Source organism: Anguilla anguilla, chromosome 17 (genome assembly GCF_013347855.1).
Source record: "Anguilla anguilla isolate fAngAng1 chromosome 17, fAngAng1.pri, whole genome shotgun sequence".
Lineage (NCBI taxonomy): Eukaryota > Metazoa > Chordata > Actinopteri > Anguilliformes > Anguillidae > Anguilla > Anguilla anguilla.
In genome coordinates, this window is record NC_049217.1 from 7,082,183 (window position 1) to 7,200,955 (window position 118,773).

Consider the following 118,773-nt stretch of genomic DNA (forward strand, 5'->3'; position numbering starts at 1 on the left):
TTAAAATGTGCTTTTATTTATTTCATGTTCTTCGTTTCTCAGAAGGGTTGTAAATGTGAAGGTCCGGGTTTTTGTTGTTGAAGTACCAGCGTTCGGGCGGTGTACGTGTTCAGATGGGGGGGGGGGGGGGGGGGGGTTGGGGGGTGTAGTTGGAGTCGCCCCACGGTGCTGGTCTCCTGACTGACACACGGGTGTAGCACAGCCACCCTCGCGCCCGCTCACGCCCAACTGCCAAATTAACGGCGCGAGGCACCGGCCGCGCCGCGTAGCACAACGGTTCTCCCGTTAGCGGCCGCTAAATACGAACCGCCGCCACGCGGTCCTCCCCGTTTCTCAGCCGGACAGGATCCGTACCTGGAAACTCCTGACGGCTCCTCTGATTGGCTCATGTCGACAAACGGCCTCCGTATTTGTAAAACGGCGGTCGCCCTGTTTTAGGAGGTGCGCCGTACTTGGGCGCGTGCGGCAGTGCGCTGCGTCACGTTAGCGTTGCGTTAGCATCGCGTTAGAGTCGCGTTAGCGTCGCGTTAGCGTCGCGTTAGCGTCGCGTCGGCGCTGCTCCGGCCTGCGTCTTCCCGCAGACCGATCGAAAAGCCGCATTAACCCCCCGTCGTCTCAATTGGAGAACTCTTCCACCCTCACACAGGGCCTGCCCCCGGCTCATTGGACAAAGAGAGCGAGGCAGACATATCAGAACCTCACCACCGTACACCGAACAGGCTGCACACACACAGAGAGACAGCAGGAGAACAGGACAGTGGGCAGAGGCAATACAACTGTATCTAATAAATTGTACTGTTTATTTTTTTAAAAGGGCTTTGGATCAAAGTGACTAACAATAATTACAACTATTTTAAGTCCATATAAATAATGTATAGATGTGTATATATGTAACTGTATATATACATGCAAATTATGTATACTGATTTTTTTTTACTGAACCACTTGCATTGGATTGTTCTCCTATGACTTCATATTTATGAATGTGTTATTTTCCTTAGAGAAACTGTGGTAGCGGAATTTTAAAATACTGAATTATTTAGACAGCGCCCTCTTCCAGGGTGACGCGGTAGTGCACTACAGGACCGGTGAAGGGAAGTCGTTCCCTCGTCTGTATCAGGGCTTCCCAGACTTCAGAGCGCGTAGTACTAGAGCTGCATGGCGTTTCTCTGAGTCCTCCTGGAGGACCTGACCTCTTTTAAAAGGGTTATTTTCGATTTCCTTTCAACTATTTCTGAACAGTTACTCAGCGCCTCTCAAGTAGCCGAACGTAATAACCGAACACGAATTGTATCCTTTCCTGTAGGTCCTCAGACTTTAGACTTCAGATAAAAAAAAACGAAAACGTTTACGAACGTCCGACGCGAGGGAGGCGTTCCCGAACAGACGGCCGACGGGGTTTGGGAGGCCCTGACGCGTGGTGCCGAAGCGGACGCTAACGCAGGCTACGGAACCGCGCGTCGCCGATCATTGCGTTCATTAGGAGCGTCCGACACGCCTGCTTGCTAACGTTCGCCCGTACGCGGCGTGCGCGAACGGGTCCTGGCGAGAAACGTCCGCCCACTTCGCCCGGCGAGACGCGGAACGATTCTCGCACGCGGAGCCCGAATAAACGTTTTTCGTTTCCTTCGTTTTTTTTTTTTGTTTTTTGTTTGGATTGGGCCGAGTAGGCGGGGCTAAGTAGCGTGCGTTTGGCCTGAGCAGCGAAGGGGCTTGTGAATATCTATCTCTCGTTACAACTTAATATCTATGCATAATCAGATGTAGACCGGGATTTATCTACCGGCGTGGTTTATTTTACGAGGATAAAAAAAAGGGAGTTCGGCCTGGACTGTGGAGGATTGGGGGGGGGGGGGGGGAGGGTGGGTGGGTGTCGCTTCTCAGGTTGCCAAAATAGTCGCTCTGTGGTAAAGGCTGTGGGTTTTATTTCTGAAAAAACTGCTTTCGAGGAGGTGGGGGGGTGGGGTCAACCCTGTGGAAATCCGTTTGACCGTCCACGTGCACGTCCCTGTAGAGACCCAGGCCAGCGAATCGGAAACGTGCGCACGGACAGACGAGGCGCACCAGCAACAAAACCTTCTCCGTTTTCAGAACTGCTGCCGGTCTGACGGCCATTTTCCATTTCTATAAATTCTGCTATCAATGATACCAATAATTGAAATGATGTATAAAAACATTACTAACAAAATGAGAAGAAAAGAAAAAAAGTTTTTTTTAGAACGCAGGTGCCGGATAGCCTGTTTATGATTATTTTAAAAGCGTACGACTTATTGTTACTGCTGTTACTTTAAGGATAATGAGTACTAATTATGTTACTCTGAGGATAATGAGTACTAATTATGTTACTCTGAGGATAATGAGTACTAATGATGTTACTCTGAGGATAATGACTACAAATGATTTTACTCTGAGGATAATGAGCGCTAATTATGTTACTCTGAGCATAATGAGTACTAATGATGTTACTCTGAGGATAATGAGCGCTAATGATGTTACTCTGAGCATAATGAGTACTAATGATGTTACTCTGAGGATAATGACTACTAATGTTACTCTGAGCATAATGAGCGCTAATGGTGTTTAACATGCAGACAGCGAGGTTACTGTTCCCATTTGTGCCAAATGGGCTTTTCCTGAGGGTCTGTCCGTCTCTTTCTGTATTCCTCTGTCTCTCTTTTATCTCAGTTCCTTCGCTCTCTCTCTCTCTGTTTTTCCATTCTCTGCACGTCTGTGTCTTAAGGGCCGTTTCTGGAAACTGGTCTTTCCTTGCGCCCCGTGAGGTGTCTTTAGCCCCACCTGGTGGCTGTCTGTGTGTACTGACGCCTGCGACCACGTGCTCCTGTGCTCCCGCCCACAGCTGTGACTGCGTTTGATTGGCGGCACAGTCCAGTGGGGTATGGTGCCCCACACACAGATACCAGCTGGGACAAAGGAGACCACCTCACTGCTCAACCAAACTATGGACAGTCTCTACAGGGTTATATAGGCCAGTTAATACTTTTCCATAACTCTGTGTCGTACACACGGGCACCTGACAGTTTGTCATGTATGTGTATGTATGTACCTTCTCTCTGTGTCCATTTATGTTGTGCATGTTGGCAGGCTGTTCCTCTGTTGTGGATGCACAGTGTGCCTGTCAGCGTGTTTGTTTGCATTTCTATATCCGGCTTCCATTCCACCGTTTCAGACAGACCCTCAAATGTTCAGTCTCCTTGAACGATTGTGCAATAAACTGAGGTCTATATTTTTAACCCAGCAGTCTCTGCCTGTTGTTTAGCACAGTGGCCATTCAAGGGTGTGCGTGTACGTCTGTGCATGTTTGCAGAGGCATCACTAGTGGGATGCGGGGGGTGCGGTCCGCAACGGGTTACACCATCAGACACAATTACACACAATTCCTTGCGCCCACACCCGTCAGCACCTCCAAACCCCCCCCCCCCCCCCCCCCCCCCCCCCCCCCCCCGCCCCGCCCATTGACCGCACCGGGTGTCACCAACCCTAGTGACGCCACTGCATGTGTGCATACATATCTCTGTGCTTGTGTGTGTGCGTGTTTGTGTATTTAATCTGAGTGTGTGTGTGTGTGTGTGTGTGTTTATGCTTGTGTGTGCATGTGTATTTTATGTCTACAGTATATGTATGTGTGTGTGCTTGTGTGTGAGTGAGTGCTTATGTATTTACGTGCTTGTGCGCATGTGTTTGCTGCATGTGTGCGCGGTGTGGTCTTTGTATGTCCATATATATGTGTGTGTGTCTGAGTGAGTGAATGTATGTGTGTGTATGAGAGTATGTGTTTGTGTGTGTGTGTATGAGAGTATGTGTGTGCGTGTGTGTATAAGCATGTGTGTGTATGAAAGTATGTGTTTGTGTGTGTAAGTATGAGAGTATGTGTGTGCGTATGTGTGTATGAGAGTGTGTTCGTGTGTGTAAGTATGAGGGTATGTGTGTGCGTGTGTGTGTATGAGAGTATGTGTTCGTGTGTGTGTATAAGAGTATGTGTGTGCGTGTGTGTGTATGAGAGTGTGAAAGTGTAACTTCTGTATGTGTGTCTGAGAGTATGTGTGTGTGTGTGTGTACAAGAGTATGTGTTTGTGTGTGTGTGTATGAGAGTATGTGTTTGTGTGTGTATGTATGAGAGTATGTGTGTGCGTGTGTGTGTGTATGAGAGTGTGTGTGTGCGTGTGTGTATGAGAGTATGTGTGTGCGTGTGTGTGTATGACAGTGTGAAAGTGTAACTTCTGTATGTGTGTCTGAGAGTATGTGTGTGCATGTGTGTGTATGAGAGTATGTGTGTGCGTGTGTGTGTATGTGTGTGCTTGTGTGTGTGTATGAGAGTGTGTGTGTGCGTGTGTGTATGAGAGTGTGAAAGTGTAACTTCTGTATGTGTGTCTGAGAGTATGTGTGTGCGTGTGTGTGTCTGAGGGTATGTGTGTGCGTGTGTGTGTGTATGTGTGTGCATGTGTGTATCAGAGTGTGAAAGTGTAACTTCTGTATGTGTGTCTGAAAGGGCTCTGCTTGTGTGGTCTTCAGCCGAACGGATAACCTTTATAGACCCACCTGAAGTTGAGCAGTTGACAGGGCCTGCCCTGGACTGAAAAGCACAGCCAGTAGTCCCAGCGCACGCTGCTTCCAGCTGTGGCTTTTGGATGTAGGCTACCTGCTTTATATCGAGGTAAATGTACGCATTACTTACGCCGACTCCCCTTGGTCAGAGAAGCGCGGTTCCAAAATCACACGAGCTGCGCGTTGCATCTCTAACTCCATCTGAAATTTCTGATACAGGGGTCGAGTTCATCTGATAATCTCACAGTACTAGCGCACAACGGCACAGATAAACTAATCGCGCTGTTCAGCAGCGGCACACATGCGTCCTCGCGCCGCAACGCACATGCATCGCGCGGACAGCGGCATAGTAGGCTAAATTTCACTTGACGGAGCTCGAGATCTCCGGCGTGCAACAGGTTGCAAGAGTATCGCTTCCCGCTTCCTTCGGGTGACAAACCATATGTTGGCTGCAATGGTCGCATAAATTAGACTGCTGAACTCTTATGTAAATTTAAATGTGCCTTTTGCCTTAACCGCAAGTCAAGCAATGAATATGTAATCACCCGCGGTTTATACTTAAAAGCCCATGTGCGTCTTCCTGTCATTTGCACTTGATTTTTTTTTTTTTTTTGTCTGATGTAAAGCAAAGACACCTCCCATTTCCAATTTCGTCTTGTCTCACTTCCTCCATCACTTCTAAAGGTCTCCACGGTTCTGCCGGCGTTTTATCTTTTTTCTTCCACTTCAACTTCATCGACACAATCCGTCGCAGGCAACTCCGACCACTGGGCCCGCGCAGCACCTGCTTACTCCAGCTGATAGAAGGTACGTTAGTCCGTTACCGACTGTTACCATGTGCACATTTTGTCTCTCTATATTGTAAAGTGTCCTGTTTATATTTATTTTATTGTAAATAAATATTTTTACTTTTAAAGATATTAATTAAATAAGCACATATAACTGAAAACCCCAGTTGAAAAAAGAGCAACCGACATTTTAAAGTTAGGCGCGGCTTCAGATTTGAGGAAGTAACTTTAAGTAAGCTACGGTCGCTTTGCTCTTGAAGAATGATTGATTTTAGTGCAATGGTCCCGTTGTTATTATTATTATTATTATTATTATTAGTTCGTACAAGAAATACCACAGCCTATGTGCAATGTGTGGTATTATACTTTTGATGCAACTGTGATTAATAATATTTAATTCATAATCCGTCTCCAATTTCAATTGCCCCATTTGGCACCTGTGATTTTGCAGGTCAATAGTGTTACTAAAAGTATGTTCAAACAGAAGTAACTTTATTCTGAGTTGTGATTATTGTAAGCGTTGCAGAATGCTTCCGGAACAACTCTTTACTCAATAAATCACTTTTATTTGGAAAAATCGAGATAACGTATCCAAGATTTTATTCGTAAAATACAACATGTCCTGTCCTGGTTAATACTATACCACGTTATTCATAGCGTAAGTAATTTTAAAATAGCAAAAGCATCGTGAAGCATCATCTTTAACCCAGTAATTGCAATGGTCGATACATTCTAGTAGCCTATTCCTGACGGTAGCTACGTGTACACTCTTTTTTTACAAGAGGGAAAGTTTTATGTATTGTACAACATTACACTTTATAGATTACTAGCTTACAGTCGAAGTCAAAATCAGAGGAGTTTTCACGCAGAGGAATATCATGAACGGTGTCGTAAGGGATGAATATCTATCATTTAACGTTACTTTCTTAACTATGACATGCACTTGGACATCATCAGCGCAGCCTAGCCTAATCAACGTGCTGATCATTGAAACATGTCTATTTATTATAGGTTCTAAAAGACTATTAAACTGATTTAAACGTATTTGTAGAGAGGTGGGAAAAAAATATAATATCTTGGTTTAGGGCAAGGTAGAGATTCTCGACACTCTCGTGGGATTGTTTTTGCACTTAAATCTAAAAAGAAATAGGTCAATATTAATTAAACGAAGTTTATTTTTGTCGTAAATTGTAGAATAATTTCAGAATAAATTCTGAATTTCTGAACATTATGTATGACTTAATGAACCAATGACTGGATGTAGTCTGGTGCGCAACCTAAGGAGAGAACTTTTCTTTTTCTTTTTTTTTTGCTGTTCTGCATAGGATGTGGTTTAACTGTTCTGAAGCAGCTCCCGTGTCTGCATACCTCCGTCTTTTGCCTTGTGCCTTCTGTCTCTTCCTTCCTTTATTCCCCCACTAAAGCTAAGAGTCAGTGAATCTGGAACGACTGCAGCTAGCAGCTCGCTATCACAGTACAGAGGTAACATCTGATTATTGTAAAGATGTAATTAAACCGGATGTTATAATTTAAAAGTGTCAGAAATTAAAATACAGAGGCTAATCACTTCAATATTCAAGGTTTGTACCTTTTTGCTCCAGAACTGATGGACTTTAATAGTCTGATGGATGTGAGACTTTCATGATTTTATGATATTTTTTATAAATAAATAAATAAATAAATAAAGACATCTACAAATAAAGTTCTTACAATGGAATGTATGCTCCCGTTTTGAAGAGGGAGAAACGGGTCAATTACGCTTTCTAAACTTTCGTTAAGGCGAGCGCACCGCTGCAGTAAGGAGGCGGAGCTCCAGCGGTCTTGCCCATAAAAGTCGCGGATGTGAACACGAAGTGTTGAAGTGTGTCAAAAGACTGAAACCAAAGGCCTCAGACAAGAGGAAGTAGTTTCAAAATGTCTTTTTTTCCTTCTTCCGTAGTTCAGCTTTGCCTTTCCTTCCCCATAGTGTCAGTGAGTGCATATGTGCTCTGCGTTGCTGATGAACATGCGCGTGCTACACCTGCTGCGTACGCGGTGTCTGCGATCTCAGATCATAAAATGATGCAGCATCCCCCAACAATATACATATATATTTTCAACTGTTATCTGGTATCTGGTAACTCTCTCTCTCTCTCGCTCTCTCTCACACTCTCTCTCTCTCTCTCTCTCTGGTCTTGAAGTACAGGGTGGAGTCACTGTGTATGTACTGTGTGATAAGTTCTGTCCACCGCCCAGGCCCGCGCTAGCACTAGCGCTCTTAGCCTGTCACACTGGTTGCTGTGTTTTGGTTTTCTGTGCGGGTGAACATGCTTTTATTTTATTGTGCATTTTCAGTGTCTTAATGTAAAATCCATGTTTTTGTGCTGTAATAAAGCCACCTTTATCTGCCTCTCTCTCTCTCCCTCTCTCTTTGCCACCCTATCTCTCTCTACCCCTCTGCCCCCCTTTTTCTCTCCCCCTCTCTCTTTGCCCTCTCTCTCTCTTCCCCTCTGTCTCTATGCACCTCTGTATCTCTATCTCTGTGTCCCTTCATTCCTCTCCCCCTCTGTCTGTCTTCCTGTCTCCGCGGATCAGAATGTCCCGGAAAGTTGTGAGGTCCAGCAAGTTCCGTCACGTCTTCGGCCAGGCCTTGAAGGCGGACCAGTGCTACGATGACATCCGCATCTCCCAGATGACCTGGGACAGTAACTTCTGCTCGGTCAACCCCAAGTTCGTGGCCATGATTGTGGACGCCAGCGGTGGGGGAGCCTTCATGGTGCTGCCGCTGAGTAAGGTGGGTGTACTGACCGAGTAGCGGGCAGCCAGGAAAGCAAAAGATGTAAATGCTGAGGACACGATGGAAGGTTCTGGAAAAGTGTGGGTCCAGGTTTCTTATTTCCTGGAAGTTGAAGCAGTATCGACTACATTTTCTTGGGGTACATTTTTTTGGTGTAAGACATTTAGAAAGACACCCTTCTGCAATGCAGAACTCAATTTATAGGGAATTCATAAGCATTTTTACCAATACAACACCTCTATTGGTGTTACTTAGAGGATTGGTTGTCAATGTTCTATTTATTTATCTATCCCTCTATCTTTATCTCTGTGCACATTAAAGTGTCCAGTGTTAATTCAGCTCCATCAGTGTTTATTTGTAAAACAACAGGGATTGGATGTTTTCTATGAGAGTTGATTTAACACTGAAATATCACTGAGCATGTTTATTTGTGTTTGTACTTTTCACCCGTGTGAATTTTACATTTTAACGTAAATTAAATTACCCATGTTTTATCGCGATAATTTTGCGTTCAGTTCCAGTTGTTAAAATGTATAGGCTTGTAGTGTCAGCAGGGAGATGTTTCACCAAATAAGGAAGTTTGGGGGCGGGGTTTTGCCAATGCGCCGTGTCGCTCTCTCGCGCGTTTGTCACCATATTTGGACAGCTTTTCTGTCGCTTTCGGCTCGCTCAGGATGTGGAGAGAGCTGTCAAACTGAAAAAACAAAGAAGTGCGTTCACTCTCATTCTCTTAAGAATCACAAGATGTCGCTGATTGTATCACCGGCATGGAGACTCAAATGCGTTTTCATTTGGTTCAATTCAATTGCGTAACAGTGCTGTTACGAATACACTGAGGCGATAATTGTTGTTTAGCGCACGTATTTCAAATATTATATGATTAATTTATTTATACAGTGTTAAATATATAACCTAATTAAATAAGTTAGATAAAACTAATCAAGAGAAAAATACATATAATTGAACTGGATGCAGGAATGCCAAAACAAAGGAGTAGCCCACCTTTGGGCTGAGATCTTTTTCAGGTGATTGACTGAGGTCTTTTGGGGACATCTCTCAGGTGATTGGCCGTTCTACCTGATGAAATTCATCAAGATGAATTGCTGTGAATTAATTTAATAAATGTACTGTTGGCAACAAGCACAAGAGTGTGAGTCAAGCAGCTTGATCTACATGTTGACGATGTTTAGTGATGATGCTACATGAATTATTTGGCTCTTGCACATTTCTGAATAAAAATAACTTAATCAGAATTTTTTTTTTTAAGTCAAGATTAGTCATGTTACAAAGAATTACACGGTAAAAAAACTGAGTTATATGATGTTATTTATTAATTTAACAGTAAAGTAGTAAATAAATACATAATGGTACACATACACATTGTATTACAATGGTATGTAATTGTAGGCTCAAAATTAGATGATGTTATTAACATTGGTAGTACATCAAATATATTTATCTGGGCAATTTTTTACACCACATTTGAAACTCTGCTAAGGTGTTTAGCGTGCTAAGGGCGTTCTCAGTGGGTTCGCTTACTCATAACTGTGGTAAGGCTAGGGTGAGTCTGCCAGCTGGTGGATTGGAACTGGGGTCGTATGGGAGAGAGCACTGGGCTGGGGGAGTGCAGGCACGCACATGTATGTGTGTGTGTGTATGTGTGTGTACGTGTGTGTGTATAGCAGGAGTCACACTCGTCTCCCTCTCTCCCCACAGACAGGGCGTATCGACATGGCGTACCCCACCGTGTGCGGGCACACAGGCCCTGTTCTGGACATCGAGTGGTGCCCTCATAACGACAACATCATAGCCAGCGGGTCCGAGGACTGCAGCGTCATGGTGAGTGTTATTTACACACGCAGGGTCGTGCTGCGTGTGAGTTACACGTGCCGCCCCACCCACACAAGACTGTGATTTGCCAGAATAAGTAACTGAAGTAACTGGCCATTGGTTTATAGGCAGAATGCAGGCCCAGAATTTGTGACATTGTCTCACATGAGAGTGCGAGTCTGGTAAGGGTCACAGTTTTGTAAGGGTCTGACCCTGAGATACTGATAGGCTAGGCTGTCCCGACGGCCAATCAAGTATCAGACAAATATACTGTATGGCGAAATCCCTTTCACTCAAGAAGATGGGCTTCTGCAGTGTGAGATTACAGCTCGGACACACTGAATACTGAATGAGTGCCCGGTTCGCTGCGTTAACTCCCTCCACCCCTCTCCCCCCCTGCAGATTTGGGAAATCCCAGACGGGGGTCTAACGAAGCCTCTGGTGGAGCCGGTGGTGACGCTGGAGGGCCACTCCAAACGCGTGGGGATCCTGAGCTGGCACCCCACCGCCCACAACGTGCTCCTGACCGCAGGTACCGCCCCGCCCCGCACCGCTCCGCCTGATTATACCACCCGCGCAGTCAGGGAGGTGTGCTTTTAGCTCTGAGGTTGCAGGTTTCATTCCCCAATGGGGCACTGCCATTGTCTCCTTGAGCAAGGTACTAATTGGATAATTGTTTCAGTAAATATCCGTCTGTAAGGATGACAATATAAGAGCTTTGCACATTGTTTTATATAGCATACGTTTACAACATTTACATTTAAGTTAAATGCTAACCACTGATACTGATATTGAAGCACCATTACAGGGGTCCACTTTTAGTCCTATTAACAGAACGGGTCATAGCACCAAACTGGTAGTAGAGATTGAGGCTTCATGAATGTGTAGAGCTTTCAGGTGTGATCTGTTACATGGTTCCATTCTTTATGAGGTCATAAAACCTCTCAACTCCAGGGCTGACCGGTGCCCCAGGGTTGGCTCCCTGCTCTAATCTGACTCTGCAGACACCAGTGCCAGCTGTATCCCTCCCTCTGTACAGGCAGTGCTGTAACCCCCCTCCTCTCCCCTCACCAACCCCCCCCCCTCCCCCCCAGGCTGCGATAACGTCATCATCCTGTGGAACGTGGCGTGCGGGGAGGCGATGGTGCGGATCGACGCGGTGCACACCGACATGATCTACAGCGCCTGCTGGGACACGAACGGGTCGCGCATCCTCACCTCCTGCAAGGACAAGAAGATCCGCGTCCTGGACCCCCGCAAGGGCTCCGTCGTCTCCGTGAGTCTCCCATGGCGACGCCCGCCCCGCCCCCCCCCCCAAATAGATGCGTGTGAACGCGGCAGACTGTCATATCTCGAGAATCCCGTTTTCAAGTTTAATGCATTCATCAGGTCTGTAATGTCAATGCTTCAAGCCTCTGCGTCCGACTTAAAAACGTCAATACGCTAAACATGTTTCGCTTATATTTACACCTGGTATTGAAAACATATGATTTTCTATATAAATCATGAATGCATTTCTCCCTATGCAATATTAATATGCGTGATAGTACTTCCTGCCTGTACCTGCTGTTTAAGTGTGTGATCAGTTCAGTTCAGTTTCAGAATGTGTGTGAGACGCTGCTCATAATCCCCCTTTCCTGCCCCCCCCCCCCCCCCAGGAGAAGGATAAGCCCCATGAGGGCTCCAGGCCTGTCCGGGCCATATTTGTGTCCGATGGGAAGATCCTGACCACGGGTTTCAGCCGCATGAGCGAGAGGCAGGTGGCGCTGTGGGACCCGGTGAGCACCTCCGTCGCTCACCTGCACAGCTGCAGCAGGACAACGCAGCAAAACACCCAGTGTTTAATCAACTCTGGCAGAGTACATTTTATACCGACAGAGGTCATTTTACGCTGATTGAGTACATTGTACTCAGACAGAGTACAATTTACCCTAATAGTATGCATTTCACACCGATAGAGGGTATTTTACTCTGATCGAGTACCTTTTACACTGAAAGAGTACAATTTCTGGGGTGCCCTCGCCGGTCAATATGCTGCATCAACATTGAGATTAGATTAACTGTGAATAATCAGTGTGTGAACAATCTTTTTGTGAATGATCTCTGTGAGTAATCTGTGTGAATGATCTCTGTGAGTAATCTGTGTGAATGATTCTGTGAATAATCTGTGTGGATGATTCTGTGAATAATCTGTGTGGATGATTCTGTGAATAATCTGTGTGGATTACCCGGATTACCTGTTTGCAGAGTAACTTTAAGGAAGCCCTCACCCTGCAAGAGCTGGACACCAGCAGTGGAGTCCTCCTGCCCTTCTTTGACCCCGACACTGGAATTGTGTACCTCTGTGGCAAGGTGGGGATTGGACTCCACACACACATACACACACACACACATACACGCGCACACTCACATTCACACAAATATAGGCTTTGGTAAAGGTTCTAAGAAGATCAACCAAATTGATTCCTGGAATGAAAGATAAAAGCTATAAGGAAAGACTTAAAATGCTTAATCTCTTCAAGCTCAGTAAAAGGAGACTCAGGGGTGATTTTATTGAGGCTTTTAAATTCATAAAGGGGATCAACAAGGTGAACTACAAGAGATTCTTCAGGTTGAGTTCTGTTAGTAGAACGAGGGGACATAAATGGAAATTAGCAAAAGGTAAATTCCGTACAGACATTAGGAAGAATTTTTTCACCCAGAGGGTCGTCATTGTGTGGAATAGCCTGCCAGGTAATGTAGCAGAGGCAGAAACTCTGGGGATTTCCAAGACCAGGCTTGATACGGTGTTAGATACTATCTAGTCTGAAGGTAATTAGGACACTAATTTAGTCAGGAAAATGGCGAGCATTGTTGGGCTGAATGGCCTGTTCTCGTCATTATGTCATGTTATGCTATGTTATGTTAAACACACACACACCCACACCCACACATACATGCATCACACACACACACACACACAGGTACACATAACCAAACTCACGCTAAGGCCCGGTCCACACCGCACAGCCGCAGCCGCACAGCCAGCGTGAGACGCGCGTCTCGAGCCACGCTGCAGCGGCGCGTCATCTAGGGTTTCGGCGTAGAGCCTATTTTTCACGCGCGAGGCGCGTGGTTTTCAGCAAAAATAGACAGCGAAAAGATCTGCTGATAGTCATATTGAGATCATGCCAGCAACTTTACATAAATGACACCTTTCACTATGGTTTCAATGTCTAGGCTATATCTGAATATGTCACAGACATGAAAAAAATATAAATATATTTTTTTTTTTTACCATTTTAGCAATTGCATGTTAATTAAAGGAGAAAGTGTAAATTAATGTAAATTAAGGTCCCGCTCATAATGTAAATTAAATACTTCTCGATAAGCCCACCGCTGGAAACCTGTAGAACAGAAACCCGAAACCCCCCATGGAAATAGCTTTTAAACCGAGCCAGGCCAAGTGAAGAGGGATTGCTGTATATTTTTTATTTATTTATTTTTATTATTATTATTATTAATATTATTATTATTATTTATTTATTTATTTATTTTTTTTACAATTGAGCACACACTTCTTAACCTTTTTCTGTCTAAACTAAATATAAATTAAATTCATAATGAAATGAAATCAAACATTCTATTATCGGTGGCCATTATCGAAGGCAAACTCAGTGTAGAAAGACAGGGCTGGCGGTAGCAGCGCCGCAGCAGCAGCGCTGGCGGTGTGGACACACACACGCGTGCGAGCCGCAGCAGTTCGGCGGGGTAGCCGTCACGCACACGTGAGGTAAGCGGTGCGGCCCAAGCCTTACTCAGGCCTGAGCGGTGCACATTTAATTGCACCATTAGCCTGTGGCAATAGAACGTGTGTTTCACAATGGAACGACTTTGTCTCCATGGCCACGCGTTTTGCTTTTTCCGCTTTCTATTAAAGTATACCTCTTGACATTTTGAACAGTTGTGTTTGCTCATTTAAATATATTCAGACTGATCAGGGAAAATGTTAAATGGTAAAAAAAAAAAAAAAATAGTGAAAAAGTTAAGAACAGGAGGAAACGAGTTGGAACGTTTTTGGGCATTATGGAAGTGGAATTTGACAGTATTTGGGAACGGGGGGGAGTGGAGATTCTGCGACGGGACGCTTTTTTTGCTGTTTTCGTGATTTCCGCCGTTCCTCTCGCTTCAGGGAGACAGCAGCATCCGGTATTTCGAGGTGACGGACGAGGCCCCCTACGTTCACTACCTGTCCATGTACAGCAGCAAGGAGAGCCAGAAGGGCATGGGCTACATGCCCAAGAGGGGCCTGGAGGTCAACAAGTGCGAGATCGCCAGGTACGCCCCCCCCCCCCACCCCCCCGCCGTGCCCACCCAGGCTAGTCTGCTCTCTGTGCGCACACCTGCGCAGTCTGCTCTCTGTGCGCACACCTGCGCAGTCTGCTCTCTGTGCGCACACCTGCGCAGTTTGCTCTCTGTGCGCACACCTGCGCAGTTTGCTCTCTGTGTGCACACCTGCGCAGTCTGCTCTCTGTGTGCACACCTGCGCAGTCTGCTCTCTGTGTGCACACCTGCGCAGTCTGCTCTCTGTGTGCACACCTGCGCAGTTTGCTCTCTGAGTGCACACCTGCGCAGTTTGCTCTCTGTGTGCACACCTGCGCAGTCTGCTCTCTGTGTGCACACCTGCGCAGTCTGCTCTCTGTGTGCACACCTGCGCAGTTTGCTCTGGACCGCACACAGTCAGCCTCTCTCTCTATGTGCACAACTATGCCCCAACTACACTCTACCGCCACTGGGCGTCAGGCTGAAGCCCAAATATTTGGGAGAAGTCGTGGAAGGAGGAGGGTATTGTGGTGTTGTGGAGTGACAGTAATTTTAAAGTCCGAACGCTCGATGGCGTGGTTTCTGGCCTTTCCAGTGTTCACTTGCGCTCCTGTGGGCCGGCTGTAATGAGAGACCTGTCAGCTCCTCCTCCTTTCTCTCCCCTGCAGGTTCTACAAGCTGCACGAGCGTAAGTGCGAGCCAATCGTCATGACCGTCCCGCGCAAGGTAACCGCCCCCCCATAAGCCACGCCCACAACATGCCAGAGTTCTGATACAGCCACAGATATCGTGCCATGGTCATGGTCTTTTTTCTGTTCAATTTCTTCATTTTATCTATTCTTCATTGTGTATAATATTCTGCATTGTGTATACTCTGTCAATAAGTTTATGCCCCATGTAAGAAAGAGCTCAATTATTATTATTATTATTATTATTATTGCAGAACATCCATGCAATTTCTTTTGAAATGAATGCAGACATTTGTGGGTCACTGTACACTGTACAAGTACATATGCTCATTAAAGAGCTTCCAGTTCACTTGCAGCTTGTGCTGGCATCATTAAAGCGGCCATTTTGATTAGGATCTTCTCCTTTTGATTAATACTAGTTTCCTGCAACTGTTAACTCTATTTGCATCAAGGCCTGAAGCCTGAATCTCACCTATGTAACCTATTTGGTTATTTATTAGACTTCATGTTAATTTCTCACTCTGTCTTGCTTTGCCCTCAGTCTGATCTCTTCCAAGAGGATCTGTATCCTGACACAATTGGCCCAGAGCCTTCCGTGGAGGCCAGTGATTGGTTCTTAGGAAAGGAAGGGAAACCAATCCGAATTTCCTTGAAGGACGGGTTTGTGGCCACCAAAACCAAAGAGTTCAAAGTGCACAAGAGCCTGCTGACAACCACGACGGCAGCCAGTGGGAACCAATCGGCAGACAGCACGGTGAGAGTAGGCCCCGCCCCAGGCTGTTGTATGGTGCTCGCAGGCCTCTTCTGTAGCTGTGTTTACTGTGTGCATCAGAGGCTATCATAGATTATCTGATATTCCACCTGCCCGCAAGAGCACTATTTTATTCATTTCAGGAAAATCTTGGAAATTACTACATTTCTAACAGCTCTGTGGTAACTGGTATATCTGCTACACCACACAAGTCTAACACTTCTCTCTCTCTCTCTTCCTCTCTCCCCCTCTCTCTCTCTCCTTCTCACTCCTTCTCTCTCTTACTCTCAGGATGTGCACTCCCTGCAGGAGGAGATTAAGAAGCTGAAGGCCATAGTGGAAGAGCTAACTGAGAGAGTGAGCACACTGGAGACCAAGAACTGAAACAGAGAGAGAGAGAGAGAGAGAGAGAGAGAGAGAGAGGGAGGGAGAGAAAGTGAGAGAGTGAGAGAAGAGGGAAAGAGGGATGCTTAGAGGGAGAGAGAAGCTGACAGTCAAGGAGAGAAAGTAATGGAGAAAGGAAAGAGAGAAGGAAGAATGAAAGGCGAATGTTTTAGATCAGCTTGTTCTTTTTGTTCAGTTCTGCAGGGAAAAACTGCACAGGATTTTTAGGGAGCAAAATTATTTTATTTTCAGCCTGACTTTTAGGATAAAGATAAGTAACTGTGCTGGGTGCAGGATGTACAGTTTTATAGTGTGAACTTATTGTTAATTAACAATTTTTGATTGTTAATTAACAATTAATTAACAATAATTAGCAATTATTCACCTTGTCTTCATTAAGTATTTTTTCATATGAAGATGTTTAGAAGAGTTCAAATAAAAATTTGAGGTTTTTCCAGAATGTTTTGTTTTGTTTGTTTGTTTCGGAGACAGAGGAACTTTGTAACTGCCGTTTTGTCATTTGAAAGTTTTGGTATAATAGAACCGGGGGAAGTTTGCAGACGAAAGCATTATTTAGGTACTCAGATAAACGGCACACAGAGACTCACACACCACAGATTGCAAATGACAATTTAGTAACATTTTTATTCTTAAAACATTTTAAAGTCACAGAATGCTGCAGGTGTTCCAGTGGATGACAGCGTAAAATATACCTACCCCTGAGAATTACACAACTAGCCAAGCTGCTGTGAAAAATCAATCTTATTATTACTATTATATGTAGCAGTATTTATTTGATATATATGACAAAATATATACTGGAAAAATGTGGTATATGGTACATGAAAGACACATAACCCCTGAGCCCAGGAGTTCAAAAGTGATCTGATCAGATTTTGACTATCGGATTGGATTAAATCCTGCAAATGGGTAGTTCAAAACCAAAAAACAGGATTGGGATCACTTTGGAATCCGATCAGATCAGGTAATCAAACCCTAGCTTTAATCTGGATCAAATCTTCAAAATGCGTAGTTCAAAACTTTAACATAGGATTGGGATCATTTTGATCCAAAAAATCAAGATTACCTTGATCCCAGTAGAAGGGTGGATTTAGAGTGGATTACCAAAAAACAATATAGTATACAATTAATTCAAAACACATTTCAATTTTTATTTACTTTTTTTTGACACATTTACAGTGGCCTCTAGCCTACCTATCAGAACAGTGCACTCATCCAAATAATAAGTTTATCAAAATACAAGCCTGTTTTGCTTTAATGTTTACAAACAAACCTTTTATGGCTTTTAAATCAAATGTTAGCACTTGCAAACTACTATTTCTTGTATCAAGAGCTGTCCGAGCAAAAAGAGTTTTAGATATAAAAATAAAAAGAAAAGAAAAGGTTGTTTACATTTGTAGGGCCATAAACATTGACACTCAAAAAGTTACATATTGCACCTTGAAAGCCCCCCGAATATTATATATAATTTGAAGGTTAGACAATCATAATCTATCTCAGTAATGTTCCAGTGCTTTAAAGCACTGATAATCAAGATCTGGTAATCTTGAACAGTCTGAATCTGGATCAGGGTGATCCTATCCTGAATTGCTTTGAAATACCGGGACAAAATATGGCTGAGCTGCCTGATCCTGGATTACAAAATATGGGATTTCAAAATCTGATCCGATCTGATTGAGATAAAAAGTTTTGAACTCCTGGGCCCTGGTGTGTGTCCAAATAGTTCCCCATCTATCCCCTCATAAAATGAATTTAATGGTCAATTCTATCAATATTAATTACCCCTCTCCCCGATTCAATATTTACAGTTTTAACCCCACTCCTTTCTTCCTTCTCTTCCTCCACCCTTTTTCTCACTCATCTGTCAGCAATTTGGAGTCCCTCCATTTCTGTTCTCTGAATCCCCCCCCCCCCACTTACTGGGTATGTTCCATTTCAGTCAAGGGGATCGACTGAAATTCAGTAAACAATCTGAAAAGACCCTCACATTTATAAATTCACGAGCCGAAATTCAGCTCATTTCCCAGACTGGCCGAATAGAAAAGGAACCCCCCCCCACCCCCCTCCCCCCGACTCCTCTCCCCGCCCCACCACGCTAGTTACACGTAGTTCTTGGCGGCAGGGGCGGGGGCGGAGGCGCCGTTGCTGTAGTACTTGGCGTTCCCGGCCGAGCCCCCCCCGGACCGGATCCGGCTGAAGCAGCACAGGAGCCCCCCCGCGAGGAGGAGCACCACGCTCCCGGCCCAGCCCACGAAGATGCAGGCCCCCAGCTCCATCTTCTGCGGGTTCAGCGGGTTCTGGAACTCGCGGATGACGTTGTGCGCCGACCAGGAGACGGGGATGATGAGGAGGAACCCGGCCAGGATCAGGCCCACGCCCGCCACCAGCGCGATCTTGGGCTTGGCCTCCTCGTTCTGCACGCAGGTGGTGAAGTCGGCGCCGGCGAAGAGGATGAGGACGGACAGGGCGGCCAGCAGGCAGCTGATGATGGTCATGGCGCGGGCGGCCTGCAGGTCGGCCGACAGGATGAGGAGCGAGTCGTAGGTCTTGCACTGCTGCTGCCCCGTGCTCTGCACCACGCACGACATCCACAGGCCGTCCTGCGTCACCTGCACGGGGAAGGGGGAGGGGGGAAGGGGGGGAGAGGGAGAGAGGGAGAGTGAAAGAGTGGAGGGGGAGAGAGGAAACGTTCAACACAAGACACTTTCATAAGGGAGACAAGTTGAGGGCAGAGTTCATAAACTTTTTGATTTTGTGAAATTTCTCCCTCATTTTATGGTAACGTGAGGAGAATTTGTAATTAAATTCGTACTCAGCCCAAGTGGTTAAAAAACACAGGGCCAGAGGAAGTCGGGCTGTGTGGCCCATGTGACCCTGGGTTCGAGCCCTGATCCTCACGGACCGTTTACCTGTGCAGTGACGATGTTCTGTCCGGTGAAGGACGACTCCTTCCATTTGGGCACGGCACAGCATATGATCCCAGCCACCAGGCCCAGCATGCCCAGGACCACGCACACCATCTGCACCCCCGCAGCACCCATCCTGAAACACACAGGGAGCCGTTAGCAGTTAGCACCCATCCTGAAACACACAGGGAGCCGTTAGCCGTTAGCACCCATCCTGAAACACACAGGGAGCCGTTAGCCGTTAGCACCCATCCTGAAACACACAGGGAGCCGTTAGCCGTTAGCACCCATCCTGAAACACACAGGCAGCCGTTAGCCGTTAGCACCCATCCTGAAACACACAGGGAGCCGTTAGCCGTTAGCACCCATCCTGAAACACACAGGGAGCCGTTAGCGGTTAGCACCCATCCTGAAACACACAGGGAGCCGTTAGCGGTTAGCGTTGCTCCTGGTCACGCTAACTGCACAACAAGGCAGGGGTTTCATGCATGAGTCACACCTTAGGACACCACAGATATGCCCCAGCTTGTTCTATGGCTAAGTCCACTTGTAGGCAGGGATTTCACAAGGGTGTGTGTGCATGTTTGTGTATGTCCATATGATTGTCTGTTTCTCACTCAAATACATATTCAGTTTTCAGGCATAAAAAGTGTATTCTTGCATTGCTATTATACAAGACATTCGACATTAGGTTGTAAAATGTGCTATACTAATACATTTGATTTTTAGACAAATCAATGTATTATTATAATATACTGTATATACTTTTTTCTTTTTTTTTACTTTTCATGACCTTATTTCCTTGTTTACTATTTTCATTTTGATATTTTAAATTATTATTACATTTTAGTAATTTTGCTGGATATTTACTATTCAAGCCAAACACCTTACAATGCCCCCACCAGGGAACTGAATGTACGACCTTGGAGTTATTAGCCAGCTCCCGAGCCATTATGCTGCAACATTTCTTTATGTATGCTTTTATAGTGTAGAGCACACTGAGCACCAAGAAAGAAAAGCACTTTACGAGTAACATTCTCATAACATTTTAGCGGTGGCCATTACTAAAAAGTACATCAGAACAGACGGGAGTGAGAGATGTTCACTCATTCTTCATAACGGATTAGTCCACGGATTAATTGGACCACCAAACAGAAACGGACACCTCCTTGTCTCACCTCCACAAACCGCTAAGTCTGACTCATTCGGTAAAAGGGGCTTGAGCAAGAGCAAGCAGCCCAACGCTACACCTGAAAAACAAAGTCTTGCTGAAAACCGCGGCCCTGACACACTGGCAAGTCCAAACTCGCGCCGCCCGTCTCCTCCAACTCAACGACTCTCCGTCTCCACGCCCAGAACCACACAATCCCATTAATTATATCCCCAGGCTATACTACGAAACTTCCCTCGCACTCGCATCTAATAGTCGCTCGTTTACGGGTTACGGCAGCTGTGGGAATTTAGCCTTGTGTAACGGTAGAGTCCTGGTCTGCGCGCTTACTCATTGATAATATCCACAGACAGTCGGGAGAAAATGCCGCGTTTTTACACAAAGCGCCTGAATCCCTCAGTGCAGCACACGGTCTGGACTCTGACTTGGACATTCAAACTGCTCAATGCATAGCAGTACAGGTCATTGTAGAAGTCGCATTCAAATACGCCATCTTGGGTCACAGCTCTTCACCATTGGTTGTGGGATGATTAAGACATGTATTCAATCAACATTTGTCCTTAAATTTTACTTATAAGCAAAGGCAAACATTACATTTAATCAACTAACTTCGGTGAATTAGTTTCAGTGATTGCTGAACTCCCCAAACCATTTGTGAAGAATAAAATGCTGGTTTACATTTAACTGTAAGTCAGAATTTAGCAAGCCCGTTGATTGAAACCAGGCCAAAGTATGTTCAGAATTTGAAAACCATGATATTGTGAACAGTCTCAAGACTGACTGACCTATCAAAAAGAGTTGGAACATCAAATACAGCCTGAATCAAATCCTGAAGAGAGAGAGAATACATTACATTACATTACAGGCATTTGGCAGATGCTCTTATCCAGAGCGACGTACAACAAAGTGTATAACCATAACCAGGAACAAGTATGACGAAAACCCTAGAGAGAAGTACCGGTCCAAGTGCAGGGGACAACCGCATAGTTCAACTTGGACCCTGAAGGTTAAACTGATTAACACTAACACAACGAGAACGGCAGAATAAGATTGATAGAGTAAGACATGAAAACTGGAAAAAAAATAACCCGCAATTGCAGCTGAGTTCAGAATGGCTGTTTATGTTCAGCATATCCTAGTGTCCTGAAACATATTCCATAACTTCTCAAAAAAAGAAGAGGAGAAAACAAAATACCTTTAAATATGTTCTGTAAAATTGACCCAAGAAGGGAAGCGAAGACACGACAGGTGCTTTCTTCTTTCTGTTTCCTCTCTCTCTCTTTCTGGCTGCGATAGTCCGTCGGCGGCGTGTGTTTGACAGATGTCTGGCGTGCTCGGCAGTGGCGAGGTGGTTTTGTAGGGGGTGATGAGAGCTGGGTGGAGCAGAGCGTAGGCATGAGTTAGAGTCACAAGCTGTGGTTTGGGTCTGATCCCACCCCTACCTGGAGTTAGCCGAAGCTTTACAGCGGGCTCGAGTTCCACTGATGTTCAAGCCCAATACCTCTGTATACAAAGCATACAGACAGGTGAGAAATTAAAGGAAAAACCAACATAAAGTGTCTCAGTACGGTGTTGGACCACCGCAAGCCACCGGAACAGCTTCATAGCGCGTTGGCACAGATTCCATGGCTCTACTGGAGGGATGGAACACTATTCTTCCAAAAGATATTCCCACATTTGGTGTTTTTGTAATGGTGATGGAAAGCGCTGTCTAACACATTGGTCCAGAATCTCCCATGCGTGTTCAATTGGGTTGAGATCTGGTGAATGCGAAGGCCATAGCATATGAGTCACATCATTTTCATACTCCTCAAACCATTCAGTGACCCCTCCTGCCCTGTGGATGGGGGCATTTTTATCCTGGAAGAGACCACTCTCATCAGGATAGAAATGTTTAATCATAGGATGAAGGTGACCCCTCAGAATAACTTAGTATTGATTTGCAGTGACTCTTCCCTCTGCAGGGAAAAGTGGACCAAAACCATGCCAGGAAAATGCCCCCCACAGCATAATAGAGCCACTGGACCCCCTCACTGCAGGGATCAAGCATTCAGGCCTGTACCATTCTCTTGGTGTACACCACACATGCACTTGCCCACTTGTCAAGAATATGGTGAAGGATGAGTCATCTGACCATATCACCTTTTTGCACATCTCTGTAGACCAGTGCCTATGGTTTTTGCACCACTGAACTCTCAAATGCACATTTGTCTTTGTAATGAGGAGTTTATGCTCTGCAGCCATACTATAATATCCCTCTTTATTCATATTGCACTAATAAGCAAGCATCACATTCCTTGAATGTATGCTTTCGATCATAATTTCTGACCCTATTTACTGATGTCTTTCCCATAGATCTAAATGATGTCTCCTCAGTCACTGTTCCTACTAAAACACTAGTCAGTTGAGCAGTCTTTGTGACTGAAGCTCCTGCCATCCGTGCCCCAATAATGAACCTTATTTCAAAGTCAGATCTTTTCCTCTTGCTGTCTTGATCCAAAATCTAAATCAACTGGGCCTCAGCATTTTTATGCATGCCACAGAGCCTGATAGGATGTTAATTGCTTAGTTGTATCATGCAGTACACCTGAATGGAAGCATCTGCATTCATTATGTTTCTCCACTCATTTATTCAGGTTTTTCCTTTAATTTGTCACCCGTCTGTATATTTATAGATAATAAAAATGCAGTCCCTCAGTATTATAATATCGATGTATTAGTATCAGTCCAAAACCGCCACACACTGTTCAGGACTGGGGTAGTATGCTCAAGTGTTTTGCACAATAGGAAGTTCATCACCGACCTAAAATGGAAGAGAAACGACGTAACAGGGACATTACCATGACATGAATATTCCCAGTTTCAGGTTACAGTGGATTATGATCTGATCGTTTAATCACATCTTTTTTTCCACCTCTATGTCATGAAACCCTTATGTTCCTCCGCCCCTAGAAAGTCTAGATATGACAAATGGGGAGACCATGAATGAGACATTTCAAAACCGCGGTGACAGATGGAATCCCTTTGGAAATTTGAAGGAGAGAGAGAGCAGAGTGAGAGAGAGAGAGAGACAGACAGAGAGAGAGAGTTACGTAACAGCCTGGGAAGGAGGGAGCAGTTGGGAAATACAGGGATGGGAGTTGGGAAAGAGAAGATCGAGATGAGGTGAACACTGGGCATGGAAACCAAAATATTTACACACACAGACGCGCGCGCGCACGTACGTGATGAAACCCGATATGTGCCAACTGCTCCACATGCAGGGGATTGAACTTTGTGAGATCATGTTTTAATCTATGCAGAACATAGATAACACAAAAACGCACACACGCTCTCTTTTTTTTTTTTTCTATTTGCTGTTGTTTTTGTACTTTGTAAAGGTGAACTTACACTTTGATGTTTCTGTTTTGATAATTAGCAGCCAATTATGGAGAAACCAACTTTCAATTGTTTATCAACATTCTAGTCATTTCTGGTAACTTGAATTTTGTGAAAAAAGAGAAAAGTTTGGGCTTATAATTATGCGGCCCCACAAGGCATTTGTTTGAGTCAAAAAGAGCGCTCGAGTTTAAGTGGAGCAACTTGCTAAGCGCTTAAACCAGTCACAAGCTACAGCAGGCCCACATGTATGTATGACATGTATTAGCAATGACATCTGCTTAATGGTGAACTCCTCATTTCAACATCAGAATGCAACGCTGGCTCTTAAACCTATTAATATCGGGACAGAGAAAATGTATCTTATAGGAACCCGTCAAATCGGCTACACATACTGTACTAGCATGGCCTGTAGGGCAGTGGTTCTCAACCTCGGTCCTGGAGACCACCGTGTATTTATGCCGGGTTTTTGTTTTAACCACAACTGCAATCCTGGAAATTAACAAGCTGGTCATTTTTCTTCATTCTTTTTGTGTTTAGAAGGATCATTTACCTTCTTAAGCCACATTATGTCAGAACGTTCTGCATACCATGAAGAATAGAAGCCTCATTGTGTTTATTGATGGAAATCTACATATGATGCAATTTAATTTCTTAATACCACCTTTTCGCATGTACACATATGGGCTTTACCCCGACACTTTAGTTAAAGCAATGCAATATATTGCAAATCACATCATAGGTTTCAACACTAGATGGCAGGGTTTGCTCTACGGCATCAGAGTTTTTGACAAAAACAGCAGATGTTATAGAAAATGTGTTTTTATCGAAGTACCACCTCAAATACTAAGGCTTTAAACTAAATAGAAATGTATTTTAGTCATGAAAACTGCAGTCTTCTTGAAATTTTACTCACATTTATTTCTCCAGTCCAAATTTGTTTTGTGTGCATTCTATTTTTCAAGCTGATCGATGCCTCAAATTCTAATATTAGGTCTAATTGGAAAACATGATAAAACATTATTATTATTATTATTATTGTTGTTGTTCAATTCTTGTCTCCATGCAGAAGTATTTAAATACTCCTGTGTAAGGCATATTCACAGGAATATGAATTATATGCCTGATGCACACCTGCTAGGCATTGCAGGCATTTAGCAATCGCTCTTACCCAGAGTGACTTACACAACTTTTACATAACATAGCCCTACATAGGTAGGCCCTACGGTTGTGAAGCTAACTGGCTAGGCGATAACAAATTGCATCAGTGGATCTACATCTGGCATGCAGAGGACCACTCCCCAGAGAAGAAAGGGGTTTGGTGACCTCAGAGAGAGGGAGGATGACACCTCTACAGCTGGAGGAGCGATGAGATCAGCAGGAGGGGGCCCATCTGGCCGCGAGCACCTGGAACCAGCAGGGAGGGGGCCTGCACCCCTATCACGAGACAGGTTGGGAGGGGCTGGGACCGGCTTTACATCTCCAGGCAATGGTTGTTTTCATTGTGTAACTCACTAGCTAAATTCCATCCAAAATTCTTGAGAAAACGAATGAGTCAGCATGATCAACCTGGTCATTTTATCTGGTCAAATGCAGTAACAGACTTTAATCCAGTGAGTAACAGGGATTAATGATGCAGTGAGTAACAGGGATTAATGATGCAGTGATTAACAGGGATTAATGATGCAGTGATTAACAGGGATTAATGATGCAGTGAGTAACAGGGATTAATGATGCAGTGAGTAACAGGGATTAATGATGCAGTGAGTAACAGGGATTAATGATGCAGTGATTAACAGGGATTAATGATGCAGTGAGTAACAGGGATTAATGAATGCAGTGAGTAACAGGGATTAATGATGCATTGATTAACAGGGATTAATGATGCAGTGAGTGACAGGGATTAATGAATGTCGTTGCCATGACACCGGTCAGAAGGGTCTCTCTGATCAGGCAGCTGGTGGCCAGCTGTTGGCCAGAGCAGACCACAAAGCCAGGGTGTTTCCACACAATGCAGGAGATGGCTGCAGATCATATCTGTCCTCTTAGCCCCTCTGGAAATGTGAAGCTCCAGAGCTTTCTTCTTCTCCAGAAATTAGTTGTTTTTTATTGCACAGAGGAGCTGACATCCATGAGGATCTGAATTAAAAATTAAACACCAACATGAATAAGGGAGGGAAAAGTCCACCACAATTATTTATTAGGAGCACCCTCTAAAACCCTAAAAACTGAAACTCATCACACACCATATGTTTCCAAAGATTCCAGAGTGCTGTGTACTTCATGTCCAAATAATGTATTGGGGGTGCTCTATACTTCTGCAAATTACATCTGACAACCATGTACTCCAATTGCAGCTATGTTGAGAGTCATATACCCAATTATCTATTATTGAGTAGTAATACAGAGCATAGATCCACTACAACGCCAAAAGTATGTGGACAACAGACATACAACACCCAAAATCTCATCCAAAATTATGGGCATTAATATGGTCCACCCTTTTCTGAGATAACAAACTCCACTCTTCTGTGAAGGTTTTTTACTAGGTGTTGGAGCATTGCTGCTGGGATTCACTTCCATTCAGCCAGAAGAGCATTTGTGAGGTAGGGCATTGATTGGCCTCTTAGACCTGGCTCGCAGTTGGTTTTCCAGTTGATTCCAAACGTGTTGGATGGGATTGAGGTCAGGGCTCTGTACAGGCCAGTAAAGTTCTCCCACACTGTTCTCGACAAAACCATTTCTACACTGACCTCAATGTGGGTCTGAGGGCACTGTCAAGCTGATACAGAAACCAAACTGTTGGGGAAGCACAGAATTGTCTAGAATGTGATTATATGCAGTAGCATTAAGATTTGGCTTCACTAAAACTAAGCGGCCTAGCCAAAACCATGAACAACAGCCCCAGACCAAGGGGTGTCCATTTACTTTTGGTCATATGGTGTATGTTGGAATCATTACATTAATTAAAAATTAATAATTATGCCCAAATGTTCAAAAGGTACATTTAAATGCTGTTATGCTGGTTGTGTTTCATATTTTTTAAAATTGATTGATGAAGAATTAACTAGAAAAATATATCAAACAAACAAAACATTGTAGGTGAATATTTAAAATGAATTTTTAGATGTTCAGATTTTTTAAAGTCCATGGAAATGACTGCTACAACTACTTCTGCTAATAATATATATAATACAATTGTATGAGAATGTTTGGCCATCTGACACAGACTGAAGACCCATCTCTTACAACTACATCTTGGTTCCCCTTCAATCCCCACCCTCTTTTAAGTAATTGAAATGTTGATATATTTATGGTTTTATTTATTTATTCTATCAGGGCTTGTTGTGGATGTAATCTTTATGTATTCAGAATGTGTACATATGCGTCCTTACTCGCTGATCTGGGAGTGGTATTAGGCAGTTCTGGCATTGCTGCTCATATATATATATATATATATATAATTTAAGCACTGCAATAATGAAATAAGAAAAATATGGTATCGTGCCCCTCTGTTATTCTTCTTCTTTTATTGAGTAGTAGTAGTAACAATACAATATACAGTTTTTAGCAGATGTTTTTAGCCAAAGTAACTTAGAAAAAGTGTATTTCACATGGTTGCCAGTAGCAGTATAGCCTAGTATTAAAGGCTAGTATACAAGACTATAAATAAAATATCACAGCTGCAAATCCCAGTTACAAATATTCTATTCTGTGCAAAGTGCGATGTATAAATATAATGTGATTGATTTGATTTATTGAATGATTAAAGAAGAGTAAATACAAATGAACCGTCTAGAGCCGAAATAATATCAGATGTAGCCTACGATGGAAGTTAATGAAAAAGACTTAACGACAGAGGTTTCATTTCAAACGTCCTGGACACTAAAATAATTTTGCAAGCTGTGACGAGCAAATATTGTATTATGAATCATGCAAATGTATTCATATTACAGTCGGCAAGTATATAGCTGTGTAATGACGTCTTAGGTACGGTTAGTTGTGCAGCATCTCCACAATCCACATCCTCGCTTCGCCCCTTCGCCCTTTTTCAACTTCATTGACGTCACCTCTACATTCTGAGGAGGGATCCAAATTTGAAATAGACGTAGCCTTTACCCAATTGACATCGAGAGTGTAGGTTCAAACTTCTGCTGCGACCCAATAAACGGGAGAAGAAATCTAAAGAGCCAGTTTGTTCCCGCCCTTTTTTCACTCTCTTTGCTCTGCTAGTCCTTTTAAAGTTCCGTAGAGGAACAGAAAATACACACGATAATATCACCTGAAAAAGGAAGAGAAAAAAGCGCACTTTGGTTAAAATTTTGACACTAAAACGGAAGACATAATTCACATGAAAGATAGATTTCGCGCTTTTATTTTATTTAAATTATTATTAGCTAGCTATCGATAGTAGGAATAAGTTAGCCAGATAGCTATACTAGCTAACATTAGCTATCGATAGCTAGCTAATAATAATCTTTAGAGTCAGTCCCTCTGTTAAATAACGATAAAGTACAAGCTAAGTTTAATAAATTAGCTACACATTTGGGCATTATTTTGGGTGGGGGTTGTATTTTTACTTCGACGACGAAGGAGAGCTACGGAGAGAGAAAGACCGTCTGAAAACGACAAAAAATAAAGTAAAATGGCGGAGCCGGACAAATTAAACATTGACTCCATAATACAGCGTCTCCTAGAAGGTAAGTTATTAGCTAGCTAAGTCATTTTGCTATTCTCTGATAAAACGCACATTAATCCATTGTGTTGTGCTCAACATCTCTGTGCTTTTCTGAATAATTTGTTTTACTGAGATTGTTGTCTGCTATCACGTTTGAAACGGAGCGGCGGAGAGGAAATGGCAAGGGGAAAAATGGAGCTCAAGCGGGAGGCGACTGGGTAGTCCGGTTTGAACACGCTGGTTTGGGCCGGAAGACTAGACACAGAAGGGAGCACGGTCTCCGGTAAACGGTCACCTACGGTAGCATATTTTGGCCATTTGGCCAGTACAGTTACCTGTGTTCTGAAAGAGCCGATAGTGAATTGATAAATCGGGTTTAGACTGAATGGCTGTCTCGTTTGGCTGGAAAGTAAGCTGATCATCGAATGCAAACTAGCTGCAGCGTCAGTAATGTTAGCCACCTGGCTGGCTAAGCTAGCTGAGGTAACTTGGTTTTATTGTCTTTTTTATTATACCTAGCAATCAGACTAGCATGTCTAACAGTTAGTTGGTGAGTGTAAAACTGGATGGCTAGCTGCATTTGTTTGTCAGGCTAACAAACCAAGTGTCGTGTCTAGCTAGCTAGCGAACTGCCATTTGGGTGGAACCAACCATCCCTCGCTAGTCTAACTAGTGCAAGCTAGCAAACAAAAAGCCAAACGTTCGGCTAAATCTGATAAACGTCATAATTGTTATTTTAACGGTGCGTTGGCTTGCACGTTTCACTTAATAAAACATTGCTTGTTTTTTTGAAGTACAGAAACATGGTAACGTTTGCGTCAGTAGCTGTGGACTACGTTAGCATGCCTGTGGGGCCCATTCATCCCCTATGTTTAGTGATTCAACGGTTGGATAGCAAGCCGTGGCATTTGGCATTCATAGAACGTTGACGTTTTTGGGAAGTGGTAGAGGACACGGTGTGCGTTTTTATTCCGTTGTATAGTTTTCGGAGAGAGTTTGGGGGGGGTTTAAATTTTTTGTGTAGGCGGCAGCTAGCTAACGTGAATGCTACTCTGACTACGCGATTTACGAAATGGAGGAGGTTGACCAGCTGGTTTGTAGTAGGCTGTGCGTTGGGTGAGAGTGCAGCAATTTGAATTCATTATCTAAAATTAGTGACTTGCGTTGGTTACTTTATTTATAACGTCTATAGTGGTCAAGAGCAACGCCGTGCAGTTAATAGTACTGCACTTTTTTGTTGTTGTGTTTTCTGAGAGACAGAGTGCGTGTAGGGAGAGGCATAACGATAGTGGTTGTGATGAAATTAATGGATGCCCCCCCCCACTCAGTGGGGATTGTGGTACTATATAATATGTAATTACGCATCACATTATAAAGCCTTGTATATAGGTCAAGTTAATTCCTGCGTATAGGCTGTTAAAATGGCTACATTTAGTATCAAACAAATGTGCAGGCTACATTCAGAGTTTTACCATTCATAATATGCCTCACTATGTGACCCAGCAAATTGTATTCTGTATAACAACCTCTTGAGTTTAAAAGGTCTTGTCAGATTTTAAATTTAGGCAGTCACTGTTGATTAAGAGGGAGTTGAAGGCATCCTGTATTTGGTAAATGGATTTGCATTTATATAGCGCTTTTATCCAAAGCACTTTAAAATTGATGCCTCTCATTCACACACACTCTCACACACCAACGGTGAAAGGCTGCCATGCATGGTACCAATCAGCTCATTGGGAGCAATTAGGGGTTAGGTGTCTTGCTCAGGGACACTCAGACACGCCCAGGGCGGGGGATCGAACCGGCAACCCTCTGACTGCCAGACAACCGCTCTTACCTCCCCATCGTCATTTGTATTCTAGTACCATGTCACTTAGGTATGTTGTAGTGTACCAAAATTTAGACTTTGATACTGATACCAGCTTTGGTACCAAATCATTACCACAGTAAATTGCTGATAAGAATTTCACAAAATGAAATTTAAACTTAATGTCTCTTTTCAGAAATATTTATTAACAAAATTTGACACAAAATCAGAATACATTACATTACCATGTGAGCACTTTGTGAACAGTAGCACTACGCTTGCTAAACCCTCCAAACACCTTAATCTAAACTTGTCATGTCAACTTGTCACCGCCCCTGTCAGTATTTGAAGTCACTGAAGAGCAAGCGGTGGGTGGCAGACTGATGCTTTGCTAGATTGGTGTGATGCCTCCCTTTGGCAAAACAAACTTTTGAGCCTTTAAGACATTTTTGCAAACTTGGCACTGTGATAGTGTTGTTGTCAGGTTGGCCTTTATCACTGGCTTTGTAGCCACTGCTTATGCACAGCAGAAAGATTAAAATGTCGCAATTTTACATCTTAACAAAAAGCGTACGGTACGTACCTAAAAATAGATGCAGTAGAATTGTAGCGTTTTAAAACTTTTCGCCAGGAATGCGTATTTGCCTTCCACTTGGCGCCCTGCTTTTCAACAAGTCGGGGACGGTTATTGTGATCTGCTGCTGTCCCTTATGTCAAACTAACTTCTCTTCCTCTGCGGAGGAAAATCTGATGCAGAACTACACAGCCAGTTTTCTCTCAGTCAGGCGCATTTTCATAAGGGATCCAAATTTAGCAAAATGCTGGCATTGTACAGTTTGAAAATGTTTGTACCGTTGCAAGGTGTACCGCGCTACCCTAGTTTGTGGACCCTTTAGCATATAGGCTACTTGTTGAAAGGTCGGTGGCTTGATGCTGTGGGTATTCTAGTAAACTTTTTGAGCCTTGATTTCCAAAGATCTGTGATGTACCAACCCTTTACTTGTAAATCTGGTCTATCTTTAAGTATTAAACATCCTGGGTCTTTCAAATGGTGTCAAAAGCAAAGAATGGCGCTCTGTCATGAGGATTGGATATCCTTGCCCAGTGTGGCTGGCTAACTCCCATACGGCCACTGTAACATCACAGTGTTGATACCGTGGAACTTGGTGGTGTGCTTGTATAATGTGAGCCGTTTTTGCTGGAAATTGTACGAACAGTACCTGGGCGAAACGCATACCAGAGTACTGTTTAGGCGTGGCTGCCAAACCCTGCCATGTCTCCCATGTCTTGAAGGTCAGGCCCTCCTGTATGTACTGTATCTAAAGCGTGAAATAACCTCTAAGGTCTGCTATTACAGGAGACCCGTATTTACGCCTGAGGTGTGCCGAAATGGCATTTTTTTGTGCCATCGGTTGAGCCTTACAAAGATGGCCCCCGAAATGACATCAAGCCAGTTCAGGCAACCGTTCTGTGTGATCTCCGCCACGCTACCGAATGAAGCCCGTTTGCGGTAAGTTTTTTTTTTTTGCCGCCTCGTTACCTGGAAGAGCGGAAGATGGCGGCGGTGCCTGAAGCCGGTTCTGTGAGCTCCAGCGCTTTTCCGGTGTGAAGCAACGAAGGGCGTGTGAGGCGCTACGGGGGCAGGGCGTCGCCGTGTCTGGGGAAAGCCAAGCTCCGCGCCACGGGCCTCCGCTGCTCGAGGCCTGGGTGCTGCAGCCTCTCCAGGACCCCACGCTTTGTGCTGGACTACCCCCCCCCCCCCCCCCCCCCCCCCCCCCGATTTTGGCAGTTATTGCTTTGGTGTATATTTAGGCATTAGTCTTTAAATTGTGCATGGCTTAGTGTAGTCTTGGAACTGCCCCATCTGCCCAGATATTAAAAAGATCCTTGACTAAGTTCCGTGTCCCAGGGAATTAAGTCCCTGCTCACCGTGTTGACGTAAGACATTCTGTTAGCGGAGCTCTTGTGTCCACCGGCTTGGAAAACAAGCCACGCTTTGGGCTCCTGCGTTGAGTGTCGTCAGGCTGATGGCGGTTTAAAAAAAAAATGACGGTCTGGGATGAAGGCATCTGCTCGGCTGACCTGGGCCTGGGGCCATTGTCCTGTCGCACTGTGCGCTAGCCTGTCGTACGCTAGCCTGTGTGTTAGCTCGTGTGCTATTCCACGTGTTAGCTCGTGTGCTATCTCGTGCACATTCCTCTGTCTTCCGTTTGCTGTGGAAACGGCTCCAGCTTGCCTCGGGCGTCTTTCCCTTGCGGTTCAGGTGAGACGGGTGGATCGTGCCTCGGGCCTGAGGGGCCTGCCGGTTCTTCTGGCTCAGTGCAACAGCGTGATTTAGCTGCTGTAAAGAGCTGTGCACACAGAGACGGACACGCGTGGACCTAACGTGCTCTTCGCCTAGGCCGCTCGGGGACTGAAGTACTGGGTGCCTGTTGCTCTAAGCCAGTGGTGACCAACCCTGTTCCTGGAGATCTGCTGCCCTGAAGGTTTTCATTTCAACCCTAATTTGGCACACACGACTCTACTAATTAGCAGGCCAGTGAGACCTTTCGCTGTTGAAAGAGGTGTGCTTAGTCAGGGTTGGAGTGAATACCTACAGGATGGTAGATCTCCTGGAACAGGGTTGGTTACCACTGCTCTGAATGCTTAGTGTCTGCAGTTTCACGTCAGTTTTTAAGAAATAAATGTCACGGCGATATTGTGAAAACTCCCTGATCAGTCTGCTCTGCTGTTGGTCTCCCTTTCCAAGGACTGTGTGTGTGTGTGTGTGTGTGTGTGTGTGTGTAATCATAATATTTACACAGCTGTTAGTGCCGTTATGCAATTTAAAGAGAGAGTGCTTAATTTGAATGAAAAGTCAAAAGCAAGATGTCGCATTCTAGCTAGCTTGCTAAACATGAGTATATTGTTTGTGGTTTTTCAAAAAAATCTTCTTAGCCTGTGTGGCAAAAAATTTGTTATGAACGGCAAATTCAAGCTCAGTGCAGTGCCACTGGGTGGATAAGTCACCAACTGATTATGAAACTCGGCAGTATTTAGCCCTTCGCTCCTGGTTGCATCTGGGGAGGGTCATTTTGCGGTAGGTGAGATCACAAATCAACAGAGCTGCCCGGCCCTGTTCCTGGTGATCTACCGTCCTGTAGGTTTTCACTACACCCTTAACAAAGCACACATCATTCAACAGCTAGAGTTCTCATTGAACCTCTTGTTAGTAGGGTCAGGTGTGCCAAATTAGGTGGAAATGAAAATGTATAGGATAGTAGATCTGCAGGAACAGGGTTGGGCAGCCCTGGCCTACAGGATGGTAGATGTGTCAGAACAGGTTTGGGCAGCCCTGGCCTACAGGTTGGTAGATCTGTAGGAACAGGGTTGGACAGCCCTGGCCTGCAGGTTGGTAGATCTGTAGGAACAGGGTTGGGCAGCCCTGGCCTGCAGGTTGGTAGATCTGTAGGAACAGGGTTGGGCAGCCCTGGCCTGCAGGTTGGTAGATCTGTAGGAACAGGGTTGGGCAGCCCTGGCCTGCAGGTTGGTAGATCTGTAGGAGCAGGGTTGGGCAGCCCTGGCCTACAGGTTGGTAGATCTGTAGGAGCAGGGTTGGGCAGCCCTGGCCTACAGGTTGGTAGATCTGCAGGAACAGGGTTGGGCAGCCCTGGCCTGCAGGTTGGTAGATCTGTAGGAACAGGGTTGGGCAGCCCTGGCCTGCAGGTTGGTAGATCTGTAGGAACAGGGTTGGGCAGCCCTGGCCTGCAGGTTGGTAGATCTGTAGGAACAGGGTTGGGCAGCCCTGGCCCACAGGACGGTAGATGTGCCAGAACAGGGTTGGGCAGCCCTGGCCCACAGGACGGTAGATGTGCCAGAACAGGTTTGGGCAGCCCTGGCCTGCAGGTTAGTAGATCTGTAGGAACAGGGTTGGGCAGCCCTGGCCTACAGGTTGGTAGATCTGTAGGAACAGGGTTGGGCAGCCCTGGCCTACAGGTTGGTAGATCTGTAGGAACAGGGTTGGGCAGCCCTGGCCTACAGGTTGGTAGATCTGTAGGAACAGGGTTGGGCAGCCCTGCTCTAGAACAGCACGCGTCCCTGCTTACCCGCATGCGGTGTGAGATCGGCAGGCCCGCGCCCCTGAGCTCTGCGTTTCCGTGTTCCGCCCGCGCACGGAAACGTGCTCTTCAGGAGCGGCGTCCCGTAACTCCCACGCGTGACCCGCGGCGTCGGGCCGGGCGTTCGGTCCCGCGCCGCCGCCGCCGCCGCCCCCCGACCTCGCCTGCCGCCGTTCGGCCTTCGTTCGGCCGCCGGCGCTACCGTCTCCGAAAAACGGCCGCGCTCGGGCCGAGTCCAGCGATCCGAGGCTCCGCCGAACTCCCGGGGGAAAATCAGACCGGATGTCGGCGGAGGCGTTCGTAGCGCTCGCGTTCTGCAGTTCTCCTCCGGCCTCCTGTCCCTCGGAGTGGGCGATTCACCCAAAAAAAGCACCTGAGATACGCCGCGTGTCAGAGACTCCGCATGAAGGGCCCGGCGGCGGCAGGCCTGCGCTATTTATACACCGGACCTGCGGGCCCGTGCGCGGGAGGGATTATATTTGAAGAGGAGAGACGCCTATCTCCCCCCCCCCCCCCTTTATTAAAATGGCCCAGTGCGTTGCGCGGGTGTCGGAGTAACAGTGTGGAGCAGCCAGCGGGGAGCAGCCAGATGCGCTGGCGGTAACCCCGTTAAAAGCACATCGCCGTCGCCGTCCGCCGACGCTAACCGCCTCGGCTAGCGCCGCGGGGCCGCGCCTCCGCGTCCGCTTCGGCACACGCTGACGCCTCCACCGCGTTTCTAAGGTAACGGGAGTGCGTAAGGGCGTGGTTTTGTAGTTTGTTTGCTTTGGGGAGAGCGTACGATGCAATTTCCTGGTGACCTTGCGCCGTTTTTACCTGCCAGACGCGCGGCGTATAAACCTTTCCGTAGCCAGCTCGGTGTTTGACCCTTCGGGTGCATGGGTCTGAAACGTAGGCCAATTAAGACCTGTGTGTGCGACATTTCAGTTGTGAGTTTTTTAGAATGGCTTAACGTTTGTAAATTTTGTCTCCACTTCCTTCTATGTTGTATATACGGGTTTTTATTAGCGCTGGGGTCAGCCGGTCCACAATTAGAGCCGGTCCACTTCAGGACTCTGCGTTTCTTCTGCTGCTTAATTCTTTAATTAGCTCACTCGTATCCTGATCTGACGTTTACGTAAGCACCAGCTGCGGCCGCGGACTGCAAGCGCGTCCCCGAAGATTTTACTGCGCACGGGCGCAGGAGCGTGCCAGCGCAGTCTACAGAGCTGTCAGAGGACAAAAAAAACTGAGGTGACCGGTCTGAACAAAACCCCGCACGCGGACCGGCCCTCCGGGACCGGACTCGCGCTCCCCGAGCCTAGAAGCACCAGCGAGGTTGTGATCACCACTGGGCTCAGATCAGTGGAGTCGACCTTTGGAATCAAACCGTTGTGTATGCAAAGACAACCGAGCTGTTAAAAATGCAATCTAACGGTTTCCACGGACCTGTGCTTTCATTGCTTAGCAACCGGTGCGATACGAGGCGAGGGAGGCTGTTGGACGGTCTCGGGCCGGTAAAGCGCGGGAGCCGGTTCCTGAGTTTGGCCCCGTCATGCGGAGAGCGTGATTTAAAGCGCAGGAGCCGGTTCCTGAGTTTGGCCCCGTCATGCGGAGAGCGTGATTTAAAGCGCAGGAGCCGGTTCCTGAGTTTGGCCCCGTCATGCGGAGAGCGTGATTTAAAGCGCAGGAGCCGGTTCCTGAGTTTGGCCCCGTCATGCGGAGAGCGTGATTTAAAGCGCAGGAGCCGGTTCCTGAGTTTGGCCCCGTCATGCGGAGAGCGTGATTTAAAGCGCAGCGTCTGCGCTTGGCGGCTAGCCCGCTTAGCGCTGAAATAATTAGCGCGCTTCACGCCCGCCGTTCATTTCCCAGGGCGACGGCGCGAGAACGGCGGGAAGCAGCAGCTCGGTAACCTTGGGGGGTGGACAAAAAGCCAAAAAACAAAAACAAGGGTGTAATTCGGCAACTATTATTAAAAGGGCGCCTCTGGGTATTTTGTCATGCAATTAAAATCCAAGCTGATGTTACTGGATGAGGAGAGTAGGGGGGTGGTGGGGGAGGGGGAGTAAGAAATGACGTCGGCCATTTTGAAAAATGGAGTGCGGTCTTTCTGAGAACGCGACGGTGGCCCCGCGCCATCTTGTCTCCGTCCGTCCCTCGGGAGGCCGCGCGTGCGCCTCGCGGCTAACTTTAGCGTCAGCCCCGCGAGGGATTAGCCGGCTGCCCTGAGCCGCTTTAGAAAGGAGCAGCGCCGCGGTCCCTATTTATACCGCCTTCCGGCGTCGGCCGGCTCACCTGGAAGTCGTGGCCACGCCCGCACGAGCGCGTCAGCACTTCTCCCCCCCCTTCCTTTAATTATCGAGGGATTCGCCGGTGCCGTTTCCGCTCTGCGAAGTTCCCCCGGAACGCCGCCGTCGGAGCTCTGAATAACGCCGTTCCTCCTGCGGTGCCGAATTGCAGAAGTGACGCACGCGCGCAGTCCCCCTTTCCCCCTTCTCCTTTCAGCGGTGGCCTGGCGTAGAACCGCTGCTGTGTGTGTGTGTGAAACCTGCAGGTCGCTATCGGGCGACGTGGAGGAGGCTCCGTACACTCCTGCCAGTCACTGGCTTCTTTTAACCAATCAGAGGTTTGCTCTTCCAGGCGTAAAAGCAGCGATCGGTTGAAATCGATCCACTTCCGGTGGCATAAGGTTGCCCCGCCCATTTTTTGGGGTGGTCTACCACACGCAGTGGACTTTGTGTGTGAGCTTGGCGGGGGTGGGGGAGGTTGGCGGTTTGAGGATTGAGAGGAGTCAGGCCTGTGTTTTTGCGATGGCGGAGAGACCGCGCCGCGCTATTTGCAGGCGGATGAGCGTCGCGGCGCCACGGAGACGGCGCTAACAGTGCTAACCGCCGTCTGGGAGCGGCGGTGTCAGGCCCAGTGGTGATCGGAGCCCGACGGCAGCGAGGGCTCACGCGCTTTCCCAGCCCGTCTGCGGCGCGGGGGCCGTGACACACAGGCGCTTATTGTGGGATGCTGCGGTTGCCTGGCGATGGGGGCTTGTGGCGCCAGGAGGAGGGTTTGGCACTGTGGGTGGGGGGTGGGGGGTGGGGGGTGGGGGGGGGGTATTTTCGGCTCTGTCCCTTTCTCAGCCCTAGGCAGGCGCGCTGGCTGTCACGTGATGGAGCGCCGGCCCCCAGGGACTGTTTTTCCCAAAACACCAGGCGCTCCGGTGACATTTTCTCAGTGGAGATGAGCCAAAGTGCCGCCTGTGTCTGTACCTAACGGCAACCTTAAAGACCAGCCCTTTAACAGTCACGCTACGGCTATATTTCCCTGTACCAATACCAACACCAGCCCTTTCAGACTCACACTATGTTTGTATGTCCCTGTACCCATACTAACAGTGCCTTAAACACCAGCCCTTTCAGACTCACACTGTGTTTGTATGTCCCTGTACCCATACTAACAGTGCCTTAAACACCAGCCCTTTCAGACTCACACTATGTTTGTATGTCCCTGTACCCATACTAACAGTGCCTTAAACACCAGCCCTTTCAGACTCACACTATGTTTGTATGTCCCTGTACCCATACTAACAGTGCCTTAAACACCAGCCCTTTCAGACTCACACTGTGTTTGTATGTCCCTGTACCCATACTAACAGTGCCTTAAACACCAGCCCTTTCAGACTCACACTGTGTTTGTATGTCCCTGTACCCATACTAACAGTGCCTTAAACACCAGCCCTTTCAGACTCACACTGTGTTTGTATGTCCCTGTACCCATACTAACAGTGCCTTAAACACCAGCCCTTTCAGACTCACACTGTGAGGTTATATTTCCCTGCACCTGTTGGTTTATTCAGAAAAACGAGAATTACGATTAACGTATGTCTTCCTCCAGGGGTCTGGTATTGCTTGTCTGCTTTTCACCCATATCCTGCTTGTGGGTGGTAGGAGAAGGGGTGCGGTTCCACACGCACGCAGCCATGGTGGGGGCAGTTCCAAACACGCGCGCCCCCGCTGATGGGTGCAGTGGACTCCCTTAAGCACGTCCCACGCCCCCCCCCCCCCCCAAATCGCTTTATTTGGCACGAGCACCCTGCTGCGCTGCCAAACCTCTAAACGCCCCAGCTGAGAACGGCCCCGCCCTGTTTACAGTACACAGAGGGGTGCGCTGTTGCGCGGGAGCGCGGCAGCCTGTGTGCTGGGGCACTCGATTCGGGTCACCTGTGACTCCGGGAGGAGATTAGGGCCTGTAAACCTCCACTGGTTTCCCAAGATATCCGTCCAGCTATGCCTCCTTACTTCCAGGGAACAAAGAAAGTAAATGGATTATGTGCTCTGAGTGGCTAGCTACTTTGCTATCTACCGACACAGTACATGTTGTCACAGTCCACACATCCGTGCCACATGGCTGTACAAAAAGTTCTGAAGCTTCTGTATTACATTACATTACAGGCATTTAGCAGACGCTCTTATCCAGAGCGACTTACATAGCATTTTTTACATAGCATTTTACATTGTATCCATTTATACAGCTGGATATATATACTGAAGCAATGCAGGTTAAGTACCTTGCTCAAGGGTACAACGGCAGTGTCCTTACCCGGGAATCGAACCTGCGACCTTTCGGTTACAAGTCTAGTTCCTTACCCACTGTGCTACACTCCGTCCACTTCTGTAGGTTTCAGTGCACATTAAAATATGGCAGGAAGTTAGCTGATAAGAGTCACTTTCTTCATTAGCAAAGCGTGCTGATCAAGGCACTGGAGATCTGCTGTCCTGTAGGTTTTCACTGCAACCCTAACAAAGCACACCTAATTCAACACCTACAGTTGGGTTGCCCAGCACTGTTCCTGGAGATCTACTGTCCTGTAGGTTTTCACTGCAACCCTAACAAAGCACACCTCATTCAACACCTACAGTTGGGTTGCCCAACACTGTTCCTGGAGATCTACTGTCCTGCAGATCTTCACTCCACAGCTCATACAGCGGCTAGAGGTCTCGTCGAGCTGCTGATTAGTAGTGGTGGTCCATATTTGGGATGAAATGAACACCTACAGGACGGCAGATATCCAGGAAGAGGGTTGGGCAGCTCTGCTCAAATGTTTAAAAAAAGGGCAGGGATGGGTGGAAATCCCATGATGCTTTTCGTTTGGCGCTGCCTGCTGACTCAGAAGAATATTTTAGCCGGTCAGCATTTGGCAGGCTTCATTTTCGTTGCTTATTCAGGCCCCTCCCCCTTCATTTGTGATGTCCAGTAGCAAGTGTGGGTCAGCTGGGGGAGGTCCCCGCTTGTGTCCTCTGAACGCGTGACATTTGTGAAAACAGTTTCTACGCTGTGGTCCACCCGCAGTGCTGCATAAAGTAGCGTGAGTCATGGAGGTCGCTCTGAATACCCCCCCCCCCCCTCCCCCCTCCCCCCAGCCTCCTCCCTTCTCGTCCCGTGGGACTCCCAGCCTCATTTAAGCCTGGAAAGGTCCTCCCTCTATTCAGCCTTGAGTAGTGCCTTTATGGGCCAATCAGGAGCCCTGCTGTGTATGTTGCAAGGTGTGTTGCTAGGTTTGTTCCTAGGTGTGTGTTGCTAGGTGTGTTGCTAGGCGTGTTGGCTGGCGTTCACTTCTTCATTGATTCATTTCCTGTATTAGAAAGACTGCATTCATCACCTGCCCTTAATTCATTCTGTGCAGGGTCTCTGTTGCAGTGTGTGTGCGCTGGCCTTCACGCAGTGCAGGTGCCTGTCTTCAGCGGGGGATGAGCCCCCCCCCCCCCCCCCCACAGGCTGTCCCATTCTGCACTTACTTTGTGTCATTTCTGTTATTAAAGTTGGTGTCGATGTCCGTAGTTTTTCATGCATCCTATCTATTTAACTTGGTCAAATGTAGCCTTACAAGAATGAATTTGCATTTATGTAGCACTTTTCTGTATGCTCAAAGTGCTTTACAGTGATGATTATGTGAATGCCTGTCTGCTCTGTGTTTGTGCTGCTCATTATGTGAATGCCTGGCTGCTCTGTGTTTGTGCTGCTCATTGTGTGAATGCCTGGCTGCTCTGTGTTTGTGCTGCTCATTGTGTGAATGCCTGGCTGCTCTGTGTTTGTGCTGCTCATTGTGTGAATGCCTGTCTGCTCTGTGTTTGTGCTGCTCATTATGTGAATGCCTGTCTGCTCTGTGTTTGTGCTGCTCATTATGTGAATGCCTGGCTGCTCTGTGTTTGTGCTGCTCATTATGTGAACGCCTGTCTGCTCTGTGTTTGTGTTGCTCATTATGTGAATGCCTGTCTGCTCTGTGTTTGTGCTGCTCATTATGTGAATGCCTGTCTGCTCTGTGTTTGTGCTGCTCATTATGTGAATGCCTGTCTGCTCTGTGCTGCTCATTATGTGAATGCCTGTCTGCTCTGTGTTTGTGCTGCTCATTATGTGAATGCCTGTCTGCTCTGTGCTGCTCATTATGTGAATGCCTGGCTGCTCTGTGTTTGTGCTGCTCATTATGTGAATGCCTGTCTGCTCTGTGTTTGTGCTGCTCATTATGTGAACGCCTGTCTGCTCTGTGTTTGTGCTGCTCATTATGTGAATGCCTGTCTGCTCTGTGTTTGTGCTGCTCATTATGTGAATGCCTGTCTGCTCTGTGTTTGTGCTGCTCATTATGTGAATGCCTGTCTGCTCTGTGTTTGTGCTGCTCATTGTGTGAATGCCTGTCTGCTCTGTGTTTGTGCTGCCCATTGTGTGAATGCCTGGCTGCTCTGTGGGGAGACGGTCTCGGGTCTTCCCCTGCTGTTGACCGCTTGGCCTCTCTCATCCCGGTCTGCTCTCCCTCTGCCCTCGCTCGCTATCGATGAGATTGATGAAATATTGATGAAACGACTGTCAGCTTGACCGATTTCAAGTATTAAAGGTCAACAGAATAGGCTATCTGTACCACTGGCTCAATGCAGTAGTATCCTGCAATATTATAAGGCTTTTTACTGAACTTAGGATGTTTTGTCTTTGGATTGAGGAATCGCTTGAGTCGATCTAGCAGAACGAATGTATATCTGTGCAGTGCTGCTTATGAAGTCAGTGATTCAGGCAGTGGTTTATGCAAGCCAAACTGCGAGCAGTACCTTTAGTTATCCTTTGCGGTTTGGCTTGTGTCGAAGATGACTGGGTTTGGCGAGCTTAAAAACTGTTTCACTGCTGACCAGATCGTTTTCTGCGCCACGACCTCAAGCAAGCAAGAGAACTCCTCCAAAGTCCGGATTGATTGAAACGGTTCTGCTTGCATTTGTTGTCTGGGATCAGCGGGTTGTTTGTTTTTGTGAGATGAATTTCTCGGGGTGTTGCGAGCGCTGTGAGTTATCCCTCCCACGGGACGGGGGTTCGATTTGACTGACTCCTCCCCCCCCCCCCCCCTCCCCCCCCCCTTGTGTTCCTCTGTCTCCAGTGAAGGGCTCCCGGCCCGGCAAGAACGTGCAGCTGACGGAGAACGAGATCCGCGGCCTCTGCCTCAAGTCCCGCGAGATCTTCCTCAGCCAGCCGATCCTGCTGGAGCTGGAGGCGCCGCTCAAGATCTGCGGTGAGTCCCTCGTCCGATCCGGGGCTTCGTACGGCCGGGGTGCTCCGGGACGGCTTGGCGCACACCCTGGGGGGGGGGACTGCGGTCGTGTGGCCTTCATCCCTCCGTGCGTTTGAGGTGGATGAAACGCCACATCGAGGCTCACGGTCTTCCTGTTGATCTCCATCTCTAAATGGCACCCGTTCGTTCCCATGTTTAAGAAACCGGGAAACTGACCTTTTTTTTGCGTGTCCCCGCCCCCCCCCGCAGGCGACGTGCACGGCCAGTACTACGACCTGCTGCGGCTCTTCGAGTACGGCGGCTTCCCCCCGGAGAGCAACTACCTGTTCCTGGGGGACTACGTGGACCGAGGCAAGCAGAGCCTGGAGACCATCTGCCTGCTGCTGGCCTACAAGGTCAAATACCCCGAGAACTTCTTCCTGCTGCGCGGCAACCACGAGTGCGCCTCCATCAACCGCATCTACGGCTTCTACGACGAGTGTGAGAGCGCGCGCACGTACACACACACGCACACACACGCACGCGCGCGCACACACAACACCCACCACCCACCCAACCGCATCTACGGCTTCTACGACGAGTGTGAGACTGCGCGCACGTACACGCACGCACACACACACACACACACACACACACACACACACACCCAAACACGCACGCACGCAAGCACACACACGCACACACACACACACACACTCACACACACACACACACGCACACGCACGCACGTACACACACACACGCACGCACACACATACACACACACACACACACGCACACGCACGCACACACACACACACACACGCACGCGCACACATACACACACACTCACACACTCACGCACACACACGCACGCACACACACACACACACACGCACACGCACGCACACACACACACACACCCAACCGCATCTACGGCTTCTACGACGAGTGTGAGACTGCGCGCACGTACATGCACACACACGCACACACACTCACACACACACACACTCACACACACGCACACACACACTCACGCACACACGCACGCACACACATACACACACACACGCACACACACACTCACGCACACACGCACGCACACACATACACACACACACGCACACACACACGCACACACACACACTCACACACTCACGCACACACGCACACACACGCACGCACACACATACACGCACACGCACGCACACACACACACACACGCACGCACACACATACACACACACTCACACACACACACACACACACACACACACACAACCGCATCTACGGTTTCTACGACAAGTGTGAGACTGCGCGCACGTACACACAAGCACACGCACGCACACACACACACACACACACACACACACACACACACCCGCACATACACACAACCGCATCTACGGCTTCTACGACGAGTGAGAGCGCGCGCACGTACACACAAGCACACGCACGTACACACGCGCACACACACATGCACACAACCGCGTCTACGGCTTCTACGACGAGTGTAAGAGTGTGCGCAAGCACACGTACACACAAACACACACACACACACTCAAACATGTACACACACCCACCCGCCCACACACATACACCCACCCACACACACACGCACACACACACTTACTCCCATACGCACACACTGGCACACACACACTCAAACGTTTAAACACTGCATGTGCTGTTGCTACGCTGAGTATAAATAAATGCCTGAGCATGCTTATCACTGTTGAGCAGGGTGGTTGCGTAAGGCATGGAGCGATCTGGCTGGCTGTGGTCATAAAGCACTGCAGGGCCACACTGTGTGAGTCAGTGAGCCGGCTCCTCAGGCCTTGCAGTAGGTGTGCTGCTCCCTCCCTGCCTTGCTTGTTGGTTTGTGGCCTCCCGTGTGCGATGACTAATCTCGCACGTCTGCCCCCTGCAGGTAAGAGGAGGTATAACATCAAGCTATGGAAGACGTTCACGGACTGCTTCAACTGCCTGCCCGTGGCCGCCATCGTCGACGAGAAGATCTTCTGCTGCCACGGCGGTGGGTTCCGTTGGACCGCCGCGTCGTACTTGCTGCTTTTTCACCGCTTTTACAAAATGGCGGTTACTGTTTCTCCAGGAATACATGAACTGGGCTGGCCCAAAATAATGATACTCATCTACAAATACTCCAGAAATGTAATCCAGTTTGACATCATCTGCCGAGATGAATCAATGAATTCTGAGGGGTTGGGGAAAAACGGTCTTGGGAAAAACCTTGAAAATATTTGCATCATGGAAAGTCACGGAAGAGCCGTTGAATATTTTTATTTATTTATCTTCGATATCTTTGCTACGCAGTACGAACAACTTGAATTAAAAAGCACGAAAATTTAATCAATAAAAAGTTAAACGTTTCTTATGTAGCGGATTCAGTCACGGGAAGCTTAATTTACGTTGTACATTCTCATCTTCAGTGGTTTAATTACTTCCTGTGAAAATGGTATATTCTGCCCAGTCTGCTGCTCACACAGTTTGGACCATCGTCCGCTAGGGGGCGACGTTCCTGAGGTCCTCCGTTGACTTGAATGACTTCCAGCTTAACCCTGCGGCTGAATGTGCGTTTGAAGTGCACTGTCTGACGCGTGCCCCCCCGCGCCCCTCTCCCCAGGCCTGTCCCCGGACCTGCAGTCGATGGAGCAGGTTCGGCGGGTGATGCGGCCCACGGACGTGCCGGACCAGGGCCTGCTGTGCGACCTGCTCTGGGCCGACCCGGACAAGGACGTGCTGGGCTGGGGCGAGAACGACCGCGGGGTCTCCTTCACCTTCGGCGCCGACGTGGTGGCCAAGTTCCTGCACAAGCACGACATGGACCTCATCTGCAGGGCGCACCAGGTCAGACCCGCGCGCGCCTGGGGGTGTGGGGGTGTGTGGGGCTGTGTGGGGCTGTGTGGGGGAGGGGGGTCTGTGTGGGACGTGGGTCTTTAGCCATGTGCTGTTTTTCTGTAGCCTCAGCCATCTCTGGTCACCAAGGCCTTGATGACTGCAATTCTGGTCCTAAACCTCTTTATGTAAAATTGTTGTTGTTATTATTATTATTAACGATAATAACGACCAATAATAGTTATTTTGGCGTGGTGCAGTGGTGTCCAAATAAATGAAGCAAAGGCAAAAACAAAGAGCAAAGAAGAATTTTTCATAAATGGGGTTTTTTAATTGATGTTTTAGCACAGTTGTGTTTTCATACCCATCGGAGGGTCTGGTGCTGACGAGAAGGGGGGGGGGGGGGGGGGGGGGGGGGGGGGGACTTGTCTGTGTACGTGACCACGCGTCCTGTGTCTTTACTCATCACTTCATAGCAGAACGGAGAGTGTGGTCTGGCTGTTTATTTGTTTCGCATCACAACCTGACGGTCTGTGGTCGCTGTAGTCTGGGGGGGTCAGGCAGGGCGGAAGGAAACTGGGCTTCGGGCTGTTGCTTGGTGATTCACACGGCGGCTCAGGTAACTGGAAATTCAGTCAGAAATATGGCGGGAATTGTTGGGCTGAACGGCCCTGTTCTCGTCGTTGTGTTATATTATGTAACTGTCGCGTCAGTAGCATTTTGAGAGAGTGCACGAGGCTTGTTTTTACCTGCAGTTTTTGTTGTATTAGGATATTCGGACAGAGTGTAGCACAGTGGGTAAGGAACTGGGCTTGTAACCGAAAGGTCGCAGGTTCGATTCCCAGGTAGGACACTGCCGTTGTACCCTTGAGCAAGGTACTTAACCGAAATTGCTTCAGTATATATCCAGCTGTATAAATGGATACAATGTAAAAATGCTATGTAAAAGTTGTGTAAGTCTCTCTGGATAAGAGCGTCTGCTAAATGCCTGTAATGTAATGTAATATTCTGTAAGTCACTGAATGAGAGCATCTTGCCAGACGCCGGTAATGTGATGTCGTTTATTGTAGCGGCTAAGCTAGCGTCCTAAATAAGGGGTTGTGGCCTGCGCGTCGCTCAGGGAAACCGAAAGCGGTCGCCCGTGAGTAGCGGTAAAAGTTAGCCGCGGCGAGCTGCGAGTTCCCAGCAGGCTCGGTGGAGCCTTCTAACCCCTTTTGTTTGAAGACTCGGCGTCAGCGAGGGAAGGTTGAAAAGGTCCTGTGCTCTGCAGTACAAGAGAAGCGAACGTTTTCATTGTTTTAATGGTGTTTTAAATACGCCCCTCGTTCCAAACCTACTTGTTTTAGATGGGCTCGACGCATAGCTATCGTGGGTGAGATCTATTATCTAAAGCTAAAAATAAAGCGCGACTCGTTTTATGTTCTAACTATACTGCATCACTTTGGGCTTTTTTTGAGCTCATAACCTGTTTGGATGACTTCCGTCCACATGACTGCAGGCCTGCAGTGTGCTGATCTCCCGCTCTCCCTCTCTCTCTCTCTCTCTCTCTCTTTCTCTCTTTCTCTCTCTCTCTCTCTCTCTCTCTCTCTCTCTCTCTCTCTTTCTCTCTCTCTCTCTTCCCCCACCTCTCTCTTCGCCTCTCTCCCCCTTCTCTCTCCCTCTCCCCCTCTCCCCCCTCTCCCTCTCTCTCCTCCTCTCTGTCACTCTCCCCCCCTCTCTCCTGCTCTCTCCCTCTTTCTCTCCCGCCCCCCCCCTCAATTCAATTCAATTGTGTTCAATTGTTTTATTTCCTAATGTGAATCTGTATTTGTTTCCCTGAAATCTGGATCTTCTTTGAAAAATCATAATTTTTGTTACCTCTCTCTCTCTCTCTCCCTCCTCTGTCTCTCTCCCCCTCCTCTCTCTCCCCCCCTCTCTCTCTCTCTCTCTCTCTCTCTTTCACACACACAGGTAGTGGAGGATGGGTATGAGTTCTTTGCGAAGCGACAGCTGGTCACTCTGTTCTCCGCCCCCAACTACTGCGGCGAGTTCGACAACGCTGGCGCCATGATGAGCGTGGACGAGACCCTCATGTGCTCCTTCCAGGTGGGCGGGGCGCTCGCTCAGGACCGCTCTGCTATTACACTCCAGAGCACTAGGGGGCAGAGCTCTTTAAACAGCCGCTGTGCTCCTCTCTGCTGATATGAGCATGTAAAGAAGAGATCTGTGGTGCATTATAGTGTCTAAGGAATGCAGCTCTAATATTACTGCTCACTTCTCTCTTGTGATCTCTCTCTCTCTCTCTCTCTCTCTCTCTCTATCTCTCCCTCTCCCCCTCTCCCCCTCCTCTCTCTCTCTTTCTCCCCCCCCCTCTCTCTCTCTCTCTCCCCCTCTCCCCCTCCTCTCTGTCTCTTTCTCCCCCGTTTCTCTCTCTCTCTCTCTCTCTCTCTCAGATCCTGAAGCCTGCGGATAAGAAGCTCTATTACACTGGAGGGGGGGGCATGGGATCCGGACGTCCCGTCACCCCCCCTCGAAATTCAGCTAAGGGTGGAAAAAACAAGAAATAACACCCGCTTCACAGCCCCCCCCCCCTTCTCCACCTGCTCTCCTCTACCTCCTCCTCCTCCTCTTCATCACCAAACAGCAACGAAGCAAAACAGTTCCCAGGGTTTAGTCTTTCTCTCTTAATTCTTGATGCTGATAATGCGTAAATGTTTTAAAATGTGAGTGCGCGTGTGAGAAGTTTCATCTGTGTCATACCCCCCCCCCCCCCACCCCCCACCCCACCACACACACATGCTCGCACACACACAAACACATACACACACACATACACCATTACCTCCCTGCATCCCTCTGCCTCTGAGAGTGTGTGTCATCACCATGCTGTATAAGGGGGGGTGGGTCCAGGAGCACATCTACACTGTTTATATGGGGCCCTCCCCTGTTTTACTGTTAAACACAGCTCTGTGTTAGTCCTGTACAGCAGCCGGGGTGGGGTGGGGTGGGGGTGGGGGTGGGGTGGGTGTGGGGGGGGGGGGGGGGGGGGGGGGGGGGGGTAAATAATATGACCGACACACGCGAGTCAGGGCTCGGTAAGTGTACAGGCAAAGACCAAGGGGGCCCATTTTGTACAGACTCTCCCGCGCTTGAACTCTGCAAATTCACACGCATTTCAGGTCCGACATCCAATTAAATGTTCTGTAGATGGATCGCAGCCAATTTTTTTTTTTATATAAATAATCCTCTTGCCAGAACCTGATGTTGACTGGAGAGAGAGAGGGGAAGCTAATTTAAGACAGAGACGAGCCGTGCGCTGCTCCCGTCGGCGCAGATCCCTGGGTTTGTCTGTTTGTACCGCGCCGTCCGCTCTCTCTCTCCTGTGCCCCCGAAGTCTGTCCCCGTTCTAAACGACGTGCTGTCTGCGGATTTCCGATTGGTTCAGGGTGCCGATTTGGCTCTGAGGCGATTCGCCCTCTCCACTTCCTGTAGTTTCTGTCCTTCGGAGGAGTCCTGTGGCCGCGCACACTCCCTCTCTCTGTCTAGTTAATTTTCTCTCTCTCTCTCTCTCTCGCGAACCGTTTGTTCAGTCTGGGTCTTTCGATTCATTGTGTTCTCCTGTTCTCCCCCTGGCTTTTTTTTTTTTTTTTTTTTTTTTTTTTTTTTCTTTTCTTCTTCCCCCCCTCCTCTGCCCTCCTTCAGTTTGTAGCCGTGGTGACCACTTCATCTGTAGGCGCAGCAAAGGAAACAGGAAAATTCCTGCATTTTCATTGTTTTGTTGGAACTTTTGGACGAAAAAGGTTGTATTTCATATATTTTGTTTCAACTTTTGGACAAAGAGAGGTTGTATTTCACTTTGTTTCAACTTTCGAAAGAGTGGGTTTCATTTCAGTTTTTTTTTTTGTTACAACTTTTGGATCCGGTTTAACACGGTCTGCTTAACCCTCACCTTGTGACCATGAGAGCGGAGCCCCTCCCCCCTCCAGGTCATTGGCCGGGTTTAACCCAGACCAGCGCTGTCCCGCGTTTCTGGCCGAGCTGCACACCCGAGCAGCGGATACTTGCTTATAGCGCACTCTGCTGTCCGTTACGTGTACTTGCACATGGTGGTGTTGCTCCAGGATTACTGATTTGAGAAGGCAGACGGCAACTAATTACCACAACTTAGATACACTTTACCGGTCGGGAACATCTCTTAGTGTTTACCGCTGGAGGACCAGGGTACAATAGTTTTTTTTTTTTTACGTTTGTGCGGATAAATGAGGTCTGGCTATAATTAGAGACCGCCGTCTAACCCCTGACCCCCGCTTGTTGTGACACCAGGACGAAAGCTGGCGTTTGGATTGGTGGATGCATTGAGAGTCTCCTTTGAAACCTTAGACGGCGGGATATAGCGCGCGAAAGTTGCGCACGGAGGGGCTTTTACCATTGTAGCGTAGCAAGTTGGCCATGGAGAAAATGTCACCGTTCACAGCGTCATTTTGTCAGACGGTTGAAAGTACGTGCAGCTTTCTCGTGCTATCGCTTTTTTCTTTCTTCTTTCCTCTTTTTTTTTTAACCTAGAAGGTGAGGCTTTAAGTTTGTAATACTGCTTTACTGTAATACAGACAATCCGATGTGTTGGAAGCGTACGTATTTTAAAGGCAAGCCTGAACTCTTATGTATACAAAAACCAACAGGACAAGTACAGTCTATCACAATGTTCCTGACGTGTAAGGTTAGGGGATCATGTTACATGAGTATACTTCTTAAATTCCCTCACTTTCTCCAAGCCATTAGGAGTATGATGTCGCTAGACAAAGACAAGCAAAGATCCAGTGAGAATGCAAGGGTTTGTTACAAGTCGTAACAATGAATTTTATTACTATTATTAGACTTCAAGTAAGAATCTACAGTCTTTTTTTCTTTTTTACCGGACAGAGAGAAGTAGGGTAATGTAGATAATGTGAGTTTGTAAATGTTTTTTTTTTGTTTGTTTTTTTGTTTTTTTTCCTTTTTCAACCAATCAGGGACCTTTTCCCCCATGCACTGTTGCTGGGTAGAATTCAGACGTTTAAGCAGAATAATTGCGATAAATGAATCAATAGGTTTAAAAAAAATAAAATATGCTATTTTTTATTTTTTATGTAATTTGTTTTCCAACCAATCACAGATCTTGTCTCTCTGTTACCAGGTAGAAAATAAAAATAGTGTATTTGTATTCTGGTGCTTTTGTGTCTTCATTTCAATAGTTTACCTCATTGAACCAACTTGATGTTATTTTAATTAAATTTTTTGAACTTGTGTAGCATATTATGAGGGCAAAGGCCTGGTTTTCCAAACTACAGCTAACAGTTTTGAGGAGGAAAGGCCAGCAAAGAGCTACTGAAGCAGATAACACTACTCCAACCTGGGCCGAATCTGTGTCGTCGTCACCCTTAATCTGATGCATCCAAAATGGCTGCCACCAGAATATTGTCCCAGGTCATTCCAGGTAGGCTTTACGATAAATCAGTTGAGCTAATTTTTTTAAATTGGTTAAGATGCTATTGGACAGTTTGGCTTGTTGGAACTCACCAGAACTAGGCCTATGCTTAAATGATGAACAAGAGGTCTACTCCCAGATCTTCCTCTGAGTCTGCCTGGATTTAAAGCCCACTGGCGTGGAAGCATTCATACCTAATTTTAGTTTTAGGCTTTGGAATTTAAAAAATAGATCCCAAGGACTTTAATTGGCATGACTAGAATATGTCAGAACCCTAATGTGTTTTCAAGAAGTGTTTTATTTGGCCACTATTTTGCAATGTAAACCAACGGCAATATTGCTTTTTTGGCACCAGTTGCAATACCTCAGCCAGCCACTAGGATGGAACGGGCTTCAGAAGCTTAAGAACTCATGAACCTGATTGAAACTGAATACAAAAAAATCGCAGAACGTGAAATATCCCTTGAAATAGACAGTAATTTACACCCGTGTGCAAGCAATATATGGCCAAGTACAAGTACATTCGAACTTCTGGGCTTCACTTTAAAACATTCTTACGAGAATCAAACGTGAGTTTCCTATACGCTCTGTCCCGCTGACCGTGTGGAGCGCATGCTCAGAGGACCTATGTCGCTTTTTAGTGACGTCATTCGACGAGCGCAGTAAGCGCATTTGTGGAATTGTTCAACATGGCGGCGTTGGCTGGGCTACGTGCGTGTCTTCCCTCCGGTAAGTAACATCGCCTAAACATTATTCGTATTTCGGAATAAAATTTTGGAGAAACTGCAATGTAGCTTCGTAGAATGTGAATGGGGTACCCTGTGAGATCTGGTGCTGTGCGCACATAACTGAACACTGGCATTTAGAAGAGTGTCTGTACTGGTTAGCTATCAAGCTAGTGATGCTGATCCAATGTAAAGGTCATTTTAGCTACGTATTGCAGTGCACTCCGTTAAGTAACCGTATTAAATGTCATGTCATTAAAAATACAGCTTAATAGCGATAGCTTATTTTTACGTCAATGTTTTAAATTTTGTATACATTTTGCGCGTACTAAAAGGATTTATCTAGCTCAGGCTAGCCAAAGGTGTCAGTGTTGGTGTTGCTTTTTTGCTGTCAGTCTAGCGGTAGGAGTACAATTTTTGGAATTTCCTACCAGTAGGAATCAAGAGTTATAAGGCACAAAACGGTGGAAAAATCTCAAACATGCCTTTATTTTATGAATAAAACGACGCTGAATGTGTTATAAAGCCGATTTAATATCATCATGTGACCACACACAATTGACAGTCTTGTAAGTAGGACCACTCGCTAGATGGGGTTGTGGCTATGTGTGGTTTCAAAATGTTGTGTCGATATTAGCAGTTATTCGCGACAAAATGCACTGTGTAGTGCGAAGTCAAAAATGCTGTTTAAAGCAATGGATACTTTAGCAACAACCGGAACTTATTATCACTATAGCAGTTCTAAGCATTATTATAATCTTCCGTTACTGAATTAATTTAAACAGTGTTGTATAAATGGGTGAGCTGTAAAAAACTAAAACAAAATAAACTTGAACTCCTGTAATGTGTGCCCTGCTCATTGTTAAGCTCTGTAGTGAACACAAAGTTAGCATCATTAGTATGTTTACTTACATAATGAGGTTCACATCATTATTATACATTTAGTTGCAGAACAATGGTAGAATCATTATTATACATTTACTTGCATAACGAGGTTCATATGTGTATATATATCTTTAGTTGCAGAAAAAGATCAGCATCATTGCTATTAATTTACTTGCATACTGTGTTGCACTTTGGCATTCACTCATCTCCCCCATTCTCCTGCAGTACTCCAGTTCTCCACATCAGGCCTATTGCACAGCTCTTTTAAAGTGGTGAGTGTCCTCCTCTTGCAGTTCTTGATTTCCATCACAAGGAGGCATCATTTAAGTGCCCCACTCACCTAGTGCACTAGTGAACAGGCCGCAGTGGCCAGTATAGGTGCTGTGTTGATTAAACCATCTTTCTTGTCTCAGTGTGCGGTGCCTCTAAGCAGGAGGGGCTTTGCTGCGGAGGCGAAGAAGGTGTACACGAGAGAGAAGCCTCACGTGAACATCGGCACCATCGGTCACGTCGACCACGGCAAGACCACGCTCACCGCAGCCATTACTAAGGGTAACCATTGTGATGTCACGTTCAGTAGAACCGCCTCCGCCTGCTTCAGATGCAAGCTCGTTGGGCCCGGGGACCCTTCTGGACCCGCCGATCGTTCAGTGGCTTCCTTGGCTTTGAAATTTAATTGAAACTACACTAGTTTTGAAGAATCTGAATTATTTATGAATTGGTATCATGCCGTGGTTCACGTTCCCAGTTGTGATTCCTTAGCTAAGATTTTGAAAGAGTGGATGTGAAATGTGAGCATAATACATTTTCTAACGCTCGTGCTCATAGCTGCTCATTGTATGCTTTTCCCACCAAGCCCTCTTGTGTGCGTGTGTTGCTCTCCCCTCAGTGCTGGCTGAAGCTGGAGGTGCCCGCTATAAGAAGTACGAGGACATAGACAACGCCCCGGAGGAGAAGGCCAGAGGAATCACCATCAACGCGTCCCACGTGGAGTACACCACCGCCAACCGGCACTACGGGCACATCGACTGCCCTGGCCATGCCGACTACGTCAAGGTACTGTCGGCGCAGCGAGAGAGAGCCTGCGTGTAATGATGCATATACTGGTCAGAGTGCATACAATACTATACCATAATATCACTTATGTCCCCTGTAGAACATGATCTCCCACACATGCACACAAGCACTCACATGCACACACACACACATACACGCAGCGCAGTGACTCTTGCCTCCCGTAGAACATGATCTCACACACACACACACACACACACACACAGACACACATACACTTGCACACAAACAGACACAGACATACAGATACAAGCACACACACACACACACACAGACACACACATTGCAGTGACTCTCCTCCCCTGTAGAACACTATCTCACACACACTCACACACATGTACTCGCACACACGTCACACACACGCACGAACAGACACACACACTCTCAAACACGCTCACACACACACACACACACGCACGCGCACACAGCGCAGTGACCCCCCTCTTCCCGCAGAACATGATCACGGGCACGGCGCAGCTGGACGGCTGCATCCTGGTGGTGGCGGCGACGGACGGGCAGATGCCGCAGACGCGGGAGCACCTGCTCCTGGCGCGGCAGATCGGCGTGGAGCACGTGGTGGTGTACATCAACAAGGCCGACGCCGTGGACGACCCCGAGATGCTGGAGCTGGTGGAGCTGGAGATCCGGGAGGTGCTCACCGAGTTCGGCTACGACGGCGAGAACACGCCCATCGTCACCGGCTCCGCCCTCTGCGCCCTGGAGGTAACTGGGGGAGGAGGCGGTGCTGTCCTGCCATTGGCTGGTATTGCTGTGAGTGATGGTAAATGCGTGGAGCTGAGTCCCCCCCCCCCCCCCCCCCCCCCCTTGGTCTTTCAGAACAGGAACCCGGAGATGGGCGTGGACACTGTGATGCGGCTGCTGGACGTGGTGGATACCTACATCCCCCTGCCCAAGAGGGAGCTGGACAAGCCCTTCCTCCTGCCCATTGAGGGAGTGTACTCCATCCCCGGTATGCACGTGGTCTGCAATGGGTGGGGTTTGTCAGTGCTGCGCTGGGCGGGGCCTATCAATGCTGCTCTGGGTGGGGTCTGTCAGTCCTGCGCTGGGTGGTGTCTTGTCAGTGCTGCGCTGGGTGGGGTCTGTCAGTCATGCGCTGGGTGGGGCCTGTCAGTCCTGCGCTGGGTGGGGTCTGTCAGTGCTGCGCTGGGTGGGGTCTGTCAGTCCTGCGCTGGGTGGGGCCTGTCAGTCCTGCACTGGGTGGGGCCTGTCAGTGCTGCGCTGGGTGGGGTCTGTCAGCCCTGCACTGGGTGGGGTTTGTCAGTCCTGCACTGGGTGGGGCCTGTCAGTACTGCGCTGGGTGGAGTCTGTCAGTCCTGCAGAGGGTGGGGCCTGTCAGTGCTGCGCTGGGTGGGGTCTGTCAGTCCTGCGCTGGGTGGGGTTTGTCAGTCCTGCACTGGGTGGGGTTTGTCAGTCCTGCAGTGGGTGGGGCCTGTCAGTGCTGCACTGGGTGGGGTCTGTCAGTCCTGCGCTGGGTGGGGCCTGTCAGTGCTGCGCTGGGTGGGGTCTGTCAGTCCTGCGCTGGGTGGGGTTTGTCAGTCCTGCACTGGGTGGGGTTTGTCAGTCCTGCGCTGGGTGGGGCCTGTCAGTCCTGTGCTGGTTGGGATTTGTCAGTCCTGTGCTGGTTGGGATTTGTCAGTGCTGTGCTGGGTGGGGTCTGTCAGTGCTGCGTTGGGTGGGGTCTGTCAGTGCTGCTCTGGGTGGGGTCTTGTCAGTCCTGCGCTGGGTGGGGCCTGTCTGTGCTGCTCTGGGTGGGGTCTTGTCAGTCCTGCGCTGGGTGGGGCCTGTCTGTGCTGCTCTGGGTGGGGTCTTGTCAGTCCTGCACTGGGTGGGGCCTGTCTGTGCTGCTCTGGGTGGGGTCTGTCAGTACTGCTTTGGGCAGACACTGATAATCTCATTTACTTGTGTCCTGAAAGAATGCTGAATGTCTCTGTCCCTCCCTCCCTCAGGCAGAGGTACGGTGGTAACCGGGACGTTGGAGAGGGGGGTGATTAAGAAGGGCGATGACTGTGAGTTTGTGGGACGCAACCGGTCCTTCAAGTCTGTGGTGACAGGTCAGTTTGGGTCCTAACCTCCCTCACATTTTCACATGCGCTTTGTTGGGTTGACAAGAATACGTTTGCTCTGCTAAAGCATTCTGGGAAAAAAAGGAAATTAAATCTGAACAGGTATTTGGCAACTCAGTCTTTTTTCAAGCCTTACGCCAAGTTTCCAACCAAGTTAGACGGCTTTCTAGCTTGTGTGCTTTCAGGGTGCTGTTGCCATAGGTCAAAGAGTAAAGTGTCTTTTCCAGAGGCCTAGGGTTTGTTTGTATTATTGCACACAATTCTAACCAGTTTGTTGGGATTATCACAAATGTGTTGGGATTATCGCACTTTTGTTTGCATTTTAACAGCTTTGTATCACCACATGATTATCACGTTTGTTTGTATTATTGCAGTTTTGTTGAAATTATCATAGTTTTGTTGATATTATTACAGTTTTGTTGAGATTACGACATCTTTTTTGGGATTATCACAGTTTTCTTTGGATTATCACAGTTTTGTTTGGATTATCAGAGCTCTGTTTGGACTGTCACAGGGGTGGAGATGTTCCACCAGTCCCTGGAGAGGGCGGAGGCGGGGGACAACCTGGGCGCTCTGGTCAGGGGGCTGAAGAGGGAGGACGTGAAGAGGGGGATGGTCATGAGCAAGCCCGGCTCCATCCAGCCTCACCGAAAAGTGCAGGCACAGGTGTGTCATCACCGTCCCGCTGCTCACCTGTACAGCTTTACTGTCTCAAGAGCAGAGTCTGTGTGTTTAATAAGATCTTTACTGTCTCAAGAGCAGAGAGTCTGTGTGTTTAATAAGATCTTTACTGTCTCTCAAGAGCAGTGTGTTTAATGAGCTCTTTACTGTCTCTAAAGAGCAGAGTCTGTGTGTTTAATGAGCTCTTTACTGTCTCTCAAGAGCAGTGTCTGTGTGTTTAATAAGATCTTTACTGTCTCTAAAGAGCAGAGTCTGTGTGTTTAATAAGATCTTTACTGTCTCAAGAGCAGTGTGTTTAATAAGATCTTTACTGTCTCTCAATAGCAGAGAGTCTGTGTGTTTTAATAAGATCTTTACTCTCTCAAGAGCAGAGAGTCTGTGTGTTTAATAAGATCTTTACTGTCTCTCAAGAGCAGTCTGTGTTTAATAAGATCTTTACTGCCTCTAAAGAGCAGAGTCTGTGTGTTTAATAAGATCTTTACTGTCTCTCAAGAGCAGTCTGTGTTTAATAAGATCTTTACTGCCTCTAAAGAGCAGAGTCTGTGTGTTTAATAAGATCTTTACTGTCTCTCAAGAGCAGAGTCTGTGTGTTTAATAAGATCTTAACTGCCTCTAAAGAGCAGAGTCTGTGTGTTTAATAAGATCTTTACTGTCTCAAGAGCAGTGTGTTTAATGAGCTCTTTACTGTCTCTCAAGAGCAGAGAGTCTGTGTGTTTAATAAGATCTTTACTGTCTCTCAAGAGCAGAGAGTCTGTGTGTGTAATAAGATCTTTACTGTCTCTCAAGAGCAGAGTCTGTGTGTTTAATAAGATCTTTACTGTCTCTCAAGAGCAGTCTGTGTTTAATAAGATCTTTACTGTCTCTCAAGAGCAGAGTCTGTGTGTTTAATAAGATCTTTACTGTCTCTCAAGAGCAGAGTCTGTGTGTTTAATAAGATCTTTACTGTCTCTAAAGAGCAGAGTCTGTGTGTTTAATAAGATCTTTACTCTCTCAAGAGCAGAGAGTCTGTGTGTTTAATAAGATCTTTACTGTCTCTCAAGAGCAGAGTCTGTGTGTTTAATAAGATCTTTACTGTCTCTAAAGAGCAGAGTCTGTGTGTTTAATAAGATCTTTACTCTCTCAAGAGCAGAGAGTCTGTGTGTTTAATAAGATCTTTACTCTCTCAAGAGCAGAGAGTCTGTGTGTTTAATAAGATCTTTACTGTCTCGAGCAGAGAGTCTGTGTGTTTAATAAGATCTTTACTCTCTCAAAAGCAGAGAGTCTGTGTGTTTAATAAGATCTTTACTGTCTCTAAAGAGCAGAGTCTGTGTGTTTAATAAGATCTTTACTGTCTCTCAAGAGCAGAGTCTGTGGGTCACACTCTGTACCTGTCTCTCAGGTCTATATTCTCAGTAAAGAAGAGGGCGGCCGACACAAGCCCTTCATGTCCAACTTCATGCCAGTGATGTACTCCCTGACCTGGGATATGACCTGCAGGATCAGCCTTCCCTCAGGCAAGGTGAGCTCCTCTCAGACCAGCCTGAGGTCATATGACCTGCAGGATCAGCCTTCCCTCAGGAAAGGTGAGCCCTGCTCAGACCCGCCTGAGGTCATGTGACCTGCAGGATCAGCCTTCCCTCAGGCAAGGTAAGCTCCTCTCAGACCTGCCTGAGGTCATGTGACCTGCAGGATCAGTCTTTCCCCAGGTAAGGTGAGCCCCGCTCAGACCCATCTGAGGTCATGTGACCTGTAGGCCAGTCTGTGGACTCTTTATGAAAGTGTCTACGTCACTGTTCACACTGAGTGATGTCTGGAGACACGCTTTGTACTACTCTCAAAAATGTTTTTTTCTTTTTCTTCCCACCATGCTGTGTACTTGCTTTAAAGGTCCCTTGTCACTGTTTTTTGGCAATTTCATATTCTGCCAAACATGTTTATGAAGTTTTATAGGAAAAAAATTTTTCATTCAGGCAGATTCATGTTCATTATGCTTTCCAACACAAGCCGTTTCCATGCAACATTAGCATGTATTAGCATTTTTTATTATTATTATTATTTATTATTATTCACGTTTTAAGGCTGCGTCTCTGATTGGCAGTCGCTACGGCGACGCTGCGGCAGCGGCGTGCGCTGGGGTGGGCGTGGCCGTGGCACGCGTCGTTCCTCATCCCTCCCCTTTCCTCCCTGTCTCAGGAAATGGTCATGCCCGGGGAGGACGCGTCGTTGACCCTTGACCTCCGGCAGCCCATGGTCCTGGAGAAGGGCCAGCGCTTCACGTTGCGAGACGGCAACCGGACCATCGGCACGGGCCTGGTCACCGACGTACTGCCCGAGACCCCGGGCGAGAGCATCAAATGGGGCTGAGGGGGGAGACTGCGGGGGGGGGGGGGGGTGTATCTATACGTAGATTTACAGCCACTGAACAGCGATGGGCCGACAGACTTTCAGACAGACAGGGGCTTTGGGGGGGGGGGGGGAGACCACGATTGCTTGCATTCTTACTGAAATATTCTGGACGATACTGTACGAGCTATGGACAATGATGAAACCGGAGTCTTTCTGTCCAAAGGCAGAACCAAAAAATATTAGTTTCTTGTGTAATAAAGATGTATTTACCACACGACACTGTAATATGCTTGTCAGTTTTCTGAGAGCTGCTCTGAAATGCGGTTTGTGCTAATTCATCAACGTCCAAGTGCTTCTGGGTGTGGCATTGGGCGACTTTAATAAGGCGGCAGGGTAGCATAACGGGTGAGGTCACAGGTTCGATTCCCAGCAAGGACACTGCCGTTGTGCCCTTGAGCAAGGTATTTAACCTGCATTGCTTGAGTATATATCCAGCAGTATGAATAGATGCAGCGTTCTGGATTAGAGTGTCTGCTGAATGCCTGTATTGTAATGTAATGTAATGATACATGCCAGTTTTCCATAGGCATTCAGGATTATGGATTTGAGCATCAAGTTTTGAATGAGATTTACGCCAGGAGCGATTAATGCTGCTGGGGGGGTCAGCGGATTAATAGTGTGAAGATAAGTGGTTCCAGTCAATGATTTATTGATGATGATCACAATTAAACCCATGAATAAATAGTTCAAATCTCAAATTTAAAAAAGCGGTATTTAAAAAAAAAAAAAAAGAAATCTGGTTTTAAAGTAGATGCTGATAATTTGTATTTGAACTCATATCTAAAAAATAAAAAAGCAATATCTTGCACTGGAATACTCTATGGATTTACATAATGAAATATGAACAGTTACAATATACAATGTACACAGTCTAGACAGTATAAAAATAACCAGTTGAAAACGAACCCAAAATAGTGGACGTGTGCAATTCTTTCTGTTCTCTTGTCTGTCTTTTACTGTTTTCATTTGTTTCAGTCTGTTTCTCCTTGTACTCGTTCTCCACGTCCTTCTTGCACGTCTCGCTTCCTGCATCCTTGTCCTTCCTTCTCCCTCTCCTCATTCACGCTGTTCTCACACATGGTCCTTCGTGTGAAACCCCAGCCTCCGCCGCTCCCCCTCTCCCCCCCCCTCCCCCTCCCCACCATCGTGCGGGGCTCTCTGTGGGCTCAGGCTATGTGATGCTCGCCATCTTCACATAGGAGTCTGAAAGAAACACATCTCTTTCAGTCATTCGGCACAACTTGTTCACTTTTTTTTCCTATCTTTCACTCCGTTGAGTTTTTACAGCCTCGCTTCTCCGTGGTCTGTGCAGTGCCAGGAGGCATAAAGTGAAATAACCTTAAGATTTAAAGTGTTGAAACATTATAGTGTTATGAATATTATAGTGTTATACAGCCAGGCAGCACATTTCAGAGAAGTCCGAACCATTCCTGACGCCAGGGCATGAGGTTAAACTACCTCTGTGTACTTCTGCATCGAGTACAACCCAGGAGATTTTATACTCTTTTCATAACGCTGATCCAAGTGTCCTGTTCATCAGCAAGTAATCAAAAGTCATGTTCAGCATATGTAGCATTGAAAACCACTTCTGCCTGCGCATTTTGCCTTCACTTCAACATGACCATAAGAGCTATGCAGAGGTGTCTGTAGGCAGTTCTAACAACACACCTGATTGGCCGAATTTGAGTGGCGACAGGTGAGATGTGAAAAGTAACTAGCTGCCGTGCTGAGCACTGGCCTTAGTTACTTTATGAGACAGAACACAGAATGTCTCCCTCTTGAGGACAGAAAGGTGAATTGTGCAAAACTCTTCTCTAATGCCTCAAAAACGGGGCTGTCCAATTTTACCCGAAAACAGCGTAGGTTCAAGTTTTTGTTTTAGCCCAGCATTAAAACACCTGATTCTACTTATCGAGGTCTTGACTGAAGTCCATTAATTAAGTTAATTAATTGAATCAGGTGACGTAGTGCTGGGCTAAAGCAAAAAAAACCTACACCCACACTAGCTATTTTTGGAGAAGACCTGCCCCATGGTGTCCTCTCACCTTCCTCCTCCACTTCCTCCTGGACTGCAGTTGCTGTGTGAGGCCTGCAGGGGTCGCTGTGGTTGTGCCGCTGTGAGTATGTTGAGCCGGCCATATTCTCATAGGACTCATCGTCTGTGGCACAGAACCGTTATTCACACACTGAGCGGGAGCTGGCGCTGCATTAGTACACGCTACACACACATACACAGACAAACACACACCCGTGTCTGTTTGATGGTTGCAATGTTTCTCTCCCTCCTCTTGCGCTTCACAAGTCTCGTTAGGCTCGACGTAATCTGAGGAGAGGGGGACAGCGTGAATGAGCTGTTTCGCAAAAAAAAAAAAAAAAAAAAGCGGTTTCGCTTTCGTTTCCGAACAGACCGACTGCGTTTGAAACTCGCCTCACCTCCGTCCTGCGTGTCGGTGTCTGTCCGTTTGCGAGGCTGGGCGTACAGTGAGATCTCCATGTTTTCGTACGACTCCCCATCTGAGGGGGAGAGAACGCATCAATAAACAACAGCCCTCATTAGTTGTGCCGAATATAGCAATACACAAGAGATTCAGCCCCCTCGAGCGGAAGTCGCGTTGCAGGTTTCCGATTCTTGGGCTCTGGTGCGCACAGTTTTTGTTATCAGCGCTAACGTGTGTTGTTTTATTCGATTACACAGGCTTTGCTTCAGAACAGAAAACTTTGTGCTACTGTTGCCTGTAGTACAATGCATTTCCTTTTAATCATTTCCTTTTCAAACAGAAAGCATACCCATTTGACATTATTTTTGTAACTATAAATGACCTAACTTAAACTAACTGCTTAACCTGCTTAAAGAAGGCTTCGCGGTTAGCTTAAGTCAGGTTAAAGGGTGCTGCAATTACAATATCCTTTTTCTCTTGCCGTCATACTGAAAATGGAAATTACACTCTTAGCAGCTATGAAAAGGTCATGGATGGTTTGAAGGTAATGAAATGCCTTTTATTACTCTAAACAAATAGCTTATAGTAAGCTATGTGTTTAGCATAGTCTTGAAGGTGTTCATGAAAATATTGAATACTTTCAATTTTTTTTCTTTTGTATTTTAAAGTACAGACTGCACACACTGCAATGCAAATCTTGAAAATAACAGAAGAACTGATGGGAACTTTACCTAATACCAGCTGTTAAGGAGGTGGCTCTGAAAAGTGAATGGCGATTCTAAGATTGTGTTGCTCTTTGACTCTGGTCCTGCTCTCCAAACACAGTCGCAACAGCGTAGTGCCACAGCTACGCGCAACATACCCGTGTCGGTTAGGTTCTGAAAGGGCTGGAGGTAGTTGACATCATTCTGCGTCTCTGCTGTTCCTCTGTCAGTTTCACATCCCTCCGCGTCCGGGGTGACATAATCTGAGAGAGCGACGGACAAGAATGCAGCATTAGCCCGAGCGCTAGTGACCTCTTGCCTGAACACCACTGCGTTCACACTGACTGTGGGAAGCACCGTGCTGAAACTAACCATCTCCGTCCGCCTCTGGCACGTAGTAGGTGACCCCTTTCTGGTTGAAGTAGATGGCTGCTTCCACATTCTCATAAGACTGGGTCTCCGCTGACTGTGCTGCAGTTGAACCACAGTGGTTACACACCAGCATTAGTTACAGTGCCCTTTGCACACAGGACACCTTAATTTCAGGCAGGGGGAAATTCAGGTCAGGGACATGCCACAGGTCATGCCTGTGACTTCTGAGAAAGTGCACCGCTCTGTACTCTACTGAATGCAATGCATGTGGCGTAGTACACACTACACCTGAGTGTGGTACTGCAGGGTGTAGCTGAGTGAGGTAGTGCACAGTGTAGGTGAGTGAGGTAGTGCACGGTGTAGCTGAGTGAGGTAGTGCACAGAGTGGGTGAGTGAGGTAGTGCACGGTGTAGGTGAGTGAGGTAGTGCACGGTGTAGCTGAGTGAGGTAGTGCACAGAGTGGGTGAGTGAGGTAGTGCACGGTGTAGCTGAGTGAGGTAGTGCACAGAGTGGGTGAGTGAGGTAGTGCACAGCGCGGGTGAGTGAGGTAGTGCACAGCGCGGGTGAGTGAGGTAGTGCACGGTGTAGCTGAGTGAGGTAGTGCACGGTGTGTACCCTTGCAGGTCTCCTCAGCTTTATCCTCACTCTCGGTGCTATATCCGTTCACCCTGAAATGAGACTGAAATGTAACCTTGCTGTGGTGCTGACAGCAGAGAACACAAGATGGCTGTCGTCCTGACAAAATCCAGCCAATCACAAATCAAGGGTCCATAACCAACAACTTCCCTCAGAGCATAGGTACAGGATCAATGCCAAGAGAGCCACCCCAACCATGCCCTGTTCTAGTACCACAGTAGCAAGCAAACACGTCAGCAGGTTTAGCCTCCAGTCACATTGTTAGCTGTTGTGTATTTCTGTATCAGAGAATAGAGCAAAACAATGGCAATGCAATCATAAGTAATACCACGGCACACGGTGCTTGTCTCCAAGTAGCCAAGCGTGATGAAATGAGGGTTGAAGTACAGCAGTTCTGTTCAGCTAAGACAGCGATGGAAACTCGAGAAGCTGTGGAGTGGAATGGCAGGTGCTCTTTCAGTAATGACAGCCCCCGCATCCTTGCCATACCTGCGTTGTGTGAGTCTCATTTTCCTCAGTCTCTCCAAACGGCGGATTCTCTCTGCAAGGATTTTCGGGGGAAAAAAAGTTAATTCATTTTTCTGTACTCAAATCGTTTCTCACAGTATAGCCAGACCATATTACTTTTCAATGACAGATCTTTTGTCTCCTGGGCTGGGAACAGTTGTATTCAACCTGGTCATGAATCACTGTACGCAGGTATTAAGTGATTCATAAACTGCATTTACTCTGTACTTAATCCACCTGTGTACAGTGATACATCGCTATACACTCATTTGAGCTGTGAATCACTGTATGTATTAACTGATTCATACACTGTGCTCAACCGAACTGTGGCTCACACACAGTAACTTTTCCTGTACAGCTCTTTTATATCGGCTTCCTCCCAAGGACTAATTTCTCACTGCGCTTCACAGGCTCTCCGTGTGGAGGCCCCAGTCCCCCAGCGAGCTGCCGGGGGGAACTCTCCGGAAGGATGGGGAGGGAGTCTCGTGATGGAACGCAGACGTAATGGAAGACCGGCGCTCGCCGTGACTGCGTGTGAGGAGCGCGGCGTGCGGCTCGTACCCTCTCTCCTCTTGTGTTTGATGAGGACCAGGGAGAAGAGGCAAAGGCCCAGCAGGAAGGCTGAGGCGGGCACTACGTACAGGATCCAGTCCACCTTGGTGCCTGTAGTGACAGGGAGGAGAGGTCAGTGCGCACAACCCTGTGTCCATACAGAAACAGTCACACAACTTAGAGAGAGGAGAGACACACACATACATACATACGTATACACACACACACACCCACACACACACACACACACATACATACATATATACACAGCACATACAGTATATACATGCACACACATACACACACACACATACATACATACACACACACACACACACACACACATACATACATATATACATACATAGTATACATACATACATACATACACACACATATACATGCATCCACACATACATATGTGTATACAGTCTTACTATCACGTTGTATGCTAGGTCGAGTGCGAGTCATATTATGGTTAGTCGTCGTCGGGTTCAGGGCTGATTGAGAGGAAAAGGAAGAAGCAGGAAGACTGGTCAGTTTATCAGCTCACCAGAACAGGGCACGGGTAGGTAAACGGTGGCCCAATGAGCTTATCACTATGTTACATCGCATTTACAAATGGGCAGGAGCCGTCACCCAGGGTGACCTACACAAACACTCAACATTCTAGGCGAACAACGATGTGCAGTCATCAAATTCCCCACCAACAGCAGTCAGTGCACACGTTCTGCTAAATACACAAACATTGTTTGAGTGTGAGCACCTGTGATTAGATCACTCTTTTCACCGAAAGTATCACTTTCTAATACTTTATATCCTCCTAAGTAGGGCTGGGCGATATACCACGACAGTAATTGTCGAATGCAATACGCCACACGGTGGTCGCCATCCGCTGCACCACTCTGCTACCTGGGTCATCAGGATCTGGTCTGATTCTGAATAACCATATTTTCTACTATGCCGTGGGCCCTACACTACAAAGGACATTCAATTTTTTTTATAAATCATATTTTTGGAAATATTTTCACTGCAACGTGTTGTTTTCATCCAACCAAGACACTTGTACTGTGTCAAAGAAATGACAATACTTAAAACTGAGTCTCAGGAGCATGTCCAACTGTTGTTTTTCTGTTTTTCTGTCTTTGCTCTGCACCTGCGTAGCCTCATCAGAGTGAAAACGGAGTTTAAACTCCCGGGGGGGGGGGGGGGGGGTGGATACAACTTTTACAGCATCAAAATATCTGTAGTACAGCAACGGTGTTCTCACTTTACTCACTTTCACAAATCTGCTTACTGTTGAGCTATATCCATCTGAAAACTGCACACATAAGCTGTGTCCAAGACCTGTTGCCGGCAGTGATTTGTTGAGTTGCATACAAATGCTTACTAGTATTTTCAAAGTCCAAGTTCAGGCTTATTCCATACATGTATATCAATTTGAACTTGCAATTGCAACCTTATTCGATTTTGTCATTTTTAAGCCATGTTTATCATGCGCATCATAAGAACGAATTCTTGACAAGCAAAAATTCCCCAAGATAACGTCTATCACAAAATGTAGTGAACGAGGAAGCGCATCATTAAATTCAGTCGGTCTCCAATGTCCAGCATTCAAGCACTTTTCAACTCATAAGTATGCAGAGCCTTTTCATCAACAGGCTTTGCCACTTGGGCCGTATGCTGCTGCTGGGTTGTGGAGCCAAAATGTCTGACACCCATCAGTTACCTTGACAGGCAACACGCACTGTAGCAAAAGACACTGATTTCGCTTACCTCCTGGATGAACGGCCAGCGTGCTGTTTTCGAAGGCAGTCTGAGTGGTCATAGTTAAGTGCCAGCGGTGTAAACACAGATAGAGGGAAAAAAAGACGCGGGTTTTAACGAGAATCCGGCCGAGCAGCCGCGACAAGAAGGAGTGAAGAGAAGAGAAAAAAAAAAAACTTATTTCAGAGAAACAGGAAGGATGAGACAGGTGCGGCAGAGGGACGGTCAGAGATGGCTCTTGTGATCGGCAAAGTAGCAAAACAAAAACTGGAAAAGAAGAACTGAGAGCACACTGATGTAGAAACGGCGTCCTCGCGTCGCGGTGCCTCAAACAGAAAAGTGAGATTCCCCCCCCCCAACCCCCCAACCCCCCCCCCCCGCCCGCGTCTGCACAATGTCAGCAAACCGGTCAGAATAATAAATGATAATAATGTTTCAGTATGTACATGTGCATGTTCCACACAATGCACTTCTTTCATACATCGCTTTATGAGTAGTGAACATGAAACGTTTGGGACATATGCACCACTCTTATAAGGACATCTGGCCTCCAGGAAGAAGCATTTGCATAGGGGCGGATATTAGGCTATAAACAATCTGTACTCTACAAGGGAAGAGAGGTTCCTCTAGTTCACGTGCAGTACACCCCAGGTAGATTCAGTTCATCTTTCTGCTTGTTCACAACGTAACATAAAATAATGACGAGAGCAGGCCATTCAGCCCAACAGTGCTCGCCATTTTCCTTATTTCGCGTTCACGATCATAAAATAACGATTCATATATAAAATCACTGGACAAACAATTCAGTTTGAGACTTCAGCTGGCCATCTCACCTGGCTAATTCTTGGCAAGGGTCAGACGACCATGTGGATAGCACAAGAGCCTGATCTATAGAAGGGTCTCGGGTAGCCTCCACTGCAAGAATGGGAAACAAATGTACCAAGAAATAGTACAAAGAGCATTATGTAAGACAATATATTTAAAATCAGTTGGTTGTTTCATGACAATGCATGCAAGGAAATAATCAAATTTTGAGAGTAATATATTAATGTTCCTTCCCAGTGATCAAAAGCCCGAATACAGACGAAATCTAGTCGTCTAATTTAGCTCAGAGTTTACCCGGATATAGCCTGGCTCTGTCCTAGTAGGCTAGAAAACTTCCGCTATTAAATCAAATCTAGCCGGAATCTCACCGAATGTCTAGCTTGTATATACCGTCTCAGGTGAAAACTCGGCTAGATTTAAGAACTGAGCTAAATTAGGGCTAAATTGAGCTAACATAGTTTGTTAATGTCAAAACATCTTTCAACCTAGATTTACACCCCTCCAGATGTCTGGAATTCTGTCTATATTCGGGCTTATGCTCACTGGGTTTAGACAGCAACGGTTTAGGCCACCAACACCCACCAAAAGTTTACATAGGCTAAAGACATATAAACTTAATTTTTCACAACTCCACACATTTCATGTTACCATACATTTCCTGTGTTAAGTCAATTAGGGTATATACTTTATTTCCATAAGATGTCATTTCAAAATAATAGCCAAGAGACAGATTTATTTCAGCTTTTATGTTCTATATCATATTTTCAGTGGGTCAAAAGTTTACATACTTTGTTTGTATTTGGTGGCATTGCCTTTTAATTGGTTAACTTGAATCAAACGCTTGGGGTAGCCTTCCACAAGCCTCTCACAATACTTTACTGGAATTTTTCCTTATTCTTCCTTACGGAACTGGTGTAACACAGTCAGATTTGTGGGCCACCTTGCACAAACACATTGGAATACAGGTGGTTTAATTTGTGTTTCATTGTTTAATTAGGGGTCCAAGCAGCGAAACTGGTGGCCCCACCAGATATGCTAGCAGTCATGTACAAGACATAAAGTCATTTGAACTATTCATAGCACCATCAATGCAAAAGGATATTCTTGAAATGACAAACTTAGAGGGGAGACGTGTGTATGGTGACAAATGGAAAGAGCTGGATGTGACCCACTAGCAATGCTATATTGGGTTGCTTATTTTGGCAGGAGTGTACAAGTCAAAAGGTGAAGCAACAGCAAGCCTTTGGAATGCTGACACTAGTAGGGCATTTTTTCCAGCCACAATGTCTCTGGAGACATTTCATGTTTTCTCCCACATTATACGCTTTGATGACAGGGAAACAAGGCAGGGTCGACAGGGGCGTGACAAACTTGCACCTATCTCATCTGAATGAAGAATTGATACCCACGGGTACCTAGTTGAGCCGTTATGTTCATTTTTTATCAAGACTCAATTCTGGTGATTAATTAGCTTTTTATTGGTGTTTCTTCATTATTGAATAACTGTCATATGTTACTTAGTGATGCTCTGAATTGTTTTCTGAACCTAAACATTTGAAATGTTTGACATTTTAAATATTTTTTCCTGGGGTCAAATTGACCCCGAACGTAAAATGTTACTATGCTTGATAATAAAAGGTGTGTTTCTTTCCAAATGTTATTTTTCTTTTTTTTAATGAGCACTTAATACCAACATAAAGCCCTGCAAACACCAAAACATACTTTGTTTTCCATTTTAGGTCAATGAATGAGATTATACAGTCATTTGCATATTTCGCAATAGTCATATAAAATCAATACTTGATGTATAAGGGGAGGATGGGGGAGTCATGTTTTATTTACTGGGCTATTAAGATGGTCAGTAGAAAGGCCTACGGTAGCTGAGAGAGAAACTTGGGTAACACTTTCAGTTACAATTATTTTCTGCAGGTTAATATTGCTGGGGTCAAATTGACCCCAAACATAAAAAGTTGGCCTAACTTGGCCTAATTTTGATATCAAAAACTGTTAATGGCAGGCCTAGATTTTGCCATTCATTTTGAATTAATTACTTATAGACAGTGCTTTGTAAGCATTAGTAACTTGGAATTTTTGTATGTTGAAGACGTGTTTTTCATCAGATGGCTTGATAACATATTGGTAATTGCTTGTTAAATACAGGTTTAAAAAGCAAATTATCGGTTGTTAAATTGGATTATTATTTATGTCATTGTAAAACCATAACTTCAATGCTTTAATATCTCGACAATAGCAGCGCCAGCGATTATAATGGTAAAAATTGGGGATTTTTGGCATTTCATAGCTTCCGTGTTAAACATTACATTACATTTATTTAGCAGACGCTTATATCCAAAGCGACGTACAAAAGCGCATATTACACCCACTTCCAATTTTCTCCACGCCCACTTTAGGTTTTACTCGAATACAAATTATTTTGTTAGATGATCAACTAGAGATACAAATACAAATTGTGGCATCTCCCTCCATCCCTACTAGGTAGTAGAATCTAGAGGTAGGCTATTGGATGCAGGCACGTCGGAGTGTTTTTCCTGATAAATCCCGTATGACAAAAGTGCCCTTTAAACTTTTGTATATTAAAACACAATTAGCGAATCGTAGATGTGGTGGCCTAATACCACAAACATCTGTTGAATAAATGGTCATGTATTCTCTGAGTTTTCGGTTTTTCATTTGAACATTAAATAAACTAACCACTCAGAGCAGAAACGGAACGTCATCAATTATAGAGAACCGTTGATAAAATCGATATTCTCCATCCGCTTCTCAAAAGGGAATGCATTGCCTCGTCATTGTGAGTAGCAAAACCAAACACTTGCGAAACGCATTTATTCTCTGTTACAAATTATAGAAATGTATTAATGTTAAGCTTCTACCCGTGGACGTCCCATTAAACTCAGAACTTTATGATTGCCCTGCACGATTGACTTCGGCTTCTCCAAACGAATCATGGATGAATGCGAATGTAGCTGTAAAATGTACTGTAAAAATATTGCAAATGATTAGCTCAGTGCTTTTTACGCACCCCCGTGGTAGAAGAGCGAAACTGCATGTAATTTGGCAGGCATATTTCACAGAGTAACATGAACATCCCGACGTTGATACTTATTAGCTTGTATCACCGTACTGCACACAACGTCCATAGTGTAAATATTTTATAACAGACATTGGTTGCCTACACTACAATTTCTCTTGGATACTCGTGGAAAAAACGAGCCCACTCATAAGCTTGTGGTTTATTTGGAGACAATATAAATAAGTAAATATAACGTGTGAAGAAAACGTTGATTTCAATACACAGCTGTAATAATTCTATTGTGAGCTTCGAGAGCAGAAATCTAATATTGATCCTAGACAGCCGAATCTAAACGCCATTAATGAATTTGTTTTTGCGATTAACGTTAATTTTTGACAGCCTGGTGGTGTGTTTTCGTATTTATTAATTTTTTTTATGACCATAAGCAGGCTAACCACTCAGAACGCATCCTCTTCCTCCGATTCTTTGCAGAAGCGGAACGGTCATCAATGATAGAGAGCGGTTGATAAAATCAATACTCTCTATCCGCTTCGCGCTCAGAAAAGGATGCATTACCTCGTCATCGTGGGTAGCGAGACCAAACACTTTCGAAACGCATTTCTCAGTTAGAAACTATAGAAATGATCCCTGAAAGTATAGTCTTAACTTAGTACTGGTACTCGTCGGATTCCCCTTAAAGTAGCAACTGGTTTCATCTGTGGTTGTTCTTACCGATGCATTTCGCCTCACCAAATTGTGTATAAATACAGCGGTGCGCCACACGAGTTTAATTCGCGTGTAACCGTTTAAGAGCCGGGCATGTAACTTCCCATTCCCCACTTATAGTAGGAAACACGTTACTGAATAGTAGATAATGCGTAAGACTGTTAATGCGCTTTTATGCGTCTTGTGATTAATTGAGAAAACAAAACGCGCCATACAACCAACCGAGCGATGTATTTAGCAACGGTAGCGACCGGCTACAGGGAGCAATGCTGCTGTTTTGCAACGTTGAGTAAAACATCTCATCAAAAAGTATAGCCTCTCGAGCATTTAGCATCTTCGTGATCTATAATACTTAACAGTGAGTTTACGCAGTTCTGAAAAATAGATTTTAGCCACAAAACATATGTTTATAAAGGGAAATTGTTTCAGAATCCCACAATGCTCCACGGCTTATTTGCATATCTACGCTTCATCCCATTTCATTGGTTACCGCCGTTCGTCATCTAGTAACACAAATCGCCATTTTAGTTTGCTGTATTATTCGAGTCCATGAAACGTGCCTTAACCTGTGTCTTAATATTTCGGTGGTTGATCGTGCCACTTGATTCACATTCTATCGACTGTTAAGGGGGTTGCCAGACGAAACAAAACGTGTGGCGCTCCGCTGTATTTATACAAAGTGTGGTGTGCTGTGTTTCAATTATCTTATATGTTGGCTGGTGTTTATAGCCAAGGCTGTTTAAGAAAAACGTTAACGTGCTCGATTGCAGTTTTATTCCGCAGTGCGTATTAACACGGAATTTGCTGCGAGTTAAGTTTAGGACGGTCTTCAGTTGATACGCACAGTAGTCCCGAAGTTCACTGTTCATTTTTCTCCCGTTGTTGTGCGCATGCTCTTGAGCGGAGTTCGCATATATAAAGCCGTAGCCGCCAGTTCGGTGGTATGCTCAACGAAAGCGAAGAATGGAAAATATGAAGATGAGTACATTTTGAGGTCGTTCCTTAAATATTTTGACTGTTCCGCCTCTTTAAAGAACGTGGAGGAAAGGCAAGCATTCTGAGTGGTTAGCCTGTTTATGGTTCATTTTCAAAGCGCAGTGTACTGCCCAATTCTGTTTATGATGAGCTGCTGTCCTGTAGGTGTTCATATCAACCCTAATTGGACACACCTGATTCTACTAGTCAGCAGCACAAAAGGCTGTGTTGTTAAGGTGGAAGGGAAAGCTTTGGAATCGTGGCTCGTTGGTCTAGGGGTATGATTCTCGCTTTGGGTGCGAGAGGTCCCGGGTTCAAATCCCGGACGAGCCCTTGAAAGAGTGTGTCCTCAGTGACTTCTTTCCAAGTGGTCCACTGTTTTAGCTGTTGGCCTTGTGTCAAGGCTGAGAAACATCATTTGTGATCACAGTGCAAGATCCTACCAGGGCCGTGCACTCCCTAAATCAGCATATAGCTCCTGATGGAATCCCAGCTGAGTTCTATCAGACCCTCTGGGATCTCCTGAAGGAGGACGTGGCTGAAGTTCTCAGGGCGGCATACAGGGACAGTTGGGGGGCCTCACTGAGACAGAGCTCTGTTGCTCTTGTCCCAAAGAAGGTGCACCTGGAGGAAAATGGGGCCAGTGGGTACCCAGACATTGTTAACATCATTCTGGTACAGGGTCTGGCCACACTGCTCCAGAACATACAGCAGGTTGAGAAGGCCTCTGGTACCTTTGCTTCGCTTCTTGAGGGCGGTGGGCCGGTGCATGCTGGACCTAACAGTGGCTTATAGCTGGGACCCCCCCTTACATCTATCGGGCCCTGAGGGACTTTGCCTTCAGGACGGGACTGCCTGGGGCAGGCCTGACCCCGTGGAGTCATAAAATAAGATCTAACCAAACGCCAACACTCCCGAGGGGCGCACAAAGTCTGGGCAGATGTCTTACACAAATCATTAACCAATAAACAGAAAGTCATTGCCTGGACGTCCTCATATGCATCTCCCCCCACAGGTCTTCTTGTACCAACAGTACTTAGCTCTTACTCAGCACTGCCCCCACAGATTAACTGACTCAGAACATAATCCATCATTGGTTCTGGGGGTGCTCCGTGGCCAGACGGGTCTGGGGCCTTGTTGTCTCCTCTGTCTCTCTTAACAGGCTGCTGCCAAGGTCCTCCCTGAGTGCTGAGGGCATCCTCTTACGCCCCTGTGAAAGCTGTAAAACCACCAGGCTCCAGCGTCAGTGGGGGAGAGTCAATACCATCAAGCAGGTCCTGTGGGAGATGAGGAACACCCAGGTCTACCAAAACGACATCAGAGGACCTGATCACTCCCCGGAGGATGATTTAGAATCTCCTCCAAGATGACGTTTTGGTGCACATGTAAAATAACAAATCCTTGACAAAAGAGAAATGTGGGGCGGACCATTGGAAAGAACTGATAATTTAGTCCACCCCCCAGAGAAGGACACTCACTTTATTTTAAAAAAATACCCAGCACATGTACTGTTTTTAACAGAAAATGCCTGCATTTTTTTTTTACTGTTATAGTGGTTTTGTGTTTTAGGTATATGTATTGTTTATTGATTTAAAGAATGGGTTTTACCTTGTTTGTCTTGACATTGAAATTTTGTTTATAGTTTCGTTTACAATTTTTGTCTTTGGTGATTTTTCTTAATGAGTTTTTGACTTTTAAAGGAATGTGTTTTAGTTGTTTTGGCTATTTTAAACCAATAAAGACAATGTTGCTTGAGGTCGTAGTTAAAGTTGGTGTGAAGACCGACAAAAATGTTACCATCAGTGGCTCGTTGGTCTAGGGGTATGATTCTCGCTTCGGGTGCGAGAGGTCCCGGGTTCAAATCCCGGACGAGCCCTTGGAAAGAGTGTGTCCTCAGTGACATCTTTACAGGTGGTCCATTGTTCTGGCTGGTGGTTTTGTGTCAAGGCTGAAAAACATTGTGTTTGTGAACAGAGTGCAAGATCCTGTGTAGCATATTATAAACTCCTGGGCCTCAAACAGGTTGAGAAATGTATTAGGTACTTCCTTTGCAGGGCACTGTTGAATTAATAACATCTGTTCTTACAACAGCAGAGGGGTGGTGGTGCCTGAAGAGACTAAGGTCCAAGAGGTGGTCAGAGAGCTTTTTGAGGGCCTGTAACTCATAAACCCCATAGACGGGGCCCTTGTTCCTGGGTTGCCTGGACAAACACCTGGGTTTTGAGCACGTGGAACCTCAGTTAAGCACCGAGGAGCTCACCTGGGCCGTGTGCTCCCTTACCCAGCACAAAGCTCCTGACCCGGCCAAATTTTATTAGGCCTTTAGGAACCTCCTGGAGAAGGATGTGGCAGAGGTGTTTAGGGCAGCGTAGGACATGCGGAATCAACTGTTCTCCCATAGAATTCTGGCCAGGTGGTTATTTGTAGATCATTCTATTGTGTTGTCATACAGCATTGACTGACCATTTCTAAGCATCTCTCACCGGTGGTTGTCTTGGGCAGATGTCAAACCACTAAAATACTGTGTTTCTTATGAGGCTGATTCACAGTCCTCATTCAGTACCATGTCATGAATAGCTGACCCACTGTGACATCATAATTGAATGTTCCGCAACCCCCCTGAAGTGGAACACTGCAACTCCTTTGTGAACATAAGGCAAGCAGAAACAAGCAAGTTTAAAACATTTCATGTTTCAGGAGTGAAGTGTAGCACCTGCCCCACTTCAGCGACAGTTTTGGGATGGAGAACAGAGCGGGGGACCAGAACCATATGGACTACACCATTCTCAACAAGCTGCGTCAGGAGGGCAAGCTGTGTGATGTGGTCATCAATGTGAAGGGAACCAAGCTGAACGGCCACAAGATTGTCCTGTGTGCCTGCAGTACCTACTTCCGGTGAGAAGCTCACAGTGGCAGCACTGATGTCAAACTGTTCTCTGAATGTCTGCTTTCCTAGAATTTTCTGCTTCTGGCGTGTTGGCCTGTCAGTCAACCAAGGACAACTCAAAAAGAAGAGCAAGAACATATAGACTTGTTACAAACAGAAGCTGATGAAACTTAGTCAAAACTGGGCCATCTTGGTACAGGACCTTCTCTAATACATCTGCAATCTAGGCACAATGTCCTGTCACTGGTAGAACCCTGACACGAAGAGAAATCTTTGGCAAAAATAACTGAATCCATTTCTATTTTGTATTGTTGTATGGCCTTATTGTTTTTGCTTTTAAATATAGAGCCACTAAACAATCTCTTCAGTAAATGTCCAGTTCAAATTTACAGTTAGCCTGCTAGCCAGTTAGCTGACGGGCATGGTAGGCTTTTCCCAGCAGTGGCGGAGTATGTTTTAGCTGGCCAAGGTTCCCCAAGGTACTGAGTGCATTAGTGTCTCCCAGCAACAGCACAGGTGACAGCAGGCTACCAGCTATCCTCACTGAGGGACAGACCTCCCTTCCACTGGGCACTGGTGGTCTCTTGCTGCACTGTGACTGTGGAGTATGAAATAATCTGCACTGTGTCTGTGAGGAGTGAGAGAGTCTCTTGCTGCACTGTGACTGTGGAGTGTGAAATAATCTGCACTGTGTCTGTGAGGAGTGAGAGAGTCTCTTGCTGCACTGTGACTGTGGAGTGTGAAATAATCTGCACTATGACTGTGAGGAGTGAGATAGTCTCTTGCTGCACTGTGACTGTGAGGAGTGAGATAGTCTCTTGCTGCACTGTGACTGTGGAGTGTGAAATAATCTGCACTGTGACTTTGGAGGGAGTGCCTTGCTTCCACACTGTGTGTGACACCCCTGCAGTATCCTGTTCACAGGGGACTGGACCAACTCACAAAAGAGGGTGTACAGCATCCCCGGGGTGCTGCCGGAGATGATGAAGATCATCGTGGAGTACGCCTACACGCACTCCGTGGTGGTTACCAAGGACAACGTGGAGCGCCTGCTGCCGGCGGCGGACCAGCTGTGCGTCCTGGGCGTCGTGCAGGCCTGCGCGGACTTCCTGGAGGCCCAGCTGTGCACGCACAACTGCATCGGCATCTGGAGGTTCACCAACATATACTTCTGCCCCGAGCTTCGGCGCACGGCGTACCGCTTCATCCTGCAGAACTTCGAGGAGGTCGGGCAGACCTCCCCGGAGTTCCTGGAGCTCACGCTGCCCGAGCTCTGCGACATCGTCGAGAAGGACGACCTCACCGTCAAGCAGGAGGACAGAGTGTTCGACGCCGTCCTGCGCTGGACGGCGCACCTGCCCACCAAGCGCAAGCCTCACCTGTCTCTGCTCCTGTCCAAGGTAAGCGGGATGTGCAATGGCAGCCTGTTCAGCAACTACCTGTTCAGGGATAACAAATAATAATAATTATTATTATTATTGTAATACCCATCACCCCTTTATGTGGTATATTCCAGACAGCTGTATATCACTATTAAAAGTAACTGTACATAAGAACAATGTGTGTAAAGATATGAAGAAAAAACCTACATTATGTTCACAAGTCATGGGGAACACAATTTACAATAAGCAATACTCCATAATGTAGAGATAAACAGGGTTCCGAAACAAACTCAGTTGATATAATAAAAACAGTATTGCTACTGCCAGTAATTTGACTATGTACTTGAGGAGTAACACTGAAAGTGGCAGTGGTAGTAGTAGTGGAAAAGAGATAGCAGAAATGTTTGTCCAAAAAAGTTAGCTGTACCACACTGTAGTACTGTTTAATTGTAAAACATATTATTATACAGCTTCAGCAGTACAGTATCACTGTAAAATACATTACTATTATATGAGTTTTACATGACAGTTTTATAATATACAGCACAGCCATGTCATTATTCATATACATTACTATTATAACTTTACTGAACTGCAATATTTTTATACATTCACACTAACACTACTACCACCAGCATTAACACTAACACTAGTACTAACATTAATGCTAGTTCTAACACCAGTATTAACACTAGCATTAAGACTAAAACTACCACAAACAGTATCACTAACACTAGCACTAAAATCAGCACTAAAACTAGCACTAATAGTATCACTAACACTACCACTAACATCAGCACTAACACTAGCACTAACAGGAGCACTAGCACTAACACTAACATTTGCACTAGTGCTAACAGTAGCACTAACATTAGCACTAACGATAGCAATAACATTAGCACTAACAGTAGCACTAGCACTAACACTAACATTTGCACTAGCAATAACAGTAGCACTAACGATAGCAATAACATTAGCAATAACATTAGCACTAACAGCAGCACTAACACTAGCACTAACATTAGCATTAGCACTTACACTAGCTATAACCCGATCTGTCACAGTAGTCTCCTGCATGGTCTTTGTGGGCTTTTTTTTTCAGGTTCGGATGGTCCTGATGAACACCAGGTACTTAATGAACAACCTGATGAGCAGTCCAGTGATGAAGGACATTGAGTGCACGCCCATTATACTGAACACCCTGAGGACCATCACCACCTCCAGCGACACCAGTCCCAACTCCCCCCACCCCCAGCACCGCCCGCGCCTGCCCCACGCGGTCCTGCTGGCCATCGGGGGCTGGAGCGGGAACAGGCCCACCAGCGTGGTGGAGTCCTACGACACGCAGGCCAACTGCTGGGTGACGGTGGCGCAGACGGAGAGCCCCCGGGCCTACCACGGCACCGTCTACCTGGACGGCTTCGTCTACTGCGTGGGCGGCTACGACGCCGTGGAGTTCTTCAGCGCCGTGTGCAAGTTCGACCCCGTGGCGCGCGGCTGGCACAAGGTGGCGCCCATGCACTCGCGCCGCTGCTACGTGAGTGTGACCGTCCTGCGCGGCTGCATCTACGCCATGGGCGGCTTCGACGGCTACACCCGCCTCAGCTCCGCCGAGCGCTACGAACCCGCCACCAACCAGTGGAGCCTGATCCCGCCCATGAACGAGCAGAGGAGCGACGCCAGCGCCGCCACGCTGGACGGGAAGGTCAGCGACCCCTGAGCCCCACGGACCCGCCTCGCTGAACACTGACACTGGCACACTGACACTAATGCTGACTCTGACACTGACACTGAACACTGACACTGGCACACTGACACTAATGCTGACTCTGACACTGAACACTAACACTGACCCTAACACCAACACTGCCACTAGCATTAGCACTGACACACTAACACTGACACTAACACTGACACTAGCACTAGCACTGACACACTAACACTGACACTAGCACTAGCACTGATGCTGACGCTGACACTAACACTGACACTGACACCAACACTGCCACTAGCACTAGCACTGACACACTGACACTAACACTAGCACTGACACACTAACGCTAGCACTGACACACTAACACTAACACTGACACTAGCATTAGCACTGACGCTGACACTGTCACTAACACTGACACTACAACTAGCACTGACACTGACGCTACACTACCACTGACACTAATACTGACACTAAACTAAAACTAGCACCGACACTGATGCTACACTACCACTGACACTAAGACTGACACTAAACTAAAACTAGCACTGACACTAACAATAACGCTGACACTAACACTAGCTCCCATGCCATGAAAGGTCAGTGGCCCCTAAGCCCTGTGGATCTCCCCATTATCTCAGCCCAGGAAGCTTTACAGCAGGGTTCATGTGCACGTTGGGGGCACTACAGAAAATACAGAATCCTCTAAAGAGCACTGCAGTGCTATACCAGCTCTAATTACTACAGTCATTCCAAAAGACTCAGAAGGATAGGGGCACCCTTATACTTCTGACAGGGTGCAATAAAATATTAGATTTTCCCCTGCAGGTGTACGTCTGCGGTGGCTTCAATGGGGAGAACTGCCTGTGCACAGCGGAGTACTACAGCCCCGACACCGACCAGTGGACCCTGATCACCCCGATGAAGACTCGCCGCAGCGGGCTGGGGGCCGTGACCCTCGGGGGGGAGATCTATGCGGTAAGCACCGCCCCCTGCCCCGCCCCCTGCCCCACCTGCTCCGGCCGCCCACCACAAAGTAAAGTAAGAAAATGTAATATATGCCACCTCAAAGTTTTATTTAGGCCAAACTCTCGTTAATGATCCTGAAGAACCGTAAATGTACAGAAAACTTAAGCCACCAACCTTCATTTTTGATATGCTGCCTTTTTCTATTACAAATACAAACGTATGCACACATTTTTTGCTGATGAAAGATTTATGATTAAAGATTTATAACTAACAAAAAAAAACTTCCTTGTCAGCTGACTGAATGGACATAATGAATTCTTCCTGTCTTGCCCATCGCAATGCAGAAACCACACATCACAGTCTAGGGAAATGACGCAGTGGGGAAAAGAATAATGAGTCGCGCTGCGGAATGTACAAAAAAAAAGTTTTATACAAAATATTAATGTTGCCATTGTGAAGACAATAGATATCACAGCGAGCATCCATCCTTTAGGTGCTTTTGCGTGGACCCCTACTAGCTGAGAGAATATAAACAAAGGGTGTCCAAGATGATGCCTGTACTGAAAATACATGTGTATTATAATAGCCCAGGGCTGCTCAGCTCCAGGTCCTATGGGTCTTTCAGTGTCACCACTTCACCGCAATTCTACTCTCACCTTAATACAATAAGAGCCAGCCTATAGGGTGTGGATGCTCATTAAATATGCAAGTCTTAAAGGGGCAGTGACGTGAAAATGGCTGTCGCAGCACGTGACCTCTGACCTCTCCCAGGTGGGCGGTTTCGACGGGGTCAGCCGGCTGCGGAGCGTGGAGGCGTACGACCCGCCGGCCGACGCCTGGCGCCCGGCGCCCGACATGCTGGACATGCGCAGCAACTTCGGCGTGGCGGTGCTGGACGAGCGGCTGTTCGTGGCGGGCGGCTTCAACGGCTTCAGCACCGCCCTCTACGCCGAGCGCTTCGACCCGGAGGCCCAGCGATGGGCCAGCGTCCGGCACATGGGCGCGGCCCGCAGCGCCCTCGCCTGCTGCGCCGTCGCCGACCTGCCCAACGTCGCCGAGTACGCCGCCCCCCGCCTCTCCCCGCCAGCCCTCCCCCTGAGCGTCACCGCTACCTCCCACTGCACTTCAGGTGCGCAAACACATTAACTTTCTGCAAAGCGCTGTACGCAGCGCATTCTCCCATAGCCTACTGCACCCATGCACACAAACACATTATCCTTCTGCAAAACGTTATACGCACGTTCCCTGAATTCTGCACAAATGCTTTTATAACTTTTTTTAAAAAATGATGAATGCGTAAAGTAATTATTGTCCACTCGTGGTAATTTAGTTTGAATTATCACTTATTTAAAATTCAGTTTAGAGGAGATTGTGCGGGCACTGGCTATGATGTAATAAAACTGACGTAACAAATTCTCGTCAAACGTTCATGTTTTTGAGCTGTCTCGTGCCCTCACGGCCTTCGAGCGTTTACCTCGTCTTCTGTGACCTGTTTCTCAGAATATAGAGGGTATAGAGACCACAACTGTGGGGAACTGTTGATGTTTATGAGCATATGTACAGTTAGCTACAATGCAGTTGGAAAGGCTAGCGACGTATTGACTGAATATAAAGATAAGATGTACTTTTATTGAACCCCGTGGGGTAATTTGTCCTCTGCATTTTGACCCATCCTAGTTACTTAGGAGCAGTGGGCAGCCGCAGTGCAGCGCCTGGGGACCAACTCCAGTTCTGAGGCCAGCGCCTTGGTCAAGGGCAACTGCAGGAGTGCGCCTAACATGCATGTCTTTGAATATAACTCCGGTGGATCACAATAACAGAGACAGGTCACTGGAGAGCCTCTTCTCCGGTGACCAGTCCAACTTATGGAACGGAGGATGTTTGAGGCGCAGACGTTTCTGATGACCAGCGGGCCGTATTGGGCTTTTTGGGGGGTTCGCCGCGTGAAGCCGGGAAACACCTCGGGTAACACCACAGCAACTCGTACCGTCGCGTTGCACCTGCAGAGCCTGTTATGTGTGCGTACTGCACAATGATCCTTCATCTTCAAAAAAGAGCATTCAATATTATTTTCAATCTGAAATATTTGTAGATGGTGCATTAATTCATTACACACAAGAAAAGAAGAACGGCACAATTTAAAAAGCATGCTGGGATAGGCTCCGGGCCTCCTGCAATTCTGACCAGGAATAAGCAGTTTAGTAAATAGATGGATGGATAAGATTCAACGAAAATAATTTTCAAGATGAACTCTGGAGGGCAGTGTTTCCTGACAGCACAATCACTCGCCAGCATGTCCCTCTCTGGGACCTTCACGCTGAAACACATTGAAAATTATGACTCCTGAAATGTGATGTGCTCAGTGTATGTGCCAACCTGTCGGTGCAGTATAGGTACGGGGTATGCCGCCCCACCAAGCCATAACTTGGCGGGATGGCATACCTGCCATCCCAATAAGAAGGTACTACTTGGGCACTGCCTGCAGGGCACTTGGCTCTTGAGCTCTTGAGTGTCGTTCCTGGACAGCCAATCAGAGTGAAGCATGCTCAACCTGCTTGTGTCAATTCTGGTCAGATAGCCAATCAGAGCAGAGCATGTGAGGAAAGAAGTGAAAAAACAGCCTGTTCAACTCAAAGGGAGAGAGACACACTGGATGTTTATTACATCTTTTAAGAATGTTTTGTAGTTTTTGTCTTTTAAAAAACCTTTTTTAACATTTTGGTAGACCTAGTGGAATAATATAAAAATTCTGAAAACTGGCTCTAAAAAACCCTCCAACAACTCTCTCTTTAATCATTATGAAATCTATTAAATTCTATTTAATCAAATTACTCTTTATTATCAAATCTTTCTTTAATCAATATCAAAATTCTCCGTAGATCATTTTCAAATCTCTCTTTAATAATGATCTAATCTTTCTTTCATCATTGCTAAATAATTCTTTATGGATAGTGAAGTGACTGAACTTTTAAAGGTAATCAGCACAGTGAAAACATGATGTACACGTGTGGCCAATAGGCTTCTGTTGTAAATGGCAGTGGCAAAATGTGGACGTGCCCCACAGATTAGCAAAGAAAATTATGATGCTTACTGCTAACTGGAGGAACAAGGGTCACGGTTTAATTCGGGGTCGGCGCTTGAGGAGAATTTCCCCTGGAAAGCCTGTGGCTGTGGACTCCATTGCAGGAGAGCCTTCCACCACTGAAGAAAGGACGTGTGTTGGTTCCTAAGCAAAATAATGCAAGGCATATGAGAAGGTGGGTTCAGGAAGACTTTACCTTGATGTGATATATGAGTTTAGGTGTCCATCAATAGCACAACAGCATCATCTGGTTCAATCACTCAGAGAACAGTTGCCATTTCTCATTAATGTCTGTGTCTTACTGGAGTGCAATGAATGGCTGATTATGCATCCCGAAATGGTTAAAAACTGTCAGTGTTTATAAGTGCACTCTTTTCAAGCATTTTTTAAGATATGGTGTTTCGATAGTCAGACTTCAAATAACAGCAAACATTTAAGAGCTGCAATACTGCAATTCGGAGTCCTCCAAGATCATTTGTCTTACTTTTTAAAAGTCCGTGGCAGCAAGGCTATTTAAGTTCACCACTCTTAGCATGAGAATAGAATGGAACGTGTATCTAGTCAGGTGTACACTGCTGCGGTGAGCACTACCATGAGTAGAAATATAGACCTTGGAATGCGTCCCTTGATTCTGCTTTAAAGAGGAGGAGCTTCAGCCAGAATGTAATGGTAATGCAAATGTAACCTCAGGAACCAAGCAAAACAAATTATAATAAAGTCTGTCTGTCTAAGCCAGGACCCCCACACCATAAGCCCCCCGTCCCCCTTTGATGTGGTAGCAAATAAATCAATCAATAAATAAACTGGACACAGCATCTGTATGAACACAAACAGATTTTTAGGCTCGCATGCACACACACACATACACACGCACACACGCACACACACACACATACATACACACATACACATGCACGCACACGCACACACACACCACACACACACATACACAAACACAAACACACATGCGCACACACACACCACACACACACATACACGAACACAAACACACACGTATACACACACACGCACACACACACAAACACAAACAGACACAGACACACGCGTACGCACACACACACACACAGCTTTGTCTGTTCTTAGGTTCTCTCCCCTCCACAGCCGCACTTGTACTCTCCCTGCCTCTCATTCTCACACATGCTGACAGCAGATGGATCCTGACAGAGCCTCTCTCTCGCTGTAACTCAATAGGAGACAACTGGGAGCCTGTAATTATTATTAGAAAAATAGTTAAAATGCCCTGACCGGGATTGTGTGCGACACGCGCACGTAAACAGAGAGACAAACACATCATTTTAATCTCTCCCCACGCTGCGCTCTTTAATGTGGGACAGAGCTGCTGAAGTTCGCCTCATGATGGGCCAGTGGTTGTGGTTTACTGCCTGTGACACGTACTAAGAGATCTGTCAGCCCGTTAGCTAGTTTACTATCTGTGGCGTACCCTAAGAGATCTCTGAGCCCGTTAGCCTGATCCAGCAGTGCCAGCAGCCCTAGCTTACTCTCTGTGGCGTACCCCAAGAGATCTGTTAGCCCGTTAGCCTGATCCAGCGGTGCCAGCAGCCCTAGCTTACTCTCTGTGGCGTACCCCAAGAGATCTGTTAGCCCATTAGCCTGATCCAGCGGTACCAGCGACTCTAGTTTACTCTCTGTGGCGTACCTTAAGAGATCTGTTAGCCCGTTAGCCTGATCCAGCGGTACCAGCGACCCTAGTTTACTCTCTGTGGCGTACCCTAAGAGATCTGTGAGCCCGTTAGCCTGATCCAGCGGTACCAGCGACCCTAGTTTACTCTCTGTGGCGTACCCTAAGAGATCTGTTAGCCCGTTAGCCTGATCCAGCAGTACCAGCGGCCCTAGTTTACTCTCTGTGGTGTACTCTAAGAGATCTGTTAGCCCGTTAGCCTGATCCAGCGGTACCAGCAACCCTAGTTTACTCTCTGTGGCGTACCCTAAGAGATCTGTTAGCCCGTTAGCCTGATCCAGCGGTACCAGCAACCCTAGTTTACTCTCTGTGGCGTACTCTAAGAGATCTGTCAGCCCGTTAGCCTGATCCAGTGGCACCCGCGGCCCTAGTTTACTCTCTGTGGCGTACTCTGAGAGATCTGTTAGCCCGTTAGCCTGATCCAGCAGTACCAGCGACCCTAGTTTACTCTCTGTGGCGTACTCTGAGAGATCTGTTAGCCCGTTAGCCTGATCCAGCAGTACCAGCGGCTCTAGTCAACCAGCTCAGCTGATGCTACTGATTGATCCTTCAGCATAGTCAGTGTTCCAGGTAAGGTGCCTTCTAAGGTGCTTAAAATACTCTGAGTAAAATAATTGTGCAGCCTGTGTCAGAGCATGTGTTTATCCTCGCCTGTCCATGTCCATTTGTCTCTCTCTCTCTCTCTTTCTCTCTCTCTCTCTCTCGCGTTCTCTCTCTCTCTCTCTCTCTCTCTCTCTCTCTCTCTCTCTCTCTCTCTCCCTCTCCACAGGCACCTGTCACAGACTCCCTCAGTATGCGTTTCCATTCTAAATATACCGGAACCTTCTTAACCCCCCCCCCAACCCCCCACCACCCCCATATCCCTTCTCCCCTTTCCCTCCTTCCACTTCTGTTCCTGTTTTTTTTTTTAACATGTGTACACTGTCTTAGTTCCCTCGTTCTTCTCATAGTCTTTGACTGTTTTCCCTTCAGTTGTCATGTAGTTGTGGTGTCAGTGCCCACTTCAGCAGAAGCAAGAAGTCCCCATGGTATTATCACTCTCATGAATTATGCATTTCTTTCCCTTTTATGCCTCTTTTCACCATTTTTTACTCTGTTGCTTCTGTGTCTCTATCATTTGCTCCTTCTACCCCTACTCTCTCTCTCTCTTTTCTTTCTGTCGTTCTTTCTTTTGATCTTTTTCTCAAACTCACAGCTGTTCCTTGTGTCTCCTCTCTCCTTCCATCATCCATCTCTCTTTCACTTCCTCTCTCTTTTCCCTGCTAAAATCAAAAGCAAACTAGCATGCAAATACCTCCTGGGGCCAGAGGAACCAGACTGTGTGCAAGTGGAAAACACCATTTGCGAACCGCTTTCACGTGGTGAGAGTACTGCTGCGGACACTTTCCAGGATGTTGTTGATGTCACAGTTATATGGCACAAGGACAACGCCGCGCACTTACAGGATTCGTTTTCATCGCCACCAAAGTAAACTGCTGATTGACTGACGGTCACAAGTGACTGACTGTATAATCGACAACAGCAATACTAATGCTAGGGTTCGACCAAACAATGTAAATGGGTCATTTTCATAGGTGGACAGAGATAACGGGTTCATCGATCAGGGTTATATCGTTAGCAGCCATAATGGCGGAGACGGCGATATCGGCAACAGTGGTCACAACAGGAGATGTGGATGGCTAGCTAAAAAACACGAGGGGGGGTGGGGGTGGGGGCTGGTCGCCAGGCAACCGGACCAGTGCTGGGCCTTGTAAGGCTAGGGGCTGGCGGGGTCCAGAGGGGGACCGCTGCACCGCCGAGCTCCCGTTAAAAATAGCCGCCGGGACAGAGAGGGAGGAAGAGAGGTAACACCGCCGAGAGGGGGGGGGGGGGGGGGGGGGGGGGAGCAACACCTCCCACACACACCCCCCCCCACTTATCCTTCAGTCTTCTCTGGGATATCCTTTTCCCCTCCTCTCTCCCCCTCTCCTGCTGGCCCTCTTCCCCTATTCTCCTTTTACAAAAATACCCAAGGACAACCCTCTGTGTTAACAGCTGGTGCTGTCAGCCGGGCCCAGAGAACACGGCGCGTGTGCGGCGCTGACTATTTCGCCCTCGCGCTTCGCGAGCAGCCCGCTTCTTCTCTGCCCGTTTATTTCCTTACCGATCCCCCTCTCTGTGTCACCCTCGCTCGCCCTCAGCCGATAACCCCTCTCTCTCTCTCATCCTCCATTCTTCCCGCTCTCTCAACCTCCAGCTCTCCCTCTCTCTCATCCTCCGTCCCTCCCTCTCGCCCTCGTGCTGTGGTTAGTTATGATCATAATGTGCGTGCATGTGTTTCCACAAAGCCTGCTGTGGTTAGTTATGGTCATACTGTACATGCATGTGTTTCCACAACGCCTGCTGTGGTTAGTTATGGTCATAGTGTGCATGCATGCGTTTGCTTCACAGCTTTACACGGCTCTCCGTTCCTCTAACCTAAGGAACATGCCGGGTGTTATATTCACGGCCGCAATTAGTCGAGTTTAATCTTTTACAAGCGGCAACAAAAAACGTGTACATGCCGTGAAAGGACAGACTATTTTCTGCTCGCATTCCTGGAGGAGCATTCTCAGCTAGGCTTCGGTAAACCTGCTGGCTCGGGTTCGTGTCGCATCACATGTCCCTTCCCCGCCAATCACGGGCCGCCGCAGTAAAATGCGGTGGCCTATTCTGCCCGCAGCGTTTGCCGCTGCGCGCCGGCCCTTTAAGAGAACAGGCGAGCGGGAGCTCCTGCTTTATGCCGTCGGAACTGGAGACAGTCCTGAGAGCTTAACGCCATTCCTGCACAACACCTGTCACGCACCTGCCTCTCTCTCTCCCTCTCCCTCTCCCTCTCTCTCTCTCTCTCTCTCCCTCTCTCTCTCTCAATTTCAATTAAATTCAATTCAATTCAATAAGCTTTATTGGCATGTTAAGGGTACACTTACATTGCCAAAGCATACACTCACGTGACAAACATAACAGACAGGCAATAACAATTTAACTACAATAAACAGAATAAATATAAAATCCAGACCACAGAAATAAAATTCTACATCTGGAAGATAACGTATACAAAATGTCAATGAACTATAATAACTTTACTTTTTTGGTGTCAATGTTACTCCCTGTCCCTCAATTTGTGGCAAGTGGCAATGTATTGTGCTGCCAAATCCACACATTCCCTTCTTTCTCCCAAAAGGAATGGCAGCTTCTCTGTCTCTGAGTGCACCTCAAATTGTGGGCCGATTTATTTCATTTTGAGGAAGAACAGTGACCTTGTCTCTCTGTATTTCTCACATTTTGTGAGGAAATGAAGCTCTGTCTCCACCTCTTCAATGTCACAAAGTGAGCACAACCTGTCCTCTCTGGGCAGCCAGGTCTGCCGGTGTCTACGATAGCCAGGTTGTGTTCACTGAGTCTCTCTCTCTCTCTCTCCCTCTCTCTCTCTCAATTCAATTCAATTCAATTCAATTCAATTCGCTTTATTGGCATGACAAATTTGTACATTTGTATTGCTAAAGCTTGTAAGGTAAAGCAATGTATATATATATATTTTTTAATTATAATAATAATATTAATAATAATAATTAGTAATAAAATAAAAACAATAGAAGTAACAATAAACAGTAACAATAACTATCAGTAAAAAGTTGCAATAACAATAAATAAAAATAATCAGCATAACGTAGGAACAGTAACACAATAACAGATGTATTTCTGTGTGTGTACGCATGTGTGTGTGTGTGTGCGTGTGTAAATGTTTGTGTATAGGTAAATAGGTGTGGTGTTATGGTTGTATTCCATCACTCACTGTCCCTCAGACTGTGGCAGGCAGCAAGAAACTGCGCTGCAAGTGTAGAGCACTCCGCTTTTTCCCCCAGGAGTAGTTTTAGTTTTTCTTGGTCAGGAAGGTTGTTGAAAAATGGGCAGAACCGGTTAAATTTAGGGAAGTAGATTTTTCTGATTTCTTTATATTTTTCACAGTTGGTTGTGAAGTGCAGCTCTGTCTCCACCTCCCTCAGAGAGCAGTGTTGGCCAGCCTTTCTTCGACAGGTAGCCATGATTTGCGGTGGCGACCTGTCTCAATGGCCAGGCTGTGCTCACTGAGGCTGTACTTTGTCAAGGTGGTTCTCAATTTTATATCAGTCACCTTGGTCAGATAGTCTGCCAGGGTGTACTGTCTATTTAAGGCCAGATAACACTGTGTGTCCCAATAGGTGATGTAATTTTGCTTTTGATAGGTTATAATTTGGTTGACTCTAATTGATTTTGTATCAATGTGCTGGTCCTGAGGCTGTGGGTTGTTAGTACTGGTGAGTGAACTAAGTGTCAGGACCAGCTGATAGAGGGGACTCTTTTCTTTGCTCAACTCTTGGCATTTCAGGGCTTTGTAAATGGTACGAGTGGGGGTCACTATTTTTTAAATGTTTCCAAAATTTTATTGCCCTCTTTTGAATTCTGATTAGTAATGGATATTGGCCTAATTCTGCCCTGCATGCATTGTTTGTTGTTTTTCTTTGTATATGCAAGATGTTCTTGCAGAACTCTGCATGCAGGGTTTCAATAGGGTGTTTGTCCCATTTTGCAAAGTTTTGATTTGAAAGTGGACCCCACACTTCACTGCCATATAGGGCAATCGGTTCAATTACTGATTCAAATAGTTTAAGCCAAATTCTAATTGGAATTTTAATGTAAATTTGTCGTTCTCTCTCTCCCCTGTCACCTCTCTCTCTGTCTCTCCCCACTCACCCATCACAATCGCATCCTCTCACAGTCTCTCTCTCTCTCTCTCCCTCTCCCCCCTCACAATCGCACCCTCTCACAGTATCTCTTTCTCTCTCTCTCTCTCTCTCTCTCTCCCCCCCTCACAATCACACCCTCTCAGAGTCTCTCTCTCTCTGCTTCCCTCTGTCCCCTCTGTCATCTCTTTCTCTGTGTCTCTCTCCTGCTCTGTCCCCTCTCAGTCTCTATCTCTCTCTCTCTCTCTCTCTCTCTCTCTCACACACACACAAACACACACACACACACACACACACACACGTAAAAACACTCCGTAAATCAAGCGCTCGCACACGCACTCCCGCGCTGAAGGACCCAGATCTGCCCACCTGTCGAGGTGCTCGCCCGCTCTATTGGCTCAGGCACGCAGGTCTCACGCTCGCACAGAGAGCTGCCGTTCATGTGAGCACACGCATTTCTGGGTTTACACACACACACACACACATACACACACACACACACACACACACGCACGCGCTCACACACACGCACGCGCTCACACACACACACACACACACGCACGCGCTCACTTACAAACACTGCACTTATACCCGCCACCTCCAATAGACGTACACGCAAAACGCACACACAGAACGTTTTATCCGAGATCGAATTCACTTCATCATAAGGCACTATTACCATATTACTGCCTGCACTGGCTGCTTTCATTCTCTCTTTCTCTCTATTTTCCCCCTCTCCCCCACTCTCTGTTCCTTCAGCTCCCTCTCTCCTTTCCCCACTATATTTAACCCTTAGCTTCCATCTCTTCATCTTGGTGTCCCTCTCCCTCCATCTCTTTTTTCATTCATTTGTCTTCCTGTCATCAATGCTCTTCCTCCAACCGGTTCTGTCCATCACCCTTCTTTAAAGCTCCTAATAAGGCTGGAGATGGAAGGTTAAATATACTCTGAAAAATCTTTTTTTCTGAGTATATTTAGGCAGTGTAGTAGTATAATAGGTCAGGAACTTGGCTTGTACCCGACAGGTTGGAGGTTCAAGTCCCAGGTGTGACACTGCCAATGTAAAAATGCAAAAACTGCTAAATGCTTGTAATGTAATATTTAACTTACAAATCTAACAGTTAAATTTAAGTTTCTTAAATCTAAATGTTTTATCCTGCCAATAAAATGAAGTCTATAGACGTTTCTCATTCCTTGGCATTTCAGTGTAACTCTTTCCACTCTCTTCAGTGTAACTCTTTTCACACTGTATGTTACTATACAGCAACTCTCTGCTCATTGGCCACTACTGTTTTTTAACAGGGAAAGGATTTGTTTGTAAGCACCATGCGTTACTCTAGATGAGGAACATAATATCCAATAATAATCATAAGGTAATGCACTCACATTCCAGGTGACCTGTGGGTGAAAATAAAGGTAATAAATAAGTAGAGGAATGACTGTTCTCTCCTGGGGTCACTCTTAAGTTCAGGAATGCCGGAATGTACTAGGTGGTCTGCTTAGGGGGGGCGGGGGAGCAAGTTGTTTCCAGGGCCTCCTTCTGAGTGTCTCCATGATAATATGATAATGGAAAGCTCTGGGTGCCAAGTTTAGAAGCGGTTTTATAATATTAAAAAATGATATATATATATATATATATATATAATTTTTTTTTTTTTTTTTTGGGAGTTGTTTGACTTTGATCAGAAGAACTGCTATCTGTATGGGTATGGCTTCAGGTTCAAAAAGCTGCTCAGCAACAATTGTGCTTCAAAATTTTAAATAGATTAATTATTTGTGCAGATAATTTTGCTGCAGATGACCACTGGAATATTCAGCATTACATGTTGTAAATGTCAGAGAGAGGGAGAGAGAGAAATGACAACGCATTTTGTGAGGTGAGGGTCAGGGAATGGGGGTGAGAGGTGGGGGGAGGGAGAGAGGTAGGGATCAGGGTCTTACTGGAGGAGCAGGAAAATGGAGTAATTGGGTGGAGAAACAAAGGAATGTTAATAGAACTGGTAGCCATGACCCTACTGGACTCCATAGTCACATATAAAAGCTCTTCACCTGCTTACCGCTAACCTGACTGCACAGATTCATGATTTATTTATCTTACTTTTGCTTCTTCTGCCTCATTTCTGCGTTACATTTCAGCTCACGTCTAACTGAAGGAAAACGAGGAATTCTGGGATGCACTGTTGCTGGTGAGAAAAAGGAGAAGGAGTTCGGAGCAGGAAGGAATGTTGTGAATGGGAAAAGCTCATTGGCTTCCAGTCAGCACAGGAGCGGATCAGAGGCGTGCCGGGACAACCCAACCGAAAAGGCACGCCGTTACTGAGACCCCTGCCAACCCCCCCCCACACCCCGGCCACGTTGTGTAACTGCATGAACCAGGGAGGCAGATGCCCCCGAAAATAACCGCAAAAATGTGACAGTTGCACCAGGTCCAGCAGCACTGCGTCACTCCTTGCTATTTATAGCCCGCGGCAGCTAACGGCGGGCGCAAGGGACACAGCCGCTCTTTCTAAAATTACCGCGGCTACTACTCGCGCCTCTGCCACTAATAATATTAATGCTACTGCTGCCGCTTCTCTTACTACTGCCGCTAGTATTACTTAAAGTGCTGCTAATTATAATGTCACTGCTGGTACTACGACTGGCAGCACTAATGAAACCCTTGGCAACGTCGCTCGTAGTGACGCTGAGCGCTTGAATTCTTTTTGAAAGCCGTGAAACCTAAGGATGCTTTGTTTGCCCTCGCAGTTGAGCGGGTGGCCCAGTGTCCATGGAAACCAACGTGTCTGGCCTGTCACCTCCTTGGCAGGGCGATGGAGGGCGATGTCGAAATCAGGTTGTTGCAAAAACGTCGTAAACAAATTCCATTCATTAGTACAGCGGCAAGACTAATTTCAGTCGAGAGGTATGCACAGCACTGTGTCACCATGACGTACAGACCAATATCAGAGACGCACCATTAGGTACAGAACAATATCAGAGACATACCATGAGGTACAGACCGATATCAGAGACATACCATGAGGTACAGACCAATATCAGAGACATACCATGAGGTACAGACCAATATCAGAGATACACCGAGAGGTACAGACCGATATCAGAGATACACCGAGAGGTACAGACCGATATCAGAGATACAGCGAGAGGTACAGACCAATATCAGAGATACACTGAGAGGTACAGACCAATATCAGAGATACACCGAGAGTTACAGACCAATATTAGAGATACACCATGAGGTACAGACCAATATCAGAGATACACCGAGAGTTACAGACCAATATCAGAGACACACCATGAGGTACAGACCAATATCAGAGATACAGTGAGAGGTACAGACCAATATCAGAGATACAGCGAGAGTTACAGACCAATATCAGAGATACACTGAGAGTTACAGACCAATATTAGAGATTCACCGTGAGGTACAGACCAATATTAGAGATACACCATGAGGTACAGACCGATATCAGAGATACAGCGAGAGGTACAGACCAATATCAGAGACACACCATGAGGTACAGACCAATATTAGAGATACACCATGAGGTACAGACCAATATCAGAGATACACCATGAGGTACAGACCGATATCAGAGATACAGCGAGAGGTACCGAGAGGTACATAACATAACAACAAAAACAGGCCTTGTATAAGATAAGTCTAACTTCCTTGGATTTATACTCAATAATTTTGGTTATATATCCCAGCATCCTGTTGGCCATTTTTTTTATTACTGCTACAGCACAGTGCCTAGAACCTAAATGTCTCTGATCAACCATTACTTCCAAGTCTAACTGAGCACATTCCATACATTTTGTTCCTCCCATAAAGTAATCCTGCCTAATTTTCAGGCAGGATTATTTTATGATTACTTTTTTCCCCACATGCAGAACTTTCCATATAGCTAGACTGAATTTTGCTTTCTAAGTTTCCACCTACTTCTGGATTTTGTTTTAATCTTCTTGGATTACTTAAGTAGATTCCAAACTATTGGGCCTCTCAGTTTTGTATCATCTGCAAATTTGACTAATGTTCTTTCAATGTTCCTGTCAAGGTCATTGATATAGATGAGGAAGAGCAGTGGTCCCATCACCGATCTTTGTGGGACTCCACTTCCCACAGTACCATACTCAGATAAAATCCCTCCTACTACTACTCTTTGTGGTCTACCCTGTAGCCAGTTCTGAACCCAGTCTGAAATATATCTTGTAATTCGTACTGTCTTCATTTTGCTAATAAGTCTCTCACGTGGCACCTTATACAAAACTTTTTTTGGAAATCTAAGTACATATCATGAGCCTTGTTATAGTTGGCAGCTTCTTCAAAGAATACCAACAGGTTTGTCAGGCATGACCTTCCTTTGCGAAAACCATGCTGGCTATCCCTTAGGATGTTTTTATTTTCAAGAAACAATTTTAACTTGTCTCTAATGATAGATACCTGTACTTTACATGTGATGAAAGTTAAACTGACAGGCCTGTAGTTTCCTGGATCAGTACAGTCCCCTTTCTTATATATTGGTATTACATTACCTTGCTTCCAGTCCTCCGGTATTTCTCCAGTTTCTAAAGACTAAAAATACCTTCCAGTGGTTTAAAGATGATCTCATCTAACTCTTTGAGTGCCCTTGGGTACATGCCATCAGGGCCTTGTCTTTAGTTTACGTAATTTATTCAGTACTTCTTTATCCACTATATCAATATCTGCTGGGACATTCTGAGTACTGAATACGCCTTCCAATCTGTTAGTTACATCCTCTCTAATAAAACTGTCAACAAAGTAGCTATTTAAGGCATCAGCAAAATCCTTGTTCTTAAAAAGCAATGCTTCTTTTTCATTGCGGATGCACCATACATTCTCCTTGACTTTCCTTCTTTTACCACAGTATTGAAAGGATTACTTTTTGCATCTAGAGAAATGTGCCTTTCAAAGAGCCTCTTAGCTCTTTGTTCATCCACTGGGAGTCTGCTTCTACAATTTCCTTTTCCTTACCTTTGGAATAAATAAACTGTGCCTCAAGAATAACCCTTTTGTACTCATTCACAATTTAAAATTGGGTCACCTAAAATAAAAAAAATTATGGCTTTAGAAAAGGCCCTGTTAATTTGCCAAAATATACCAAAACTAACTGCACAATGATCACTTGTCCCAAGTGACTCCATTACCTTGATGTTGCAAATTTTGTTGGGATCATTACATAGCACCAGATAGTACCAGGAGGAACAGACTGAAATCAGAGGTACACTGGGAGTCACAGACCAATATCAGGAGCACAGAGGTATAGGTTAGGTTTAGCACCACAGTGGTACACAATGGATTTAGAAGCCCAGTGGTATAGATTAGTCTGACGGACACAGTGGTATAGATTAGTCTGACGGACACAGTGGTATAGATTAGTCTGACGGACACAGTGGTATAGATTAGTCTGACGGACACAGTGGTATAGATTAGCCTGAGGACTCAGGGACACGGTGACGACCCCAGACCCCAACAGGCCCTCCCCAGCATGCGGCCGCCCATGAGCACTGAGGACCGTCACTGTCTCTGGGGAGACAGGCTGCCACAGGGATAAAGACACAGTATCTATAGTGATCAGATGGGTGCAGGTCCAGCAAAGAGTTAGCTTTAGTGCTACAAATGGAGAGAGATGGGAACCTAGCCGTTAACATGCTAACGGCGGCCTAGCCGGTAAACACGCTAATGGCGGCCTAGCCGGTAAACGTGCTAACGGCAGCCTAGCCGGTAAACACGCTAATGGCGGCCTAGCCGGTAAACGTGCTAACGGCAGCCTAGCCGGTAAACGTGCTAACGGCAGCCTAGCCGGTAAACACGCTAACGGCGGCCTAGCCGGTAAACGCACTAACGGCGGCCTAGCCGGTAAACATGCTAATGGCGGCCTAGCCGGTAAACGCACTGGCCGCGCGATGTGCTACATTAACAGAGGGGACCCACAGGCAGGGAAGTGTAATTCTATCCCCGGGGGATATTGAGTTAAATGTCATTGAGCCGCCCTGAGGTAGACACTGACAGGACGACCCCCTTGGACCCTCAAAGGTCAAAGAGCAGCAAGCAGAACAACAGCTGAGAGGGGGGGGCAGGGAGGCCTGGAGGTGGCAGGGACCGACAGTCAGTGTGGAAATAAGTATGTGTGGGGGGGGGGGGGGGGGGGCGGAGCAGAGAGAAACAGGGAGAAATAGAGATACAGAGACAAACAGAGACAAACACCTAGAAATAGAAAAACAGAGAGAAACAGATGAACAGAGAGAGAAACAGAGTGAAATGGTGGAACTGGAAGAAGACGCACAGGAAAAAGGTAGTGAGAGAAGGACTGAGAAACCAGGTGTCAGGTGGACACAGGTGCACATCATCAGTCAGGCCCTCAGTCAGCCTCACCTGTAGGCCCACACACTGACTGGCAGAGACTCCACAAAGCAAGGGAACGTATAAACATGCCATCCAAAAAGTTCCCGTTTTAACTAATCTGTCCATAGAACATGGTCCCAAACGGCTAGGGAATAATCCAGGTGCTTTTTTGCAAATGTGAGATGAGCATTGATGTTTCTTTTGGTTAGCAGTGGTTTCCACTTTGCTACTCCTCCATGAAATCAATTTTTGCCCGGTCTCTTTCTTATTTTTGTAGTCATGAACACTGAACCTTAGCTGAGGCTAGAGAGGTCTGCAGTTCTTTGGATGTTCGTCTGTGATCTTCTGTGACTTCCTGAATGAGTTGTCGTTGTGCCCTTGGAGAAATTTTGGTCGGGTCAGCCACTCCTGGGAAGATTTTCTGCTGTTCCGAGTGTTTTTCGTTTGGAGACAATGGCTTTCACTGTTGTTCTGTGGAGTCCCAGAACCTTAGAAATGGCTTGTAACCCTTTCCAGATATATTTCAACAACTTTTTTTTCATCTCTTCTGGAATTTTCATTGACCATGGCATAGTGTGTTTGCAGAAACATTGCGATGACTACTTCACTTCACAAGTGATTGAGATTTAGATTCAACAGAGCTGGCTGCAGTGAAGTCTGGCTGTGTTTAATCGGCTGAATCTGATTATCTATTCAATTTCGTTAGTTTGTTAATTGAGTAACCACAAGGGGAATTACTTTTTCACATGGGTGATATGGGTGAACTTTTTTCATTAAACAAATGAAATAATAGTTTTAAAAATGTGTTTTGTGTTTACTCATTTTCCATTTGTCTAATATTACATATTGTCTCAAGATTTGAAACCATTCAGTGTGAGAAAATGTGCAAGTCTAGAGGGAATCCGGAAGGGGGCAAATACTTTTTGTCAGCACTGTATTTGTGAATTACAAAATGTTTAATGGTAGTAACAAAACATACAGAAACAGTTATCTCTTCCCAGAGTATTGGTTCCACATCAACGCATTATCATATATATATTTTTTTAAAGGTATTCCAATCAACCACTCGTGTTAATTTTAAAGAGAGCCACAGCTGTTATTTTGTCTCCTGGTGGTTCACCCAGGAAGCTGAATGCGGGCATTTGTCTGGTGCAGTTAGGGGATGCCCACAGAAGGCCCTGCTGGGGATTCCACCGCTCGATGACAGCCGTTGAATTGTTTGCCTGTCAGCTGCCGGTAATTATGATACAGTGGGGGAGTCTATTCGCAGGTGAACACAGCGGCGGCTGGAACTGAGCCCTTCCAGTGATGCAGGGGAAGCTTTGAGGACAGGGGCCCAATTAGATCACAGATCTCCGCACCATCCAGCGGTCTGCGGGCCACCATGAACGCGGGACCGAACCACAACGGTCTCCCCTCCTGAACCCTGCACAGTATCCCAAAGGCCTTGCAATACCCGGAAAGTCCCGCCCCTCCAGTAAGGTTTGTCAACATGGAGACAGTACCAAAGGGTCTCCATGAGGATAGTGGAGATTCCACTCTGAACAACTAGGAGTAGCTCTTATTGGTATCTGAGGTAGAACTCTCACAGCTGTCTGTGAACTGTGGCGTTTTGAGTAGCTGCGTAAAACATCCGAAAGGCTGTTTCAGGTCAAAAAGCCATCCGTTAATGAGATGGGTGTTGTTTCTCATGGGAGATGGATCTGCCCAATGAACTCATAACTCGCGGATACAGAGACATCGTTGTGTTATGTGTTGACTGTTGTTTTGCTGTGGATTGTGTAGTCTTTACTCTGTAACATTCTAAAAAAAAGAAAAACAATTTTATGAACCGTTGTCATCTGCGGACACAATTTTGGTCTGAAGTGGTGTTACTGAAATTGAAATGATGGTAGCCATTTTGTATTTCCTCTCAAACTTTATTTAAAACATGAATTTTGGACACATCTGAGACTAAGGCTGTGTGTCAGTTGGAAGGCATCCTTAGAAGTGAGCTCCCTCCAAAGGCAGCAAATTTGCGACGCACTTTGAAGGCCAGATGACATTGCAGAACAGTAACGCGATTGCTAGCTACTTGGGCGACTAGTTCATGGAAAGCTCACAGGGGCTTTAAGACATTACGTACATTATTCCAGTGTATGAAATTATTTAAATGTATCTTTAAATGTAACATAACTTCAATGAATTATGGAGTTCACTTTCATGCTCACACTTGTAAACGAGCTCCCGCACTGCCAACCCAACTGCCACTTGGCTGTTTTCAGCTGCCTCTACACTCTTTCTCCAGAGCTCGTTGGTTCTCTGCTGTCTCCAGTCCTCCTGTGGGGTCTTACATTTTGCCCGGAGTAGCTAAAGGGAGCTTGAGAGAAGCATTCAATGACATACCGCCCCCCCCCCCCCCCCCTCCCCGAAAACCTGGTCTCCCCAGTCCCTCATTCCCTCTCTCTCTCTCACTTAATCTGTCTTTCAGCACAGTGTTAACACATTTCAGTGTCCAATGAATGTGCATCTCTAGATTACCAATCTCTTTTTCTTTCTCTCTCTCAATTCAATGTGCTTTATTGGCAGGAGATACACAAAGTAGATATTGCCAAAGCAAACAAGGAATGTCTCTCTCTCTCAAATGAACTGAAAAACAATTCAAGAATACTTGAAATATTACACAAATTTGGCAAATGTAAGTTTTTTTTGTTTGTTTGTTTTTACCACTAGTTGTCTCTCTCTGCTGGCAATCATGAATAATGCCGGTGGGTGGGTGAGTTAAGGTTTGCTGTAGTAGCCCCCCCCATTATCTGTGATCTGTGGTAAGCTGGGTACTCTCTGTGAGTCTGTATTACCATCTGTGTCTCCGCATGTGCGGCCATCTCATCATCTGTAATTATCTCCTGTGGTCTGAGTCGCCGTGGATACGGGCGTCTGTTGAAGCGCCACAGTGAAGATGATAATCTGCTAACCGGTTTGTGTTTCCCTCTCAGCCCTGTCCTTCAGAGGAGAAAGCCCCCGTAAAATCTGACCCCCCCCCCCTCTCTTTCTTAAGCCCAGTGTAAGTTCTCTCTTCCGCTGAGTGACAGAACAATGTGCTTGCTCCCTCTCTCTCTCTCTCTCCTTCCATCCCCCTGCCCCCTGTTTTCTCTCTCTCTCTCTCTCTTTCTCATCGAGCCCTCACACACATGCCCATTCTTGCATAATGTCACGCCCTGTCACCCCTCTATTAACCCTAAAAGCACCTGTCCCCTGCATTCACCCTCAGGCATGTAGCAGGCTCCTCTCACCCACAGCCAGTTACACTGGCGCACGCAAAGGGGTTTACGCGGCAATGGGTCGCTAGCAAGACACTGGGGTCACAGTATAGCCAACCATACTGTATATGACTTTAGAAGTAGTACAGACATGACCCTTAATACAAGAGGAGAACTGAGAATGGAGCGCTTCAAATAGCTAATTGGTTTGAGCGCATAGTTTTAGATGTAGCACAGATTCAGCGTAGGGCTAGTATCTCTGAACAGCTGAGGTGCTGTAGCCACCATTGCACAGGTGTTGTAATGTACTTCTGTGTACACAGTGTGGGCTAACATTCTTCTGTGCAGTGATTATAGCACATTAGCATCGTTTTTTTTTTGTAAATCTACTGAGTTGTGTCCTGTGCTGTTACCTCTCTCTTTTTCTGAATACACACTGATGTGTCCTGAGTGCAGCCAGGCCCATTGTCTCTTAGCAGTAAATTAGCATTGTGCTGATCTTCCTCTATCTTCCTCTGCCTCCCTCCCCAGCCGAGCGACACTTGAGCCGTCACTCAGCGCCCCCCATCGCTCATTCCACCCCTCCTGCCCCCCCCCCCTCCCCATTCTACTGACCATGCATGTTCCAAAAACAGACCTCATTTTCATTTCACACGGCCTCCTTTACAGTTGTTGCCCAGTTCCTCTGACCTACCCCTCATCTCCCCTCCCAGGCTCCGCCCCCATGCCCATATCCGACGGCCTCAGCCAATGGAGAGCGCAAGCGGGGCGTGTCGCCACCAATGGGCTACCCAGTGGCTGTATAAAACTCTATCAAAATTAGTGCCAGTTTGCACTTTCTGTCAGTCCAGCGCTCCTGTAGGAGGAGGAAGAGAGAGCAGTGAGAGGGGGAGAGAGAAAGAGAGAAAGAAAGAGAGAGGGGCTGTATTTTAGTCCCACGCTTTTTTTTAGGAAGTGGAGGGGCAGAAGTCGGAAACCGTAATTGCTGAAAACTAAAAAAAAAAAAATAAACGAATCGCGGACAAACGAGCACAAGCGCTCTTTCCTTTCTTTCTTTTCCACAAAGTCTCCCCCCGTCGCGAAAGGATGGAGAACGCGCACACCAAAGAGCCGGCAGAATGCCTGGCCCACTTCTCCGTGAGCGAAGCCACAGGCCTCACCCCCGACCAGTTCCAGAAGAACCTGGAGAAGTTCGGCTACAACGGTGAGAGGGATGGAGGGATGGAGGGATGGAGTGGTGGAGTGGTGGTGGTGGTGAACCACAGCTGCGGTAGGGGGAGTGGGAAGGCTGGCGAATCGGGTGGCACCACGGTAGCAGAGAGTGAAGCTTGTAGCGAAGCTTGTGTTGAAGCTTGAGGTTGGAGATTCATGGCAGACCAGTACCAACTGGGAATGACCTGCAACAAACAGGGTGGTGGCTTTGATGTTTGGATCGCTGGATGGCTCACTGAAGCAGATGGTATCCAGTTAGAAGTGCACGTGTGTGTGTGTGTATGTGTGTGTGTGGCTGAAGAGCAGGAGTGAGCAATAGAGGTGAGAAAAACAGTTATTAAAAAAGGGAAATGTTAGAAAAATTGGTCATTTGGAGAGAGGGATCCTGCATAGTGAAAGAGCGAGTGAAACTGGTGCATCAAGGGAATGGAAACAAGAGAAGAGCATCACGGCTATGACTGATAGAAAAGAACCAGGGAGGGAGGGGGTAGGGAGTGTTTAAGACGGAAAGAGGAGAGTATAGGGTAGTAAGACAATGGAGGACCTCGGGCAATCAGAAAGTGTGTCAGTATGTGTTGAGCTCTACCACGACTGACCGGTGCAGTGAACGGACACTCAATCTCTTGGAGTTTTCCTTGCTGTGTGTTCGCCGCTGGGTTGTGTGTCCCCATGATGTCTGTGGTTTATCATGCGTGTGTGTCGCCGGCCAGGCTTGGCCCTGCGTGGCGGTGAACTGCTGTTTAAAGGGATTCACGGAGGATGGAGAGAAGAGTGCGAGGCCTGTGTGAGTGAATGAGCGGAGCCCCAGAGGAAGAGGAGAGGAAAGGATGGAGGGATGGGCAGAGTGTGGAAGAATGTACCACTGGGCCTGTTCTGTAACGGCAAAGTCAGTGCGAGACACTGAAATGGATGGGAGCCTTGTTTGTGGTGAATTGAAAACAAGAGTAGATGAATTTGTTGAAATTTTCTTTTTCTTTTTTTTGAATGAATGAGGAGCACTAGGCCCTTACACAGTAAATGCCCAGTATTAATTCAACTCTTACAGTTTTAATTCAACACTTGACAGATAACACTCATCTGTTAAGAGTTGAATTTGACTAAACACAGGGTGTTTTTTGGTGGGCTGGGGAGCTCAGAGAGATTATCTCATGGCACCCCGATGCAATGTGATTTTGTCTTATGTGCTACAAATGATCGAAAATGTGTGTTTCCAAAATGAGCCAACTATTTTGAAGTAAAGTTGTCAACGTGTGTTTTTTGAAACAACTTTCTTTTTAGACACCAAGATCGGTGAAGTCTGCAAATCTGGAATTAAAGATATAGGATTATTCAAAACATATCCCAGGAAGGCCTTCTGTTTCTTTCAAATATGCACAGATTGTTGAAAGATCTTCACCTTGAGCCCAACATTTAAAACGTTGGTCATCTTTGTGTAAACTTTTTTCCTCATTTGATCTTATGCTCGTGAAAACTACCTATTAATTGACAGAGAGTAAAATGGTCTCTGTGTTGCAGTTGGCCCACTGTTGTGATCACAGGTCAGTGCTGTGAAATGGATTGATCATTGGTTCTAATCTCGCTCTCTCTCTCCCTCTCTCTCTCTCTCTCTCTCTCTGTCTGATCCACGCGTTGCCTGCAGAGCTCCCCGCTGAGGAGGGTAAGTACTCGCTCGCCCTGCTTCAGTGAGCACACTTTGCTTCGGCTGCGCATCCCAAGGGCCTCTCTGATCTCTGATCTGTGGCCTACGCTGCCGGTGCTCTGTCTGGGCCTTCCATCGTGTCCTCATTGACCAAATTAGTACACTTTACCATTTGAGAATTTTTCATTACCCTTTAGCTATAATAGGTGTATTTAACATAGTAACACAGCCAGGAGTGATATTACTCCATCATGCTGTTATTTACAAACCCGCACGCACACACAAGTACCAACGTGGAGATACAAGCACTCAAGCATGTACGCATATACAAGTATGTGCAATCTTTCACACACATATACAGAGACACAAATGCGCACTTTCTCGCTGGTACACACACACATACATTTGCAGGTGCACATGCCTTAATTCTTGCAAATATAGCAAATGCTTTATTTAATGGTCTCTCTCTCTCTCTCTCTCTTTGTATCTCAGGTAAATCCATCTGGGAGTTGGTTGCTGAACAGTTTGAGGATCTGTTGGTCAGAATTCTGCTGCTGGCTGCCTGCATCTCTTTTGTGAGTATAAACATGCTCACCAGCATCATACTGAGCCTTATCCAATCACACAGGTCTCCCCGTGTGTCTCTTCTGTCCCGTGGAACCTCAGCTTTAGGCATTGCTGAAAATTTTAAGATCTTCCTCCAGTGAAATGGCTCTGTAGAACTTTGGTAACCCATTTGTTCAAGTCCATCAGCTAACTGTGTTATTTAAAATAGGAGGGTGGGTTTTTATAGAGAGAAGCTGAACCAGTTGATCAACACCTGGATGTATGCACGCAATAGCCAGAGCGTCTTGCAATATTAGGATCCGTTCGAAAATTCCCAGCAGCCTCTCTGCCTGTCAATCACGCCCGTGGAGGCGCAAGGCCCCCGCCGGTGACTTGCGGTGCCGCTGGAAGGGCCCGTGCTGGGTGCTCGGAGGCCCCGCCCCCTCAGCCCGGCCCACGACCCGTCTGTTGACTTGGGGAGTTGGCGGGGGCTATGCTGGTACAGGAGCCAGCTGGCAGGAAGCGGGGGCGGCCAATCCTGGCCCGCGGGCCGACACCCGATACGCGCGCGCCCCTCTCTTCTGTCCCACGGCGTCCCCCGTCGCGTCAGACCGTACCCCGGGGCCAAGCTCCTGGGCGAGGGGGCGGGGTTCTGTTTCATCACTGCTGGCTGCTAAACGCCGTTAATTAATATGACGCGTTGCATGCGACTCTCTCTCTCTCTCTCTCTCTCTCTCTCTCTCTCTCTCTCTCTCTCTCTCTCTCTCTCTCTCTCTCTCTCTCTCTCTCTCTCCCCCCCTCTCTCTCTCTCTCTCTCTCCCCCTCTCTCTCTCTCTGACGCCTCCTGCACTCTGTACATCCTTAAACGTTTGCTCACGTCTCCTTTCGATTTCCCCGGATCATGTGAGGCGTGCGAAAATTGGGCTGCAGCTTTTTGGCTGCGTTTAAAACAGAAATGTGCCTCAGTGCTTCGGTAGGTTATGGGCCCTTGCTGGTGCTGCTTAAGATGAAAATAACTGCAGTAAAGTAAAAAAAAGAGATCTGTAATCCTTTCATACGTTTTCTAATTTCATATTCAGCTGTGTGACATCAATTGCCTTTCTCAATTCTGTGAATGGAACTCAATTCATCAAATATATGCATAATCAACACATCTGAGTTCACTTGAGCGTGACAGCTTTTCATTTTAACAAAGTGTGTTGTGTGCAAAGAATGGTTATGCGCATTGTTGATTCCTGGCCATGGGCATTTTAATGTTCTTTTGTAATGTAGTAATGTAGTAAACACACTATATTATTATAATAATAATAATAATGCTAAACAAAATGAGAAAAAGAAATAATACGGACAAAAAGACAATATAGCAGAACCAATTCTAATGATGTGCGTCAGTGAGTATCGTTCAACTCCATCATAGAAGAACTCCACTCCACATGCACCACTTGTGCATTTCATACTGTATGAATAAACTAAACTGTGACGTTGAAGCTTCTGCTTACACGTTCTGTATTCAGATTCCCTCCCTCTCAGATTCTTACAGATTCAATACAGTGAATCTTTCGGTGATTTAAGAGTTACTAAGTTTTGATTCAAAAAGTGAGCCTTAAGTTGGACGGACCAGGGCCCAGTGCACCACTACAGCTCCCCCCCTGCAGTACCACTGTGGAGCGGCAGTGATGTAGAGGGGCAGTAGTGTAGAGCAGCAACAGTGTAGAGGGGTAGTAGTGCAGAGGGGCAGCATTGTAGAGAGGCAGAAGTGTGGAGGGGCAACACAATAGAGGGGCAGCAGTGTATAGGGGTAGTAGTGTAGAGGGGCAGTAGAACAGAGGGGCAGTAGTGTGGAGGGGCAGTAGAATAGAGGGGCAGTAGTGTAGTGTGGCAGTACTATAGAAGGGCAGCAGTGTTTAGGGGTAGTAGTGTAAGGGGAAGTTGTGTATAGGGGTAGTAGTGCAGAGGGGCAGCAGTGTATAGGGGTAGTAGTGTAGTGTAGAGAGGCAGTACTATAGAAGGGCAGCAGTGTAGAGTGGCAGCAGTGTTTAGGGGTAGTAGTTAAAGGGGCAGTTGTGTATAGGGGTAGTAGTGTAGAGGGGCAGTAGAATAGAGGGGCAGCAGTGTCCAGGCCTCTCACAGCACGTGTTAACCTCTCCCTCTGCCTCTTAAAGTTTGTTTTGGAGAAGGGATGGGGGGAGGTGTTGGACATAGGATATTAATCCCCGCTCCGCTTTCCCAGGACAGCTGTCATTTTGGCCTTAGAAGGAGAGAACCGGAGTGAGGGGACGGGAGAGGGAAAAAGGGGGCGAGGGTTTATTTTAAGAAAGTCTCAAGCCAGGCCGAGAAACTGTATCCTTCGGAAAAGGTCAAGGATGGAGGGAACGAGGGACTTCCATGGAAGGGGGGGGGGGGTGGTGTTAGGGGCTTGGATGACCAGGTACAGTGTGGGTAGCATTGTGCAACAGTAACATTGTGCAATATAATGCCACACTAAATTATCTCATTTATATCTCATTCATACATCAATGTGGCAGTAAATTGCGCAATGTTACTATGAAAGCACAGCCAAATGCACTAAATCTATTACAAAAAGACAGGGCCAGCCGAAAAAGATGCTCGATTCTCTTTGAGATGCACAAACTATTAAGCTGAGGAAAAAGAGACAGGAAGGGTGGAGAATGAAGATGCAGGATGGAATTAGCGATTGTCTTTTTGTCATATGTTTTCTCTGTTTCCTTGATATATTTTGGGCTCAGTGTGTTTCAGCTTCAGTGGACCAGCACTGAGTCTGTGTGTGCCTGTGTGTGTGTGTGTGTGTGTGCGTGTGTGTAAACAGTGGTACCTTCTTAAATAGAACAGTAATCAACAGTGCATGACTGTTCCCTCTCTCCCACGCACACACACACACACACACACACACACGACTCACTCACTAGTCAAAATGAATATTTCTATGAATTCATGAAGGGAGGTATCCCTGTTTTGCAAAAATCAAAATAAATATTGTGTATTAATTTTTGTGCAAAAGCAGTTGCTAAGAGACAAGAGCACAAACCTCTCTCCAATTTAAATTCAAGTTCAGATTCAAATGATTTATTGGCAGTGGAATCCTTCGGAAATTCTTGCAAAGCAAATATATATTTAAACATTAATGCAAGGAATAATCTCTCTCCCCCCCCCGCCTCTCTCTCTCTCTCCCTCTCTCACACCCTACTAGGTCCTGGCTTGGTTTGAGGAAGGTGAGGAGACCGTCACCGCCTTCGTGGAGCCCTTCGTTATCCTCCTTATCCTAATCGCTAATGCCGTGGTGGGAGTGTGGCAGGTCAGTGGAACAGCCCGTGGTAGCACCTCTCAATTACAGCTCTGTAGAGTGACCGGGCACAGAGGTGGGAGGCTGTGCGGGTGAGGGAAGAGCTGTGCTCTAATGGAACCGAGTAACTGTGGTACACTGCGGGTTGTGTTAAAAGTAACCAGGGCCACAAGCGCTCGTTTTACACAGAGGTCAGTAGGGTCAGAGCTAAAGCAGGCTAGCATGGCTGTATTACATTAGGGGCCAAAGTGTAAGTATGAAAGGGTGCTCGTGTTACGGTTAAAGGGTCATTGTAAAAATTTAGGGAATTAATCATGTTAAAAAAGGGCTCCATATTAAGTTTGCACTGAAATAGTCATGTTTAAAAGGGTCAGTTGTGGTGAAATGGAAAACTGACTGAGAAAACGTATGTATCCATATGGGACCGGTCTGTAGTATTGGCAGAACTTGTTGTGCACTGGGTGTTGAAGTGCAATAGACAGTAGAGACTTTTAAAAATGTATTTTAATGTATCTTTTTTTCTGCTTAGTACCTTAGACCAGTGCGACTAATAAACTCAACATGTCTTCTGCAGTAATACAGAGTGCTCATACACTTTTCTTCCTTCTGAAATAGCCATGTTAAAGTGATAGATTGTGGAGAAATAATTATGTTAAAATATAGGTCTTTATTGAAGCTGTGGTAAAGTAGCCTTGCAAAAATAGGAATTCCTATTAGCATTGTTATAAAATTATGTTAAAATAGAGATCCATTTGACAGTTACAATGGTACTCATGTTAAAACAGGTGTTCACATTGAAAAAGCACAACAGGACTACATATTCGAAGTACATTGGAGACTTGAATTACACTGTGTTCAGATTTACCAACAGAAACAAACAGGGGAGGGGAAACGCGTGTTTCGCGCAGGATAGGAACCTTAACGCCGTTTGCTTTTGCGCACTCAGGAGCGCAATGCGGAGGACGCCATCGAGGCTCTGAAGGAGTACGAGCCGGAGATGGGCAAGGTCTACCGCGCCGACAGGAAAAGCGTCCAGAGGATCAAGGCCAGGGAGATCGTGCCCGGAGACGTCGTGGAGGTGTCTGGTAAGACGGGCGCGCGTGCCCCCCTGAGCAAACGGCAATGTTTCCAGGCAACTCGAGCCAGCGTGATGTCACCCTCTGGAAGGGGCCAAGGACATGACATCACACAGCTAAAATATAACCCCGTGCTATGGTACAGCTATCATTCTGGAAATAGCCCATAAAAATAAAAAAACACCCACAAACTGGCTTCATAGAACAAATAGGTCACTAGAGGAAGCACAAATATCCCTCAACCATCGCAAAATCAGTGACAGATCAGTCAGTCTGTGATAAATCATCAGTGATAAATCATCCGTCTGTGAGAAAGTGACAGTTTTACTGGAAGAGCCCCCAGATCCTCATGCATGGTATGGTATTGAGTTGTTGATTTCACACCAGGAGACTGTGCGCTTCCTGTCAGCTGAGGTCACTTCCTGTTTATGCAGGGCCAGGCAGACATGCTGGATACTAAGGGCAGAGGGAGAGAAAAGGGTGGCTGGGGGGCAGGAGGGGGGACAAGGGGGTGTTGTTACATCTTTGGAAGAGTGAGAAGTATTATGAGGATTAAAATGGGAGGGGAGACAGGCGGTAGTGTCCTTCAGAGAGGGGGCGAGACACAGGAGCTGTTTGTCCTTATAAGGGCGTGAGAGGGAGGGGAAGGGTCGACCGAGAGGCACTGAGCAGGGTGCAGAGGGAAGGAAAACAAAAGCTTAAGTATAAATACACAACAACACCTCTCTCTCTTTCTCTCTGCCTCTTTCATTCCCTATCTTACTCTGTCTCCCTCTCACCCTCTTCCCCTTTCGCCCCCTCCCTCTCTCATACTCTCTCCTTCTTTCCCTCTCTTTCTCTCTCTCTCTTTCCTTTTTTCATTCTCTCTCACGCTTTCCTACTTTCTCTCTCTCTTTCCTTCTCTCTCTCTCTGCTCATATATCTGCATACACCTGTTGCCCGTCCGTAGTAATGCATTCCCCCCAGTCAGCCAGTGGACACTGTGTCAGCTTTCAGGGGCAGTTTATAGCACTGCGGTGTGCAAATAGTCTCCCTCAATGCACCGTTCACTCTTTGTACTAGCACACCACTGAAGGCTATTGCCACCAACGTGCTATTGTTCTCCAATCCTGGGTGTGCATGAACAGGGGTAAATTGACAGGAATTCCCATAACCTTCATCCTTTTAATAAGCACAAATGCTCCTCAAAACGTAACCTCTACTCACAAAAGGCTTTGTGAGTGTAACAGCCAGAGGATGTCCCAGCTGAATCAGCAGACACCTGATTGCTTGATCAGACAAGGTTTATTGGAGCAGTTACAGTAGGTGGAGAAGTAGCAGCAGCAGCAGCCATGGTGTGGGGCCAGATCCGGGTTTAGGGAAAAGGGAATTCCAGTACCATGAAGTTCTGTATTCCCAGAATTCCCAGTAATCCCAGTACCCTTTCCTTTACCTGTGTTTCCCACAGTTGGTGACAAAGTCCCCGCTGACATCAGGATCACTGCCATTCGCTCCACAACCCTGCGTGTTGACCAGTCCATCCTTACCGGTGAGTCTTTCTCTCTCTCTCTCTCTCTCCCCCTCTCTCCCCCCTCTCCCTCTCCCTCTCTTTCTATCCCTTCATGCATTTCTGTCATGCAACACTCCCCTGCTTTGGACACATGTACATTATCTCTACCTGGCAAATACCCTCCTGAAACCCAGCAGTCTTTTCATAGGATATGTTGACGATACTGAAAAAATGAGAACCACCAGCGTTATCCTTTAAGTATTTCAATTTTTAACATAATGCAAGTGTCTTGGATGAGAAAAACATGTTGCATTGAAAATATTTGAATAGTAGAATATATGGCTCTTGAGGTTACGACCAGGGACTTGAGCTGTGTCCCCCACAGAGGACATGTGTCTCTGATCTTACAGGATGTTGTCGGGTCATAGGAGGATATTGCATCACTTAACACCCCACCCCCACCCCACCCCCGTTTAAAATCACGTTTATTCATTTTTTAATCCCTTATGTTCTCAATGTTCTACATGTCTGGAATCTCCAGTTTTATTTGTAAGATCTTCCCTTCTCATTGAACGTGCTCTGATTGGTATTGAGCCTATAAGTGTAGTAATGTGTAATCTCCTGTTGTGACTGATCTCAGCACTCCTCAGGTCAAAGGGCACATGACAGCACTGAGAGTGAGTGCTTTACATGTACCGACAGGCATTTATTTTTATCGACAGTATACACCGCACTGTGATAGGAATTTTAAAGGTGCTATATCTAACTCTTCAACATAGACAAATAATAAAAATCACACATCAAGAAAATTATATTGGCTATGAATTTGTACTTTCAAATAAATTTTACGGTTCATAAGCCGTGTTGTGTTTATGTCTGTCTGAGACATCAGATACTGCGGCTGCTGCCTCCAACAATCTCCTGAGCCAATAGCAGGCCCGACGCACAGCCGGGTGCCGGGTAGAATTACAGTGAAAAATAGCTGACTTCTTTGGTATGCGTTATCAGTTATCTCATTAATCAGATAGAACCCTGACAGGCTAACATCTGATCGCTTGCTATATTTTGATAAATTATGACTTTAGAGCTACATGGTGTTTGTGTGTAAAGACATAGCTGTTTGCTGACGTTAGCTAGTTCGTGCAGTGAAAACATCACACGTAACCTAAACTGGAGCTATTGAAATAGCAATTATGTTGTGCAGAATGCAGAAAATAAGCTAGCAATCCAGCATTAGAGTGGATATGGAATTTTTCAACACATTCTGTAATACTAGTTTGTCAATAACGGTTTCTAGGTAGCGACAGCGAGCCTTGGTGTTGTGTTGCGAAGTTTTTGAAATTAAGGTGGCTTGTGGATGTAGAATTTTCTCTTTCCCACAACATGATTGTTCTGCTGTTTTGTGTAAAAAAGGTCTGTTGTGGCTCATATTTGGCTAAATTGTGACTTTAGAGCTACATTGTATTTGAACCTGGCAACCACTCGTGGTGGCGGAGTTTCCATCAAGAGAAACTAGCGAGATAGTGTCATGCTTTAATTTGGGATTACAGTTCTCTCTTGTGGACACTAGATGGGGTTTCAAATGACCTATTTCTCTAATAGGGTTAATCAGCACTGTGTGTGCGTACGTGTGCGTGTATGTCTGTGTGTGTGTGTGTGTGTGTGTGTGTGTGTGCGTGCACTCACCTCTCCCCTCTGTGTGCTGCTCTCAGGTGAGTCTGTGAGTGTGATCAAACACACTGAAGCTGTGCCCGACCCCAGAGCAGTCAACCAGGACAAGAAGAACATGCTTTTCTCTGTGAGTGTCCCTCCCTCCCTCCCTTCTTCCATCCATCTCGCCATCTCTCCATCTCTCCCTCTATCCGTCCCTCCATAATGGGCCTATAGCTTCTGGCTGCGTTAACCCCCCCCTCCCAGCTTAATGCATCTCTAGTCCCCCCCCCCCCCCCGAGCCTCTTTACCACTCCGTGTGCAGTGCTGCTTATTCTCAGTGTTGGTGCACCCCATTGGTTAACCGTGCCCCTAAATCCCTCCCTCCTCTCAGGGCACCAACATTGCCGCCGGCAGGGCTATCGGCGTCGCCGTGGCGACCGGCGTCGCCACCGAGATCGGCAAGATCCGCGACCAAATGGCGGCGACCGAGCAGGAGAAGACGCCCCTGCAGCAGAAGCTGGACGAGTTCGGCGAGCAGCTGTCCAAGGTCATCTCCCTCATCTGCGTCGCCGTGTGGATGATCAACATCGGCCACTTCAACGACCCCGTCCACGGCGGCTCCTGGATCCGCGGCGCCGTCTACTACTTCAAGATCGCCGTGGCCCTGGCCGTGGCTGCCATTCCTGAAGGTACAGCTCTGAGCCAGAGGGACACGTGGGGTGACCTGAGTCCTGGGAGGGACTGTGCCAGAGGGACACGTGGGGTGACCTGAGTCCTGGGAGGGACTGTGCCAGAGGGACACGTGGGGTGACCTGAGTCCTGGGAGGGACTGTGCTAGAGGGACACGTGGGGTGGCCTGAGTCCTGGGAGGGACTGTGCTAGAGGGACATGTGGGGTGACCGAAGTCCCTGGATGAGCTGCGCTAGGGGGACACATGGGGTGACCCGAGTCTTGCGATAGGCTGTGCTAGTGGGACATGTCGGGTCTGTAGAAGAAGGGGGGGTGGGGTGATGGTGGGGGTGTTCGGACGCTGGGGCAAAAGCGTTAAATCCCTCATCCTGCAGGTCTGCCCGCCGTCATCACCACCTGCCTGGCTCTGGGCACCCGTCGCATGGCCAAGAAGAACGCCATCGTCAGGAGCCTCCCCTCCGTGGAGACCCTGGGCTGCACCTCCGTCATCTGCTCCGACAAGACCGGCACCCTCACCACCAACCAGATGTGTGTGACCAAGGTGAGAGAGGCCCAGGCGCCGGCAGCTTGGTCACCGGTTACACTGCTGGAGGGCAAGAAGAGAACTATTGTGCATAATTGGTCATAATTGATGATTCCTAAAACCTCTCAGTGAGAGGTTGTTCTAAGTAACCTCTTTCTTTCTTTCTCATTTTCTCTCCACAGATGTTCGTCATTGAGAAGGTGGAAGATGAGAATGTTGTCCTGGATGAGTTCAACATCTCTGGCTCCAAGTACACCCCTGAGGGGGAAGTGTAAGTACGCATGGGTCACAGTCACAGTCACACCACCCCGCTGCTCTCAGAAGGGTGAGAGTGAGGCGTGTGCTGATCGGAGCACCGAAGGACACTAAAGAGTCCCTTGCCATTCCTGGGAAGCAGCAGTCTTAGTAATGACTGCAACTTTACAGTCGATTTACTGGGAAAAAAATTACATAAAACTACACATGTAGAGTCACATCTAGGGCTTAATTTCCCTTGATTATGTGTGTGTGTGTGTGTGTGTGTGTGTGTGTGCGCGCGCATGTGGTTGTATGTGTGTGTGGGTGTGAGTGTAGTGATATCATTTCTGAGTCTCACAAAGTGTAATTATGTCTCTCTCTCACACACAGCTCTAAGGGTAGTGCTCTGGTGCAGTGCAGCCAGTACGATGGTCTGGTTGAGTTGGCCACTATCTGTGCCCTGTGTAACGACTCCTCTCTTGACTTCAATGAGGTTAGTCCACCCCTCCCCCATCTGTGCGTCCCTGCAGATCTCTCTCTACCTGTTTCTCTCTCTCTCTCTCTCTCTCTGTTCTTTCCACCCGACTCTCTCTCTCCCCCTGCCACCTGACTCTTTCTCTCTCTGTCCCTTCCACCTGACTCTCTCTCGCTCGCTCTTTCCCCCTTCTACCTGACTTTCTCTCTCGCTTTCTCTCTCTCCCCCCCTTCCACCTGACTCTCTCTCTCTCTCTCTCTCTCTCTCTCTCTCACTTTCTGTCTCGTTCTCTCTCTCACCCTCAGTCTAAAGGTATCTATGAGAAGGTGGGTGAGGCCACAGAGACCGCCCTGTGCTGTCTGGTGGAGAAGATGAACGTGTTCGGCACGGAGGTGCGCGGTCTCTCCAAGGTCGAGAGGGCAAACACCTGCTGCTCAGTAAGCACCTCCCAGCTCTTCCCTTTCCAATGGGCGAAACAGCTCTGCATGCTCTATGCCTCCCCTAACATTCAGCTCGGAACACATCTCAGCCACTCTGGTCCCTCCCACAGCACGTTCCTGTATTTACGCAGCAATATCGGTGTGCCACAGCGCTCTACATTGCACTACACAGCACCTGTGTGACATCATCTCCTGTCTGCCAATCACAGGTCATCAAGCAGCTGATGAAGAAGGAATTCACCCTGGAGTTCTCTCGTGACAGGAAGTCCATGTCTGTCTACTGCTCCCCTGCCAAGGCATCAAAGGCCCCCGTTGGCAACAAGATGTTCGTCAAGGTAACCATTCATAGAGCCTCTGAGCTGCTGACTCATTTCGAATGTCTCCGACACGTCCTTCTCGCTTGCAGTTAGCCTTAGCGTCCTGTGTCTGGGAAAGTCTAAGTTCATTCTTCTTGCGTCTCTGTCTCTGTATTTAATTCGAATGAGCCTGGCCTTATTTAGGCCTACTTGCTCTCTTTGTTGGGGTTACTCAAATGGCAATTTGAAGGTACAAACTGAAATTAACGGGTGTTACAGTTTCGGCACTTTAGAGTCATAGGAGAAATGACGATCGCGACGCACGAGATGGAGTCAGTAACGTGGACGAGGTGAAACGGTCTAATAACCCCTCTCTCCGGACAGGGCGCCCCAGAAGGTGTGATTGACAGGTGCGCCTACGTGCGCGTGGGCACCACCCGTGTGCCGCTGACCGGCCCCGTCAAGGACAAGATCATGACTATCATCAAGGAGTGGGGAACCGGCAGGGACACCCTCCGCTGCCTGGCCCTGGCCACCCGCGACAACCCGCTCAAACCAGAGGAGATGAACCTGGAGGACTCCACCAAGTTTGCCGATTACGAGGTGAGAGAGAGAGAGAGAGAGCCCGGGCAGGAAGGAAACAGAAGGGGAGAGAGAGAGAGAGGCGGAAGGTCAGGGGAAGACGGGTGCAGGGAGAGAGAGGGGACGAGGGCTTGCGGGGAAAACAGGGAACAGGAAGGGGAAAGAGTGAAGGGGTAGAGATGAAGCAAAGAGGAAAGCTGAGGGTTAGAAAGTTCCGATAGGTACCTGTATGCATCCTGTACAAATGCAGTCGGTATCTCAATGCATTTTGAAAATGCAAAGATGTTTTGTAACCCAAGGAAGAGAGAGAGATTGGATGGTAGTTTCTGGGAAAACGACAGAAAAAGGAAATGAGGTTAGCAATGCATAAGCATGAAATGAGCTACTTCCCCGCAGCACACAATCACCTGCAGTCAGTGGGTAGGGACTGCGCGTAACTCCGCCTCCACCTGCAGTCAGTGTGTAGGGACTGCGCGTAACTCCTCCTCCACCTGCAGTCAGTGTGTAGGGACTGCGCGTAACTCCTCCTCCACCTGCAGTCAGTGTGTAGGGACTGTGTAACTCCGCCCCCTCCTGTGGTCAGTGTGTAGGGACTGTGTGTAACTCCGCCCCCTCCTGCGGTCAGTGTGTAGGGACTGTGTGTAACTCCGCCCCGTCCTGTGGTCAGTGTGTAGGGACTGTGTGTAACTCCGCCCCCTCCTGTGCCTCCCTCTTTGTCCCAGACTGATCTGACTTTCGTGGGCTGTGTGGGCATGCTGGACCCTCCCCGTAAGGAAGTCGTGGGCTCCATCGAGCTGTGCAGAGCTGCTGGCATCCGTGTCATCATGATCACAGGTCGGTTTCCCCCGCCCACCCCACCAAATTCAAGTTCAAGTGTACTTTACAGACACAGCCAACCACACATTAGCACAGCACTGCCAATCATTAGAGTAGACTGCTACACACTGTCTCTTAGACTACGTAACATTGTCATATACTGCTCCATGTAGTTTTGCTTTGGTTTATAATTTAGTTTACTCAAATTGGTGGTTGATTTGTAGTGTTGGTATTCAGTTGGTTTATTTAGGTTAGCTGTTGCAAGGTTAGTTAGTTCAGAACCATCTGACTGAAGGGGCTCTTTTGCAGTTTAGCTATTGGTATGTGTGTGTGTGTGTGTGTGTATATGTGTTTTAATAGCTGTCCTCTCCCTCTCTCCTCTCAGGTGATAACAAGGGAACGGCTGTGGCCATCTGCCGACGCATCGGGATCTTCGGCGAGGATGAGGATGTGACCGGCCGCGCCTTCACGGGCCGCGAGTTTGACGACCTGCCCATCGAAGCTCAGAGGGATGCCGTGCGCAAGGCCTGCTGCTACGCCCGCGTGGAGCCGTCGCACAAGAGCAAGATCGTGGAGTTCCTGCAGAGCTTCGATGAGATCACAGCCATGGTGAGGACACCATCCAGCTCTCACAAACACACGCATATCCCGTTGCCATGGTGAGGACGCTGTCCAACTCTCACAAACACAAGCGTATCCCGTTGCCATGGTGAGGACACCATCCAGCTCTCACAAACACACGCGTATCCTGTTGCCATGGTGAGGACGCTGTCCAGCTCTCACAAACACACGCGTATCCTGTTGCCATGGTGAGGACGCTGTCCAACTCTCACAAACACACATGTATCCCGTTGCCATGGTGAGGACACCGTCCAACAAACACACACACATTCTGCTCACTCCATTCACACACTCACTCACTCCCAACAGGCCAAGGCCTTCGCTTCTGAAGCTCACTTCCTCGTTTTGTTTCTTGCTAACACTAGTGCGGTTGGCTTCTTTATAGGTGTTTCAGCCATTAGTTTCAATGTAAGACAATGGTAACAATACGGTCAAAATACGAAGTCAAGAATTTTTTATTTGTGTCAAAATAAAATTTGTGTCATTTGGGCAATATTTTAATATCTCAGTTTTCGTCGCTTCCTAGTCAATAGTATCTCACGGCTTCAAAGCTCTTTTTACTAACCTCATGGAAAGTCAATGGGTGACATCACAGTCACTTTTACTGCATTTTTTCGGACGTGTTTAGCTTACTCCCCTTGCTCACTCCCCTCCCTCTCACCCTCTTCTTGGTCCATCCAGACTGGGGATGGTGTGAACGATGCCCCCGCCCTGAAGAAGGCGGAGATCGGTATCGCCATGGGCTCTGGCACCGCCGTTGCCAAGTCTGCCTCGGAGATGGTCCTGGCTGACGACAACTTCTCTTCTATCGTGGCTGCTGTGGAGGAAGGCAGAGCCATCTACAACAACATGAAGCAGTTCATCCGCTACCTCATCTCCTCCAACGTCGGGGAGGTCGTCTGGTGAGCGTCCGTCCCTCTGTCCGTCCCTCTGTCTGTCCGGCTGCCCTAGGGTGACTGTCTATCTGTCTGTCTGGACTCCCTGAACGGGCCTGCAGACAATGCAGTGTGAGCCTACAGTAATGGCAGTTAGGGTCAGAAAATGCACTGAAATATGGAACAAATCAGGAGTTTCTCAGACTGAGTCGGGACATGTGAAACGGGGAAGAAAAGGGGACACCTGGCCCCCCTCGTCTGTCCACGGTGCGTGCACAGTGCCACAAAATGCTTGGCTCTCAGAGTTGGGCTCAGTTCCATTTCAACTCAGTGAATTCTTTGAGTTTAAATCCATGAACCCAAACCAACCCTCCTAGAAGGTCTTGTATAAGTGCAGGCACTTGTCAGGTCTCACACTGTAAGTCATTCTGTAATACAATGGATTGTAACGAGACATAATTTGTATTTTGATGTATTGTAATGGATTGTAGTGTGACGTATTGTAATGTCTGGCTCAGTGTGTGCAGTTGCAGTGCGCTAACCCCCGCTCTCTTCCTGCCAGTATCTTCCTGACGGCTGCCCTGGGTCTGCCCGAGGCGCTGATCCCCGTGCAGCTGCTGTGGGTGAACCTGGTCACGGACGGCCTGCCCGCCACCGCCCTGGGCTTCAACCCCCCCGACCTGGACATCATGGGCAAGGCCCCCCGCTCCCCCAAGGAGCCTCTCATCTCCGGCTGGCTCTTCTTCAGATACATGGCCATCGGAGGTGGGTGCATCCCCGTTTGCCCGGACTTTGCCGAAGTTTGAGCGAGGAAGAGGGGGCATTCTACCCAGCTCTGCAACCCCTGCCCCCCCGACCCCCCCGACCCCCCTGACCCCCCTGTGCTCCTCATCTCTAGGCTATGTGGGCGCTGCCACTGTCGCTGCTGCCGCCTGGTGGTTCCTGTACGCTGATGACGGTCCCGCGGTCTCCTACTACCAGCTGGTAAGCTCCAGCACAACGTCCTACCCACCCCACACCCTTCATACCCTCCTAATACCCAACCAACCCACTCTGTACCCGTCATACCCTCCTAATACCCAACCAACCCACTCCGTACCCACTCCCTACCCATCCTAACCACCCATTACATATCCTACCCAACCGATACTCATCCTACCCACCCCATACCCGTCATACCCTCCTAATACCCAACCAACCCACTCCGTACCCACTCCCTACCCATCCTAACCACCCACTATCCATCCTACCCACCTGTTACATATCCGACCCAACCTATACTCATCCTACCCACCCCATACCCATCATATCCAGCCAATACCCAACCTACCCACCCCATATTCTTCATACCCAGCCAATACCCAACCTACCCACCCTATACCCTTCATATCCACCCAGTACCCAACCTACCCACCCCATTCCCGTCATACCCACCCAATACCTAACCGACCCACTCCATACCCATCAGACCCACCCAATACCCAACCTACCCACCCCATACTCGTCATACCCACCCAATACCCAACCTACCCACCCCATACCCGTCATACCCACCCAGTACCCAACCGATCCACTCCATACCCATCCCACCCACTCCCTACCCACCTCCTGCCCACCCTGTACCCATCCTACCCATCCACTCAGGTGATAAGCCTGTCCTCTGTGTCCCCATTCAGTCCCACTTCATGCAGTGCCACGATGAGAACGAGGATTTCGCCGGCATCGAATGTGAAGTGTTTGAGGCTTCTCCACCCATGACCATGGCTCTGTCCGTGCTGGTCACCATCGAGATGTGCAACGCCCTCAACAGGTCAGACTGCGACATAGCCCCATGCAGCTTTGGATCCTAGCCATCACACACTACCAATGCAGTGCAGTTATGACATCACAGTAATGCTTCTTAAGGGGTGGAGCTTTGACCCTGATTATGCTATCACAGTAGTACTTCTGAAAGGGATGAGCTTTGACCCTGATTGTGACCTCACAGTAATGTTTCTGAAGGGGAGGAGCTTTGGCCCCACTGCTCATTCCCAGTGCTCTTGGTAGCCTGTCCTGGGGTGGGTCCCGGGCCGGCGAGTGTTAACCCGCATCCCATCTCTCCCTCAGCCTGTCTGAGAACCAGTCTCTGGTGCGCATGCCTCCATGGAGCAATGGCTGGCTGGTGGGCGCCATGACTCTCTCTATGTCCCTCCACTTCATGATCATCTACGTGGACCCCCTGCCCGTGAGTTCTCTCTCCTGCCATCTCCACACCCTTCACTCCCTCTCTCCCTCTCTCTCCCACCTTCTCTCCACACTCGTCCTTCAGTCTCACCTCACGTCTTCTCTCCCACCTTGTCTCCACACCCCTCCTTCCTTCACGCTTTTTTCCTCTCCTCATCCATCCTTCAGTCACACATCTCTCCCTCTCTTCCTCTCTCTCTCTCTCTCTCTCTCTCAGAAGTCCACTCTATCTCCCCTTTTCTTGCTCTGTATATACCTCCCCATAGTATTAGTGTTATTGTCCTGTGGTGTCCTGCTAATGTAAGACTCTACATCATGTGATATCAAGAGACATTGGCTTTCAGTTCATTCAGGATTGCTTGGGGTAGGTTTTTAGATTTTTGTTATAATACGGGTTTCTAAAACACATTGCTGCCAAAAAAATCTGTACGTATAGATACCTGCACAAATCTCAGACAGACATGTTTGACTCACCTGTATTAATCTTCCTTTTGCTCCTCCATAGATGGTCTTCAAACTGACTCACTTGAACCTGGAACAGTGGATTGTGGTGCTGAAGCTGTCCTTCCCTGTCATCCTGATTGACGAGGTGCTGAAGTTCGTCGCCCGCAACTACTTGGAGGGTAAGTGTGAGAACCCCAGACACCTGCGCACACACACACAGTCACACACATGCACACTCACACACACACACACACAGAAACACACACACACACACTCACGCACACACAGACACACACACAAACACATGCACACACAGACACAAACCCGTACACACACATGCAAACACACACGAACTTGCACACACACACACACACACACGCCATTCCATTTTTAACACTTCATGTGTTCTGTCTCTTTATTCCCTTTTGTGAGAGTAACATGTTCCCAATCCTTAAAGCCAATTCCTTATTCACAAATATGCTGGTGTTAATTCTCACTTAACCCTTTATGGCTTGTGTCTGAGGAAGAGGTCTACTTCAGGTACACCAAGGTGCACAGAGAATGGAATCGTCTATACCAAGTATATGCCAAATTTAGTTGTTGGTGGGAACCTGTTTCTGTAATGTTCTCTTTCTTTTAAATATTCTTTCACCCTTTAGCTGACTTATTTCCCCTCCCTAATCTTAAATTAGAACCCCGTGGAGTATAACTATTTATTAAAATTTGGATTTCAAACCTCTTCAGATGGACAGACACTTGTTATAAATTTTATTCTCAATTTTCTTTTGAATCCCATTTTAAAAGTCTTCCCTATAAAACCTGCCATCTCCCCTAAATGAACAATATTACAATATCCAGATTTCTTGCGAATTATGCTAATTATGTCTGTAAATAAAATCTCCCCTGTAATTGCATTAATGATTAATGATCTCGTGATGACCACCCTTCCCTTTATCGCTCTGTCAGTCTTCCCTGAATTCTCAGATTATTCCCGTTTTCATATTCCCTCCCATGTCATCCCTTTCTCCTCTCCCTTTCTTCCTGCTTAATTTTTCCCTCCCTCCCTACCTCCCTCTCACTCACTCACTGTTTTATTCCATTCCAGCCTAATCCTGTTTCCCCATTTCCCGTAACTAAGAAAGGTATCCCAGAATGCATTATGTCTCTACCCATTCTTTGCCTGGTGTGCATCGTTACTGTGATTGTGTATACCTGTGCTCAAGACACTGTGTTTCTGACTGAGTATAAATGTGCTCAGGGCTGTGTGCCTGTGTGTCTGACTGTGTTTAAGGTGACTGTGTTACTTTGTGTCATGGTGTATTTTTCTGTCATCATCCATCCATCCCTCTCACTGATATGAAGCGATATCAGAATTTAGTCCTAGATTGTTCTGTTGGTCGCTTTCACTGATATGAACTGATATCAGAATTTAGAGTCCTGTTCTGTTGGTCACTCTCACTGATATGAACTGATATCAGAATTGGAAGCGCTGTATGGTTCTGTTGATCTGTCTCTGTCCTACTGCATCATGCTGAGGTGTGTGCTCCGGTTCCCTATAGGGAGCAGATTCTGACAGGCTGACATTTATGTTCAGTGTAATCTAAATATTGTGCACATAGTTTTTTTGCAGTTTTGCCTTTGAGAGAGGATACTAACATATAGTAATACTAGTGAAATACTAACCATACAGACTATTTTATTTGTAATGCTAACACTTACGGCATACAGAGTGATAACAATGACATTAACGTTGTGAAAAGCTGCAGCCGTTCGTGTTTCTGTTAGAGCGGTTAGCAGTAGGATGTGACTGTGCCTGCGGATGCCGCTAACTCGCTAACCGCTAACAGTCTTCAGCACTCTGCTTCCTGGTCTGATTGTGTCTCTGCTCGTCCCTGCACAGAGAAAGATGAGAATCTAGTGTCGAAGAAATGGGACTGAGAAAAGGAGGAGAGGAAGAGAGAAGGAAGAACAGAGGAATAAGAAAGGCACTCCAGAGAAGGGGCGTCTAAGACAGTCACTAGAAGAGTAGGAAATAAAATGACTTGAACATCGAGATCAAAAACAACCATCCAACTTAAAAAGACAAAAAAGCTTCAACAACAGCAACAACGACAACAACGAAAGACAAAAACAACAAAAAATACTTCTGTATATGAAATAAGATTAAGTTAATATATAGATCATTCTTATAAAGACTATATTCTAATAATGACTATTTTATTCTTAAAAAGTAAAACTGTGTTAAAGATAATTCATGTGTGGCTTTTTCTGTTTTGTTTTCTTGTTCCTTTTCTTTTCTAATGATTTTGGGCTTCCTTGACCTTTTTCCAGTTTACTCAAGATGCATCTGTGGTCTTGCGATCTCTCTCTCTCTCTCTCTCTCTCCCTCTCTCTATCCTTCTTTTCTCCCTCTAGCACACTGTGTTTCTGTGACTCGGCGAACGTTTGTCGGTCTCCGCGTTTGTGCTTCTCTGTCATTCTGATGCCTCTCTTCCAGCCATCTCACCACCTTATCCATTATTATTTATTGTCCTATGTTACCTCGCTAAACCAAAACTCCTGTTTGTAAAGACGCTCCTTTGACATAAAGATGGCTTGTTTGCAGTCTTTTTAAACAAGTAGCCTGCCCTCTTCTTTGCGGACGCTAACGGGGAGTCGCGAGGGCATGCCGCCTCGCGTCCTGTAAAAACGCAGCGACGCACGTCAGCGCAGTGCGTAGGGAAGGGTTAGCGGTTATCTAGGGTTAGCGGTTAGCGCAGATCTGTGTGCTGCGTGATTGGGTCCTTCGGTGTGTGAAGTCAGGCTGCTGGCTTTATTCAGTCTCCCAGTACCGGTCCCGTTCTGCACATTAGCATCTGCTGCATTGCATTGTCAGCTCAGTTTCATTTGGAAACCAAATATGTTGAGAATATATTTAGATTAAATATATCGTGCAGATATATTTTTAGATACTGCGAAACTTCACAATTTAAGAGCGAATATACAAATTGCCTCCACTTCCAGGTATCACAACATACAAAAAAAAAACACTGAAAAAATATGTTTGTCATTCTATTATACATATATACATATACTAATACATAACTAATATATTTCATTATATATATAATGAAAAATATTAGTTATTGTAGTTTGTAAAAATGTCCAAACTGGAGACAATAATGAAATGTCAAAAGTACAGCTTTTCTCTGTGTCTTTGATTTCAGCACTACCATAATATCAAACCAT

At 46.8% G+C, this 118,773-nt stretch overlaps 7 protein-coding genes and 3 non-coding genes across 16 annotated transcripts; 7 read left to right on the top strand and 3 right to left on the bottom strand.

Moving 5' to 3' along the window:
- Positions 1-5,197: 5,197 nt before the first annotated feature.
- LOC118217279 (coronin-1A-like) lies at positions 5,198-16,543 on the top strand. The gene is made up of 11 exons (XM_035399148.1): positions 5,198-5,370; positions 7,926-8,124; positions 9,844-9,966; positions 10,360-10,489; positions 11,052-11,233; positions 11,616-11,735; positions 12,205-12,309; positions 14,129-14,274; positions 14,928-14,985; positions 15,490-15,702; positions 15,991-16,543. The coding sequence occupies exons 2-11, from the start codon at positions 7,927-7,929 to the stop codon at positions 16,081-16,083; spliced, it is 1,368 nt and encodes a 455-aa protein (XP_035255039.1). The 5' UTR covers positions 5,198-5,370; position 7,926; the 3' UTR covers positions 16,084-16,543.
- A 1,647-nt stretch (positions 16,544-18,190) lies between these two features.
- On the bottom strand, positions 18,191-21,640 carry LOC118217073 (claudin-4-like). Of its 2 annotated transcripts, XM_035398868.1 has the most exons (3): positions 21,377-21,640; positions 19,014-19,146; positions 18,191-18,713 (listed from the first exon to the last, which is right to left on the bottom strand). In XM_035398868.1, the coding sequence occupies exons 2-3, from the start codon at positions 19,143-19,145 to the stop codon at positions 18,204-18,206; spliced, it is 642 nt and encodes a 213-aa protein (XP_035254759.1). In that variant the 5' UTR covers position 19,146; positions 21,377-21,640; the 3' UTR covers positions 18,191-18,203. The 2 variants fall into 2 exon arrangements, with proteins under 2 accessions (XP_035254759.1, XP_035254760.1); XM_035398869.1 differs by lacking the exon at positions 21,377-21,640 and having other exon boundaries at positions 19,014-19,197.
- A 6,129-nt stretch (positions 21,641-27,769) lies between these two features.
- LOC118216992 (serine/threonine-protein phosphatase alpha-2 isoform-like) lies at positions 27,770-47,475 on the top strand. The gene is made up of 7 exons (XM_035398704.1): positions 27,770-28,259; positions 41,526-41,657; positions 41,907-42,137; positions 43,567-43,671; positions 44,281-44,504; positions 46,443-46,577; positions 46,925-47,475. The coding sequence occupies exons 1-7, from the start codon at positions 28,205-28,207 to the stop codon at positions 47,036-47,038; spliced, it is 996 nt and encodes a 331-aa protein (XP_035254595.1). The 5' UTR covers positions 27,770-28,204; the 3' UTR covers positions 47,039-47,475.
- Positions 47,476-50,576: 3,101 nt separating this feature from the next.
- tufm (Tu translation elongation factor, mitochondrial) lies at positions 50,577-57,986 on the top strand. The gene is made up of 10 exons (XM_035398643.1): positions 50,577-50,664; positions 51,771-51,817; positions 51,959-52,097; positions 52,435-52,601; positions 53,073-53,342; positions 53,457-53,589; positions 54,587-54,691; positions 55,218-55,369; positions 56,763-56,882; positions 57,557-57,986. The coding sequence occupies exons 1-10, from the start codon at positions 50,625-50,627 to the stop codon at positions 57,725-57,727; spliced, it is 1,344 nt and encodes a 447-aa protein (XP_035254534.1). The 5' UTR covers positions 50,577-50,624; the 3' UTR covers positions 57,728-57,986.
- Positions 57,987-58,718: 732 nt separating this feature from the next.
- On the bottom strand, positions 58,719-65,082 carry LOC118216966. 3 transcript variants are annotated; one of them, XM_035398645.1, is made up of 11 exons: positions 64,754-65,082; positions 63,422-63,480; positions 62,988-63,089; positions 62,409-62,460; positions 61,899-61,951; positions 61,284-61,382; positions 61,070-61,174; positions 60,203-60,283; positions 60,018-60,092; positions 59,815-59,928; positions 58,719-58,972 (listed from the first exon to the last, which is right to left on the bottom strand). In XM_035398645.1, the coding sequence occupies exons 1-11, from the start codon at positions 64,804-64,806 to the stop codon at positions 58,941-58,943; spliced, it is 825 nt and encodes a 274-aa protein (XP_035254536.1). In that variant the 5' UTR covers positions 64,807-65,082; the 3' UTR covers positions 58,719-58,940. The 3 variants fall into 3 exon arrangements, with proteins under 3 accessions (XP_035254536.1, XP_035254535.1, XP_035254537.1); XM_035398644.1 differs by having other exon boundaries at positions 63,416-63,478; positions 64,755-65,081; XM_035398646.1 differs by lacking the exon at positions 63,422-63,480 and having other exon boundaries at positions 64,755-65,080.
- LOC118216964 (kelch-like protein 10) lies at positions 63,025-78,657 on the top strand. Of its 3 annotated transcripts, none has more exons than XM_035398639.1 (6): positions 63,025-63,110; positions 73,003-73,200; positions 74,103-74,592; positions 75,677-76,279; positions 77,117-77,266; positions 78,029-78,657. In XM_035398639.1, the coding sequence occupies exons 2-6, from the start codon at positions 73,046-73,048 to the stop codon at positions 78,401-78,403; spliced, it is 1,773 nt and encodes a 590-aa protein (XP_035254530.1). In that variant the 5' UTR covers positions 63,025-63,110; positions 73,003-73,045; the 3' UTR covers positions 78,404-78,657. The 3 variants fall into 3 exon arrangements, with proteins under 3 accessions (XP_035254530.1, XP_035254531.1, XP_035254532.1); XM_035398640.1 differs by lacking the exon at positions 63,025-63,110 and adding an exon at positions 72,289-72,544; XM_035398641.1 differs by lacking the exon at positions 63,025-63,110 and having other exon boundaries at positions 73,162-73,792.
- LOC118217432 lies at positions 69,058-69,268 on the bottom strand. The gene has a single exon (XR_004763189.1). It is a non-coding gene; the product is annotated as a small nucleolar RNA U3 (small nucleolar RNA).
- trnap-ugg lies at positions 70,567-70,638 on the top strand. The gene has a single exon. It is a non-coding gene; the product is annotated as a tRNA-Pro (tRNA).
- Positions 72,110-72,181, top strand: trnap-cgg. Its single transcript has one exon. It is a non-coding gene; the product is annotated as a tRNA-Pro (tRNA).
- An 18,585-nt stretch (positions 78,658-97,242) lies between the features above and the next one.
- On the top strand, positions 97,243-118,160 carry LOC118216119 (sarcoplasmic/endoplasmic reticulum calcium ATPase 1-like). Of its 2 annotated transcripts, XM_035397144.1 has the most exons (24): positions 97,243-97,611; positions 99,259-99,276; positions 99,751-99,833; positions 103,013-103,117; positions 104,052-104,190; positions 105,629-105,709; positions 107,383-107,468; positions 107,715-108,012; positions 108,388-108,554; positions 108,719-108,807; positions 109,164-109,266; positions 109,554-109,685; positions 109,898-110,023; positions 110,369-110,587; positions 111,289-111,400; positions 111,768-111,991; positions 112,685-112,905; positions 113,441-113,643; positions 113,777-113,862; positions 114,555-114,688; positions 114,985-115,102; positions 115,607-115,724; positions 116,651-116,687; positions 117,446-118,160. In XM_035397144.1, the coding sequence occupies exons 1-23, from the start codon at positions 97,494-97,496 to the stop codon at positions 116,653-116,655; spliced, it is 2,985 nt and encodes a 994-aa protein (XP_035253035.1). In that variant the 5' UTR covers positions 97,243-97,493; the 3' UTR covers positions 116,656-116,687; positions 117,446-118,160. The 2 variants fall into 2 exon arrangements, with proteins under 2 accessions (XP_035253035.1, XP_035253034.1); XM_035397143.1 differs by lacking the exon at positions 116,651-116,687.
- Positions 118,161-118,773: the final 613 nt, after the last annotated feature.

Excerpts from the sequence above, each read along its gene's own strand:
- tufm (XM_035398643.1), top strand. The coding sequence starts at position 50,625 with ATGGCGGCGTTGGCTGGGCTACGTGCGTGTCTTCCCTCCG. Across the intron at positions 50,665-51,770 it reads ACGTGCGTGTCTTCCCTCCG|TACTCCAGTTCTCCACATCA; the intron begins GTAAGTAACATC and ends ATTCTCCTGCAG. Across the intron at positions 52,098-52,434 it reads CACCGCAGCCATTACTAAGG|TGCTGGCTGAAGCTGGAGGT; the intron begins GTAACCATTGTG and ends CTCTCCCCTCAG.
- LOC118216119 (XM_035397143.1), top strand. The coding sequence starts at position 97,494 with ATGGAGAACGCGCACACCAAAGAGCCGGCAGAATGCCTGGCCCACTTC. Across the intron at positions 108,808-109,163 it reads TACACCCCTGAGGGGGAAGT|CTCTAAGGGTAGTGCTCTGG; the intron begins GTAAGTACGCAT and ends TCTCACACACAG. Across the intron at positions 110,024-110,368 it reads GCAACAAGATGTTCGTCAAG|GGCGCCCCAGAAGGTGTGAT; the intron begins GTAACCATTCAT and ends CTCTCCGGACAG.
- LOC118216966 (XM_035398644.1), bottom strand. The coding sequence starts at position 64,806 with ATGACCACTCAGACTGCCTTCGAAAACAGCACGCTGGCCGTTCATCCA. Across the intron at positions 61,952-62,408 it reads ATGAGACTCACACAACGCAG|GGTGAACGGATATAGCACCG; the intron begins GTATGGCAAGGA and ends GTCTCATTTCAG. Across the intron at positions 61,175-61,283 it reads GCCAGAGGCGGACGGAGATG|ATTATGTCACCCCGGACGCG; the intron begins GTTAGTTTCAGC and ends TCGCTCTCTCAG.
- LOC118216964 (XM_035398639.1), top strand. The coding sequence starts at position 73,046 with ATGGAGAACAGAGCGGGGGACCAGAACCATATGGACTACACCATTCTC. Across the intron at positions 74,593-75,676 it reads TGTCTCTGCTCCTGTCCAAG|GTTCGGATGGTCCTGATGAA; the intron begins GTAAGCGGGATG and ends TTTTTTTTTCAG. Across the intron at positions 77,267-78,028 it reads TCGGGGGGGAGATCTATGCG|GTGGGCGGTTTCGACGGGGT; the intron begins GTAAGCACCGCC and ends GACCTCTCCCAG.
- LOC118216992 (XM_035398704.1), top strand. The coding sequence starts at position 28,205 with ATGGCGGAGCCGGACAAATTAAACATTGACTCCATAATACAGCGTCTC. Across the intron at positions 28,260-41,525 it reads AATACAGCGTCTCCTAGAAG|TGAAGGGCTCCCGGCCCGGC; the intron begins GTAAGTTATTAG and ends CTCTGTCTCCAG. Across the intron at positions 41,658-41,906 it reads GGCGCCGCTCAAGATCTGCG|GCGACGTGCACGGCCAGTAC; the intron begins GTGAGTCCCTCG and ends CCCCCCCCGCAG.
- LOC118217073 (XM_035398868.1), bottom strand. The coding sequence starts at position 19,145 with ATGGGTGCTGCGGGGGTGCAGATGGTGTGCGTGGTCCTGGGCATGCTG. Across the intron at positions 18,714-19,013 it reads AGAACATCGTCACTGCACAG|GTGACGCAGGACGGCCTGTG; the intron begins GTAAACGGTCCG and ends TTCCCCGTGCAG.
- LOC118217279 (XM_035399148.1), top strand. The coding sequence starts at position 7,927 with ATGTCCCGGAAAGTTGTGAGGTCCAGCAAGTTCCGTCACGTCTTCGGC. Across the intron at positions 11,234-11,615 it reads GCAAGGGCTCCGTCGTCTCC|GAGAAGGATAAGCCCCATGA; the intron begins GTGAGTCTCCCA and ends CCCCCCCCCCAG. Across the intron at positions 14,275-14,927 it reads AACAAGTGCGAGATCGCCAG|GTTCTACAAGCTGCACGAGC; the intron begins GTACGCCCCCCC and ends TCTCCCCTGCAG.